Below are 144,179 nucleotides of genomic sequence, written 5' to 3' on the forward strand. Positions count from 1 at the left end.
GCTACAAAGAGAATAAAATGCCTAGGAATACAACTTACAAGGGATGTGAAGGACCTCTTCAAGGAGAACTACAAACCACTGCTCAAGGAAATAGGAGAGGAAACAAACAAGTGGAAAGGACCTCTTCAAGAACTACAAACCACTGCTCAAGGAAATAAGAGAGGAAACAAACAAGTGGAAAAACATTCCATGCTCATGGATAGGAAGAATCAATAGTGTGAAAATGGCCATACTGCCCAAGGTAATTTATAGATGCTATCCCCATCAAACTACTTTTGACATTGTTCACATAATTAGAAAAACCTACTTTAAATTTCATATGGAACCAAAAAAGAGCCCATATAGTCAAGACAATCCTAAGCAAAAAGAAGAAATCTGGAGGCACCACACTACCTGACTTCAAACTATACTTCAAGGCTACAGTAACCAAAACAGCATGGTACTGGTACTAAAACAGATATATGGACCCATGGAACAGAACAGAGGCCTCAGAAATAATACCACACATCTACAACCATCTGTTCTTTGACAAACCTGACAAAAACAGGAAATGGGGAAAGGATTCCCTATTTAATAAACTGTGTTGGGAAAACTTGCTAGCCATATGCAGAAAACTGAAACTGGACCCCTTCTTTACACCTTGTACAAAAATTAACTCAAGATGGATTAAAGACTTAAATGTAAGACCTAAAACCATAAAAACCCTAGAAGAAAACCTAGGCAATACCATTCAGGACATAGGCATGGGCAAAGACTTCAAGACTAAAACATCAAAAGCAATGGCAACAAAGGCCAAAATTGACAAACGGGATCTAGTTAAACTAAAGAGCTTCTGCACAGCAAAAGAAACTATCATAAGAGTGAACAGGCAACCTGCAGAATGGGAGAAAAATGTTGCAATCCATTAATCTGACAAAGGTCTAATATCCAGAATCTACAAGGAACTTAAACAAATTTACAAAAAAAAAAAAAAAAAAAAAAAAAAACACCAAAAAGTGGGTGAAGGATATGAACAGACACTTCTCAAAAGAAGACATTTATGCAGCCAACAGACATATTTAAAAAACGCTCATCAGCACTGGTCAGTAGAGAAATGCAAATCAAAACCACAGTGAGATACAATCTCACACCAGTTAGAATGGCAATCATTAAAAAGTCAGGAAACAACAGATGCTGGAGAGGGTGTGGAGAAATAGGAACACTTTTACAGTGTTGGTGGGAGTGTAAATTAGGTCAACCATTGTGGAAGACAGAATGGCGATTCCTCAAGGACCTAGAACCAGAAATACCATTTGACCCAGCAATCCCATTACTGGGTATATACCCAAAGGATTACAAATCATTCTATTATAAAGACACACGCACACATACGTTTATTGCAGCACTGTTCACAATAGCAAGGCTTGGAACCAACCCAAACGCCCATCAATGATAGACTGGATAAAGAAAATGTGGCACCTATACACCAGGGAATACTATGCAGCCATAAAAAGGATGAGTTCATGTCTTTTACAGGGACATGGATGAAGCTGGAAACCTTCATTCTCAGCAAATTAACACAGGAACAGAAAACCAAACACCACATGTTCTCACTCACAAATAGGAGTTGAACAGTGAGAACACATGGATTCAGAGAGGGAAACATCACACACTGGAGCCTGTTGGGGGTGAGGGCTAGTGGAAGGATAGCATTAGGAGAAATACCTAATGGAGATGACGAGTTGATGGGTGCAGCAAATCACCATGGAGCATGTATACCTATGTAACAAACCTGCACGTTCTGCACATGTATCCCAGAACTTAAAGTATAAAAAAACAAAACAACAACAACAAAAAAAACATAGGGGCCGGGCGCGGTGGCTCACGCCTGTAATCCCAGCATTTTGGGAGGCTGAGGCGGGGGAATCATAAGGTCAGGAGATCGAGACCATCCTGGCTAACTGGTGAAACCCCTTCTCTACTAAAAATACAAAAAATTAGCCTGGCGTAGTGGCGGGTGCCTGTAGTCCCAGCTACTTGGGAGGCTGAGGCAGGAGAATGGCGTGAACCCTGGAGGCGGAGTTTGCAGTGAGCCGAGATAGCGCCACTGCACTCCAGCCTGGGCGACAGAGCAAGACTCTGCCTCAAAAAATAAATAAATAAATAAATAAATAATAAATAAAAATACAAAATAAAATAAAAGATTGGTCAAAATCAGCCGAAAATACAACATGAACCAAGGATATCCAGAGAGCAGGAGAGAGTTGTGTATAATCCAGGAATCAAAAGAGAGTTAAAATTATTGCAGAAATTCCCAATACAAAGCTTAAACATTAGTTGTAAATGACAATAAAAAATTTAACATTGAAATTTCACTGTTTGCATGTATGTGTGATGTTGAAAAAAAACACTTAATATCTCTGAGCCTCAGTTTCTTATAAATAGAAAGGATTAAAAATACTTACATAGTTGTTGTGATTCTTAAATGAATGCATGCAGTTGAAAGCAGTTTGCATAGTATTCTCCATAGAGTAAGGATTTAACATATGGCAAGTATTTTTCTATTTTTCTTCACACAGTTGTAGATGAGAATATTATTTGTCTTTCTACAAAGTTCTTAAGAATTGTGACCTACCATTCAGTAACTGACCTTCAATGGAGACAGCGTTAAAAAAACAAAACAAAACAAAACAAAAAACAGTATTCTGTCATGAATTCTAGAGAGGTTAAAAATTTGTCGCTCCTCATTTCAAACCAGTGTCCTATTTGTATTCAGTCGGGAAATGTTGGTTTGTATGAATACCTGAAAGAAAAGAAGCAGCATTTAGATTGAAATGCAGAAGACGCGTAATGTCTATTAACTGAATCTGGCACCTGGCATGTTCCTTTTCTGGCTCTCAGAATTTCAGAATACACTCTCCCACATGAAGTTAGTCTCCTAAACTAGGTAAAACATACATAGTAGCCTTTGCTTGTTCTGAGACCTGGTACACTTCCCCCTTTCCTCTCTGCTTTTGTGCATCCCATTTTTCACTCCCATATCACATTAGGTTCCTTTCTCTTCCTCTAGAAATCCTCACTGTGCTCTCCTCTTCAGTCCTCACTAGCCTGCAGTGCCTATTCACACAGCTGATTTCTGTTGTCTTGTGGGGTTTGCCCATCACTTTCCCCTTATGAATACAAAACTGCAAATTAAAGCCCACCTTGAGTGAAAGTTCTAGTTTTTTCAGACATTCTTATATAACAGGCTGTTTTTCTTTTCTTAGGAATGTTTCTGGAAAAAAAGGGAATGTCCCTTTTATAATGATGTAACAGAAGCTTTGCAAAGGGGAAATAAAAGGCAGGTTCTGTGGAGTCTTAATTGGGAAAAAAGAGTAGGGCTGGTGGGAGCAGGAGAAAGCAAAAAGAGGAAGCAGGTAAAAAAACAAGCTTGCTTTTCTTTATAGTCCGGGACACACAGTCCTCCTGCTCAAATAATTCATAATATTTCTGTACCCAGCTGTCACTAGACATCTACAAGTTAGCTCACTGCAACCTTTTTGTTATCAATACGACACAAAGCCCTCTTCAACAGACAGCATAGATTTTATCCTATAAAATCTCCAGCAAGCCTTTGTCTCCTGGCAGTCAGTTTCTCTTCCGCTGGCTGCCTGTTGTCTCTCTGGCAACATATTTTCCTAATAAATTTTCTGCCTTCCTTTACCTACAACTGTCTCGGTAAATCCTTTGAGCCCCATGCCACCGGCACTCAGTCTTCCACAATAGGTTCCATTTTACTCTGAGGCTGTTAAAACATTTACAGGAAAAGAGAGCCACCAATGACCAAAATGCACCAAGACAGCAGCAAGTCTATGAGGAGCAGCTTTTCTGCTTATGCAGAAGTGTGTCCCTGGCAGAAGATTTCATGTCAGAGTTAAAAAGAGGCTCTTTCCTATCAGCAACTGACCCCAGTATGGGAATAAGCACTTTTTCTTAATGTTTATATCTTAGAGAAAATAGTCCCAGCCTCAGGCACATTTTAACTTTTTTTGGCAATGGATGGCTATGTGGGGAAAAAGGGGTCAGGATGTGTTCCTTGCCTCCAGCCTGGCCAGCCTCCAAGGGCCTCCTGTTTCATCCCTCCCTCTATGTATTCTGTTACACTAGGAATCAGTACAGCCAGCCAATCTGGGTGCAGAACTCCAACGGAAATCAGGAAAAAAAATCTCATTTGAAGTCACATTAACTCTTTCTTAGGAGTAAGTTGTCAGTTTTAGAAATTCTTTCCTATTCTCAGATTCTGTCCCTTGACTTTACTATCAGGAGAAAATTCTCACTCTCACTTTGAATAACAAATGAGCTTGCATCAGTTCCACCTTGACTCAGGAGTTAGAGCACTGCCATAAGTAAAGGGATTTCAGAGACCACAATGACTCCCAATTGACACCTGCTTGCTACCTATTTGGGTAGAATTGAAGCATACTGAGGTAATCTGCTCAAAATTGTTAATTGAAGAAGTTAATCAGTAAGTGTGTGTAAATTGCCCAGGTGTGAATTCGCCAGATAGTAAGGCAGGGTTTCAACTTCGCAGAGATCTCTCAAATCTCTACCTCAGATTAGAGACCCAATTTTAAATTCCTTTTCTCCTATTGATGGGTTAGAGGGCTCTGATTTACATATTAAACAATTTTTGTTCCTAACTTTTCTTTCCTCTTCAATCACTTTTTGGGAAACCAGGATAGGAGCAGGGTGACATGCATATTTTTGATAAACCTGACTCTGTCTTGGTGATTCCCTAACACCTTTCAATTGTGATTCCCTAACACCTTTCAAATGTGATAACCCCTTCCATTATTTGGTTGCTGTTTTTTTTTATGTAACTTATTTTCATTATATTTTCTGGATGCAAATTTTTTATGACTTGGCTCCACACTGTTACCTTGTCCTGGAACAGTAACCTATAGCCATAAATTTTTTATATCCTGGAGCTATTGTTGTCAACGAAAAGAGTCAAACTTCAAAAAATATTTGAAGAGATTTATTCTGAGCCAAATATGAGTGACCATTGCCTGTGACACTGGGCTCAGGAGATCCCAAGAACATATATCCAAGGAGGTTGGGGTGAAGCTTGGTTTTATATATTTTAAGGAGACATGAGACTTAAATCAAATACATTTAAGAAATACGTTGGTTCAGTCCAGAAAGGTGGGACAGGTTGAAGAACGGGGGCTTCCAGGTTACAGGTAGATTTAAAATTTTTCTGACTGGTAATTGGTTGAAAGAGTTATTATTAATAGAAAGGAAAGCCTGGGTTGCAATAAGTTGTAGAGACCAAAGTTTTGTGCAGATGAAGCTTCCAGGTAGCAGGCTTCAGAGAGAATAGATTGTAAATGCTCCTTATCAGACTTAAGTTCTGTGTTGATGTTAATGCCAGGGAGAGTTCCAATGAAGCATGTCCAACTGTCATGCCTGAACCAGTCTTTCAGGTTAAATTTTAAGAGTACCCTGTCAGAGGAGGAAGTTCATTCAGGTGGTTTGGGGGCCTTATAATTTTATGTTTATAGATTACATGTTATATATGCTACAGTATTGGGGAACTGAGTGGCAAATCTGGAGGGACCTGGGCAGGGAGTGCAATGGAGTGCATGAGCACTGAGGTGGCTGACCCTTGCCCCCAGGTCCTGCTGCGAACTTGACTTTACTTCCTCCACCCCCACCCCAGGTAAAGTGCATCTAGTAAACCTAAAAAGGGCATGGAGAGCCCCCTGGTGCACAGGGAGACTTGGCTAAGGATCAATCACTATGCAGCACCAGCTGGAGACAGCCAAGTTTCTGAAGCCTCAGGGCAAGGGGTGAGCGTGGCTTTGCTTCTCCTTCCTGCCAGGTGATTCATGAGCTACAAGGGTTACAACCCAAGGAAGTCCAATTCGGCACAACCATGGTTAGTGGAAAGCACCCTGCCCACGTATCTGCACCCAAAGAGCTGGTAGGAATGCAAAAACTCATCTGTGCTTCTATTCAAAAGTTTCCAAATTCTAATTCCACTTGAAGAGACGGCAGAAGACACAAGGCTCTCATTTGTTTAAAAATCTAAAGCTCACAACATTAACTTGAAGAAGGTACTCAAGAGCTGGAACAATTCCAGCGGGAGCACTAAGTCAACTGTCCAGATCATTGCAATTAGGAGAGGAGATTAAAGTGGTTGCTAAGAGCACAGAGTTTCCTCATGGAGATGTGGCCAACATCAGTGTCTTCAGCATAGGTTACCCTGATACCATAGCAGCCTGAGAGTATTGAAAGGGGCAAGGGTTATTCCAGTGCCAGCTGTAAAATTCTGTTTCCTCCCTAGGACTCAGTAAGTTATCACAGTGCAGGAAAAATTATTCATGGGGCCAATGAAATCCAAGACATCTCATGAATTCTGGTCACAATGGAGCCTTCGTTTAAAAACAAAACAAAATGAAACAACACCTGAACAGAAGACATAAAGGCAGGTATCTCCCATAAGGAAAGATGCGATTAATGTAGACATTGCAAGATCACAATTTCAAATGCAGCAAAGACCTTTGCAAAATTCATTCATTTAACTTAGTTGAGAAGACAATGACACTTTAATTATATTTATTTTCTTTCCAGTTGGTGCACTTTGCACTAAGTAGTTATATTTAGAATTAGAAACCCTTCCTGAGGATTTAGGTTGTCAAAAGAAAAACTTCAGCCAAATTAAATTTAAAGGAGTTTAATTGAGCAATGAACTATTCATGAATTGGGTAGCCCCCAGAATCACAGCAGATTCAGAGAGACTCCAGGGGTGTCTTGTAGTCAGAACAAATTTATAGACAAAAAAAGTAAAATGACGTACAGGAATCAGAAGTGAGCTACAAAAACAGTTGGATTGGTTACAGCTTGGCATTTGCCTTATTTGAACAGAGTTTGAACACTCAGCAGTGTATGACTGGTTGAGGTATGGCTGCTGGGATTTGTCAAGACTCAGCTGTTGATACAGACTCATATTCTTAAGTTAGGTTTTCAATTTTGTCTACCTATTAAATTAGGTTGCAGTTCATCCACAAGCACTCAAATATAGAAGTATGGAGTCCTTCTCAGGCTATATTTAGTTTGCTCTAACAGGGTCCATGAAACAAGGATACGAAACCTAGATAAATAATATATTAGAACTATTAGGCATGAATGTGAGTAGCTAAAGGTTTGTTATATAGCAGTCTGTGACAGTTAATCGTGAAACTTGTGACAATTAAGTCTTTAAAAAGTCAAAAACACATGCAAACAGAAACCTTATGTGAATGGAAATTGCAGCTATGCCTTTTAAAAGGGTTGCTGTGATTCCATGTTAAGCAAGCTATATCCTGCACTAATAGCACTAGGGTACCACACCAACTCCCTCAATAGCCATCAAGACACCTGGACATGGGTATTTGCACAAATAAACTGAATGTGCACTCTGGGACCAGGGGAAAGAGCTTCTTTTGTCTCTGTGCCTGGGTAGGTCATACATGTTTGTGCACATAGGCAGGCAGGCCAAGATCTTGGCAATGACGGGGTATGCGTCTCTTAAATCTGTAAATTCAATGTTATCATGAGAAAATACCACACATATCCAGATTGATGGACATTCTACAAAACAGCTGATCAATTTTATTTAAAAGCCTCAAGATAATGAAAGACTAGGAAAGACTGAGCATGTGTTATAGATTGGAGGAGACTAAAGAAATAAGACAAATAAATGCAGTGTGGGATCCTGGATTGATTCTTGAAACAGAAAAATAATGTTAATGAAAAGGATGAAATCTAAAGTTTAGATAGTAATATTATATCATTGTTAATTTCTTTGTTAGAATAATTGTACCATGCTTATGTTGTGTATATTACTGGGATGAACAAATTATTTTTCAAATGTATTTGAATTTATAAAGATAAATTCTCAAGAAGACAAAACTAGGATAGAACATGTGTAAGTAAAATAGGGCCCAATATATTCATTATGAAACACATCTGGGATAAGCAAATGGGACTTTACAGTGAAGAAGAAGCATAACAGCTGAAGAGAATGACTTTTTTATTCCTCAGGCAGGACTCTACTGGAAAAGCATTGATCAGTCTAGAAATCACCTCTGGTTCATTTGACCAAAACATTTCCCAGCATGTAAGAGCTGAGGATTCAGTGTCAGATTTTCTGCATTCCAACAGTGGCTCCACAATTCAGTAACTCCCTATACTTCTGTATTTTCTTCTGTAAATGGGAATAATAATATAACTTACCACTGTCTGCTTTGGTCACTGTGCTATTCACGGTTCTCCAGCAAGACAAAATCAGTATATATATGTATATAGATGTAATAAATATATATAATAATTACATATAATAAATATGGAGACCGTGGGATGCTGGTAGTGTGGCTCAGTTCAAGTCTGAAGGCCTCAGAATAAGGGAAGTGGATAATGAAATTCTCAGTCCCTGGCCAAAGTCCTGAGAACCTAAGGGCTTTTGGTTTAAGCCCTGGAGTCCAAAGATTGGGGAGCTTGGGCTTGTTGTTGAAGGACGGGAGAAAGAGTGCATCATGGTTTCAGCAGATAGATCCAGGCATCTGTCTTTTATCAGTTTTGTTCTCTCTAGATTCCTAGCAGATCGCATGGTGCCCACCCACATTGAAGTTGGATCTTCCCCACTTAGCCCATTAAGACTCATATGCTAATCTCCTCTGGAAACACCCTGGGATACATCCCAAAATAATGCTTGACCAACATTGCTAGGTATTCCTAATCAATCAAGTTTACACCTAAAATTAACCATCAGAGACAGTGATATCTACGGTGACTAAATGGAATTGACCACTGGTACACATTCAATAAATATGAAAAATGCAGGTATTCCTCATGAGGTGAAATGAGGATTAATTTGTAAGTGTTAGCTATGTGCGACTGACAATAAACATTTTCTAGAATTTAGCTATTTCATTCTTCTTATTAACACTATTCTCGTTATTTAACTCTATTAAGTTAAACAATGTGGGAGAAGCATTGTTTGAAATCATGTATTTCCTTGATTTTTGTGACAGTCACAACAAGGAAATTATTGATCTTCTGGATATATTAATCCACTAGGAAAGAACTTAGTGCAATTAACACTTACCCATTATCCACAGAGAATATTGCACTTTCAAAAATTTACCTTTTCATATCAACTCTCGTGACTTGGTTATGTCCTTCTTAACTCTGAAGCCTAGAATAATCAAATCTGAAAGCTAACCCCTAGACCAGGAATGATGACTTTTCCTTGAGCCCATGTCCATCTGCTGCTTTTGGTCTACATCCTTTCTCCAATTTTGATTCCCCTCTAATTCATCTTTTAATCACTGCTTGGCTGGGCTGAATTTAGCTAAGTTATATTTTGTCATTGTTTTCCAAGGAATAATGTTGCCCTTGTTACCTATTTTTAAAATTAAGATAAAGTACAGTTAGCAGAAAGTTTACCATCTTAACCATGTTTGGTATACAGTTCAGTAGTATTAACTGCATTCACACCATTATGGAACTAATCTCCAGACTTTTCCATCTTGCAAAACTGAAATTCTATGCTCCTTAAATAACATCTCTCCACTCCTTCCAGCTCCTGCTATCCCTAAGCCTCTGGCAACCACTATTCTACTATCTGTTTTTGTGAATTTGACTACTCTAGATACTTCATATAGGTGGAATCATACAGTATCTGCTATTTTGTGACTGGCTTATTTCACTTAGCATAATGTACTCAAGGTTTATCCATGTTGCAGCATGTGTCAGAATAAGATTGAATAACATTTCATCATATGTATAATATCATGAGAAATAATACTCCATTGTAAAAAGCTGAATAATTTTCCATGATATGTTTAATGGAATGCATATAAGGCTGAATAATATTCCATTATATGTATACACTACATTTTATTTATCTATTCATCCATCCATTGATGAGCACTTGGGTTCCTTCCACCTTTTGGCTACAGTGAAGAAAGCTTTTATAAACATGGTATATAAATATTTCTTCAAACCCTGCTTTGAAAAACTGTTTTGGATATATACCCAGAAGTGGAATTTTTGGATTATATAGTAATTCTATTTTTAAGTTTTTAAGGAACATCGCACTGTTTTCCATTACAACTATGCTACATCATTTTATATTCCCACAAACAGGGCACAAGGCTTTCCATTTCTCTACATCATGCCAACTCTTGTTATTTGGGGTGTCTTTTAAAGTACTAACCACCCTGATGGATGTGAAGTGATATCTCTTTGGGATTTTGATTTGTATTCCCTAACACTTAGTCAGGTTGAGCATCTTTCCATATGGGCCTTAGTCTGTTAGAGCTGCTGTAACAAGTACCATCAACTTGGTAATTCACAAATAAGAGAAATTTATTTCTTACAGATCTGGAAGCTGGAAAGTCCAACATCAAGGCCCCTGCAGATTCTGAGTCCACCGAGGGCCCATTTCTTGGCTCAAATGATGATGTCTTCTTGTGGTATCCTCACATGCTGGAAGGAAAGTTGGCTCTCTGGGGTCTCTTTTATAAGGGCGCTAATCCCATTAATGAGGGATCTGACCTCATGGTTTAATCTGCTGCCAAAATGCCCACCTTCTAATACCATCACCTCAGTGTTAGGATTTCAGCATAAGAAGTTAGGAGGAACATTCAGACCATAGAAATATACTAGTTGAACATTTGTATGTCTTCTTTAAATAAATGTCTATTCAAACCTTTTCCCTTTTTAAATTAAGTTAAATGCTTTTTGTTGCTGATTGTAGAAGTTCCTTATAGATTCTGGCCATTACCCCTTATTAGATATATTATTTGCAAATATTTTCTTCCATTTTTAAGATTGCCCTTTTAACTCTTTTGATTGTATCTTTGAGACACAGAAGTTTTTAATTTTGATGTAGTTTCATTTATCCATGTTCAGAAAATAATTTTTCAAGTTTTAAAAAAGGTTTTGAATGACTTTTAAGTCTACCATTGTATCGGTGTTATAAATATATATTTATAAATTTTTAATTTGTGATGATGAGGATGTGAAGAAAACGGAAATCTCGTACACTGTTGATTGGAATTTAAATTAGTACAGCCACTATGGAGAACAATTTGAACATTCCTCAGAAAACAAAAATCGGGCTACCTTATGATCCAGCAATCCCACAGCTGTACATGTACACAAAAGAAAGGAAATCAGTATGTCCAGGAGATATCTACACTACTATGTTGCAGCACTGGTTACAACAGCTAAGATTTGGAAACAACCTAAGTGTCCATTACAGATGAATGGTAAAGGAAATGTAGTTAATACACACAATGCAGTACTATTCAGCCATAAAAAATAATGAGACCCTGTCATCTGAAAAATGGAGATATCCTTCACCAGATGAAATGAGGATTAATTTGTAAGTGTTAATAATGTGTGACTAACAAACACCTTCAATCTTCATTGAATCCCCTGTGACCAGCTCAGCAGCTTGAAGCATAAGAAATGTTCAACAGTTTAATGAATTAATCTCAACATAGACATCAACATTTGGCAAAATAAAATTACTTTTATTCTTTATAACAAGAGGGAAAAAATTACTGATAATGTATACTAAGGTATATAAAAATTAGGAGTTTCAGGATGGGCGTGATGGTTCATAACTGTAATCCCAGCTCTTTGGGAGACTGAGGTGGTCATATCACTTGAGGTCAGAAATTTGAGACCAGCCTGGCAAACATGGTGAAACCCATTCTCTGCTAAAAAAGTACAGTAACAACAAAAAATTAGCTGGGTGTGGTGGCATACGCCTGTAGTCCCAGCTACTTGGGAGGCTGAAGTGGAATAATCACTTGAACCCAGGAGGCAGAGATTGCAGTGAGCCGAGATCGCACCACTGGCCTCCAGCCTGGGTGACAGAGTAAGACTCTATCTCAAAAAAAAAAAAGGATTAGGAGTTTTACGTAGTTTTGGAACACACACCAATAGCACATTGATAAAGAGCAGATTAATGCATTAATAAAACTGTTGTGCTTTTATTTCAATGCTCAATTTAAATGAAAATTGAATAATACCCCTTTAACTTTAGCCAATATGATTACACACAGAATTTCTTTTGCAAGACTAATATTTCACAAACCTTCCACAACTTGGTTAAACCTTTAGCTTTATCCTATCTAAGTTAAAACAATCCTTAAATCCTCTAAACAAGACAAAAATCCACATTCCCATGCCTTTTTATAATCTTTTACTAAAAGCACATTTGACTTTCCTTACATACCTTGCACGTAAAACTGTTTTTCAAGTAGTCTCAAATACATGTTACACTGTTTAACTCTTGGAAACTTTTTATGAAAACCTGGTGTATCACTCTGTTCACGCGCTGCTAATAAAGACATACCTGAGACAGAGTAATTTATAAAGGAAAGAGGTTTAATTGACTCACAGTTCACCATGGCTTGAGAGGCCTCAGGAAACTTACAATCATGGTGGAAGGGGAAGCAAACATGTCCTTCTTTACATGGCAGCAGGAAGAGAATTGCTGAGCAAAGGGGGAAAAGCCCCTTATGAAACCATCAGATCTCATGAAAACTCACTATCACAAGAACAGCAGCATGGAGGTAATTGCCCTCTTGATTCAATTAACTCCCACTGGGTCCCTTCCACAACATGTGGGGATTTTGGAAACTACAATTGAAGATGATATTTTAGTGGGGACACAGCCAAATCTTATCAGCTGGTAAGTAAGTAATTCTAATTACATATGAGGTTTTGAGCCTAGGATACCAGACAGAAATGCAGATAAGGTCTGACTCCAGTATAGCTAGGGTGCATGGCTAACTCTGTCACTAGGCCTTACCTAGCTTTAAAGCAGACAAGTAGTTGTATAGTTAAGAGTCATAGTAGCAGTTTATGAAACATTTAGTAGGCCTATTAACCTTTAAATTGTACAAGATTTCTTTCATAAATTCCCTTTCACTAATCTTTTCACAACGTAGGCCACTTATGACATACTTGGACTTTCTGACTTGTCCTAAATATCTTTCTTTTTAAACAACCAGTTGTTTTACTTCGGGACAAGAATTTACCAAACAAAATTCTTTCTCATATAAAATCTATTTTCTTTATAACCTTTCTTCCTAGAAATACCTCTTTACATTGATAACCTTTTAATTAGACAAGTCATTTTCCTTCTGTTATAAAGTTAAGGATTTTACTGCATGTTGCTGTGCAAGTTCTGTAAAGCAGGAGTAAATGAGGAGGTTATTTACATACTGTAGAAGTTATCTCCACTCAAGAGATTGTTCAGTTCAATTTTTGCTAGGGCTTGTCAACCTAAGTGTGGGCTATTCTAAACCCTGAGGTAAGACTGTCCAGGTTGAAGTTAATTTGTTCATGTTTTAGGTAGATATCCTGGAAGAAATAGTGCTATTAGAAGGAAAGATGAATTCAAAAGTTGTGTAAATACTAAGTAGGCATCCAACTTCAAGGTATATTTTTCTCCAAAGGGGTGCGAATCTTTTCTTTTGGATGAAGGAGGTGCCATTTTTTCCCATTACTCAGTAGGATTTGGAGGAGAGTTGCTCAGAGAAGGATATTAGCACAGAGTAGGCAGCTCTTGAACCCAAAAGGGAAATGTACAATGTTACTTTCTGCCTCCAGAGTTGCCCTTGGCTTTGTTCTGTTGATGATGCTTTCTGATTTGGAAGCCAGTCATAGCAGAGAGCCCCTTTGGCTCAAGGCCATCAAGGGTTGGGATCCCTTCCTCGGACACTTCAGCCCTTGGGGCAGTCTCATTCCAGTGGCCAAGCTTGTGGCAGAGAGAGCAAGCTGCACATGGCTTTTTCCCATTTATCCCATCGGGGCAGTTTGTCTTCTAGTGGCCTGAATTGCCACACCAGTGGCAGTTACCTGAAGAAATGTCCTTAGGGCAACCTGGAGGGAGTTGGAGAGCTCCAGCCTCTATTGCAGAGCAGCCAATAGTTGAGCCTGCCTTTTCTCCCTGCATTTCTCCTTTTCCTTAGCCTTGTCTTCCTTGTCCTGATCTCAGTTATAAAAGACTGAGGAGGCTAATTTGAGGATCTCCTTCACAGAGGCACTGGGTTCTAAGTCTGACTTTTGTAATTTTCTCTGAGTTCATTTTTAGCCAAACAGTATTACAATGGAAAGCTAGGATTTTGGTTTCAAAGTTTCAGGGAATTAAACTTTTTCCAGTTCTTAAGGATGCATCCTAAGGGTGTGTTCTGTGGTATGGAGATGTGATTACCCATTTGCAGAGAGAGAACAGAGGAGAAAATGGGAAAAAGGAACAAGAAGTTGTCCCCTATTACTTTCCTATTATACTGAATGGGGTGTCCCCCATTTGTCCTTAGGGTTCTGGAATAAACTGGTCTTACTGTGTGCCCTTAACCCTGGTCCTGTCTCATTACAATGACCCACTTGAGAACAGAGGAGATACCAGAGTGAAGAGAGGACCTTCCCCTGTTCATCCTTGGGGTTCCAGAGTAAACCAATCTTACCATGTACCCCTAACCTTGCCTTCATCTCTGTTCTGATGGTAATCTATTAGCCTGGGGCAAACCTTTATCTGTGTCCTATGGGTCTCTTGTGCCTGGGCTCTTGGACTGACCTATCCTTGTCTCCATGACCTTAGAGTAACTTTTGCTCCGAGCATTTTATCAACAAAATGATTATTTCTTTTCTCAGATTCCCATTTCTCATGTTCAAGTAGACAAGAAGCCTGCTTTTCAGCTAATTGCCACAAAGGAGCTAGACTTCCCCCACCCTTCAAATAAGACCATGAAGGTCTTGATGCACACTGAGAAGGGCATGCAAGTGATTTGAGAAATGGAGGCTACAGGAAGAAATAGTAGGAAGAAAGAGGAACACTCATGGAAAGCCTTCATATGTTCCCCAAACCAAAAGCCCTTGGATTCAAGAGGGCAATGTCTATTTGCCCTCTTGACATAAAGTAGTAACCTCTAGAAGAGTTGGAGCTTGGGGTAAGAACTCACAAATGACAAAGGAAGACTATCTCCTCCTCCCAAAGGGGTGCTAACTCAAAAAAAAGCAAGTGGGGCTACAGAGTGAGGCCTTATGCGGGTGGACAGATTGCTTCAAAGGCCATTGGAAAACTTGTTCCTGGGGCATAACAGGAACAAGAAACATATGGTAAGTCATAAGGAGCTGACAGAGCCAGAGTTCCAATTAGTGTCTGTGCCTCTGTCCCAGCAATGTGCCAGCAGAAAGAGGAAGGGTTGGAGGTCATCTGGGCTGGTAGGGTAAAAACAAACATAAATCTCAGAGGATATCTACAAGGTAGCCCACGTCTTTGCTCCCACGCAAATGCTGCAAGAGCCACAGATGCCCAAATAACAGGGAGTGTGTTTAAGAAGTTATGTGGCATGCAAAGTGAAAGCAAAAAGGCAGACTTCCCCCAAGGCAGATGGTCAGAGATATGCAAGGTCATTTCAGAATATACACAGAGAAAACAGAATAGGCAGTGAAGGGTTTGGGGGAAAGAGCTGATTTTAGGTGAAAAAGCAGAGGAAACCCCGGACATTGCTTGGTCTCATGAGAGCACCACTCTCATGAGCCTCCTGTCTAGGAAGATGATTAGTGTCTCAGGGCTACTTGGTGTGAACCCCAAGGTCCTTCACACACCTGCAAGCCACCCTTCAGGGTGAGCTGAGAGATCAGCTGGAGGAACAGAGGAACAGCCACTTGTGGCTGAGAAAAGTCATTCTAGGGGTTGGTTAGTGAGCATTAGAGCAAAAAGGGAGAAGAAAACCATGTACTTGGGTTGAATACCTCCAGCCAAAGAAGGTGAGCAGTATCTTACCACTGGGGAACATATCTGAATCACACAGCAACAATGTATGTTATTAGCGGAATGTATCCAAGTCACGGCACCAAAGTATGTTACCAGCAGCAAATCCATATGGGTCTGTAGCAACCTCAATTCTTGCCTCCTCAGAATAAACAATTCAACTGAGGGGCATAAGGTGGAATGAGAGACTGAGGCGAGTTTTAGAGCAGGAGTAAAAGTTTATTTAAAAGCTCTAAGCAGGAATGAAAGGAAATAAAGTACACTTGGAAGAGGGCCAAGAAGGTGACTTGAGGGATCAAGTGCATGATTTGACCTTTTCACTTTGGGTTTTATATGTTGGCATACTCTGGGGTCTTGTGTCCCTTCTCCCTTAACATTCTTGGTAGGGTAAGAAGGGCACTCTACTGTCTTGCTTGTTAAATTACTTGTTTGACGAGCTACCCTATTATAACAATTACTATGAGCCCCGTGATAATAATAGAAAACAAGACATATCCCTTTCTCCTAATGAGGTTACTTGTCAAATAGATCTAATAAATCCTGTCTCAAGAAGACAAATCCAGCAATGACATGCAAAATAAAGAAGGTTAAAACAGAGCCCAAATCAGAGGTAAAATTTTATTGTTGGCAACAAGAAATACAGTACTTAACAGTGGTTTGATTTTAACAGAAAGACTTTATTCTTTTGAAAGATTTGAATCCATTTATGTTGACATATATGACATTTCTTAAGGCAAACCAAACTTAAATCAATAAATTAAACAAAAAATTTAAATTACTATGTTATCTAATCTATTTAGAGAATACATAAAGTGAAGCAAATAAAAGGATGGAAGAACAGTCAGAAAATAAAAACTATCATATTCTCTATCAAAGAGACAAGCATCGAAAGGTCTTCAGACAAAGTAGGGCCAAGAATCCCACAGACACACACTTGACCCAGGCTGTCAGCATCCCAAGATCCTCAAATGCACACTCCGTCTCATGGTCCTAGTGTTGCATAGGTGCTGCAACCTCTGATCTCTGGGCTCTGACCTGCCTCAGACCCATGGACTGGTTAACTGGAAGCCCTGATGCTTCCATTTTTTCCCTTAACCAAACTTTCAGGAAGAAAGAAAGGTTAATTTTTGAACTGAAGGAGTTGTTTTATTCTTTACCTCTGGGTCACAGCCCTGAATAGACTGTTATCCAATATCTGTAAATTGGTACTTTATACATCTTTTGGCAGTTCTGTACTTGTTCATGGTAGTAGGACATGGTCTAGCCTTCTTAATATATCATATCTGAAACCTGTACTGTGTTAATTTCCTTTTTATAACCAAATCTTAAATCAATCCTACATTCCATCAAGATTTTATTTTCATCTATTATATGAGAGTTTATGTTGATATCTACCTAGATTGCCTGATTATCACCCTATAAACATTTTATTGAAAATTGATACAAACTTTCTCCTAAATCCTATTACCATGATAGTAAAATAGTTTCAGATATTATATATTTTAACAATCTGGTTGCCTAATCTTACCCTTTGTCAAATTGCTTTCACTGTTATTAGAAAATACACCTCTATTTCTGGTAGAGATAGAAATGCCAAGAATTATTCTTCTCCACTGCGTCCTTTCTTCCTGATAAAATTAATATTTGATCTATAGGTATGGTGATATTTCATAAAAATTATAAACTCTTAGGGAGTAATAAATAATCAATTTGTAATGAATATAACAGTTTTGGTATCTCCATAAGATAGAAAAGTGAAACTAGATTAGAACATTTCTCATCCCCAATATCTGAAGTATGGAGCAAACTTGGATGGAAATCAGTAAAAAATAATACTAAAATAGCATCTATGAATAAAAAACAGAAAGCAAAATAGTGTGTAATTTTTTGATTAATTTGTATCTGAATTTCAAAATATGAAACTTAAGTAATTATTTGTAACATGGAATTTAAGATTCTGCATTGAATATATATTTTGCCAGGACATGTCTGTGATCCTGGGTAACTCACTTAACTCCTCTGAGCCTCAAATTTTAAAAATGTAAAGTAAGGTAGAAAGATTTCTAGAGGAGCTGTGAATATCAAACAAACTAAAACATGTAAAAGCACTTAACAGATTATCTTCCACTGACTCACGCCTTAACAGATGGTAGATATTTTCTCATTCATTCATATAGATCTATCTGAGAATAGTCAATTCTCCCATCCCTCTCCATAGCTGATTGGAAAATGCTGAGAGCCTAAAAAGAGAATTGAAGAGAGTCTAGAGAAATATGAATATTAGATACACTTGACATTAAAGATAAGTCTGACTAATTTTTATTCAATAAGAATGTGATGGCTTGTAAATATCTGATATAGGAATTAGTCTCCTAGACTAATATATTATAAATGTATATGTAAATTGGTATTCCATACATTTTTTGGCAGTTCTTGATAATGGTAGTGGGAAATGTAGCCTGATATACAGACTATATATATATATATATAGTCTCCTCCTAGACTAAATATATATAATTCTGGGAGGTTAAATATCAGTCTAAGAGACTGATCCCTGTTTCAGATACTATATATTATATAATGTATAAATAGCATGGGCTTTATAGCTATCTATATTTATAATATTCTTTGCTGATTCTGATGGCTGCCACACTCTCCTTTCCTCTCTGTTTACAGGATTCAATTCTTTCACTCCCATCTCACAATAGCTTCCTCCCTCTCCCGTGTAGAAATCCCAGGGTGCTCTCCTCATTCACTCACCAGCAACCTGCACTGCCACTCATACAGCTGCTTCCTGTTCCATTGTAGTTTTTGGCTGTCAGTTTTCCCCTAAGAGCACAAAGTCATCAAATGAAAGCTAAAGTTAGGTGAGAGTTCTAGGTTTTTCATAAACATCCGTATCAGAGGTCTTTTTTTCCCTCGTGGTGAAAAATTTTGGAAGTGAATGAATACTTTTGTTAAAATGATGTAACTGTCTCCAAAGAAAAAGGAAACGTCAAGATCTATTGTACGCCAGAGGCTGTTCAGATATTTACAGAGGATGACAGCCACCTACTGGCCATGACGACAAAGATATACATCAAGTCCGTGGAGAGTCGGCTTTTTTGTTCTATAAAGAATTCTGTCCCTTTGCAGAATTTTCTTCATAGGTAAAAGGGACTCTTTCTCAGAAACAGCTGAACCTTATATTGGAAGAAGCCCATTTCCTTCACTTTTTTTTTATCATAGAGAAGGAAAGTACTCCTAGCTTCAAGCAGGACATGTCCTTTGGGCAGTGGACAGCTATGTAGAGAGAGAAAGGGTAAGAATGTGTCCCTTGACTTCAGTCTCCTGACTCATCCCTCCTCTATGTATTGAGCTGCACTAGGAATCAGCACAGCCTGCCAATGTGGGTGTAGAACTGTAAGGGACATCCATTAAAATCTCCTGTTTGAAGGTACATTAGCTCTTTCTTAACAGTAAGTTGCTAATTTTATAAATTCATTCCTTACATCATGTCACTTACCTTCATAATAAGGAGAACATTCTCTGTTATTTTCAATAATGACTCGACTTGCATCCCTTCTATTTTCACTCAGTAGTAAGAGAGAGGACAGAGATCTGTAAAGGGATCAGAAGATACAATTCTTGCCAAATGATACCCAGTAGAAGTATCAATTTGGGTAGAATTGGGGAAACATTAAAGTGATCTGTGAAATGGTGTATTTGAAGAAGTTAACCAGGAAGCACGTGTGAATTGCTTAGGTTAGTAGGAAGAGGCTTCAACTTAGGATGGATTTCTCAATTCCTTGCTCAAGGTACAGACCCAACCTTTATATGGCTCTTTTGAAATGGAAGAGGAGAGAAATTGGGAAATTCAAAGTTATATTTTACAATATATTTGTTCTTCACCTCTCTTTCGTTAGCTACTGAGTGTGGGGGACCCAGTTTAGGATCAGGAAGAAAACATTAACATTTTTGAATATACCTGGTTCTCTCTCATCTGTCTCTTTGATGGTTTAACACCTTTCATATATTAAAAACCCTTTTATTCTTGACTATTTTTAAGCTTCTTATTTCTTTAATGTTATTTTTGTTTTTTATCATTTCAGTGGGCAAAAACTGTAATGATGTGGCTGCATATTGTCACCTTATCCTGAAAAATGTCGGTAACTATATCCTGAACATATCCAGAAGTTAATTTTTTATATATTCTAAAGTATTGGAGATCCAGTGAAAGGAAGTGACAGAGCTGGCAGAGAGGATCCCTATTATAGCCTGCCTCATACAAGTCCCTGGACAGTTCCTCTGGTGGGGAACACATGGAAGCTTAGTCCCTGACCTGACTCCATTGGAACAGATACAAGAGATCATGATACAGTACCACCTGGAGACAATGGGGCTTTGTGAGCTCAAGAGGCCAAAGAATGTAGCCACCCCTAGATTTTCCTTGCCTGGCAAGCTCAGCACTGCAGAGGTCAAGGATGTTTTGCTGGGAACAGAAACACAGTAAATAGAGGGAGTCCTGCCCCCAACACTACACCCAATGAGCGGGTAGAGAATGCAGGAGCTCATTTGTGCCTCTTTTTAGGGACTTCGAACATTCTGATTCCCCTAGGAAGAGACTCCACCAGGCTCAGGACTCTCATTTATTGAAAAAAGCAGAGCCCACATTATGAAACATGAAGAAAGAGCCAGCAGCAGCTTTAGAATTTGGAAGGAGGAGAGAAGACTGGAAGAGAGGCAGGTCCTCAGAAAATGGAACTGCAATGGAAGCACTGAGTCAACTGTTCAGAATATTCCAATCAGAGAGAGAGAAGATTGAAGTGGATGCTGAGAACATAGAGTGCTCCCATGGAGACACAGCCAACACTGTCCCCTGCACGGGTGACACTGATACTACAGCAGCCTGTAGAGTATTGGAAGGGACAGGGTTACTTCAGTGTCAACTGCAAACTCCTGTTTTCTCCCTAGGACCCATCAAGTTCTCACACTACAGGTAAAATTATTTATGGGGCCAGTGCAACTCAAGTCATCTCTTAAATTCTAGTCATAACGCAGCCTCCTTAAAGGCAGTAAAAATGAAACAATGCCTGAACAGAAGGGACACAGCAGGTATTTGAGTACATTTCAATTGGGGCAGAGACTTCCCAGCAGGACAGATATCAATAATGTGTGTACTGAAGAATCACAACTTCTTCTCTTTTTTTTTGTATTTTTTTGTTTGTTTGTTTGTTTGTTTGAGATGGAGTCTTGCTCTGTCGCCAGGCTGGAGTGCAGTGGCGCGATCTCGGCTCACTGCGATCTCCTCCTCCCAGGTTCAAGCGATTCTCCTGCCTCAGCCTCCCGAGTAAGTGGGATTACAGGCATGTGCCACCACACCCACCTAATTTTTGTATTTTTAGTAGAGACAGGGTTTCACCATATCGGCCATGAAGATCTCCATCTCCTGACCTCGTGATCCACCTGCCTTGGCCTCCCAAAGGGCTGGAATTACAGGCGTGAGGCACCGCACCTGGCTGAAGAATCACAGCTTCTAAAGGCAGCAAAGATCTTTGCTGAATTGTATTTATTTAACTTCATTAATTGAAAAGAGGACATTGGTGGGTCAGTTCTCTTTCTTCTTTTTTCTTTTTTCCAGTCACTGCATTCTATACTCAATAGGCACATTTAAAGTTAGGATTTGCACACTTTCTGAGGATTCAAGTCCAAAAGACAAGCAAAGATCATCCTTTATTTCCGACAAAATATACTAATGCTTTTATCACTTTGTCAATTACTGCTGATTTTAGCGATATATTTATTTCATTGCTAAGTTGTATTTCATGATTTTTAATTGGATCAGGCTAGAAATTAAATAAAATCAACCATGTTGGGCAGCTGAACTAAGTTTGGAGTTACAGCCAGACTGTCTTTGGTAATCAGCTCTTCAAAAGCCCTCACTTCTTCTGTACAGGAAGTGCATAATATTCTTCCATCTGACAAAATGTTTTTTCAGCACTCAAAACTCAACCGCTTGTTGGAAAGACAGAGGATAAGAGATTCTTTACAAGACTATCAGTACACAAGATGAAGTTCAGTCTGGGCTGGAGGTAAGAAACAGTGCTGTCACCTTTAGGAATGAGAACAGTAGGCTAGCCTGAAGAAGCTCTCCTGTAGATTTAGTGAGGTCCTGAAGGAGATAAGACAGATCCCATAAGGCTTCACTATCAGCAAACTGATAATTGCTAGGTGCTTTTTGATTATTCTTAAACTCACAAAAAATCTCGAGGATTAAAAATAAATAGGCTTTCAAGGGTCTACAATTGGTAAGTTAATAGTTGTTTTCCTGTATTTCTTTGATGAAACCACACATTAAACGTTAGACTTTGTCTTTCAATTGGGAGAAAAAAATTCTTGCTTATAGCTATTTAAACAATATTTTGCCTACCTAGAATTTAAAGTCAATCAGTTAAATTCACGTATAAAACACCACTGTTGCTCCTGTACGTTGGTCCCATATCTATTCTTCACTTATGTAACATGCCCTTTCATACAAACCAATTAGCTCAACTCTCCATAAGGTTTTGACCTTGGATCACTGGTATGTTCAGAATAGTTCATCCTTCCAGATTGTTATTCCTCTCAAAGAGTTATATAAGGAACATAATACAAATAGGTTTGTTGAGAGTATTGAACTTTTTTTTTTGAATTGATAAATAACAATAGTATATATTCATGGAATACATGGTGAGATTTCCATATTCATAATGTGAAATAATTAGATTTTGTTAAGTGGCTTATTCATGATCTCAAACATTTATTATTTCTTTGTGAAGGGAACAGTCACTGTCCTCCTTCTAGCTATTTACAACTATATAATATATTATTGTTAACTATACCCTACAATGGTATACAATACTAGACCTTAACCTCCTACATGGCTATAATTTAGTATCTTTTAACAAATCTCTCCAATCCATCTCTTCCTCCAACCCTTCCCACCCTCAAGTATCCTCTGTTCTACTTTTTACTTTTATGAGATCAACTTTTATTTTAGCTTCCAGATATAAGTGAAAACGTGCAGTATTTAACTTTCTGTTTCTGGCTTATTTCTCTTAGCATGATATTCTCCAGTTCCATTCATGTTGCCATGAGTGACAGGATTTTATTTTTTTATGGCTGAATAGTATGTCATTGTGTATGTATACCACATTTTGTTTATCCACTCATTTGTTGTTGGAGAACTCAGCTGATTCCGTATCTTTGCTATTGTGAATAATGTTACAATAAATACCGGGGTGCAGATGTCTCTTAGATATAATAATTCTTTTTCCTTTGGATAAATGCCCAGTACTGAGATTCCCGGATCATATGGTTGTTCTATTTCTCGCTTTTTGAGAAACCTCCATACTGTTCTCCACATTGGCTGAGGTAGTTTAGAGTTCTCTTTTCTCTATATCCAACCAGCATTTTTAACGTTGTGTTTTGAATAATGGGCATTCTAACTAAGATGCAATGATAACTCAGTGTGGTTTTGATTTCCATTTCCCTAATGATAGTGATGATGAGCAGTTTTTCATATATTTATTGGCGATATCTATATCTTTTTTTGAGAAATGTCTGTTCAGATCATTTGCCCATTTTCTAATCACACTATTATTACTTTTTTGCTCTTGAGTTGTTTGAGTTCCTCGTATATTCTGTATACTAATTCCCTGTTGGTTGAGTAGTTTCAAAATATTTTCTCCCATTCTATAGATTGTTTTCACTCTATTATTTCTTTTGTTGTTAAAAAATTTAGTTTGATAAATGCAATTTGTTTATTTTTGTTTTTGTTGCAATTTGTTTATTTTTGTTTTTGTTGTGATTTGTTTAGTTTTGTTGTTTCCTGTACTATTGTGGTCTTATTCGTAAAACTTTTTCCCAGACTTCTCTTATGTTTTCTTCTAGTACTTTTAAAGTTTGAGGTATTGGGCTGGGCACGGTGGCTCATGCCTGTAATCCCAGCACTTTAGGAGGCCGAGGTGGGCGGATCACGAGGTCAGGAGACTGAGACCATCCTGGCTAACGAGGTGAAACCCCGTCTGTACTAAAAATACAAAAAGTAGCCAGACGTGCTGGCAGGCGCCTGTAGTCCCAGCTACTTGGGAGGCTGAGGCAGGAGAATGGCGTGAACCCGGGAGGCGGAGCTTGCAGTGAGCCGAAATTGCACCTCTGCACTCCAGCTTGGCAACAGAGCGAGACTCTGTCTCAAAATAAATAAATAAATAAATAAAGTTTCAGGTATTGGATTTATGTCTCTGTTCTATTTTGAGTTGATTTTTGTATAGGGTGAGAAGCAGGGGCCTAGTTTCATTCTTTTGCATATGGATATCCAGTTTTCCCAGCACCATTTATTGAAAATATTATCTTTTCCCTAGTGAATGTTTCTGGCACCTTAGTTAGAAATTAGTTGTTGTAGATACGTGAATTAATTTATGTTTTCTTTATTCTGTTCCATTGGTCTATATGTCAGTTCTTAATGCTAGTGCCATGCTGCTTTGGTTACTACAGCTTTTTAGTCTATTTTGAGGCCCGGTAGTGTGTGATAGTGTGATAGTTCCAGCTTGGTTTTTCTTTTTTTTTTTTTTTTTGACTGTTTTGGCTGTTTGGGGTCTTTTCTGGTTCCATACAAATTTTAGAACTTTTTTCTGTTTCTGTGAAGATGTCATTGGTATTTGGGTAGGGATTACGCTGAATCTGTCGATTGCTTTGCGTAGTATTCTCATTTTAACAATATTAATTATTTCAATCCATGAGCATGGGATGTATTTCTATTTGCTTGTATCCTCTTCAATTTTTTTCATTTGTATTTTGTAGTTTTCCTTGTAGAGGTCTTTCACCTCCTTGGTAAATTTATTCCTAGCCATTTTATTACTTTTTTTTTTTTTGTAGCTACTGAAAATGGAATGGCTTCTTGATTTCTCTTTCAACTAGTTTTTCATGTGTAGAAACACTACTGATTTTTGTACATTAATTTTATATCTTGCAAACATACTTAATTTATCAGTTCTAAGGATTCTTTGGTACAATCTTCAGGTTTTGCTGTATATAAGATCATGCAGTCTGCAGAGACAATTTGACTTCCTCCATACCAGGGTGAATGACCTGCACCTGGGCCCTGGGCCTGAAAAACAGCCCCTCGGGCTGCCTCTCTCAGGCTCATCCCCAGACTGGCAAAGCAGCTTTGTGCCCATGTCCTAGGCCTGAGTTAGTATTTTTAAAGACCTTACAACAGTGGATGATCCATACTAAGCATGCAATAAAACTAAATATCATATTTTCAAATCATGATTATTATTACAATCCAGATTAAGTGCAGAATCTTTTGGGTGCATCTAATTCCCTCTCTTTTAATTCTGCATTTCCACAAGCAATCTTTTCATTGCCTGAGTAGATTTATTAACTAGGTAGAGTGCTCAGGCAAGACTGATATCCATTATCCTGCCCAAGAGGATTGGTGTTGCAGCAACTGGGGTCTTGTTGCCCATCTCTTAGGAGGTGGTTGGTGTCACTCTTCCCTTTTCTCCTCAGAGGTGATTATATGTGGACACATAGAGGAAAAGAACAAGTTCTAGCATTCAATGGTACAGTATTTAAAGTTAACAACAATGTATTATACATTTCTAAATAGCTAGAAGAGAGGATTTGAAATGTTCCCAACACAGAAAAAATGATAAATTCTCAAGGTGATGGATATCCTAAATACCCTGACTTAATCAATGTACATCCTATGCATTATCATAATAGCACATGTACCCCATGTATATGTACAACTATTATGTATCAATAAAAATTTAAAATGTGTACTATAATACAACGCAAGAAATGTTTTCAAATGTGTATTAATTCACAGAAAAGTCAGGTGGCTGGTCTTGCAAAGCTGAGAGCAGTTCATGGCTTCAGAAGTTGCTCTTCTCTGAGCCTCTTGGAGAAATAGCCATTTCCCTGCCTTTGTGTACCTCAATATGGGCCTTCATTCGTGCCCTCTGCCAGAACCCCAGTCTCCAATTTTGCTGCATTATATTTTGCTAACTTACACTTGGTGATTGTGTTATTAGAAAGTCACTTCTCTTCTTCCACTTTCATGACATTGTACTTTTTTGTAAACCACAAACTACTATCAAGTTTTGCTTTCTAGGAAAGTGGAAATGAGAAAAAAAATGAAATCAGGGAAAGTATAGAAAAAAACAATGTGGCCCCTTTGCCTGACTTTTACTTTTCTTAATTTTTGTTACTTCGTCATGAATTAGAATGTAACGCAGAAACAGCAAGACAAACCTTGTCCAGAAAATCACTATGTGCAAAGAAGCAAATTTAAAACAAAAAACCACAAACCAATAAAGGAAAGAAGCCTATTTCTTCCTGACAGAATAGTCTGGAGCCTAACTTGCCCTGCACTGTCAGAGTAAGGCAGAGATCCAGGTAAAGAACCCCAAGAAAAACACTAACTGGATGAACAACTGAAAGTCCTAGTTTCTGTCATATTAGTTGCCAAAAAGAGACAACATTATCATCATTATTAACACCCCTGTAGCCAGCTCAGAAAGGTCAAATCGAGCAAGTGTTCAATAGTTTTAAGTATTGAAGAATGAAAGTAAGAGTTGACCAATAAAATCTATAATTTTCAAAATAAAAATTATTTGCTTACTAAAGTTAAAATTATGGCAATTGAATACTTCCTCCACCTACTTAGACAGAACAAACTTTTGCTATATTATTTATATTTATTTACTCTTGCAACTTGTCATATTTCTAATATTTGTGTATTTCCTATAATAGATATTCACTTTTACATTGTACTAAAGTGTGTAATACATGTTCAACTTTTCATTTGATTTAAAAAAGTATTATTTAATACATTCTTAGTAAAGAAAACTTTTTGGATTTTTTGTTCTAAAAATAAATTCCAAATTCTGGTTTTCTAAATCCAAATGAAGAATGAATGACAATATTCATTTACTTTTTCTTTCATTCCCTTCATATCATATGTAAAAATTTGTCAGCAAAGTGATATATTATGGAATTGCTGTCAGTCAGGAAACACAGGTGAATAAAGGTAATACACTTCCTTCTTTGTGGAAACTTGAATTATTACAGAGAAAGAAACGTAAAAGCTGTACTAATATTTACTTAATTTCACTTATATGAAATACTACAAAAAGAAGTAAAGGACAATGATGTTTATATAACAAAAATTTTAGGTATGAATCATGCTGGAAAAAAATAATAAATTTCCTTTCTAAGGTGCCTAGAAAACATGAAAGTACAGAAATCATATTGACAGTTGGGTATGTGGGTTAAGATTTAATGATAAATGCCATGGGTGGAGGTATAAATTGAGATTCTTTATTCATATCTGGTAATGGGAGCATGGGAATACAGAAAATGTTTGCTGGAATCATGTGTAGGCTGTCAGACTATTTGACACCTGGGTCAGGAGGAGAGAAGGTTACATCCCGCTACTTTCTCAGTTATATTCACACTTGGTAAATAGGGGTAGTGCTTAGGCAATGAGAAGAATTTTGGGGGATTATTTTGGGGACACTTGAAACTACCCAATAAAGGAATATCTTACTGACAGAAGTAACCCATGCCCTACCAAAGGGGGTTGAGTCAGGGAGAGTTGGAGGTCAGGACACATGGCTACATGCATATTAATCAAGCTACACTTTGTCACTTCAGAACAGAGGGTGCCACTAGAGATGTGAAACCTCAGTATTTTGAGGTGAGATGGTACTGTGAAAAGGATGAAGATAATGTTGGTTTTGTAATTTAAATTCCCACACCCATTATACCTGAATATAACTAGGATTTGTATTATGAATATTGGCACCAACTGAAAGAGTCATACCTAGTAAGAAAAGAAGATATGTTTTTCAAAAATGTGTCCTTTTGAAAATATGGAACTCTAGATGATCTAGTGTTTGGTGATAACTTTAGATAAAATACCAAAAGCATGATTCATTTAAAAAAATGATACATTGGATTCTATTACAATTAAAATTTCTGCTTTGCAAAAGACACTGTCATGAGAATTTGAAAAGCCACATACTGGGAGAACACATTTGCAAAGACATCTGATAAATGGCTGTTATCCAAAATATGCAAATAATACATACACATATACAATGGAGTACAATTGACACATTAAAAAAATGATATCCTGTCATTTGCAATAACATGGATGGAACTGGAAGTCATTGTGTTAAGTGAAATAAGCCAGGCATAGAAAGACAAACTTCGCATGTTCTCACTTACTTGTAGTAGCTAAAAATTAAAACAATTGCACTCATGGAGACAGTGAGTAGAAGGATAGTTACCAGAGTCTGAGAAGGGTAGTGGAGGAGGAAAGAGGGAAAGGCTAAGGGATACAAAAATACCATTATATAGAATGAGTAAGATCTAGTTTGATAGCATAACATTGTGACTATAGTCAACAATAATTTATTGTACATTTAAAAATAACTGAAAGAGTATAAATGGATTATTTTTAACACAAAGGAAGGATAAAAGCTTCAGGTGGTGGGTACCCCATTTACCCTGATGAAATTATTACTCATTGTATGCCTGTACCAAAATATCTCATGTACCCCTTAAATATATACATCTACTGTATACCCATAAAAATTAAAAATTAAAACACACACACATATATATATTCAAATAATATTTAAAACTCAGCAATAAGAAAACAAACAACCCAATTAGAAATTAGGCAAAACCTCTGAATATACTCCTAATCAAACTAGATATAAAGATGGCAAATAACATGAAAATATGCTCAGCATCATACATTATTAGGGAATTGCACATTAAAACAATAATGAGATACCACTACATACATATTAGAATGGCTAAAATCCAAAACATTGACAACACACATGTTATTAAGTTGGGAGAAGTGTCCTTTGAAGTTATCAACTCCCTTGTTTCTTCTAAGAGACATGATAAGAAAAACATTAACCTCTTGAGTTTATGTATACATTAAGGGAGAGCTTGGGAAATAACACTTACCCATTATGCGGAGAATATACTGTAGTCTTTAAAATTTGCCTTTTTTATGTATAAACTCTTGCTGTTGGTGTGTGTCCCATGACTCTCTGTGAAGGCTGTATTCGGCAAAGCAGAAAACACACCCTTGATCAGAAATGATTACTTTTCTTCTAGCCCATGCCCATTTGCTGCCTTTGATCTACATCCGTTCTACTTTCCTGCTTCTGTTCTTCTCCATTTCTTAATCTCCATCTTGGCTGGGCTGAATGTAGGTAAGTTGCTTTTTGTCCTTGTTTTCTTCCCATTAATATATTGCTTCCTTTTTACATTTTTATCACATTTAGATATACATTTGTTTGGGGGTTTCTTTTGTCCCAGTTCTTTAGGATGCAAAAAGTGACAACCTTTGTTTTCAATAAAAATGAAAAGGAAAATGAGAAATAAAGGTTTCTGGTGTCCTGCATGTAAAACAATTGTACAACACATTTATGTTATCACATTTGCATTCCATTATGGACGTTTAGGACAAAAGGGTTTCCTTTAGTTTGATAAAAATCAACTAGAATTGGAACATCTGCAGGTCCTTCGGAAATTTGAATTTTAGGGCCAAAAATTTGTTTAATCAAATTAATGGCTTTTTCTTAACTACATATACTCATTCAGTATGATATTGCTCCCAAAAGTGTAAAAGTTATTTTTGAGTGTGTTAACAAATCTTAGGTATTTCAATGATTGTAGCACTCTAAAACTCAACTCTATCTGACAAAACCTTATTCCTTGGTACTTTTTTTTCCATTGGGTTTTCTTGTGTATCACATGAAAAGCACTGACATTAAGTTCATGGAAGATACACACAAGGTATATAAGATCAGTGTTACAAACCTATGTCAAATGGGTGCTGTGATTGGAGGAATTTCTAAGGTTTACTAGATGTCAAAGTCATAACATCTGAGGTGGCCTCTGTATACATATGGGCTGTCATTAGCCATCTTGTGAATGTTGCTTATGTTTAATCCTTAGCATTTCTGACTGCGTTGTGGGCTTTCAGAATTAAATGCAAATACTTTATATTTTAACATTTAATTCTACTAAAGGTGTTCAATACATCAATAATTATGTCAAGCACGGAAGAGAAAAAAATCTAGACAATATCTGGATGAATATCTAGCAGCTGGTGAAGTTAAACATTTTCTAACATGACAGAAAATTAAGTTACACTAAAAGTAAATGTTAAAAAATTAAATTTTAATAGTCTTTAGCAGTTTTGAATGATTTTTAAGTATTTTATGATATTAGGTATTATTATGTGTTTTTATAATTTGTTAATTTGCTGATGTAATTGGACACATTACAATTTATATAGGTAAATAAATTACTTTAAAGACACAAACAAATTGAGTTAAATGTCCATGGGTTTTAAATTTAACTATTAACTTTTAGCTTAAAAATTTCATTTGGTCTTCTTTTTTTCTTTCTTTCTTTCTTTTTATTTGAGATGGAATCTCGCTCTGTCTCCCAGGCTGGAGTGCAATGTTGCAGTCTCAGCTCACTGCAACCACTGCCTCCCGGATTCAAGCAATTCTGCTCCAGCCTCCTGAGTAGCTAGGATTACAGGAACCTGCCACCACACCCGACTGATTTTTGTATTTTTAGTAGAGACAGGGTTTCATCATGTTGGCAAGTCTGGTCTTGAACTCCTGACCTCGTGATCCACCAGCCTTGGTCTCCCAAAGTGCTGGAATTACAAGTGTGAGCCACCGGGCCCGGCCCATTTGGTCATTCTTAACACTATGTTGAATAAAAAGATTAAACTTTACACTCCTTATAAATAGATATGTATAGTACATCAACAAATATATGGTATGTCTGTGTTATTAAAATTTAATGGGACTTTGAATTAGAAAGAAATTTCTAAAAAGCCTACGGGGCAGGGAAAGATGAGATAATACTGAAAATAAAAGTGGTTGCGAAACAGCTGTACACCCATGTAGACAGGACATAAAGGAAAGCCAAAAGAGAAGTAGAAAGAAACATGAAGACGTTCAGAAAATGGAAGCTAGTATGTTCCTTATTTAAGACCTATGCACAGAGCAAGGTCTTCAGAAAACCTACAGACCAAGGTTCAGGGTTACCCGTCATCAACCAGCCCAGCAGCATCTTCAGGATTCCCAATGGCATTGCCCTTTGCTTTAATGATGGCCCTGGTGGTGCTCAGCTGCAAGTCAAGTGGCTCTCTGGGCTGTAACCTGTCTCAAACCCACAGCCTGAATAGCAGGAGGACTTTGATGCTCATGGCACAAATGAGGAGAATCTCTCCTTTCTCCTGCCTGAAGGACAGACATGACTTTGAATTTCCCCAGGAGGAGTTTGATGGCAACCAGTTCCAGAAGGCTCAAGCCATCTCTGTCCTCCATGAGATGATCCAGCAGATCTTCAACCTCTTCAGCACAAAGGACTCATCTGCTGCTTGGGATGAGACCCTCCTAGACAAATTCTACATTGAACTTTTCCAGCAAATGAATGACCTGGAAGCCTGTGTGATACAGGAGGTTGGGGTGGAAGAGACTCCCCTGATGAATGAGGACTCCATCCTGGCTGTGAAGAAATACTTCCAAAGAATCACTCTTTATCTGATGGAGAAGAAATACAGCCCTTGTGCCTGGGAGGTTGTCAGAGCAGAAATCATGAGATCCCTCTCTTTTTCGACAAACTTGCAAAAAAAATTAAGGAGGAAGGATTGAAAACTGGTTCAACATGGAAATGATTCTCATTGACTAATACATCATCTCACACTTTCATTAGTTCTTCCATTTCAAAGACTCACTTCTCCTATAACCACCATGAGTTGAATCAAAATTTTCAAATGTTTTCAAGACTGTAAAGAAGCATCGTGTTTACCTGTGCAGGCACTAGTCCTTTACAGATGACCATGCTGATGTCTCTGTTCATCTATTTATTTAAATATTTATTTATTTAACTATTTTTGTGATTTAAATTATTTTTATGTAATATCATATGTACCTTTACATTGTGGTTAATGTAACAATATATGTTCTTCATATTTAGCCCATATATTAATTTCCTTTTTCATTAAATTTTTACTATACAAAATTTCTTGCGTTTGTTTATTTTTTAAGATAAAATGTCAAGCCTGACTGTACAACCTGATTTCAAAATAGATGATTTAATTAAGTTACCTATCGTAATTTTATTCAAGTTATAGAAAAATACATTTTCTGTACCAGGTTATCTGTTGCCTTCAGGATGTAAACATGAATATAAAAAATACAGCTCCTGTTCTCTTGTATCTTTGATTTTTTGTCAGGAAAGAAATCTAAAAACAATAATAATGCTAAATTAATATCAGTTATGCAAACTGCTATATGGTAATGAAGTAAAAAAGCAATGAATTCTTCTTAGCACAAGGTAGATTGGGACATGTCTGGAAATAAAAGCAGAGATATACTCTGTAAACTGACTTTCAAACATGTAACTGAAAATGTACATTGCCAGTCAGATATATGAGTTTGCAGTTCCAAAGAATACGCTATCTGGAAGTTCATAACTGGCAATGGAAAGGCCAAAAATGAAGGCTGTCATGTGGGGAGCAAGTGGAGAGGGAAAAAAAGACTTAAACTGGATTCTGAGGACCTTCCACCATTAAAGTGTGGGAACAGAAGAGACACAAAGAAAACAGAGGTGGAATACCTTAACATTAGAAGAAGAAGAGGGAATGATGATAAAAGTGTATTTAGAAAACAAACGTGCTTAGAAAAAGAATCAATAGACTTATGGAAAATGTGAATTGAAGCTTACGGAGAGCTGGATTGATAGAATTAATCAGCAGATGCCATACTGGGGTAGGTAGAAGAATCAATGAGAAAAGAAAAATCAAGATAACACACACAGAAAATTGTGAGAGATCTGCCTTTGCAATGGAGGGAAGTAATAAGCTGGACCCCCCAAAAATGTAGATTATCTTTTATCTGCATAGTGTTTCCTTTTTCAAAATACATGTCAATGAATAAATTTCATAAATGTGATGCACTGGTAAATCATATTAATACATTTAATATTTTATATATTTAAAGCATAAAATAAAAAATTATTTACAATAGTAATTGGTTATTATTTTGATTAATACTCTGTTAAATGTCAGTAAAAACTGACACATTTCTTTCATAAAATTGGAAACTGGAAAAGAGAATCTCTTTCTCAATACTTTAGGAATGGGGAAAGGATTCCCTATCTAATAAATGGTGCTGGGAAAACTGCATAGCCATATGCAGAAAACTGAAACTGGACCCCTTCCTTACATCTTATACAAAAATTAACTCAAGATGAATATAAGACTTAACTATAAAACCCAAAACCATAAAAACCCTAGAAGACAACGTAGGCAATAGCATTCAGGACATCGGCATGGGCAAAGATTTTATGATGAAATTGCCAAAAGCAACTGCATCTAAAGCTAAAATTGACAAATGGCATCTAATTAAAGAGCTTCCGCACAGCAAAAGAAATTATCAATCATCAGAGCGAAGAGGTGACCTACAGAACGGGAGAAAATTTTTGCAGTCTACCCAATTGACAGAGGTCTAATATCCAGAATGTACAAAGAAGTTAAACAAATTTACAAAAAAGAAAAGCCCCATCAAAAAGTGGGCAAAACATGAACAGACATTTCTCAAAAGGAGACATTTATGTGGCCAATAAACATGAAAAAACTCAACATCACTGATCATTAGAGAAATGAAAATCAAAACCCCAATGAGATACCATCTCAGGCCACTCAGAATGGTGATTATTAAAAAGTCAGGAAACAACCGATGCTGGTGAAGCAGTGGAAAAATAGGAAAGCTTTTACACTGTTGGTGGGAATGTAAATTAGTTCAACCATTGTAGAAGACAGTGTGGCAATTCCTCAAGGATCTAGAACCAGAAATACCATTTGACCCAGCAATCCCATTCCTGAGTATATACCCAAAGGAATATAAGTCATTCTATTATGAAAATACATGAACGTGTATGGTTATTGCAGCACTATTTACAATAGCAAAGACACAAAACCAACCCAAATGCCCATCAATGATAGACCGGATTTAAAAAAATTGTGCTTAAAACCTAGGTGATGCGTTGATAGGTGCAGCAAACCACCATGGCATACCTATGTAACAAATCTGCACGGTCTGCACATGTATTCCGGAACTTAAAGCAAAATCAAAAAGAAAGAAAAAGAAAGAAAGAAAGAAAGGAAGGAAGGAAGGAAGGAAGGAAGGAAGGAAGGAAGGAAGGGAAAGAAAGAAAGGAAGGAAGAGAAAGAAGAGAGAGAACGTTGGTTAAAATCAGCTGAAAATACAACATGAACCAAGGAAATTCAGAGAGCAGGAGATGGTTGTGTATAATTGAGGAAAAAAGAGATTAATAAGTATTAAAGAAATCCCAATACAAAATTTACACATCAGGTATAAATAACAATAACTTATTTTACATTGAAATTCCATTCTGCTTGCATATATATTTTTTAGGCAGCCTAAAAAAACAGAATTCTATCATGAATTCTAGAGAGGCTGAAAAATTGTCTCACTTCATTTCAAATTGCTACTTATATTCAGTCAGGAAATGGTGGCTTGTACAAATACCTGACAGAGGAGCAGCATCTAGAGTGAAGGGCAGAATACACGTGTTGATGGTTAACTGATTCTGACACCTGGCACATTTGTTTCCTGGCTCTCAGAATCCCAGAGTACAATCCCATATGAAGATACTCTCCTAAACTTAAGTAAAATATACAACTTTGCTGGTTCTGAGAGCTGACACACTTTCCTCTTTCCTCCCTGCTTTTCTGTATCCCATTTTTTCACTCCCATATCACATTAGTTTCCTTCCTCTTCCTCTAGAATGCGCACTGTGCTCTCTTCTTCATTCATCATTAGCCTGCACTGCCTCTTCTTACAGCTGTTTTCAGTTCTCTTGTGGGTTTTACCCATCACTTTCCCCTTAAGAGTACAAAATCACAAATTAAAGCAGAAGTTCAGTCAAAGTTCGAGGTTTTTCAGAAGCTCTTTTATAAAATACTTTTTCCTTTCTTATGATGAATATTTCTGTAAAACACGGAATGTCGCTGTTACAATGACATAACAGTAGCTTAGCAAAAAAGGAAATAAAAGGCAGGTTCCATTTTACTTTGAGACGATTACAACATTTACAGGGAAAGAGAGCCCCCAACTGGTCAAAATGCACCAAGACAACAGCCAAGTCTGTGGAGCGAAGGCTGTGAATGCAGAAGTAGGACTCCTGGCAGGAGATTTATCTTCATAGCTAAAAAGAGGCTCTTTCCAAGAAAGAACTATCACAGTACTGGAATTAGCCCATTTCCTTAACTTTCGTATCTTAGACAGAGAAAATACTCCCAGCTTCAGGCAGGACATCTCCTCTTGGGGCAACGGACAGCTATGGGGAAGAGAAAGGGTCAGGATATGTCCCTTTCCTCCAGCCTGCCCAGCCTCCCCAGGGCCTCCTAACTTATCCCTTCCTCTATGGATTGTCCTAGACTAGGAATTAGAACAGCCGGCCAATCTGGGTGTAGAACTTCAAGGGAATTTGACTTGTGGTCTCTCTATCAAGATTGTGGAAGTTTTCATAGACAATATCCTGAAATATATTTTCCAAGTTGTTTGTTTTCTCCCGGTCTCTTTTAAGGATCTGAGTGATTCCTAGATTTGGCCTCTTTATAATGTTCCCTATTTGTTGGAGGTTTTGTTCATTGCTTTTCATTCTTTTTTCTTTATTTTTGTCTGACTGTCTTATTTCAGAGAGCCAGTCTTCAAGTCCTGAGATTCTGTCCTCAGCTTGGTCTATTCTGCTATTAATACTTGTGATTGCATTGTGAAATTCTTGTAGTGTGTACATCTACTAGGTCTGTTAGGTTCTTTTTCCTACTGGCTATTCTGTCTGTCAACTCCTCTATCCTTTGATTGTGATTCTTAGTTTCCTTGGTTTAGGTATTACCGTTTTCCTGAATCTCAATGAAATTCCTTTCTATCCATATGCTGGATTATACTTCTGTCATTTTAGCTAACTCATTTTAGTTAAGAACCCTTGTTGGAAAACTAGTGTGATTATTTGGAGGACATAAGATGCTCTGTCCATTGGCGTTACTGTAGTTCTTGCATTGGTTCTTTCTTATCTCTGCATATGGGAGTGTAGCTTGAGTTCAATCAATAAACAAACTTATTTTCTGGCTGTGTTCACAGGGGCATAGCTTTGTGCAGGGTCTTTATTTGTAGCTGACTTGTCTTTGGTTGAATGAGGGTATGTTAGTGAGATTTTTTAGTGTTGAAGCTTTGGGCATGACCTAGTAGGTGACTCTTAAGTGCAGTGGTCAGTTGTCAGGCTCTTGCTCAGTCATGTGTCTCCCCTACATTTCCTCACGGTTGCAGCCATGCTCTGTCTCAATGCTTTGAAAGCTTGGGCTCCTCTCCCACTTGAGTGCTGACTGTAGCTTGTATCTTGGCACTCCCAGGCTGCACACAACAGCTCTGAGGTGATCTCAGGGTTAATGTTTTCTCCCCACCTTGGAGGCATCGAAGGAAGGGACCTGGTAGTAGTTTTAACTGAGGGACTTTTGCTTGTCTCCTGGGGGCTCCACCCCAGAGATGCAGGTGAGCAATCACTCAGTGCATTCAGCCTGGGATGGGGGTGTCTGTGCTGTGGGCCCAAGCCAGGGGTTCCCTGCCTGGTGATGTGAGGGGTGGGTGGTTGACCAATGGGAGACAGACTGGTCTCCTCTCTTGGGTTGACTGCAGCTTGTTGGAGGTATGGATAAAGCACTTGGGGTCTCTGCTGCTTCATTAGCTCCAAGGTAGCTGGGGTAGTGCCACTGCAGAGGCAGTGATAGACAGGCTTTCTGTTGCCCCTGGAGTCTCCACCTCCAAGAAATGTGAAGCCATGTCAATGGGAGTGTTTAGCCAGAGGGGTTGGGTGGCTGCACTGCTGGTGTACGCTTGGGGCTTCACATTTTGGGAAACAGAAGGCGGCAATCTTACCAGGAGTAGAGACTGTTCTCCTCACCATATGGTAACTGCAGTGTGCTGTAAGTTCAGGTGACTGCAGCATGCTGCAAGCCTGTAAACAAAGAGTTTCAGACTCTTTGTTTCTTCCCCAGACCCAAGGCAGCAGGGATAAAACTGCTGCTGTGGCAGTGGCAGAGGTAGGATGGCTCTGGGACCTCTACCCAGGGAAACTCCAGGCAACTACCAGTGGATGTGCTCAGCCATGGGTAGGGTGACTGTTTTGCAGTCATGGGCTGGGGGCCCTGCCTCCTGAAGAATAGGGATGGGGATTCTCAGGGAAGAGGGGCTGGACTCCTCTTCATATGGTGGCTATGATGTGCTGGAGGTGCCATTGTAGTGATTAGGCCCTTTGTTCCGTCCCCAGCCAGAGGGCTCCTGGGGCTGTCCCACTGCAACAGTATTGGTGAAGGGGTTGTGGGTTGACTGTGAGATTTCTTCCTTGGAGAAATGCTGGACTGCCTGATGAGGCAGGGGAAGGGTGCCTGTGCTGGAGTCTCTGGTCAGGTGGTTCTGCCCACTGAGGAGAGGTGACAACCAGGAACTGTGTGGAGAACAGTGTGGCCACTCTTCTGTGAGGCAGTTGCTCTGTGTTGGGGATCTGGACCAGCCGCCATTCCCTGCAGACTCTCCAGAGCCTGGAGACAGCAAGGGCAAGAGCTGTGAGAAAGCAAAGATTGCAACCCACCATTTTCACTGGGAGCTCTGTTCCAGGGAGTTGCAGAGCTGCCATTGGCTCAATAGCCTCAGCTGGTGGCTGCAGACCCAGGCCTGGCAGACCCACCCAGTGAGGAGATAGGGGATCACGGACCCACATAACACACAGTCTGGCCACTTTTCCATAGGGTTGCTGCAATATGCTGGGGGTCCAATCCAAACCATAGTCACCTCACATTTTTCAGTACCTGAAGATATCAACAGTGAAGGCTATGAAACAATGAAGATGGGGGCTGCCCCTCCCTCTGGGAGCTCTGTTCCAGAGAGGTACAACCTGTTGCCTCCTGCAACATACCTCCAGGAGGTGGCTGGAGACCCAGGTGGGGATATCCCGCCCACTGAGGAGAAACAGCATCAGGGACTCAGGTGAAAAAAGTCTGGCCACTTTTTCGTAGAGCAGCTGTGCTGTGCTGGGGGTCTGCTGCTACCCCCAGCACAAAAGAATGGCATTTGCAAGAATGGCTAAGGCTGCTAAACAGCAACAATGGCAACCTACCCTTCCCTTTGGGAGTGCCATCCCAGGGACATTCGAAATTGCTGCCCACGAGAAAACAGCGGTGGCGGTGACTGGAGACCCCAGTGGGGAGATTCCACCCAGTGAAAAGAAACAGGATTTGGGATTGACATGAATAAGCAATCTGACTTCTCTGTAGAGCTGCTGGGCTCTGCTGGGTGGCTGCTCCACTCCCTAGCTGCCTTGGGCTCCCTAGAACCCAAAGGCTCCAATACCTAAGGCTGTGAAACAGCAAAGATGGCAGCCCACACCCTGCTGCTGTGAGCTCCATGTCAGGGAGGTATGAGGCTGCTACCAGTGGCTGGCTGGATTCCCAAGCCAGTGGGTCTTACCCTGAGACAGGCCATGGAAGGTGGGCCTGCCACTTGTCACTGCCCAGCCCCCTGGATGAAACCCCTTTCCTAGGGGTATGTACAGGGGTCTAGCCTCCTGCTTGGCTGGAGTTATAGCTTCTTTTGTGGGGAAGCCTGGCTATCTAAGTTTCCAGGGTACCCATGCATGCCTGAGCAGCTGCTCTGCTGAAACCCTATGTAGCCCTGCATGTCAGACTGAAGGCCCTGGTAGATTGGGTTCACTAGGAGATCTCCTGACCTGAGGATTGCAAAGATCTGTGGGAGAAGCATGGGTCCCCAGGGCTGCTCACTTACTCACCACTTCCCTGGGCAGGAGAGGCTCCCCTGGCTCTGTGTTACTCCTGGGTAGGCAGTTGTCCTGCCTTGCTTTGCTCTGTTCTCCATTGGTCAAGTTGTTTTCTTGAGTCCCAGTGTGTGTACCTGGATATTTCAGTTGAAGGTGCTATATTTACTCACCCCTTCCATTTCTCTCCACGAGAGTGGCACACACTAGCAGCTTCTAGGTGGCCATCTTGGCCAACCCTGAAAACTATTTGTTTCCAACTATAAGCCACGCATAAAAAGAATGCCTTGAGAGAACCTGAAGTCCAAGGTTCATCCAGACCCCAGCTCAGCTAGGCCAGCAGCACCCTCGTTTCCCAATGGTCCTACTGCTTCTTCTACTGGTGGCCCTGCTGCTTTGCCACTGTGGCCCTGTTGGATCTCTGGGCTTTGACCTGCCTCAGAACCATGGCCTACTTAGCAGGAACATCTTGGCACTTCTGGGCCAAATGTGGAGAATCTCCACTTTCTTGTGTCTCAAGGAGAGAAGAGACTTCAGGTTCCCCCTGGAGATGTGGATGGCAGCCATTTGCAGAAGGCCCAGGCCCTGTCTGTCCTCCATGAGATGCTTCAGCAGATCTTCAGACTCTTCCCCACAGAGCGCTCCTCTGTTGCCTAGAACAAGACCCTCCTGGACCAGCTCCACACTGGATTTCAACAGCAGCTAGAATGCCCGGAGTCTTGCTTAGGGCAGGCAACAGGAGAGGAAGAATCTGTAGGGGTGATTGGGGCCCTACACTGGCCTTGAGGAGGTACTTCCAGGGAATCTATGGGAATCTAGAGAATCTACCTGAAAGAGAAGAAATACAGTGACTGTGCTTGGGAGGTTGTCAGAGGTGAATCATGAAATCCTTCTCTTCATCAACAAACTTCCAAGGACTGAGAAGTAAGGATGAAGACCTGGGGTCTGCTCCAGTCTTTTTTATTTTCTTCCTCTTCCTAGCTATGTGTTTATTTCTTCTTTTTCTAGTTCCTTAACTTGTAAAGTTAGTTCATTGGTTTGAGGGCTTTCTTCTTTTTTAATATAAGCTTTTACAGCTTTCAATTTCCCCTTTAGCTCTGTTTTCACTGCATCACATACGTTTTGGTATGTAGTGTTTTCATTTTCATCTGTCTCAAGATATTTTCTAAGTTCCCCCCTGGTCATTTTTTATTTTTTTACTATACTTTAAGTTCTAGAGTAAATATGCTCAACATGCGAGTTTCTTACATAGGTATACATGTGCCATGTTGGTTTGCTGCACCCATTAACTTGTCATTTACATTAGGTATTTCTCCTCTTACAGGTTTATCACATTTAGACATACATTTGTTTTCTTTTTGTTCCCATAAATTAAGATGAAAAATCAGAACACTTTTACCTTCTAGGAAACGTGAAGTGAGAAATATAAATATATTTGCTACTGTGAATGCTACATAGAACCATTGTATAGTCCATTTAAAAATTTTATTTGTATTCTTTCATTGACACTAACCTGAATATGAAAGTGAAAGAAATCAAAGTATAGTAAAACAAATTTTCACAGTAAAATACAACATAAAAAATGAATATGCAAAAATTCCCAATACAATCTCAAGTGAACAAAGGAAAAGTACTCTCTCCCCGAGTGTTTCAAAGACTAAGAATAATAACTTGGGCAAAATTACCTGGTATACTCAGGGTCTAATAAAAGGATGAGCCTAAAATTCAATAAAAATGTGTTCACTGGATAAACTACTAAATCAATGTACAAAATATACATTTCTGAAATGAAAGCTCCTCTAATATGGAAACCCCTATGCACATTTCACAATGTAGAATATTTTAATTGTTCAATGATATAAAGAATTTAACTGAATCATTTAAAATAATGAATAATAAAATGTGTTTGGTTATTTTCTAAAATCGATCCATTTCATAATCTCTACCTCTATATAAACAGGCTGATTTTCTACCAGTGTCATCTAAAGATTATCATGTGATTTGAAGCTGAAACTTATAAATGATGGAAAAGTGATCTCACAAGTATTTACATTTCACATACACATTCTGGGGATTTGATCCAGGGAAGGAAAGCTGTAGGATTATTTGGTGGACAGAGAATATTATTCCCTCCTTTTGGGAATAGCAAATTGTCCGATTGCTATAAACTCGGTGAATTGGAGAGTTTGAATTTTGATATGTGACTCTGTGTTTGACACCAGGCTAGTTATTTTCTATTATAACAAAGTAGAGGACGGATTAGAGATGAAGTCATAAACAGTTAATATAGTGCGAGGCAAAGGATGATACTATGCTGCTCTTGCATCTTGAATCCCCGGATCTACATGCACCTTAAAAAACTAGATCCCCAGTGGTTTTAGCAGTAAACTAAATGAGCATTATTGATTTTTAGTAAAAGCTGAATGGAAATTTTTGTCATTGTCTGTTAGAATCCCAGCAAATATGGCCATGATGAAGAAAAATAGCTTCATTCTTGAACACTTTCCAGTAGAAGAAAAAATGAGAAACTAGTAAAAACTCCACCTCCTAAATGGCTGATTTGCTAAAACAGACCTCATTCCATTTAAGGACTCAGTATCTATAGGGCCGAGGCAAACTAACTTTGCCAGAGTTCAGGACCACTCTGAAAGTTAATTCTTTACATAATCATATTCAATATTTATAAATTTATGAATTTAGAACAAAGATGGTCTTTTTTATTTGATAAGAATTGACTTGGATAGGAACTTCTGAAAACCTTTAGGGAATATGAACTTCAGTGAAAAATGCCAAAAATGATTTAATTGATAACATTTTCTAAGTCACATATGTTTATTGGAATGATATTTCTTCTAAGGGTACAAAAATTAGTTCTCGTAGTGTAAACAACTCTGACATATTACAATAGTTTGTGACTCCCCAACAACTCTATCCAGCAAAATTTCTTTGCTTAACATACATCTTTCTCATTGGGTTTTCTTGTGTATGATATGAGAAGCACTGGTATTGAGTTCATGAAGATAAACAAAATATTTGTAAGATCAGTGTTAGAAACCTATGGCAAATAGATGGCTGTGATTGAAGGACTTTTCGTCCATTTTTTGCTGGATCTTAAAGTCTCATCACAATATGTGGCTTTAACCTGCATATCTTTGGGCTGACATTGATTATCTTATGGTTATTAGTTATGTTTGATCCTCAGTTCTTCAGGATGTTTTGTAGACTTTGAGGATTAAATGCAAATAGCTCATATTATATGATTTATTTCTACTAAAGTTATTCAACACATCTACATTTATGTCAAGTGCTGAAAAGAAAAAAGTGTTGGCAATATCTGGATGAAAACTGCAGCTAGTAAACTTTAAAAATTATTTTCTCATATACAGCAAAACTCAAAGCTTCATAGACTAGGGGAGAAATTTTTAAAAATTATTGATTCATATTTTTAGCAGTTTTGAATTATTAGGTATGTAATTATATTCATATTACTAATGTGTATTTATATAGATTTTTCTTTTGCATATGTATTTGATACAAAATTTACATGAACAAATTACATGAGAAGTTATTCCACAAATATACTTCTCAAATTAAGTTAAATGTCAATAGCTTTTAAACTTAGATTTTAGTTTAACTTTTCTGTCATTAACTTTACTTTAAATAAAAAGAGCAAACTTTATAGTTCTTATCTGTGAAGTAGAGGTATATGTAGTATACCTAAATAGATATGCCAAATCTATGTTATTAAAATTTTATGAAGATTTCAATTAGAAAAAAATACCATAAAAGGCTTTGAGTGCAGGGGAAAAATAGGCAATGATGAAAAAAAATGAAAAACATTGTTAAACACATGTAGAGAATGCATAAAGAAAGCAAAAACAGAGAGAGAAAGTGAAACAAGGGCATTTAGAAAATGGAAATTAGTATGTTCACTATTTAAGACCTATGCACAGAGCAAAGTCTTCAGAAAACCTAGAGGCCAAGGTTCAAGGTGACCCATCTCAAGTAGCCTAGCGATATTTGCAACATCCCAATGGCCCTGTCCTTTTCTTTACTGATGGCCGTGCTGGTGCTCAGCTACAAATCCATCTGTTCTCTGGGCTGTGATCTGCCTCAGACCCACAGCCTGGGTAATAGAAGGGCCTTGATACTCCTGGCACAAATGGGAAGAATCTCTCCTTTCTCCTGCCTGAAGGACAGACATGACTTTGAATTTCCCCAGGAGGAATTTGATGGCAACCAGTTGCAGAAGGCTCAAGCCATCTCTGTCCTCCATGAGATGATCCAGCAGACCTTCAATCTCTTCGGCACAAAGGACTCATCTGCTGCTTGGGAACAGAGCCTCCTAGAAAAATTTTCCACTGAACTTTACCAGCAACTGAATGACCTGGAAGCCTGTGTGATACAGGAGGTTGGGGTGGAAGAGACTCCCCTGATGAATGAGGACTCCATCCTGGCTGTGAAGAAATACTTCCAAAGAATCACTGTTTATCTCACAGAGAAGAAATACAGCCCTTGTGCCTGGGAGGTTGTCAGAGCAGAAATCATGAGATCCTTCTCTTTTTCAACAAACTTGCAAAAAAGATTAAGGAGGAAGGATTGAAAACTGGTTCAACATGGAAATGATCCTCATTGACGAATACATCATCTCACACTTTCATGAGTTCTTCCATTTCAAAGACTCACTTCTATAACCACCACGAGTTGAATCAAAATTTTCGAATGTTTTCAGCAGTGTAAAGAAGCGTCGTGTTTACCTGTGCAGGCACTAGTCCTTTACAGATGACCATGCTGATGTCTCTGTTCATCTATTTATTTAAATATTTATTTATTTAATTATTTTTAAGATTTAAATTATTTTTTATGTAATATCATGTGTACCTTTACATTGTGGTTAATGTACCAATATATGTTCTTCATATTTAGCAAATATATTAATTTCCTTTTTCATTAAATTTTTACTCTACAAAATTTCTTGTGTGTGCTTATTCTTTAAGATAAAATGCCAAGCCTGACTTTACAATCTGACTTAAAAATAGATGATTTAATTAACTCACCTATCATAATTTTATTCAAGTTATAAAAAAATACATTTTTCTGTACCTGGTTATATGTTGCCTTCAGGAAATAAATGTGAACATAAAATATACAGTCCCTGTTCTCTTGTATCTTTGATTTTTGTCAGGAAAGAAATCTAAAAACAATAATAATGCTGAATTAATATCAGTTATGCTATCTGCTATAATGTGAGGAAGTAAAAAAAAACAATGAATTCCTCTTAGCAGAAGGTAGATTGAGACATATCTGGAAATGAAAGCAGAGATATTCTCTGTAAACTGACTTTCAACACGTAATTGAAAATGTACATTGTCAGTCAGATATATGAGTTTTGAGTTTCCAAGGAATACGATATCTGGAAGTTCATAACTGGCAATGGAAAGGCCAAAAATGAAGGCTGTCATGTGGGGAGCAAGTGGAGAGGGAAAAAAAGACTTAAACTGGATTCTGAGGACCTTCCACCATTAAAGTGGGGGAACAGAAGAGACACAAAGAAAACAGAGGTGGAATACCTTAACATTAGAAGGACGAGAGGGAATGGTGATAAACGTGGATTTAGAAAATAAATGTGCTTAGAAAAAGAATAAATAGACTTATGGAAAATGTGAATTAAAACTGAGGACTATAGCAAGAAAACAGATGGGAGTGCAGAGCTTACTGAGAGCTGGATTGATAGAATTAACCAGCAGAAGCCATATTGGGGTAGACAGAAGAGTGAATCAGAAAAGAAAAATCAAGATAACACATATAGAAAATTGTGAGAAATCTGCCTTTGCAATGGTGGCAAGTAATGAGGTTGGACCCCCAAAAAATGTGGATTATCTTTTATCCGCATAGTGTTTCCTTTTTCAAAATATATGTCACTGAATAAATTTCACAAATGTGATGCATTGGTGAATCATATTAATACATTTAATAATTTATATATTTAAAGCATAAAATGTAAAATCATTTACAATAGTAATTGATCATTATTTTGATTAATACTCTGTTAAATGTCAGTAAACACTGACACAGTTCTTTCATAAAATAAAATCGGAAACGAGAAAAGAGAATCTCTTTCTCAATACTTTAGGAACGGGGAAAGGATTACCTATTTAATAAATGGTGCTGGGAAAACTGGATAGCCATAGGCAGAAAATTGAAACCCCTTCCTTACACCTTATACAAAAATGAACTCAAGATGGATTAAACACGTACATGTAAAACCCAAAACCATAAAAACTCTAGAGAAAACATAGGCAATAACATTCAGGACATCGGCATGGGCAAAGATTTTATGATGAAATCGCCAAAAGCAACTGCAACCAAAGCTAAAATTGACAAATGGCATCTAATTAAAGAGATTCTGCACAGCAAAAGAAACTATCAATCACCAGGGCGAACAGGCAACATTAAGAATGAGAGAAAATTTTTGCAGTCTACCCAATGGACGGAGCTCTAATATCCAGAATGTACAAAGAACTTAAACAAATTTGCACACACAAAAAAGCCCCATCATAAAGTGGGCAAAGGACGTGAACAGACACTTCTCAAAAGCAGACATTTATGCGGCCAATAAACATGAAAAGAGCTCAACATCACTGATCATTAGAGAAATGCAAATCAAAACCGCAATGAGATACCATCTCATGCCACTCAGAATGGCGATTACTAAAAAGTCAGGAAACAACAGATGCTGGTGAAGCTGTGGAAAAATAGGAAAGCTTTTACACTGTTGGTGAGAATGTAAATTAGTCCAACCATTGTGGAAGACAGTGTGGCGATTCATCAACGATCTAGAACCAGAAATACCATTTGACCCAGCAATCCCATTCCTGAGTATATACCCAAAGGAATATAAATCATTGTATGATAAAAATACATGCATGTGTATGTTTATTGCAACACTATTTACAATAGCAAAAAAAGGAAACCAACCCAAATGCCCATCAGTGATAGAATGGATTAAAAAAAACATTGTGCTTAAAACCTAGGTGACGAGTTGACAGGTGCAGCAAACCACAATTGCACAGGTATAACTATGTAACAAATCTGCACATTCTGCCCATGTATTCCGGAATTTAATGCAAAATCAAAAGAAAGAAAGAAAAAGAAAGAAAGACAGAAAGAAAGAAAGAAAGAAAGAAAGAAAGAAAGAAAGAAAGAAAGAAAGAAAGAAAGAAAGAAAGAAAGAAAGAAAGGAAGGAAGGAAGGAAGAAAGAAAGAAAGAAGAGAGAAAGAAAAAGAAAGAAAGAAAGAGAGAGAAAGAAAGAAAGAAAGAGAGAAAGAAAGAAAGAAGGAAAAGAAAAGAAAAGAAAGATAGAAAGAAAGAAAGAAAGAAAAAGAAAGAAAGAAGGAAGGAAGGAAAGAAGGAAGGAAAGAGTTGGTCAAAATCAGCTGAAAATACAACATGAACCAAGGAAATTCAGAGAGCAGGAGATGGTTGTGTATAATTGAGGAAAAAAGGAGATTAATAAGTATTAATGAAATCCTAACACAAAATTTACCCATCAGGTATAAATAATAAGAACTTATTTTACATTGAAATTCCATTCTGCTTGTATATATTGTTTTTAGGCAGCGTAAAACAACAGAATTCTGTCATGAATTCTAGAGAGGCTGAAAAGTTGTCTCACCTCATTTCAAAGTCCTACTTATATTCAGTCAGGAAATGGTGGCTTGTATAAATACCTGACAGAGGAGCAGCATCTAGATTGAAGTGCAGAATACACGTGTAGATGGTTAACTGATTCTGACACCTGGCACATTCATTTCCTGGCTCTCAGAATTCCAGAGTACACTCCCATATGAAGTTACTCTCCTAATCTTAAGTAAAGTATACATCTTTGCTGGTTCTGAGAGCTGACACACTTTCCCCTTTCCTCCCTGCTTTTCTATATCCCATTTTTCACTCCCATATCACATTAGTTTCCTTCCTCTTCCTCTAGAATGCGCACTGTGCTCTCTTCTTCACTCATCATTAGCCTACACTGCCTCTTCATACAGCTGTTTTCAGTTCTCTTGTGGGTTTTACCCATCACTTTCCCCTTAAGAGTACAAAATCACAAATTAAAACAGAAGTTCAGTGAAAGTTCTAGGTTTTTCAGAAGCTCTTTTATAAAACACTCTCTTTCCTTTCTTATGATGAATATTTCTGTAAAACAGGGAATGTCGCCATTACAATGACATAACAGTCGCTTAGCAAAAAAGGAAATAAAAGGCAGGTTCCATTTTACTTTGAGACGATTACAACATTTACAGGGAAAGAGAGCCCCCAACTGGTCAAAATGCACCAAGACAGCAGCCAAGTCTGTGGAGAGCAGGCTGTGAATGCAGAAGTAGGCCTCCTGGCAGGAAATTTATCTTCATAGCTAAAAAGAGGCTCTTCCCAAGAAAGAACTATCACGGTACTGGAATTAGCCCATTTCCTTAACTTTTGTATGTTAGAGAGAGAAAATACGCCCAGCTTCAGGCATGACATGTCCTCTTGGGGCAAGGGACAGCTATGGGGAAAGAGAAAGGGTCAGGATGTGTCCCTTTCCTCCAGCCTGCCCAGCCTCCCCGGGGCCTCCTAACTTATCCCTTCACCTATGGATTGTGCTAGACTAGGAATTAGAACAGCCGGCCAATCTCAGTGTAGATATTCAAGGGAATTTGACTTTTGGTCTCTCTATCAAGGTTGTAGAAGTTTTCATAGATAATATCCTAAAATATACCTTCCAAGTTGTTTGCCTTCTCCCTGTCACTTTGAAGGATGCAACTGATTCCTATTTGGCTTCTTTATAAAGTCCCCTATTTCTTGGAGGTTTTGTTCATTGCTCTTCATTCTTTTTTCTTTATTTTTATCTGACTGTCTTATTTCAGAGAGCCAGTCTTCAAGTCCTGAGATTCTGTCCTCAGCTTGGTCTATTCCGCTGTTAATACTTGTGATTGCATTGTGAAATTCTTGTAGTGTGTACATCTACTAGGTCCGTTAGGTTCTTTTTCATACTGGCTATTTTGTCTGTCAGCTCCTCTATCCTTTGATTGTGATTCTTAGTTTCCTTGGTTTAGGTTTTACCGTTTTCTTGAATTTCAGTGAAATTCCTTTCTGTCCATAATCTGAATTACATTTCTGTCATTTTAGCTAACTCATTTTGGTTAAGAACCCTTGTTGGAGAACTAGTGTGATTATTTGGAGGACATAAGATACTCTGTCCATTTGAGTTACCAGAGTTCTTGCATTGGTTCTTTCTCATCTCTGCATATGGCAGTGTAGCTTGAGTTCAGTCAATAAATAGACTTCAGTTCAGGATGTGTTCACAGGGCTGCAGCTTTGTGCAGGGTCTTTATTGTAGCTGACTTGTCTTTGGTTGAATGAGGGTATGTTAGTGAGACTTTTTAGTGTTGAAGCTTTGGGCATGACCTAGTAGGTGACTCTTAGGTGTAGTGGTCAGTTGTCAGGCTCTTGCTCAGTCATGTGGCTCCCCTATATTTCCTCACAGTTGCAGCCGTGCTCCTTCTCAATGCTATGAAAGTGTGGGCTCCTCTCCCACTTGAGTGCTGACTGTAGCTTGTATCTTGGCACTCCCAGGCTGCACACAACAGCTCTGGGGTGATCTCAGTCTTAATGTTTTCTCCCCACCTTGGAGGCATCGAAGGAAGAGACCTTAGTAGTAGTTTTAACTGAGGGTCTTTTGCTTGTCTCCTGGGGGCTCCACCCCAGAGATGCAGGTGAGCAATCACTCAGCGCATTCAGCCTGGGATGGGGGTGTCTCTGCTGTGGGCCCAAGCCAGGGGTTCCCTGCCTGGTGATGTGAGGTGGGGGGTGGTTGACCAATGGGAGACAGACTGGCTTCTTCTCTTGGGTTGACTGCAGCTTGTTGGAGGTATGGATAAGGCACTTGGGGTCTCTGCTGCTTCATTAGCTCCAAGGTAGCTGGGGTAGTGCCACTGCAGAGGCAGTGATAGACAGGCTTTCTGTTGCCCCTGGAGTCTCCACCTCCAAGAAATGTGAAGCCATGTTCATGGGAGTGTTTAGCCAGAGGGGTTGGGTGGCTGCACTGCTGGTGTACGCTTGGGGCTTCACATTTTGGGAAACAGAAGGCGGCAATCTTACCAGGAGTAGAGACTGTTCTCCTCACCATATGGTAACTGCAGCGTGATGTAAGTTCAGGTGACTGTGGCATGCTGTTAAGTTTGTAAACAAAGAGCTTCAGACTCTTTGTTTCTTCCCCAGACCCAAGGCAGCAGGGATAAAACTGCTGCTGTGGCAGTGGCAGAGGTAGCATGGCTCTGGGACCTCTACCCAGGGAAACTCCAGGCAACTACCAATGGCTATGCTCAGCCATGGGTAGGGTGACTGTTTTGCAGTCATGGGCTGGGGGCCCTGCCTGCTGAAGAATAGGGATGGGGATTCCCAGGGAAAAGGGGCTGGACTCCTCTTCGCATAGTGGCTATGATGTGCTGGAGGTGGGAGTGTAGTGACTAGGCCCTTTGCTCCTTCCCCAGCCAGAGGGCTCCTGGGGCTGTCCCACTGCAACAGTAGTGGTAAAGGGGTTGTGGGTTGACTGTGGGATTTCTTCCTTGGAGAAATGCTGGACTGCCTGCAGTCCAGAGGTGATGAGGCAGGGGAAGGGTGCCTGTGCTGGAGTCTCTGGTCAGGTGGCCCTGCCCATTGTGGAGAGGTGACAACAAGGAACAGCATGGAGAACAGTCTGTCTACTCTTCTGTGAGGTAGTTGCTCTGTGCTAGGGATCTGGACCAGCCGCTGTTCCCCTCAAACTCTCCAGAGCCTGGTGACAGCAAGGGTAAGAGCTATGAGAGAGCAAAGATGGAAACCCACCCTTCTCACAGGGAATTCTGTTCTAGGGAGTTGCAGAGCTGCTATTGGCTCGATAGTCTCAGCTGGTGGCTGCAGTTCCAGGCCTGGCAGACCCACCCAGTCAGGTGATAGGGGATCAGGGACTCACATAACACACAGTCTGGCCATTTTGCCATAGGGCTGCTGCAATATGCTAGGGGTCCAATCCAGACCATAGTCACCTCGCGTTTTTCAGTTCCTGAAGGTATCAACAGTGAAGGCTATGAAACAGTGAAGATGGGGGCCTGCCCCTCCCTCTGGGAGCTCTGTTCCAGAGAGGTACAACCTGTTGCCTCCTGCAACATACCTGCAGGAGGTGGCTGGAGACCCCAGTTGGGATATCACACCCACTGAGGAGAAATAGCATCAGGGACTCAGGTGAAAAAACAGTTTGGCCACTTTTTGGTAGAGCAGCTGTGCTGTGCTGGGGGTCTGCTACCACCACCAGCACAAAAGAATGGCATTTGCAAGAATGGCTAAGGCTGCTAAACAGCAACAATGGCAATCTACCCTTCCCTTTGGGAGCACCATCCCAGGGACATTGGAAACTGCTGCCCACCAGAAAACAGTGGTGGAGGTGACTGGAGACCCCAGTGGGGCGATTCCACCCAGTGAAAAGAAACAGGATTTGGGATCGATGTGAATAAGCAATCTGACTGCTTCTCTGCAAGAGCTGCTGGGCTGTGCTGGGTGGCTGTTCCAGTCCCTAGCTGCCTTGGACTCCCTAGAACCCAAAGGCTCCAATGCCTGAGGCTGTGAAACAGCAAAGATGGCAGCCCACACCCTGCTGCTGTGAGCTCCATGTCAGGGAGGTATGAGGCTGCTACCAGTGGCTGGCTGGATTCCCAAGCCAGTGGGTCTTACCCTGAGACAGGCCATGGAAGGTGGGCCTGCCACTTGTCACTGCCCAGCCCCCTGGATGAAACCCCTTTCCTAGGGGTATGTACAGGGGTCTAGCCTCCTGCTTGGCTGGAGTTATAGCTTCTTTTGTGGGGAAGCCTGGCTATCTAAGGTTCCAGTGTACCCATGCATGCCTGAGCAGCTGCTCTGCTGAAACCCTATGTAGCCCTGCATGTCAGACTGAAGGCCCTGGTAGACTGGGTTCACTAGGAGATCTCCTGACCTGAGGATTGCAAAGATCTGTGGGAGAAGCATGGGTCCCCAGGGCTGCTCACTTACTCACCACTTCCCTGGGCAGGAGAGACTCCCCTGGCTCTGTGTCATTCCTGGGTAGGCAGTTGTCCTGCCTTGCTTTGCTCTGTTCTCCATTGGTCAAGTTGTTTTCTTGAGTCCCAGTGTGTGTACCTGGATATTTCAGTTGAAGGTGCTATATTTACTCGCCCCTTCCATTTCTCTCCACGAGAGTGGCACACACTAGCAGCTTCTAGGTGGCCATCTTGGCCAACCCTGAAAACTATTTGTTTCCAACTATAAGCCATGCATAAAAAGAATGCCTTGAGAGAACCTGAAGTCCAAGGTTCATCCAGACCCCAGCTCAGCTAGGCCAGCAGCACCCTCATTTCCCAGTAGTCCTACTGCTTCTTCTACTGGTGGCCCTGCTGCTTTGCCACTGTGGCCCTGTTGGATCTCTGGGCTTTGACCTGCCTCAGAACCATGACCTACTTACCAGGAACATCTTGGCACTTCTGGGCCAAATGTGGAGAATCTCCACTTTCTTGTATCTCAAGGAGAGAAGAGACTTCAGGTTCCCCCTGGAGATGTGGATGGCAGCCATTTGCAGAAGGCCCAGGCCCTGTCTGTCCTCCATGAGATGCTTCAGCAGATCTTCAGACTCTTCCCCACAGAGCGCTCCTCTGTTGCCTAGAACATGACCCTCCTGGACCAGCTCCACACTGGATTTCAACAGCAGCTAGAATGCCTGGAGTATTGCTTAGGGCAGGCAACAGGAGAGGAAGAATCTGTAGGGGTGATTGGGGCCCTACACTGGCCTTGAGGAGGCACTTCCAGAATCTATGGGAATCTAGAGAATCTACCTGAAAAAGAAGAAATACAGTGACTGTGCTTGGGAGGTTGTCAGAGGTGAATCATGAAATCCTTCTCTTCATCAACAAACTTGCAAGGACTGAGAAGTAAGGATGAAGACCTGGGGTCTGCTTTAGTCTTTCTTATTTTCTTCCTCTTCCTAGCTATGTGTTTATTTCTTCTTTTTCTAGTTCCTTAACTTGTAAAGTCAGTTCATTGGTTTGAGGGCTTTCTTCTTTTTTAATATAAGCTTTTACAGCTTTCAATTTCCCCTTTAGCTCTGTTTTCACTGCATCACATACGTTTTGGTATGTAGTGTTTTCATTTTCATCTGTCTCAAGATATTTTCTAAGTTCCCCCCTGGTCATTTTTTATTTTTTTACTATACTTTAAGTTCTAGAGTAAATATGCTCAACATGCAAGTTTCTTACATAGGTATACATGTGCCATGTTGGTTTGCTGCACCCATTAACTTATCATTTACATTAGGTATTTCTCCTCTTACATGTTTATCACATTTAGACATACATTTGTTTTCTTTTTGTTCCCATAAATTAAGATGAAAAATCAGACCACTTTTACCTTCTAGGAAAAGTGAAGTGAGAAATATAAATATATTTGCTACTGTGAATGCTACATAGAACCATTGTATAGTCCATTTAAAAATTTTACTTGTATTCTTTCATTGACACTAACCTAAATATGAAAATGAAAGAAATCAAAGTATAGTAAAACAAATTTTCACAGTAAAATACAACATAAAAAATGAATATGCAAAAATTCCCAATACAATCTCAAGTGAACAAAGAAAAAGTACTCTCTCCCCGAGTGTTTCAAAGACTAAGAATAATAACTTGGGCAAAATTGCCTGGTATACTCAGGGTCTAATAAAAGGATGAGCCTAAAATTCAATAAAAATGTGTTCACTGGATGAACTACTAAATCAATGTACAAAATATACATTTCTGAAATGAAAGCTTCTCTAATATGGAAACCCCTATGCACATTTCACAATGTAGAATATTTTAATTGTTCAATGATATAAAGAATTTAACTGAATCATTTAAAATGATGAATAACAAAATGTGTTTGGTTATTTTCTAAAATCGATCCATTTCATAATCTCTACCTCTATATAAACAGGCTGATTTTCTACCAGTGTCATCTAAAGATTATCATGTGCTTTGAAGCTGAAACTTATAAATGATGGAAAAGTGATGTCACAAGTATTTACAGTTCACATACACATTCTGGGGATTTGATCCAGGGAAGGAAAGCTGTAGCATTATTTGGGGGACAGAGACTATTATTCCCTCCTTTTGGGAATAGTAAATTGTCCGATTCCTACAAACTCGGTGAATTGGAGAGTTTGAATTTCGATATGTGACTCTGTATTTGACACCAGGCTAGTTATTTTCTATTATAACAAAGTAGAGGACAGATTAGAGATGAAGTCATAAACAGTTAATATAGTGCTAGGCAAAGGATGATACTATGCTGCTTTTGCAACTTGAATCCCAGATCTACATGCACCTTAAAAAACTAGAATCCCCAGTGGTTTTAGCAGTAAACTAAATGAGCATTATTGATTTTTAGTAAAAGCTGAATGGAAATTTTTGTCATTGTCTATTACAGTCCCAGCAAATATGGCCATGATGAAGAAAAATAGCTTCATTCTTGAACACTTTCCAGTAGAAGAAAAAATGAGAAACTAGTAAAAACTCCACTTCCTAAAAGGCTGATTTGCTAAAACAGACCTCATTCCATTTAAGGACTCAGTATCTATAGGGCCGAGGCAAACTAACTTTGCCAGAGTTCAGGACAACCCTGAATGTTAATTCTTTACATAATCATACTCAGTATTTATAAATTTATGAATTTAGAACAAAGATGGTCTTTTTTATTTGATAAGAATTGACTTGGATAGGAACTTCTGAAAACCTTTAGGGAATGTGAACTTCAGTGAAAAATGCCAAAAATGATTTAATTGATAACATTTTCTAAGTCACATATGTTTATTGGAATGATACTTCTTCTAAGGGTACAAAAAATAGTTCTCGTAGTGTTAACAACTCTGACATACTACAATAGTTTGTGACTCTCCAACAACTCTATCCAACAAAATTTCATTGCTTAATATACATCTTTCTCATTGGGTTTTCTTGTGTATGATATGAGAAGCACTGCTATTGAGTTCATGAAGATAAAATATTTGTAAGATCAGTGTTAGAAACCTATGGCAAATAGATGGCTGTGATTGAAGGACTTTTTGTCCATTTTTTGCTGGATCTTACAGTCTTATCGCAATACGTGCCTTTAACCTGCATATATTTGGGCTGCCATTGACTATCTTATGGTTATTACTTATGTTTGATCCTCACTTCTTCAGGATGTTTGTAGGCTTTGAGAATTTTGTGCAAATAGCTTATATTATATGATTTATTTCTACTGAAGTTATTCAAAACATCTATATTTATGTCAAGTGCCGAAAAGCAAAAAGTATTGGCGATATCTCGATGAATACTGTAGCTAGTGAAGTTTACAAATTATTTTCTCATATAAAGCAAAATTCAAAGCTTCATACGCTAACAGAAAAATTTTTTTAAATTATTGATTCATATTTTTAGGAGTTTTGAATGATTAGGCATGTAATTATATTCATATTATTAAGGTGTATTTATATAGACTTTTAATTTGCATATGTACTTTGATACAAAATTTACATGAACAAATCACATTAAAAGTTATTTCACAAATATACTTATCAAATCAAGTTAAATGTCAATAGCTTTTAAACTTAGATTTTTGTTTAACTTTTCTGTCATTCTTAACTTTACTTTGAATAAAAAGAGCAAACTTGATAGTTCTCATCTGTGAAGTAGAGGTATATGTAGTATACCTAAGTAGATATGCCAAATCTGTGTTATTAAAATTTCATGAAGATTTCAATTAGAAAAAAAAATACCATAAAAGGCTTTGAGTGCAGGGGAAAAACAGGCAGTGATGAAAAAAAATGAAAAACATTGTTAAACACATGTAGAGAATGCATAAAGAAAGCAAAAACGGAGATAGAAAGTGAAACAAGGGCATTTAGAAAATGGAAATTAGTATGTTCACTATTTAAGACCTATGCACAGAGCAAAGTCTTCAGAAAACCTAGAGGCCAAGGTTCAAGGTTACCTATCTCAAGTAGCCTAGCGATATTTGCAACAGCCCAATGGCCCTGTCCTTTCCTTTACTGATGGCCATGCTGGTGCTCAGCTACAAATCCATCTGTTCTCTGGGCTGTGATCTGCCTCAGACTCACAGCCTGGGTAATAGGAGGGCCTTAATACTCCTGGCACAAATGGGAAGAATCTCTCCTTTCTCCTGCCTGAAGGACAGACATGATTTCGGATTCCCCCAGGAGGAGTTTGATGGCAACCAGTTGCAGAAGGCTCAAGCCATCTCTGTCCTCCATGAGATGATCCAGCAGACCTTCAATCTCTTCAACACAAAGGACTCATCTGCTGCTTGGGAACAGAGCCTCCTAGAAAAATTTTCCACTGAACTTTACCAGCAACTGAATGACCTGGAAGCCTGTGTGATACAGGAGGTTGGGGTGGAAGAGACTCCCCTGATGAATGAGGACTCCATCCTGGCTGTGAAGAAATACTTCCAAAGAATCACTGTTTATCTCACAGAGAAGAAATACAGCCCTTGTGCCTGGGAGGTTGTCAGAGCAGAAGTCATGAGATCCTTCTCTTATTCAACAAGCCTGCAAAAAAGAATAAGGAGGAAGGATTGAAAACTGGTTCAACATGGAAATGATCCTCATTGACGAATACATCATCTCACACTTTCATGAGTTCTTCCGTTTCAAAGACTCACTTCTATAACCACCACGAGTTGAATCAAAATTTTCGAATGTTTTCAGCAGTGTAAAGAAGCGTCATGTTTACCTGTGCAGGCACTAGTCCCTTACAGATGACCATGCTGATGTCTCTGTTCATCTATTTATTTAAATATTTATTTATTTAATTATTTTTAAGATTTAAATTATTTTTTATGTAATATCATGTGTACCTTTACATTGTGGTTAATGTACCAATATATGTTCTTCATATTTAGCAAGTATATTAATTTCCTTTTTCATTAAATTTTTACTCTACAAAATTTCTTGTGTGTGCTTATTCTTTAAGATAAAATGCCAAGCCTGACTTTACAATCTGACTTAAAAATAGATGATTTAATTAACTCACCTATCATAATTTTATTCAAGTTATAAAAAAATACATTTTTCTGTACCTGGTTATATGTTGCCTTCAGGAAATAAATGTGAACATAAAATATACAGTCCCTGTTCTCTTGTATCTTTGATTTTTGTCAGGAAAGAAATCTAAAAACAATAATAATGGTGAATTAATATCACTTATGCTGACTGCTATAATGTGAGGAAGTAAGAAAACAATGAATTCCTCTTAGCAGAAGGTAGATTGAAACACATATGGAAAAAATAGCAGAGATATTCTCTGTAAACTGACTTGCAAACATGCAATTGAAAATGTACATTGCAAGTCAGATATATGAGTTTGCAGTGTCCAAGGAATACGATGTCTGGAAGTTCGTAAGTGGTAATGGAAAGGCCAAAAATGAAGGCTGTCATGTGGGGAGCAAGTGGAGAGGGAAAAAAAGACTTAAACTGGATTCTGAGGACCTTCCACCATTAAAGTGGGGGAACAGAAGAGTCACAAAGAAAACAGAGGTGGAATACCTTAACATTAGAAGGACGAGAGGGAATGGTGATAAAAGTGGATTTACAAAATAAATGTGCTTAGGAAAACAATCAATAAACTTATGGAAAATGTGAATTAAAACTGAGCACTACAGCAAGAAAATAGATGGCAATGCAGAGCTTACTGACAGCTGGATTGGTAGAATTAATCAGCAGAAGCCACATTGGGGTAGGTAGAAGAGTGAATCAGAAAAGAAAAATCAAGATAACACATATAGAAAATTGTGAGAAATCTGCCCTTGCAATGGAGGGAAGTAATAACCTGGACCCCCCAAAACTGTGGATTACCTTTTATCTGCATAGTGTTTCCTTTTTCAAAATATATGTCACTGAATAAATTTCATAAATGTGATGCATTGGTAAATCATGTTAATGCATTTAATATTTTATATATTTAAAGCACAAAATATAAAATTATTTACAATAGTAATTGATCATTATTTTGATTACTACTCTGTTAAATGTCAGTAAAAACTGACACATTTCTTTCATAAAATAAAATCAGAAACTGGAAAAGAGAATCTCTTTCTCAATACTTTAGGAATGGGGAAAGGATTCCCTATTTAATAAATGGTGCTGGGAAAACTGGATAGCCGTATGCAGAAAAGTGAAACTGGACCCCTTCCTTACACCTTATACAAAAATTGACTCAAGATGGATCAAACACGTAAGTGTAAAACCCAGAACCATGAAAACCCTAGAAGAAAACGTAGGCAATAGCATTCAGGACATCGGCATGGGCAAAGATTTTATGATGAAATCGCCAAAAGCAACTGCAACCAAAGCTAAAATTGACAAATGGCATCTAATTAAAGAGCTTCTGCACAGCAAAAGAAATTATCAATCATCATGGCGAACAGGCAACTTACAGAATGGGAGAAAATTTTTGCAGTCTACCCAATTGACAGAGGTCTAATATTCAGAATGTACAAATAAGTTAAACAAATTTACAAAAAAAAAAAAAGCCCCATCAAAAGGTGGGCAAAGGACATGAACAGACACTTCTCAAAAGCAGACATTTATGTGGCCAATAAACATGAAAAAAGCTCAACATCACTGATCATTAGAGAAATGAAAATCAAAACCACAACGAGATACCATCCCATGTCACTCAGAATGGCAATTACTAAAAAGTCAGGAAACAACAGATGCTGGTGAAGCTGTGGAAAAATGGGAAAGCTTTTACACTGTTGGCAGGAATGTAAATTAGTTCAACAATTGTGGAAGACAGTGTGGTGATTCATCAAGGATCTAGAACCAGAAATACCATTTGACCCAGCAATCCCTTTCCTGAGTACATACCCAAAGGAATACAAATCATTCTACTATAAAAATACAGGCGCGTGTATGTTTATTGCATCACTATTTACAATAGCAAAGACAGGAAACCAACCCAAATGCCCATCAATGATAGAATGGATTTAAAAAATTGTGCTTCAAATTTTTTAATCCTACAGGAGTTGTAGGATTATTTGGCGGACAGAGACTATTATTCCCTCCTTTTGGGAATAGCAAATTGTCCGATTGCTATAAACTCGGTGAATTGGAGAGTTTGAATTTCGATATGAGACTCTGTATTTGACACCAGGCTAGCTATTTTCTATTACAACAAAGTAGAAGATGGATTAGAGAGGAAGTCATAAACAGTTAATATAGTGCTAGGCAAAGGATGATATTATGCTGCTCTTGCAACTTGAATCCCCAGATCTACATGCACCTTAAAAAACTAGAATCCCCAGTGGTTTTAGCAGTAAACTAAATGAGCATTATTGATTTTTAGTAAAAGCTGAATGGAAATTTTTGTCATTGTCTATTACAATCCCAGCAAATATGGCCATGATGAAGAAAAATAGCTTCATTCTTGAACACTTTCCAGTAGAAGAAAAAATGAGAAACTAGTAAAAACTCCATTTCCTAAAAGGCTGATTTGCTAAAACAGACCTCATTCCATTTAAGGACTCAGTATCTATAGGGCCGAGGCAAACTAACTTTGCCAGAGGTCAGGACCACTCTGAAAGTTAATTCTTTACATAATCATATTCAATATTTATAAATTTATGAATTTAGAACAAAGATGGTCTTTTTTATTTGATAAGAATTGACTTGGATAGGAACTTCTGAAAAGCTTTAGGGAATATGAACTTCAGTGAAAAATGCCAAAAATGATGTAATTGATAACATTTTCTAAGTCACATATGTTTATTGGAATGATAATTCTTCTAAGGGTACAAAAATTAGTTCTCATAGTGTAAACAACTCTGACATATTACAATAGTTTGTGACTCTCCAACAACTCTATCCAACAAAATTTCATTGCTTAACATACATCTTTCTCATTGGGTTTTCTTGTGTATGATATGAGAAGCACTGGTATTGAGTTCATGAAGATAAACAAAATATTTGTAAGATCAGTGTTAGAAACCTATGGCAAATAGATGGCTGTGATTGAAGGACTTTTTGTCCATTTTTTGCTGGATCTTCCAGTCTTATCACAATATGTGCCTTTAACCTGCATATATTTGGGCTGCCATTGATTATCTTATGGTTATTACTTATGTTTGATCCTCACTTCTTCAGGATGTTTGTAGACTTTGAGAATTCAGTGCAAATAGCTTATATTATACGACTTATTTCTACTAAAGTTATTCAAAACATCTATATTTATGTCAAGTGCCGAAAAGCAAAAAGTATTGGCGATATCTGGATGAATACTGTAGCTAGTGAAGTTTACAAATTATTTTCTCATATAAAGCAAAATTCAAAGTTTCATACGCTAACAGAAAAATTTTTTAAAATTATTGATTCATATTTTTAGGAGTTTTGAATGATTAGGCATGTAATTATATTCATATTATTAACGTGTATTTATATAGATTTTTAATTTGCGTATGTACTTTGATACAAAATTTACATGAACAAATCACATTAAAAGTTATTTCACAGATATACTTATCAAATCAAGTTAAATGTCAATAGCTTTTAAACTTAGATTTTTGTTTAACTTTTCTGTCATTCTTAACTTTACTTTGAATAAAAAGAGCAAACTTGATACTTCTTATCTGTGAAGTAGAGGTATATGTAGTATACCTAAATAGATATGCCAAATCTGTGTTATTAAAATTTCATGAAGATTTCAATTAGAAAAAAAATACCATAAAAGGCTTTGAGTGCAGGGGAAAAACAGGCAGTGATGAAAAAAAATGAAAAACATTGTTAAACACATGTAGAGAATGCATAAAGAAAGCAAAAACGGAGGTAGAAAGTGAAACAAGGGCATTTAGAAAATGGAAATTAGTATGTTCACTATTTAAGACCTATGCACAGAGCAAAGTCTTCAGAAAACCTAGAGGCCAAGGTTCAAGGTTACCTATCTCAAGTAGCCTAGCGATATTTGCAACAGCCCAATGGCCCTGTCCTTTCCTTTACTGATGGCCATGCTGGTGCTCAGCTACAAATCCATCTGTTCTCTGGGCTGTGATCTGCCTCAGACCCACAGCCTGGGTAATAGGAGGGCCTTGATACTCCTGGCACAAATGGGAAGAATCTCTCCTTTCTCCTGCCTGAAGGACAGACATGATTTTGGATTCCCCCAGGAGGAGTTTGATGGCAACCAGTTGCAGAAGGCTCAAGCCATCTCTGTCCTCCATGAGATGATCCAGCAGACCTTCAATCTCTTTGGCACAAAGGACTCATCTGCTGCTTGGGAACAGAGCCTCCTAGAAAAATTTTCCACTGAACTTTACCAGCAACTGAATGACCTGGAAGCCTGTGTGATACAGGAGGTTGGGGTGGAAGAGACTCCCCTGATGAATGAGGACTCCATCCTGGCTGTGAAGAAATACTTCCAAAGAATCACTGTTTATCTCACAGAGAAGAAATACAGCCCTTGTGCCTGGGAGGTTGTCAGAGCAGAAGTCATGAGATCCTTCTCTTATTCAACAAGCCTGCAAAAAAGAATAAGGAGGAAGGATTGAAAACTGGTTCAACATGGAAATGATCCTCATTGACGAATACATCATCTCACACTTTCATGAGTTCTTCCATTTCAAAGACTCACTTCCATAACCACCACGACTTGAATGAAAATTTTCGAATGTTTTCAGCAGTGTAAAGAAGCGTCGTGTTTACCTGTGCAGGCACTAGTCCTTTACAGATGACCATGCTGATGTCTCTGTTCATCTATTTATTTAAATATTTATTTATTTAATTATTTTTAAGATTTAAATTATTTTTTATGTAATATGATGAGTACCTTTACATTGTGGTTAATGTAACAATATATGTTCTTCATATTTAGCCAATATATTAATTTCCTTTTTCATTAAATTTTTACTCTACAAAATTTCTTGTGTTTGTTTATTCTTTAAGATAAAATGCGAAGCCTGACTGTACAACCTGACTTAAAAATAGATGATTTCACTAAGTTACCCATCATAATTTTATTCAAGTTATAAAAAAATACATTTTTCTATACCTGGTTATATGTTGCCTTCAGGATATAAACGTGAACATAAAATATACAGTCCCTGTTCTCTTGTATCTTTGATTTTTGTCAGGAAAGAAATCTAAAAACAATAATAATGCTGAATTAATATCACTTATGCTGACTGCTATAATGTGAGGAGTAAGAAAACAATGAATTCCTCTTAGCAGAAGGTAGATTGAAACACATATGGAAAAAAAAGCAGAGATATTCTCTGTAAACTGACTTGCAAACATGTAATTGAAAATGTACATTGCAAGTCAAATATATGAGTTTGCAGTGTCCAAGGAATACGACGTCTGGAAGTTGGTAAGTGGTAATAGAAAGGCCAAAAATGAAGGCTGTCATGTGGGGAGCAAGTGGAGAGGGAAAAAGAGACTTAAACTGGATTCTGAGGACCTTCCACCATCAAAGCTTGGGAACAGAAGAAACACAAAGAAAACAGAGGTGGAATACCTTAACATTAGAAGAAGAAGAGGGAACGATGATAAAAGTGTATTTAGAAAACAAACATGCTTAGAAAAAGAATCAGTAGACTTATGGAAAATGTGAATTAAAGCTTACGGAGAGCTGGATTGATAGAATTAATCAGCAGAAGCCATATTGGGGTAGGTAGAAGAATCAATGAGAAATGAAAAATCAGGATAACACATACAGAAAATTGTGAGAGATTTGCCTTTTCAATGGAGGGAAGTAATAATGTTGGACCTCCCAAAAATGTGGATATCTTTTATCTGCATAGTCTTTCCTTTTTCAAAATACATGTCACTGAAAAAATGTCATAAATGTGATGCATTGGTAAATCATATTAATACATTTAATATTTTATATATTTAAAGCATAAAATATAAAATTATTTACAATTGTAATTGATCATTATTTTGATTAATACTCTGTTAAATATCAGTAAAAACTGACACATTTTTTTCATAAAATAAAATTGGAAGCTGGAAAAGAGAATCTCTGTCTCAATACTTTAGGAATGCAGAAAGGATTCCCTATTAAATAAATGGTGCTAGGAAATCTGGACAGCCATATGCAGAAAACTGAAACTGGACCCCTTCCTTACACCTTATACAAAAATTAACTCAAGATGGATAAAACACTTAAATGTCAAGCTGAAAACGATAAAAACCCCAGAAAAAAACGTAGGCAATAGCATTCAGGACATCAGCATGGGCGAAGATTTTATACTGAAATTGCCAAAAGCAACTGCAAGCAAAGCTAAAATTGACAAATGGCATCTAATTGAAGAGCTTCTGCACAGCAAAAGAAACTATCAGTCATCACGGCAAACAGGCAACTTACAGAATGGGAGAAAATTTTTGCACTCTACCCAATGGACAGAGGTCTAATATCCAGAATGTACAAAGAAGTTAAACAAATTTACAAAAAAAAAAAGCCCCATCAAAAAGTGGGCAAAAGACATGAACAGACACTTCTCAAAAGCAGACATTTATGTGGCCAATGAACATGAAAAAAGATGAACATCACGGATTATTATAGAAATGCAAATCAAAACCACAACGAGATAGCGTCTCATGCCACTCAGAATGGTGATTATTAAAAAGTCAGGAAACAACAGATGCTGGTGAAGCTGTCGAGAAATAGGAAAGTTTTTACACTTTTGGTGAGAACCCAAATTAGTTCAACCATTGTGGAAGACAGTGTGGTGATTCATCAAGGATCTAGAACCAGAAATACCATTTAACCCAGCAATCCCATTCCTGAGTATATACCCAAAGAAATATAAATCATTCTATTATAAAAATACATGCATGTGCACGTTTGTTGCAGCATTATTTACAACAGCAAAGACAGGAAACCAACCCAAATGCCCATCAATGATAGACTGGATTAAAAAAATTGTGCTTAAAACCTAGGTGACCAATTGATAGGTGCAGCAAACCACCATGGCACACGTATACCTATGTAACAAATCTGCACGTTCTGCAGGTGTATTCCAGAACTTAAAGCAAAATCAAAAAGAAAGAAGGAAAGTAAGTAAGAAATAAAGAAAGAAAGAAAGTGGGTCAAAATCAGCTGAAAATACAACATGAGCCAAGGAAATTTAGAGAGCAGGAGATGGTTGTGTTTAATTGAGGAAAAAAGGAGATTAATAATTAAAGCAAATCCCAATACAAAATTTACACATCAGGTATAAATAACAATAAGTTATTTTACATTGAAATTCCATTCTGCTTGCATATATTTTTTTAGGCAGCCTAAAAATCAGAATTCTTACCCTGTGACAGGCCATGGAAGGGGGGACCTGCAACTTATCACTGCTCAGCCCCCTGGATGAAACCCCTTTCATAGGGGTATGTATAGGGGTCTAGCCTCCTGCTTGGCTGGAGTTATAGCTTCTTTTGTGGGGAAGCCTGGGTATCTAAGGCTCCAGGGTCTCCACGCATTCCTGAGTGGCTGCTCTGCTGAAACCCTACAGAGCCCTACATGTCAGAGTGAAGGCCCTGGTAGAGTGGGTTCACTAGAAGATCTCCTGACTTAAAGGTTGCAAAGATCCGTGGGAGAATCGTGGGTCCCCAGGGCTGCTCACTTACTCACCACTTCCCTGGGAGGGGGAGGCTCCCCTGGCTCTGTGTTACTCCTGGATAGGCAGTCGTCCTGCCTTGCTTTGCTCTGTTCTCCATTGGTCAAGTTGTTTTCTTGAGTCCCAATGTGTGTACCTGGATGTTTCAGTTGAAGGTGCTGTATTTACTTGCCCCTTCCATTTCCCTTCATGAGACTGGTACACACTAGGTGGCCATCTTGGCCAACCCTGAAAACTATTTGTTTCCAACTAAAAGCCATGCATACAAAGAATGCCTTCAGAGAACCTGGAGTCCAAGGTTCATCCAGACCCCAGCTCAGCTAGGCCATCAGCACACTCATTTCCCAATGGTCCTCCTGCTTCTTCTACTGGTGGCCCTGCTGCTTTGCCATTGTGGCCCTGTTGGATCTCTGGGCTCTGACCTGCCTCAGAACCATGACCTACTTAGCAGGAACACCTTGGCACTTCTGGGCCAAATGTGGAGAATCTCCACTTTCTTGTGTCTCAAGGAGAGAAGAGACTTCAGGTTCCCCCTGGAGATGTGGATGGCAGCCAGTTGCAGAAGGTCCAGGCCGTGTTTGTCCTCCATGAGATGCTTCAGCAGATCTTTAGCCTCTTCCACACAGAGCGCTCCTCTGCTGCCTGGAACATGACCCTCCTGGACCAACTCCACACTGGACTTCATCCGCAGCTGGAATGCCTGGAGTCTTGCTTAGGACAGGCAACAGGAGAGGAAGAATCTGTGGGACTGATTGTGGCCCTACACTGGCCTTGAGGACATACTTCCAGGGAATCCATGGGAATCCAGAGAATCTACCCGAAAGAGAAGAAATACAGTGACTGTACTTGGGAGGTTGTCAGAGTGGAGTCATGAAATCCTTCTCTTCTTCAACAAACTTCTAAGAATGACTGAGAAGTAAGGATGAAGACCTGGGGTCATCCTGAAATAATTCTCCTTGATTAATCTGCCATATCACACTTGCACATGTGTCTTTGGCCATTTCAATAGGCACTTATTTCTGCCATTGTCACAGAATTTATTGAATTAAATTCAGCAAATACCTTGTTAACAATATTTAGCAAGTATATGTTAAAAACATTCAGTTCTGGTCTTCTGTTCCTAAGACCTGACTGCCCTGATGTGTTTTATTTACTTACTTGTTCCCATTTTTTTTGCAGCTGTTTCATTTATAATATTTAGATATTTTACATATAATAACATGTTCCTCTTTACATTGTATTAAAATTTACAAATATATTCATCTTTCCATGTTATTAAATTTACATTTGTCTTGTTCATTAAATTCTCATTTGTTTTATTCATTAAGGAAAATGTCTTGAAATCCTTTTTTCTAAAAACAAAATCCACACCCAATTTTGAACAAAATCGATGAAAGGGCAATAAAATGTATTTGTTCATTTATTCCATTCACATTATACATATAAGTTAAGTAAGTGGCAGATTGTAGAGTTCCCTTCAAGAAGTACAATTGAATGAAGCACTCTCAGTCTTACAGAGAAAGAGATGTAAAAACAGGACTAATGCTTACTTTATTGCAATTCTTTTAAATGCTAGAAAAAGAAGTAAAGGAAAACAATGTTCTCACACCAGAAGCTTTAGGTACAAATGATGCCAGGAAGGGAAAAACAATATTAGATGTCCTTCTTAAGGTACTTGGGGTATATGTACAGTTGACCCTTGAACAGCGTGGGTTTGAACTGCATGGCTCCACTTATACATCTTTGTTTGTTTGTTTGTTTGTTTGTTTTTTCAAATACAGTTCACCTTCCATATCTGCATTTTCTGCATGTAAAACTAAACATGGATAGAAAATACAATATTTGTGGGATGTGAAACTTGCATACATAAAGGGGACAGCAGGATGTGAGTTTGCACAGATTTGGGTCACTGCAGGACAGGTGTGGCGTCTTAGAACCAAAATCTCAGAGATACCAAGGGAAACAGTAATTCTGGAATCGTACTGGCAGCTGGGAATATGGGTCTAGAATGAACAACAAATACCACGGGCAAAGGTATTAATTTGGGATTCTTTATAGCATGTCTGGTATTGAGGGCATGCGAATGGATATTTATAACATAGTTATAAATAGAGGGAACAATGAGACAGGATCTAAACTTAGTCCTGCAGATCCTCAACAGTCATAGTTAGGGCAGAGAAGGAGTGTCTGTGAAGGGCAAAGAGCACTTAGGAGGAGTGGTCAGTGCAGCTGGAAGGAGAAATAGCAAAGAATGAGGGAGAGACAAGCGAGGGGTAGACAGTGGTGTTTTCAGGGAAGATGAAGGCTGACCTGTCCTAACGGACTCGAAAACAGATGCCATCAGTGACGTTGGGTTGATCTGGTTTAGTAAAATGAATGGGACAGAAACTTGATGGGAGTGGGTAGAAGAGGAAATACAATAAGGACATTTGGGTGTTCCATATACAAAAAATTATCTTGGGAAGCTTGTTTGTGGAGTTGGGAAATAAGATGATACCTGGAGGAGAATGTGAGTTAACATCTTCATATTTCATTATTTTAAAATGATTTTCAGAAAACACTAACAAAACATGCATATTTTGTTAGTGTTTTCTGAAAATCATTTTCAAAGAATACATGAATTTGAACAAAATTTTAAACATTTTTTGTTGATATATTGCTGAAAAACTAAAATTTATGGATTTAAGGTGTAAAACATAGTGTTTTGCTTTAATTATAGCTTGTTTAATGATTCCGATAATCAAGTTAATTAACACATCCATCAGCTAACATAGTTACAATATTTTATTATGCATGGTGAGAACATATAATATCCACTCCCTTAGCAAATTTCAAGTATACAATGCACTATTATTAACTATTTTTCACATGCTGTACCGAACATTTTAAATATTTGATTTATTTAAGCTATTATTTATATATTTGATTTAAAATGTTGCTTATTGATTTGGCTAAAATGGTAACATCATTATTCTAATTAATACTACTTGGTAGTAAATTTCAATAGTAACCCATTTACTTGCTAGTTTAAATTCTTTTTACAATCAAGATTTACAATTTTGATTTTATTTTACCTGTTATTTCATTTACTCTAGTTTCGATGTTGGTTGTTTAAATTATTGATTGATAATTTTATAATTCCTAATTATTGTGACAACATTTCCTATATATTGTAGCCATAATCTTTTGATGCATATTCTTTATTTCATGTGTGTACCAAACACTAAACAGTTCCTTGTATATTTTTCCAAGCACTGTCTAGAACATAGAACCACATGCCTCCTTAAGTCTTTTGATTTTACACATATTCAGCTTCTTTTCTTGTAAATATGTTTTTACATTTAATTATGTAATACATTAGAATTTTTTTCATATGCTGTGAGAATCCAAATTGATTTTTGTTAGAGTGACAATTATTGTAGAAAATTCTATTGTAATTTTATTTTCTTTCTTATTAACAATAGATGCAGCTCTACCATAAATCTAGTTAATTATGATAATACAACATTTTGAGGTTTTTTCTGTATTAATATGGTTGCTAAACTTACTAACTACTACACTTACATTACTTCTGATATTTTAAAAGTCATTTAATTCTTCTGGTTGAGCTACCTAAGTTCAAGAATTCCTTTATACATTTTGATATTATTGCTTGCATTACTTCCTGATTAAATTTAGAGTTGTTCTAAAATAGAGAGCATTGGCTTCATGAAATCATAAGCATTTGTGAATCCTAAAACAGCTAGTTATACTATATAACCAAGAATGTAAGATAACATAAAAATGAATGAGAGAAACTAGATTACAGACTTGAGTGTAGGATGGTATTTAGTGATGTGCTTCTACCATGTAGTGTATAAAAGGCAAAAATAGTAACTTTAGAGGGCAGAAGTCTGGCAAACACCATCTTAACCAAGCGATTAAGTTAACATCAGCAGTAATAAAACATATCAATATCATGTACCTTGGATATTGTGTGATGAGATGATCAAATAAACTCTGTGGTTTTAATCCTTTAAACACATAACCTCAGCATAATCCTGAGTAAACATTGGACAAATCCAAATTGGCGAACAGTCTATGAAATAAGTGACCAATATTCTTCAAAAGTTTCAATGTCATGAAAGCCAAAGAAAGACTGAGCATGTGTTACAGATTGGAGGAGACTGAATGTATGACAACAAAATGCAATGTGAGATTCTGGATTGATTCTTGAAATAAGGTAAGACATCAGTTTTTAAAAAATCTGAGGAAATCTTAGTAAAATCTGAATGTTAGTAATATTGCCCCAATGTTCATTTCTTTGTTTTGATTCATTATACCATGGTCATGTATGTTGTTAACATGAGAAGAAACCGGGTTAAGGACATAAGCAAAATCTCTACAGTATCTTTGCCATTCTCTGTAAATCTAAAATTGTTTCAAAATAAAAAGTTAAAAATGAATAGATTTTCAAGATTCTGGACCTTACTGGTTTAAAAGTTGTTAATGTATTTAATTGATTTAAATCATTCATTAAATTCCTAATTTTTTTTCAGAAGACAGAAAATTCTATCTATAATGTAACTGTTTGGAAGATTGTTCCTTAGCCATTAAGGTTCCTCCAGTCAGAATGTGCAATCAACCCAGCAGCAAACTCTCTGGCCTACAGCATAAAAGGCATCAACCAGCTGCCAGGAGAGGTGATTCAGTCTTAGGTCATATCAGTCCTTCTCCTCTAATGCACTGGGCTCTCCTCTCTTCCCCAGAAGTGCTTACATTTCCACACCTCTAATTCCTTTAGTGAGCCCCTCTAGGTGTGCCCTCCCTGAGCTCTGAGCTTTCATGTAGTTGGTTTAGTTCTGATTTTAGTGCATGCCTATATCCTGGTGATGACACAAAGGTGTGTGACAAACAGATAGAAATCTAAAGCCTTGGCAGGGAGCGGTGGCTCACGCCTGTAATCTCAGCACTTTGGGAGGCCGAGGCGGAAGCATCACGAGGTCAGGAGATCGAGACCGTTCTGACAACCAGGGTGAAACCCCATCTCTACTAAAAATGCAAAAAGAAATTAGCCCAGCGCGGTGGCGGGAGCCTTTAGTCCCAGCTACTCAGGAGGCTGAGGCAGGAGAATGGCGTGAACCCAAGAGGCGGAGCTTGCAGTAAGAGGAGATCGCGCCACTGCACTCCAGCCTGGGTGACAGAGGGAGACTCCGTCTCAAAAAAAAAAAAAAAAAAAGAAAGAAAAGAAAAGAAATCTAAAGCCTTGTGGACATTTTCATAAATGGATAGAAATATGTAGGGTTTCAAAGAGTTGCTTATGGATATATTACTGCGGTGAACAAAGTGTTTGGCAAATATATTCAAGTTTATGAAAATGCAGTCTCAGGAAGACAAAACTAGGATATATGTGTAAGTAACTTGGGGCCCAATTTGATAACAAAACATGTCTGGCATGAGCAAATGAATCTTCTCAGTAGAGGAGAGGAATAAGAGCCGAAGAGAAGGACTCTGTCATTATTTAGGTATGGCTGTGCTGGAAAAAAAAAATGTGGACCAGAGTCTAGAAATCAGCTCCAGTTCGTATGACATATTACCAGAGCACACCTAAGAGCTGAGTACTCTAACTGGGATTTTCTGGGTTCCAACAGTGGCTCCACAGTTCAAAAGCTCCCTGTGCTTATGTTTATTCTCTTAAAAACGGGGAAAATAGTAGAACTTATCACTGCCTGCTGTAGTCACAGGGCACATAATAGGTGTTCAACATGTATGCAACATGGGGCCTATTCTTCACTGAGTAAAATTAGGATTGATTTGTAAGTACTAACAATGCCTGACAGTAAATATCTTCTACAATTTAGCTATTTCGTTCTTTTTGTTAACATTATTTTTGTTATTTAACTCTCTTAAGTTGGGGGAAATATTGTCTCCAATTATCTATTTCCTTACTTCTTCTTAGACATATAACGAGGAAATTATCTGCTTAATTTATTTATATACTAGGGAAGAATTTAGTGCAATTAACATTTGCCCACTACCCAGAAAAAAAAATACTAGACTCCCCAGAATTTGCTTTTCTTGTGTATAAACTCTTCTGAGTTAGTTGATATGTCTGCCTTGACTCTGTGAACACAGGATTCAGCAAATCTGAAAGCCAAAACCTCGACCTGGAATGCTTGCTTTTCTTCGAACCCATGCCCACATCTGATCAACATCTACCATTTTAACCATTTTTAAGTATACAGTTTAGCAGTATTAAGTAAATTCACATTGCCATGCAACAAATCATCAGTTTTTCATCTTGGAAAACCGAAACTATACTCATTAAACAGCAGCTCCTTATCTCCTCTCCCCTGGACCCCCACCCCTGACAACCATTTTACTTTCTGTTTCTATGAATTTATCTACCCTAGATAACTCATATGATTGAAATCGTACTACATTTGTCTGTTTGTGCCTAGCTTACATTAGGTACTCATGTTGTAGTATATGTCAGAATTAGGCTGAATATATTTCATTATCTGTGTATATCACCTTTTCCTGAATAATATGATAAGGCAGAATAATCATCCATGGTATAAGTGTGAATAATAGTCCATGATAGGTTTAATGGAATATATATAAGGCTGAATGATATTCCATTATATGTATATATCACATATAATCCATCTATCAATGGACACTTGGGTGATTCCAACTTTTGGCTATTGTTATGAACATAGACGTAAAAATGTATCTTTGAATCCTGCTTTTAAAAAGTATTCTAAATATATATCCAAAAGTGGAATGGCTAGATTATATGGTAATTCTGTTTTTAATTTTTTGAGATACATCATGTTGTTTTCCATTGTGGCTGTGCTGCACCATTTTACATTTCCACCAACAGTGCACAAGGGTTCCAGTTTCTCCACATCTTCACCAACACTTGTTATTTTATTTATTTTGATGGTAGTCACCTTGATAGATGTGAAGTGAAATCTCATCGTGACTTTGATTTGCATTTCCCTAATAGTGATGTTGAGGATCTTTTCCTATGTTTCTTAGTTCATTCAGGCCACTATAATGAAATATCATCAATTAGGCAGTTTATAAATAACATAAATTTATTTCCCACAGCTCTGGAGGTTGGAAAGCCCAAGAATCAAGGTGCCAGCAGATTTGGTGTGTGGTTGGGGCCCGTGTCCTATTTCACAATGAGCCACAATGGAATTAATCACATCCCAAAAAGGCCCATGTCCTAACTCCATTGCCCTAAGAGGGTTTCAACATATGAATTTTGGCAGGGCACAAACATTCAGGCCAGAGAAATATGCTTGTTGGCCATTTGTATATCTTTTTTGAATAAATATCTATTCATATGCCTTACTGAAGTTGTATTTTTTTTGTTGAGATGTGGGAGTTCCTTCTATATTCTGAATACGCTGTTACCCTTTTATCAGATACATGATTTGCAAATATTTTCTGCCATTCTGAAGGTTGCCTTTTCACTTTTCATTTTGTCCTTGAATAGACAGAGATTGTTAATCTTTGTATACTCCAATTTATCTATTTTTACTTTAGTTACCTGTGTTTTGGTGTGATATCCAAGATTTCATTGTCAAACCCATTGTCTGAGCCTCCCCTGAAGATTTTCTTCTAAAGTTTTTATAGTTTCAGGTCTTATGCTTAAATCGTTGATGTATTTTGAGTTAATTTTAGCATATAGTGTAAAGTAAGGGTGCGACTTCATTCATTTGCGTGTGTATATACAGTTTTCACAAACTGATTTTTGAAAAGTTGATCTTTAACCATTGTATAGCCTTGGCACTTTTGTCAAAGTTTATTTGACCGTATACATGAGAGTTTACTTCTGGGCTTTCTATTCTCTGCCATTGGCCTATACATTCATCTTTATGTCAGTATCATTCCATTTTTATTACTGTAGCCTTCTAATGTGTTTCAAAATCCGGTAGGGTGAGGCCTCTAGCTTTGCTTGTCTTTCTCAAGATTGATTCTGGTCCTTCAAGATTCCATAAGAGTTTTAGGACAGATTTTTCTACTTCTGCCAAAAATGCCTTAGTGATTTTGATAGGGCTTGCATTGTATCTGTGTATTGCTTTAGATAGTTTGAACACCATAACAATGATGGGCTTCCCAACCATGAACAGAAATGTCTTTTCATTTCTCTTCCTTAATTTCTTTCAGCAGTGTTTGCTAGTTTTCAATATACAAATCTTTTTCCACTTTCTTTAAGTTTATTCCTGAGTACTTTATTGTTTTGATGCTATTGCAAATGGGGTTATTTTTTAAGTTTCCTTTTCAGATTTGTCCATTGTTAGCATATAAAATTGCTACTCATTTTTACATCTTAATTTTGTATTCTCCAACTTTGCTGAATTCATTTATTAGTTCTAACAGTTTGTATGTGAGTGCATGTGTGTGTGTGTAAACTTTAGAGTTTTCTACATACACGATCAGGCTATCTGCAAAAAGATAATTTTACTTCTTCCTTTCCAATATGAATGCTTTTTATTTCTTTTTCTTGTTAATTGCTATGGCTAGATCTACAAATGTTATGTTGTATAAAAGTGGTAACAGTGGCATCCCTGCCTTGTTCCTGATCTTAGAGGAAAAGCTTTCAGTTTCTCACCATTGAATATAATGTTAATTCTGGGCTTTTTGTACATGGCCTTTATTATGTGGAGGTAACTTCCTTTTATTCCAAGTGTGTTAAATGTTTTTTATCATGAAAGGATACGGCATTTTGTCAATTTCTTTTTCTGTATCTATAGAGATTATTATGTATACTTTTCATTCATTTTGTTAATGTGATGTATTGCATTGATTAAGATTTTCATATGTTGAAACATTCTTCCATTCAAGTAATAAATCCCACTTGGTCATGATGTATAATCCTTTCATTGTGCTGTTGAATTTGGTTTACAAGTATTTCAGTGAGGATTTTTGTATCAATATTTATCAGGGATATGGATCTGTAGTTTTCTTTTCTTGTAGTGTCCTTGTCTGGCTTTGTTATCAGGAAAATGCTAGTCTTATAAAATGAGTTTGAAACTATTCCTTCCTCTTCAATTTTTTGGAAGATTTTGAGAAAGATTGGTGTTAGTTCCCTAAATGTTTGATAGAATTATCCACTGAAGCCATCTGATTATGGTTTTTTATTGTTGTTGTCATTGGGAAGTTTGATGACTGATTCAATCCCCTTACTAGTTATAGGTCTAGTCAGATGTTTTGTTTATTCATGATTTGGTCTTGGTAACTTGTTTGTTTCTAGGAATTTATATATTTCTTCTAGTTTAATCAATTTGTTGGAGTACAATTGTTCATAGTAGTCTGTTACAATTCTTTTTACTTTTTGTTGTTGTTGTTGTGGTTGTGGTTGTTTTTGAGACAGAGTCTTGCTCTGTCGCCCAGGCTGGAGTGCAGTGGCATGATCTCGGCTCACTGCAAGCTCCGCTTCCCGGGTTTACACCACTCTCCTGCCTCAGCCTCCCAAGTAGCTGGACTACAGGTGCCCGCCAGCACGCCCGGCTAATTTCTTCTTGTATTTTTAGTAGAGATGGGGTTTCACTGTGTTAGCCAGGATAGTCTCTATCTCCGGACTTTGTGATCCGTCCACCTCAGCCTCCCAAAGTGCTGGGATTACAGGCATGAGCCACCACACCCGGCCAATGCTTTTTACTTCTATGCCATCAGTTGTTATGTGTCCTCTGTTATTTCTGATTTTTATTTGATTTTTCTCTACTTATTTCTTAATATAGTTAAGGGTTTGACAATTTTGTTGATCCTTTCAAAAGACTAATGCTTAGTTCCATTGATTTTTTAATTGCTTTTCTATTCTGTATTTTATTAATTTCTGCTTTAGTCTTTCTTATTTTCTTCCTCTTCCTAGCTATGTGTTGATTTCTCCTTTTTCTAGTTTCTTAAGTTGTAAAGTTAGTTCATTGGTTTTAGTCTTTCTTCTTTCTTAGTATAAGCTTTTACAACTTTCAATTTCCTTTTTAGCTCTGTTTTCACTGCATCACATATGTTTTGGTATGTTGTGTTTTCATTTTCATCTCTCTCAAGATATTTTCTAAGTTCCCTTCTGGTCATTCTTTTTTATTTTTATTATACTTTAAATTCTAGGGTACATGTGCACATCGCGCAAGTTTGTTACATAGGTATACATGTGCCATGTTGGTTTGCTGGACCCATTAACTTGTCATTTACATTAGGTAATTCTCCTCTTACATGTTTATCACATTTAGACACACATTTGTTTTCTTTTTGTTCCCACAAGTTAAGATGAAAAATCAGACCACTTTTACCTTCTAGGAAAAGTGAAGTGAGAAATATATTTGCTGTTGTGAATGCCACATAGAACCATTGTATAGCCCATTTAAACATTATATTTATATTCTTTCATTGACACTAACCTGAATATGAAAATGAAAGAAATCAAAGTTTGGAAAAACAAATTTTCACAGTAAAATACTACATAAAAAATGAATATGCAAAAATTCCCTATACAATCTCAAGTGAACAAAGAAAAAATACTCTCTCCCCCGGTGTTTCAAACACTAAGAATAATAACTTGGGCAAAACTGCCCTGTATTCTCAGGGTCTGATACAAAGGATGAGCCCAAAATTCAATAAAAATGTGTTGACTGGATAAACTACTAAATCAATGTACAAAATATACATTTCTGAAATGAAAGCTCCTCTGTTATGGAAACCCCTGTGCACATTTCACAATGTAGAGCATTTTCATTGTTCAATGATACAAAGAATTTAAGTGAATCATTTAAAATAATGAATAATAAAATGTGTTTCATTATTTTTTAAAATTGATCCATTTCATAATCTCTAGCTTTATATAAACAAGCTAATTTTCTACTAGTGTCATCTAAAGATTATCACGTGATTTGAAGCTGAAATTTATAAATGATGGAAAAATGATGTCACAAGTATTTACAGTTCACATACACATTCTGGGGATTTGATCCAGGGAAGGAAAGCTGTAGGATTATTTGGGGGACAGAGGCTATTATTCCCTACTTTTGGGAATAGTAAATTGTCTGATTCCTATAAACTCGGTGAATTGGAGAGTTTGAATTTTGATATGTGACTCTGTATTTGACACCAGGCTCGTTATTTTCTACTATAACAAAGTAGAGGGCAGATTAGAGATGAAGTCATAAATAGTTAATATAGTGCTAGGCAAAGGATGATATTATGCTGCTCTCGCAACTTGAATCCCCAGATCTACATGCACCTTAAAAAAACTAGAATCCCAGTGGTTTTAGCAGTAAACTAAATGGGCATTATTGACTCTCAGTAAAAGCTGAATGGAAATTTTTGTCATTGTCTATTACAATCCCAGCAAATATGGCCATGATGAAGAAAAATAGCTTCATTCTTGAACACTTTCCAGTAGAAGAAAAAGTGAGAAACTAGTAAAAACTCCACTTACTAAATAGCTGATTTGCTAAAGCAGACCTCATTCCATTTAAGGACTCAGTATCTATAGGGTCGAGGCAAACTAACTTCTTAGGCAAAAGAAAAGGTACAGCCAGCGTTCAGGACCACTCTGAAAGTTATTTCTTTACTTGATAATATTTTCTAAGCCACATATGTTTATGTGATACTTATTCTAAGGGTTCTCTTAGGATAAACAAACCTAACATATTATAATAGTTATGTTATTATAACTAGTTTAGTTAGTTATGTTATTATAACTAGTATAAACAGTTGTTAGAGTTGTGATTCTCTAACAACTCTGTCCAACAAAATTTCATTGCTTAATATACATCTTTCTCATTGGATTTTCTGGTGTATCACATGAGAAGCACTGATATTGAGTTCATGAAGATACACAAAATATTTGCAAGATCAGTGTTACAAACCTATGGCAAATAGATGAATCTGATTGGGGGACTTCCTGTCCATTTTTGCTAGATCTTAAAGTCTTATCACAATATGTGACTTTAACCTGCATACCTTTGGGCTGCCATTGACTACCTTATGATTATTGTCTATGTTTGATCCTCAGTTCTTCAGGATGTTTTATAGACTTTGAGAATTCAATGCAAATAGCTTACATTATATGATTTATTTCTAGTAACGTTATTCAACACATCAATATTTATGTCAAGTGCTGAAAAGAAAAAAGTGTTGGCAATATCTGGATGAATACGGCAGCTAGTAAAGTTTACAAATTAGTTTCTCATACTAAGCAAAATTCAAAGCTTCATACACTATGAGAAAAATTTTAAAAAATTATTGATTCATATTTTTAGCAGTTTTGAATGATTAAGTATGTAATTACATTAATATTATTAATGTGTATTTATGTAGATTTTTATTTTGTATATGTAATTTGATAAAACAAAATTTACATGAACGAATTACATTAAAAGATATTCCATAAATATACTTATCAAATTAAGTTAAATGTCAATAACTTTTAAACTTAGATTTTAGTTTAACATTTCTGTCATTGTTTACTTTGAAAAAAAGAGCAAACTTTAAAGTTTTTATCTGTGAAGTAGGGGTATACATAGTATCCATAAATATATATACCAAATCTGTGTTATTAAAATTTCATGAAGATTTCAATTAGAAAAAAATACCATAAAAGGCTTTGAGTGCAGGGGAAAAATAGTCAATGATGAAAAAAATGAAAAACATCTGTAACCACATCTAGAGAGTGCATAAAGAAAGCAAAAACAGAGATAGAAAGTAAAACTAGGGCATTTAGAAAATGGAAATTAGTATGTTCACTATTTAAGACCTATGCACAGAGCAAAGTCTTCAGAAAACCTAGAGGCCAAGGTTCAAGTTTATCATCTCAAGTAGCCTAGCAATATTTGCAACATCCCAATGGCCCTGTCCTTTTCTTTACTGATGGCCGTGCTGGTGCTCAGCTACAAATCCATCTGTTCTCTAGGCTGTGATCTGCCTCAGACCCACAGCCTGGGTAAGAGGAGGGCCTTGATACTCCTGGCACAAATGGGAAGAATCTCTCCTTTCTCCTGCCTGAAGGACAGACATGATTTTGGATTCCCCCAGGAGGAGTTTGATGGCAACCAGTTGCAGAAGGCTCAAGCCATCTCTGTCTTCCATGAGATGATCCAGCAGACCTTCAATCTCTTCAGCACAAAGGACTCATCTGCTGCTTGGGATGAGACCCTCCTAAACAAATTCTACATTGAACTTTTCCAGCAAATGAATGACCTGGAAGCCTGTGTGATACAGGAGGTTGGGGTGGAAGAGACTCCCCTGATGAATGTGGACTCCATCCTGGCTGTGAGGAAATACTTCCAAAGAATCACTGTTTATCTGATGGAGAAGAAATACAGCCCTTGTGCCTGGGAGGTTGTCAGAGCAGAAATCATGAGATCCCTCTCTTTTTCAACAAACTTGCAAAAAGGATTAAGGAGGAAGGATTGAAAACTGGTTCAACATGGAAATGATCCTCATTGACTAATACATCATGTCACACTTTCATGAGTTCTTCCGTTTCAAAGACTTATTTCTACTATAACCACGATGAGGTGAATCAAAATTTTCAAATGTTTTCAGGAGTGAAAAGAAGCATCATGTTTACCTGTGCAGGCACTAGTCCTTTACAGATGACCATGCTGATGTCTCTGTTCATCTATTTATTTAAATATTTATTTATTTGACTATTTTTAAGATTTAAATTATTTTTATGTAATATCATGAGTAACTTTACATTGTGGTTAATGTAACATACATGTTCTTCATATTTAGCCAATATATTAATTTCCTTTTTCATTAAATTTTTATTATACAAAACTTCTTGTGTTTCTTTATTTTTTAAGATTAAAAGCCAAGCCTGACTGTATAACCTGACTTAAAAATGGATGATTTAATTAAGTTACCTATCATAATTTTATTCAAATTATAGAAAAATATATTTTTCTATACCAGGTTATATGTTGCATTCAGGAAATGAACGTGAAAATAAAAGTACAGTTCTTGGTTTTGTATCTTTGATTTTTGTCAGGAAAGAAGTCTAAAAACAATAATAATGCTGAATTAATATCAGTTATGCTAACTGCTGTAATGTGAGGAAGTAGAAAAAAAAACAATGAATTCCTCTTAGCAGAACATAGATTAAGACATGTCTGGAAATAAAAGTAGAGATATTCTCTATAAACTGACTTTCAACATGAAATTGAAAATGTACATTGCAAGTCAGATATATGAGTTTGCAGTTTCCAAGGAATACGATATCTGGAAGTTCATAACTGGCAATGGAAAGGCCAAAAATGAAGGCTGTCATGTGGGGAGCAAGTGGAGAGGGAAAAAAAAGACTTAAACTGGATTCTGAGGACCTTCCACCATTAAAGTGGGGAAACAGACAAGACACAAAGAAAACAGAGGTGGAATACCTTAACATTAGATGGATGAGAGAGAATGATGATAAAAGTGGATTTAGAAAATAAATGTGCTTAGAAAAACAATCAATAGACTTATGGAAAATGTGAATTAAAACTGAGGACTATAGCAAGAAAATAGATGGGAGAGCAGAGCTTACCGAGAGCTGGATTGACAGAATTAATCAGCAGAAGCCATATTGGGGTGGACAGAAGAGTGAATCAGAAAAGAAAAATCAAGATAACATGTCTAAAAAATTGTGAGAAATCTGCCTTTGCAATGGTGGCAAGTAATAAGGTTGGACCCCCAAAAAATGTGGATTATCTTTTATCTGCATAGTGTTTCCTTTTTTCAAAATATATGTCACTGAATAAATTTCATAAATGTGATGCATTAGTGAATCATATTAATACATTTAATAATTTATAGATTTAAAGCATAAAACGTAAAATTATTTACAATAGTAATTGATCATTATTTCGATTAATACTCTGTTAAATGTCAGTAAAAACTGACACATTTCTTTCATAAAATAAAATGGGAAACTGGAAAAGAGAATCTCTTTCTCAATACTTTAGGAACCGGGAAAGGATTATCTACTTAATAAATGGTGCTGGGAAAACTGGATAGCCATAGGCAGAAAATAGAAACTGGACCCCTTCCTTACACCTTATACAAAAATTAACTCAAGATGGATTAAAGACTTAAATGTAAAACCAAAAACCATAAAAACCCTAGAAGAAAATGTAGGCAATAACATTCAGGACATCGGCATGGGCAAAGGTTTTATGAAGAAATCGCCAAAAGCAACTGCAACAAAAGCTAAAATTGACAAATGGCATCTAATTAGAGAACTTCTGCACAGCAAAAGAAACTATCCATCATCAGAGCGAACAGGCAACCCATAGAATGGGAGAAAATTTTTGCAGTCTACCCAACTGACACAGGTCTAATATCCAGAATGTACAAAGAACTTAAACAAATTTACAAAAACAAAAAGCCCCATCAAAAAGTGGGTGAAAGACATGAACAGACACTTCTCAAAAGTAGACATTTATGTGGCCAATAATCATTAAAAAACTCAACATCACTGATCATTAGAGAAATGCAAATCAAAACCACGATGAAATACCATCTCATGCCACTCAGAATGGCAATTATTAAAGAGTCAAAATCAACAGATGCTGGTGAAGCTGTGGAAAAATAGGAAATCTTTTACACTGTTGGTGGGAATGTAAATTAGTTCAAGCATTGTGGAAGACAGTGTGGCGATTCATCAAGGATCTAGAACCAGAAATACTATTTGACCCAGCAATCCCATTACTGAGTATATACCCAAAGGATTATAAATCATTCTATTATAAAAATACATGCACGTGTATGTTTACTGCAGCACTGTTTACAATAGCAAAGACACAAAACCAACCCAAATGCCCATCAATGATAGACTGGATTTATTGTGCTTAAAACCTAGGTAACGAGTTGATAGGTGAGGCAAACCACCATGGCACACGTATGCCTATGTAACACATCTGCAGGTTCTGCACATGTATCCCGGAACTTAAAGCAAAATTTAAAAAGAAAGAAAGTTGGTGAAAATCAGCAGAAAATACAATATGAACCAAAGAAATTCAGAGAGCAGGAGATGGTTGTGTATAATTGAGGAAAAAAGGAGATTAATAATTATTAAGGAAATCCTAACACAAAATTTACACATCAGATATAAATAACAATAACTTATTTTACATTGAACTTCCATTCTGCTTGTATATATTGTTTTTGAGCAGCCTAAAACAACAGAATTCTGTCATGAATTCTAGAGAGGCTGAAAAATTGTCTCACCTCATTTCAAAGTCCTGCTTATATTCAGTCAGGAAATGGTTGCTTGTATAAATACCTGACAGAGGAGCAGCATCTAGATTGAAGGGCAGAATACACGTATTGATGGTTAACTGATTCTGACACCTGGCACATTCGTTTCCTGGCTCTCAGAATTCCAGAGTACACTCCCATATGAAGTTACTCTCCTAATCTTAAGTAAAGTATACATCTTTGCTGGTTCTGAGACCTGACACACTTTCCCCTTTCCTCCCTGCTTTTCTGTATCCCATTTTTCACTCCCATATCACATTAGTTTCCTTACTCTTCCTCTAGAATGCGCACTGTGCTCTCTTCTTCACTCATCATTAGCCTGCACTGCCTCTTCTTAGAGCTGTTTTCAGTTCTCTTGTGGGTTTTACCCATCACTTTCCCCTTAAGAGTACAAAATCACAAATTAAAGCAGAAGGTCAGTGAAAGTTCTAGGTTTTTCAGAAGCTGTCTTTTATAAAACACTCTTTTTGCTTTCTTATGATGAATATTTCTCTAAAACACGGAATGTGGCTGTTACAATGACATAACAGTAGCTTAGCAAAAAAGGAAATAAAAGGCAGGTTCTATTTTACTGAGTCTATTACAACATTTACAGGGAAAGAGAGCTCCCAACTTGTCAAAGTGCACCAAGACAGCAGCCAAGTCTGTGGAGAGCAGGCTGTGAATGCAGAAGTAGGCCTCCTGGCAGGAGATTTATCTTCATAGCTAAAAAGAGGCTCTTCCCAAGAAAGAACTATCATGGTACTTGAATTAGCCCATTTCCCTAACTTCCGTATCTTGGTGAGAGAACATACTCCCAGCTTCAGGCAGGACTTGTCGTCTTGGGGTAATGGACAGCTATGGGGAAAGAGAAAGGGTCAGGATGTGTCCCTTTCCTCCAGTCTGCCCAGCCTCCCCTCAGCCTCCTAACTTATCCCTTCCTCTATGGATTGTGCTAGACTAGGAATTAGAACAGCCTACCAATCTCAGAGTAGAACTTCAAGCGAATTTTACTTTTGGTCTCTCTATCAAGGTTGTGGTAGTTTTCATAGATGATATCCTGAAATATATTTTCCAAGTTGTTTGCCTTCTCCCTGCCTCTTTGAAGGATGCAAGTGATTCCTAGATTTGGCCTCTTTATAAAGTCCCCTATTTCTTGGAGGTTTTGTTCATTGCTCTTCATTCTTTTTTCTTTATTTTTGTCTGACTGTCTTATTTCAGAGAGCCAGTCTTCAAGTCCTGAAATTCTGTCCTCAGCTGGGTCTATTCCGCTGTTAATACTTGTGACTGCATTGTGAAATTCCTGTAGTGTGTACATCTACTAGGTCCGTTAGGTTCTTTTTCACACTGGCTATTTTGTCTGTCATCTCCTCTATCCTTTGATTGTGATTCTTAGTTTCCTTGGTTTAGGTTTTACCATTTTCCTGAATCTCAATGAAATTCCTTTCTGTCCATATTCTGAATTATATTTCTGTCATTTTAGCTAGCTCAGTTTGGTTAAGAACCCTTGTTGGAGAACTAGTGTGATTATTTGGAGGACATAAGATACTCTGTCCATTTGAGTTACCGGAGTTCTTGCATTGGTTCTTTCTCATCTCTGCATATGGGAGTGTAGCTTGAGTTCAATCAATAAATAGACTTCAGTTCAGGATGTGTTCACAGGGCTGCAGCTTTGTGCAGACTCTTTATTTGTAGCTGACTTGTCTTTGGTTTAATGAGGGTATGTTAGTGAGATTTTTAGTTTGAAGCTTTGGGCATGACCTAGTAGGTGACTCTTAGGTGTAGTGGTCAGTTGTCAGGCTCTTGCTCAGTCATGTGGCTCCCCCATATTTCCTCACGTTTGCAGCCGTGCTCCTTCTCAATGCTATGAAAGTGTGGGCTCCTCTCCCACTTGAGTGCTGACTGTAGCTTGTATCTTGGCACTCCCAGGCTGCACACAACAGCTCTGACGTGATCTCAGGGTTAATGTTTTCTCCCCAACTTGGAGGCATCGAAGGAAGGGACCTTGGTAGTAGTGTTAACTGAGGGTCTTTTGCTTGTCTCCTGGGGGCTCCACCCCAGAGATGCAGGTGAGCAATCACTCAGTGCAATCAGTGTGGGATGTGAGTGTCTGTGCTGTGGGCCCAAGCCAGGGGTTCCCTGACTGGTGATGTGAGGGGTGGGTGGTTGACCAATGGGAGACAGACTGGTCTCCTCTCTTGGGTTGACTGCAGCTTGTTGGAGGTATGGATAAGGCACTTGGGGTCTCTGCTGCTTCATTAGTTCCAAGGTAGCTGGGGTAGTGCCACTGTAGAGGCAGTGATAGACAGGCTTTCTGTTGCCCCTGGAGTCTCCACCTCCAAGAAATGTGAAGCCATGTCAATGGCAGTGTTTAGCCAGAGGGGTGGGTGGCTGCACTGCTGGTGTACGCTTGGGGATTCACTTCTTGGGAAACAGGAGGTAGAAATCTTACCAGAAGGAGAGACTGTTCTCCTTACCATATGGTAACTGCAGTGTGCTGTAAGTTCAGGTTGACTGCGGCATGCTGTAAGCTTGTAAACAAAGAGCTTCAGACTCTTTGTTTCTTCCCCAGACCCAAGGCAGCAGGGATAAAACTGCTGCTGTGGCAGTGGCAGAGGTAGCATGGCTCTGGGAGCCTCTCCCCAGGTAAACTCTAGGCAACTACCAGTGGATATGCTCCTCCATGGGTAGGGTGACTGTTTTGCAGTCATGGGCTGGGGGCCTTGCCTCCTGAAGAATAGGGATGGGGCTTCTCAGGGAAGAGGGGCTGGATTCCTCTTCGTATGGTGGCTACGACATGCTGGAGGTGCCATTGTAGTGACTAGGCCCTTTGTTCCTTCCCCAGCCAGAGGGCTGCTGGGGCTGTCCCACTGCAACGGTAGTGGTGGATGGGTTGTGGGTTGACTGTGGGATTTCTTCCTTGGAGAAATGCTGGACTGCCTGATATAGGTGATGAGGCAGGGGAAGGGTGCCTGTGCTGGAGTCTCTGGTCAGGTGGCCCTGCCCATTGTGGAGAGGTGACAACCAGGAACTGTGTGGAGAACAGTGTGGCCACTCTTCTGTGAGGTAGTTGCTCTGTTGGGGATCTGGACAAGCCGCTTTTCCCTACAGACCCTCCAGAGCCTGGAGACAGCAAGGGCAATAGCTATGAGACAGGAAAGAGGGCAACCCACCCTTCTCACTGGGAGCCCTGTTCCAGGGAGTTACAGAGCTGCTATTGTCTCAATAGCCCCAGCTGGTGGCTGCAGACCCAGGCCTGGCAGAACCACCCAGTGAGGAGATAGGGGATCACGGACCCACATAACACACAGTCTGGCCACTTTTTCATAGGGCTGCTGCAATATGCTGGGGTCCTATCCAGACCATAGTCACCTCACATTTTTCAGTACCTGAAGATATCAACAGGGAAGGCTATGAAACAATGAAGATGAGGGCCTGCCCCTCCCTCTGGGAGCTCTGTTCCAGAGAGGTACAACTTGTTGCCTCCTGCAACATACCTGCAGGAGGTGGCTGGAGACCCAGTTGTGATATCACACCCACTGAGGAGAAACAGCATCAGGGACTCAGGTGAAAAAACAGTCTGGCCACTTTTTGGTAGAGCAGCTGTGCTGTGCTGGGGGTCTGCTACCACCACCAGCACAAAAGAATGGCATTTGCAAGAATGGCTAAGGCTGCTAAACAGCAACAATGGCAATCTACACTTCGCTTTGGGAGTGCCATCCCAGGAACATTCGAAACTGCTGTCCCCCAGAAAACAGTGGTGGAGGTGACTGGAGATCCCAGCGTGGAGATTCCACCTAGTGAAAAGAAACAGAATTTGGGATCCACGTGAATAAGCAGTCTGACTGCTTCTCTGTAGAGCTGCTGGGCTGTGCTGGGTGGCTGCTCCAGTCCCTAGCTGCCTTGGACTCCCTAGAACCCAAAGGCTCCAATAGCTAAGGCTGTGAAACAGCAAAGATGGCAGCCCACATGCCGCTGGGAGCTCCATGTCAGGGAGGCATGAGGCTGCTTCCAGTGGCTGGCTGGATTCCCAAGCCAGTGGGTCTTACCCTGAGACAGGCCATGGAAGGTGGGCCTACCACTTGTCACTGCTCAGCCCCATGGATGAAACCCCTTTCCTAGGGGTATGTACAGGGGTCTAGCCTCCTGCTTGGCTGGAGTTATAGCTTCTTTTGTGGGGAAGCCTGGGTATCTAAGGCTCCAGGTTCCCCACGCATGCCTGAACAGCTGCTCCATTGAAACCCTACATAGCCCTGCATGTCAGAATGAAGGCCCTGGTAGAGTGGGTTCACTAGGAGATCTCCTGACCCGAGGATTGCAAAGATCTGTGGGAGCGTGGGTCCCCAGGGCTGCTCAATTACTCACCACTTCCCTGGGCAGGAGAGTCTCCCCTGGCTCTGTGTCACTCCTGGCAGGGCAGTCATCCTGCCTTGCTTTGCTCTGTTCTCCATGGGTCAAGATGTTTTCTTGAGTCCCAGTGTGTGTACCCGGATGTTTCAGTTGAAGGTGCTGTATTTACTTGCCCCTTCCATTTCTCTCTGTGAGAGTGGCACACACTAGCAGCTTCTAGGTGGCCATCTTGGCCAACCCTGAAAACTATTCGTTTCCAACTATAAGCCATGAATAAAAAGAATGCATTGAGAGAACCTGGAGTCCAAGGTTCATCCAGACCCCAGCTCAGCTAGGCCAGCAGCACCCTCATTTCCCAATGGTCCTCCTGCTTCTTCTACTGGTGGCCCTGGTACTTTGCATTTGTGGCCCTGTTGCATCTCTGAGTTGTGACCTGCCTCAGAACCATGGCCTACTTAGCAGGAACATCTTGGCACTTCTGGGCCAAATGTGGAGAATCTCCACTTTCTTGTGTCTCAAGGACAGAAGAGACTTCAGTTTCCCCCTGGAGATGTGGATGGCAGCTATTTGCAGAAGGTCCAGGCCCTGTCTGTCCTCCATGAGATGCTTCAGCAGATCTTCAGCCACTTCCCCACAGAGCGCTCCTCTGCTGCCTGGAACATGACCCTCCTGGACCAGCTCCACACTGGATTTCATCAGCAGTTAGAAGGCCTGGAGTCTTGCTTAGGGCAGGCAACAGGAAAGGAAGAATCTGTGGGGGTGATTGGGGCCCCACACTGGCCTTGAGGAGGTACTTCCAGGGAATCCATGGGAATCCTGAGAATCTACCTGAAAGAGAAGAAATACAGTGACTGTGCTTGGGAGGTTGTCAGTGTGGAATCATGAAATCCTTGTCTTCATCAACAAACTTGCAAGGACTGAGAAGTAAGGATGAAGACCTGGGGTCTGCTTTAGTCTTTCTTATTTTCTTCCTCTTCCTAGCTATGTGTTTATTTCTTCTTTTTCTAGTTCTTTAACTTGTAAAGTTAGTTCATTGGTTTGAGGTCTTTCTTCTTTTTTAGTATAAGCTTTTACAACTTTCAATTTCCCCATTAGCTCTGTTTTCACTGCATCACATTCGTTTTGGTATGTTTTGTTTTCATTTTCATCTGTCTCACGATCTTTTCCAAGTTCCCTTCTGGTCATTCTTTTTTTTTTTTTTTACTATACTTTAAGTTCTAGGGTACATGTGCACAACGTGCAGTTTTGTTACATAGGTATACATGTGCCATGTTTGTTTGCTGCACCAATTAATGCATAATTTACATTAGGTATTTCTCCTCTTACAGGTTTATCACATTTAGACATACATTTGTTTTCTTTTTGTTCCCATAAATTAAGATGAAAAATCAGACCACTTTTACCTTCTAGGAAAAGTGAAGTGAGAAATATAAATATATTTGTTGTTGTGAATGCCACATAGAACCATTGTATAGTCCATTTGAAAATTATATATATATATTCTTTCATTGACACTAACCTGAATATGAAAATGAAAGAAATGGAAGTCTAGAAAACAAAATTTTCACAGTAAAATACTACATAAAAAATGAATATGCAAAAATTCCCAATATGCTCTCAAGTGAACAAAGAAAAAGTATTCTCTCCCCCAGTGTTTCAAAGACTAAGAATAATAACTTGGGCAAAATTGCTCGGTATTCACAGGGTCTAATAAAAGGATGAGCCCATATTTCAATAAAAATGTGTTGACTGAATAAACTACTAAATCAATGTGCAAAATATACATTCCTGAAATGAAGGCTCTTCTATTATTGGAAGCCCTGTGCACATTTCACAATGTAGAATATTTTAATTGTTCAATTGTATAAAGGATTTTAGTGAGTCATTTAGAATAAGGAATAAAAAAAGGTGTTTGGTTATTTTCTAAAATCGATCCATTTCATAATCTCTACCTTTATATAAACAGGCTAATTTTCTACCAGTGTCATCTAAAGATTATCATGTGATTTGAAGCTGAAACTTATAAATGATGGAAAAATGATGTCACAAGTATTTACAGTTCACATACACATTCTGGGGATTTGATCCAGGGAAGGAAAGCTGTAGGATTATTTGAGGGGCACAGGCTATTATTCCCTACTTTTGGGAATAGTAAATTGTCTGCTTCCTATAAACTCGGTGAATTGGAGAGTTTGAATTTCGATGTGTGACTCTGTATTTGACACCAGTCTAGTTATTTTCTATTATAACAAAGTAGACGGCAGATTAGAGATGAAGTCATAAATAGTTAATATAATGCTAGGCAAAGGACGATATTATGCTGCTGTTGCAACTTGAATCCCCAGATCTATATGCACTTTAAAAAAACTAGAACCCCATTGATTTTAGCAGTAAACTAAATGGGCATTATTGATTTTCAGTAAAAGCTGAATGGAAATTTTTATCACTGTCTATTACAATCCCAGCAAATATGGCCATGATGAAGAAAAATAGCTTCATTCTTGAACACTTTCCAGTAGAAGAAAAAATGAGAAACTAGTAAAAACTCCACTTACTAAATAGCTGATTTGCTAAAGCAGACCTCATTCCATTTAAGGACTCAGTATCTATAGGGCCGAGGCAAACTAACTTCTTATGCAAAAGAAAAGGTACAGCCAGAGGTCAGGACCACTCTGAAGGTTAATTATTTGCATAATAATATTCAATATTTATAAATTTATGAATTTAGAACAAATATGGTCTTTTTTATTTGATAAGAATTGACTTGGATAGGAACTTCTGAAAACATTTAGGGAATTTGAACTTCAGTGAAAAATGCCAAAAATGATTTAATTTATAATATTTTCTAAGTCACATGTTTATTGGTATGATACTTCTTCTAAGAATACAAAAATTAGTTCTCATAGTATAAACAATTCTGACATATTACAATAGTTTGTGACTCTCCAACAACTCTATCCAACAAAATTTCACTGCTTAATATACATCTTTTCATTTGGTTTTCTTGTGTATGATATGAGAAGAACTGGTATTGAGTTCATGAAGATAAACAAAATATTTGTAAGATCAGTGTTAGAAACCTATGGCAAATAGACAACTGTGACTGAAGGACTTTGTGTCCATATTTTGCTGTATCTTAAACTCTTATCACAATATGTGGCTCTAACCTGCATACCTTTGGGCTGCCATTGACTATCTTATGGTTATTACGTATGTTTGATCCTCAATTCTTCAGGATGTTTTGTGGACTTTGAGAATTCAATGCAAATAGCTTATATTATATGATTTATTTCTACTAAAGTTATTCAACACATCTATATTTATGTCAAGTGCTGAAAAGGAAAAAGTGTTGGCAATATCTGGATGAATACTGCAGCTAGTGAAGTTTACAAATTATTTTCTCATATAAAGCAAAATTCAAAGCTTCATACACTATGAGAAAAATTTAAAAAAATTACTGACTCATATTTTTAGCAGTTTTGAGTGATTAACTATGTAATTACATTCATATTATTAATGTGTATTTGGCATATGTACTTTGATTCAAAATTTACATTAACAAATTACATGAAATGTTATTCCACAAATATACTTATCAATTTAAGTTAAATGTCAATAGCTTTTAAACTTAGATTTTAGTTTAACATTTCCGTCATTCTTAACTTTATTTTGAATAAAAAGAGCAAACTTTATAGTTCTTATCTGTGAAGTAGAGGTATACGTAGTATACATAAATAGATATGCCAAATCTGTGTTATTAAAATTTCATGAAGATTTCAATTAGAAAAAAATACCATAAAAGGCTTTCAGTGTAGGGGAAAAATAGGCAATGATGAAAAAAATGAAAAACATTGTTAAACACATATAGAGAGTACATAAAGAAAGCAAAAACAGACATAGAAAATAAAACTAGGGCATTTAGAAAATGGAAATTAGTACGTTCACTATTTAAGACCTATGCACAGAGCAAAGTCTTCAGAAAACCTAGAGGCCAAGGTTCAAGGTTACCCATCTCAAGTAGCCTAGCAATATTTGCAACAGCCCAATGGCCCTGTCCTTTTCTTTACTGATGGCCGTGCTGGTGCTCAGCTACAAATCCATCTGTTCTCTGGGCTGTGATCTGCCTCAGACCCACAGCCTGGGTAATAGGAGGGCCTTGATACTCCTGGCACAAATGGGAAGAATCTCTCCTTTCTCCTGCCTGAAGGACAGACATGATTTCGGATTCCCCCAGGAGGAGTTTGATGGCAACCAGTTGCAGAAGGCTCAAGCCATCTCTGTCCTCCATGAGATGATCCAGCAGACCTTCAATCTCTTCGGCACAAAGGACTCATCTGCTGCTTGGGAACAGAGCCTCCTAGAAAAATTTTCCACTGAACTTTACCAGCAACTGAATGACCTGGAAGCCTGTGTGATACAGGAGGTTGGGGTGGAAGAGACTCCCCTGATGAATGAGGACTCCATCCTGGCTGTGAGGAAATACTTCCAAAGAATCACCCTTTATCTGATGGAGAAGAAATACAGCCCTTGTGCCTGGGAGGTTATCAGAGCAGAAATCATGAGATCCTTCTCTTTTTCAACAAACTTGGAAAAAAGATTAAGGAAGAAGGATTGAAAACTGGTTCAACATGGAAATGATCCTCATTGACTAATACATCATCTCACACTTTCATGAGTTCTTCCATTTCAAGACTCACTTCTCCTATAACCACCACGACTTGAATCAAAATTTTCAAATGTTTTCAGGAGTGTAAAGAAACATGATGTTTACCTGTGCAGGCATTAGTCCTTTACAGATGACCATGCTGATGTTTCTGTTCATCTATTTTTAAAATATTTATTTATTTAATTATTTATAAGAATTAAATTATTTTTTATGTAGTATCATGTGTACCTTTACATTGTGACTAATGTAACAATATATGTTCTTCATATTTAGTCAATATATTAATTTCCTTTTCCATTAAATTTTTACTATACAAAATTCCCTGTGTTTGTTTATTCTTTAAGATAAAAGCCAAGCCTGACTTTACAAACTGACTTAAAAATAGATGATTTAATCAAGTTACCTATCATAATTTTATTCAAGTTATAAAAAAATACATTTTTCTGTACCTGTTTATATGTTGCCTTCAAGATATAAATGTGAACATAAAATATACAGTCCCTGTTCTCTTGTATCTTTGATTTTTGTCAGGGAAGAAATCTAAAAACAATAATAATGCTGAATTAATATCAGTTATGCTAACTGCTATAATGTGAGGAAGTAAAAAAACAATGAATTCCTCTTAGCAGAAAGTAGATTGAGACATATCTGGAAATCAAAGTAGAGATATTCTCTGTAAACTGACTTTCAACATGTAATTGAAAATGCACATTGCAAGTCAGATATATGAGTTTGCAGTTTCCAAGGAATAGGATATCTGGAAGTCCATAACTGGTAATGGAAAGGCTGAAAACGAAGGCTATCATGTGGGGAGCAAGTGGAGAGGGAAAAAAAGACTTAAACTGGATTCTGTGGACCTTCCACCATTACAGTGGGGGAACAGAAGAGACACAAAGAAAACAGAGGTGAAATACCTTAACATTAGAAGGACGAGACAGTATGGTGATAAAAGTGGATTTAGAAAATAAATGTGCTTAGAAAAAGAATCAATAGACTTATGGATAATGTGAATTAAAACTGAGCACTATAGCAAGAAAATAGAGGGCAACGCAGAGCTTACTGGGAGCTGGATTCATAGATTAATCAGGAGAAGCCACATTGGGGGAGGTAGAAGAGTGAATCAAAAAAGAAAAATCAAGATAACACATATAGAAAATTGTGAGAGATCTGCCTTTGCAATGGAGGGAAGTAATAAGTTGGAACCAACAAAAATGGGGATTATCTTTTATCTGCATAGAGTTTCCTTTTTGAAAATACATGTCAATGAATAAATTTCATAAATGTGATATACTGGTAAATCATATTAATACATTTAATATTTTATACATTTAAAGCATAAAATATAAAATTATTTATAATAGTAATTGATCATTGTTTTGATTAATACTCTGTTAAATGTCAGTAAAAACTAACACATTTCTTTCATAAAATAAAATCAGAAACTGGAAAAGAGAATCTCTTTCTCAATACTTTAGGAACGGGGAAAGGATTCCCTATTTAATAAGTGGTGCTGGGAAAACTGGATAGCCATATGCAGAAAACTGAAACTGGACACCTTCCTTACACCTTATACAAAAATTAATCAAGATGGATTAAACACTTAAATGTAAAACCCAAAACCATAAAAACCCTAAAGGAAAATGTAGGCAATAGCATTCAGGACATCGGCATGGGCAAAGATTTTATGATGAAATCGCCAAAAGCAACTGCAACCAAAGCTAAAATTGACAAATTGCATCTAATTAAAGAGCTTCTGCACAGCAAAAGAAACTATCAATCATCATGGCGAACAGGCAACTTACAGAATGGGAGAAAATTTTTGCAGTCTACTCAATTGACAGAGGTCTAATATCCAGAATGTACAAAGAAGTTAAACAAATTTACAAAAAAAAAAAAAAAGCCCCATCAAAAAGTGGGCAAAGGACATGAACAGACACTTCTCAAAAGCAGACATTTATGTGGCCAATAAACATGAAAAAAGCTCAACATCACTGATCATTACAGAAATGCAAATCAAAACCGCAATGAGATACCATCTCACGTCATTCAGAATGGTGATTACTAAAACGTCAGAAAACAACAGATGCTGGTGAAGCGGTGGAAAAATAGGAAAGCTTTTACACTGTTGGTGGGAATGTAAATTAGTCCAACCATTGTGGAAGACAGTGTGGCGATTCATCAAGGATCTAGAACCAGAAATACCATTAGACCCAGCACTCCCATTCCTGAGTATATACCCAAAGAAATATAAATCATTCTATTATAAAAATACATGCACGTGTATGTTTATTGCAACACTATTTACAATAGCAAAGACAGGAAACCAACCCAAATGCCCATCAGTGATAGACTGGATTAAAAAAACATTGTGCTTAAAACTTAGGTGACGAGTTGATAGGTGCAGCAAACCACCATGGCACACGTATACCTAGGTACCAAATGTTCACGGTATGCACATGTATTCCGGAACTTAAAGCAAAATCAAAAAGATAGAAAGAAAGACAGACAGACAGACAGACAGAAAGAAAGAAAAGAAAAAGAAAGAAAGAAAGAAAGAAAGGAAGAAAGAAAGGAAGGAAGAAAGAAAGAAAGAAAGAAAGAAAGAAAGAAAGAAAGAAAGATAGAAAGAAAGAAAGAAAGAAAGAAAGAGAAAGGAAGAAAGAAAGAGGAAGGAGAGAGAGAGAAATTTGGTCAAAATCGGCTGAAAATACAACATGAACCAAGGAAGTTCAGAGAGCAGGAGATGGTTGTGTATAATTGAGGAAAAAAGGAGATTAATAATTATTAAGGAAATCCCAATACAAAATTTACACGTCAGGTATAAATAACAATAAATTATTTTACATTGAAATTCCATTCTGCTTGCATATATTTTTTTAGGCAGCCTAAAAATACAGAATTCGGTCATGAATTCTAGAGAGGCTGAAAAATTGTCTCACCTCATTTCAAAGTCCTATTTATATTTACTCAGGAAATGATGGCTTGTATAAATACCTGACAGAGGAGCAGCATCTAGATTGAAGTGTAGAATACGCATTTTGATGATTAACCGATTCTGGCACCTGGCACATTCGTTTCCTGGCTCTAAGAATTCCAGAGTACACTCCCATATGAAGTTAGTCTCCTAAACTTCAGTAAAATATACATCTTTGCTGGTTCTAAGAGCTGACACACTTTCCCCTTTCCTCCCTGCTTTTCTGTATCCCATTTTTCACTCCCATATCACATTAGTTTCCTTCCTCTTCCTCTGGAAATCCGCACTGTGCTCTCTTCTTCACTCATCATTAGCCTGCACTGCCTCTTCATACAGCTGTTTTCAGTTCTCTTGTGGGTTTTACCCATCACTTTCCCCTTAAGAGTACAAAATCACTAATTAAAGCAGAAGGTCAGTGAAAGTTCTAGGTTTTTCAGAAGCTCTTTTATAAAATACTCTTTTTCCTTTCTTATGAAGAATATTTCTGAAAGAGGGAATGTCGCTGTTACAATGACATAACAGTAGCTTAGCAAAAAAGGAAATAAAAGGCAGTTTTCATGTTACTTTGAGACTATTACATTTACAGGGAAAGAGAGTCCCCACCTGGTCAAAGTGCACCAAGACAGCAGCCAAGTCTGTGGAGAGCAGGCTGTTAATGCAGAGGTAGGCCTGGACATCCCGCCACTGCACTCCAGCCTGGGCGACAGATCAAGACTCCATCTCAAAGAAAAACAAACAAACAAAAAAAGAAATAGGCCTCCTAGCAGGAGATTTATCTTCATAGCTAAAAAGAGGCTCTTCCCAAGAAAGAACTGACCCCGGTACTGGAATTAGCCCATTTCCTTAACTTTTGTATCTTAGAGAGAGAAAATACTCCCAGCTTCAGACAGGACATGTCCTCTTGGGGCAAGGGACAGCTATGGGGAAAGAGAAAGGGTCAGGATGTGTAACTTTCCTCCAGCCAGCCCAGCCTCCCTGCAGCCTCCTAACTTATCCCTTCCTCTATGGATTGTGTAGACTATGAATTAGAACAGCCTGCCAATATGGGTGTAGATCTTCAAGGGAATTTGACTTTTGGTCTCTCTATCAAGGTTGTAGAAGTTTTCATAGATGATATCCTGAAATATATTTTCCAAGTTGTTTGCCTTCTCCCTGTCCCTTTGAAGGATGCAAGTGATTCCTAGATTTGGCTTCTCTATACAATCCCCTATTTCTTGGAGGTTTTGTTCATTGCTCTTCATTCTTTTTTATTTATTTTTGTCCGACTGTCTTATTTCAGAGAGCCAGTCTTCAAGTCCTGAGATTCTGTCCTCAGCTTGGTCTATTCCGCTGTTAATACTCGGGATTGCATTGTGAAATTCTTGTAGTGTGTACATCTACTAGGTCCATTAGGTTCTTTTTTATACTGGCTATTTTGTCTGTCAGCTCCTCTATCCTTTGATTATGATTCTTAGTTTCCTTGGTTTAGGTTTTACCGTTTTCCTGAATCTCAGTGAAATTCCTTTCTGTCCATATTCTGAGTTATATTTCTGTCATTTTAGCTAGCTCAGTTTGGTTAAGAACCCCTGTTGGAGAACTAGTGTGATTATTTGGAGAACATAAGATACTCTGTCGACTTGAGTTACCGTAGGTCTTGCATTGGTTCTTTCTCATCTCTGCATATGGGAGTGTAGCTTGAGTTGAATCAATAAATAGACTTCAGTTCTGGGTGTGTTCATAGGGCTGCAGCTTTGTGCAGGGTCTTTATTGTAGCTGACTTGTCTTTGGTTTAATGAGGGTATGTCAGTGAGATTTTTTAGTGTTGAAGCTTTGGGCATGACCTAGTAGGTGACTCTTAGGTGTAGTGGTCAGTTGTCAGGCTCTTGCTCAGTCATGTGGCTCCCCTACATTTCCTCACAGTTGCAGCCGTGCTCCTTCTCAATGCTATGAAAGTGTGGGCTCCTCTCCCACTTGAGTGCTTACTGTAGCTTGTATCTTGGCACTCCCAGGCTGCACACAACAGCTCTGACGTGATCTCAGGGTTAATGTTTTCTCCCCAACTTGGAGGCATCGAAGAAAGAGACCTTAGTAGTAGTTTTAACTGAGGGTCTTTTGCTTGTCTCCTGGGGGCTCCACCCCAGAGATGCAGGTGAGCAATCACTCAGTGCATTCAGCCTGGGATGGGGGTGTCTGTGCTGTGGTCCCAAGCCAGGGGTTCCCTGCCTGGTGATGTGAGGTGGGGGGTGGTTGACCAAAGGGAGACAGACTGGCCTCTTCTCTTGGGTTGACTGCAGCTTGTTGGAGGTATGGATAAGGCACTTGGGGTCTCTGCTGCTTCATTCGTTCCAAGGTAGCTGGGGTAGTGCCACTGCAGAGGCAGTGATAGACAGGCTTTCTGTTGCCCCTGGAGTCTCCACCTCCAAGAAATGTGAAGCCATGTCAATGGCAGTGTTTAGCTAGAGGGGTTGGGTGGCTGCACTGCTGGTGTAAGCTTGGGGCTTCACATTTTGGGAAACAGAAGGCGGCAATCTTACCAGGAGTCGAGACTGTTCTTCTCACCATATGGTAACTGCAGCGTGTTGTAAGTTCAGGTGACTGTGGCATGCTGTTAAGTTTGTAAACAAAGAGCTTCAGACTCTTTGTTTCTTCCCCAGACCCACGGCAGCAGGGATAAAACTGCTGCTGTGGCAGTGGCAGAGGTAGCATGGCTCTGGGACCTCTACCCAGGGAAACTCCAGGCAACTACCAATGGCTATGCTCAGCCATGGGTAGGGTGACGGTTTTGCAGTCATGGGCGGGGGACCCTGCCTGCTGAAGAGTAGTGATGGGGATTCCCAGGGAAAAGGGGCTGGACTCCTCTTCGCATAGTGGCTGATGTGCTGGAGGTGGGAGTGCAGTGACTAGGCCCTTTGTTCCTTCCCCAGCCAGAGGGCTGCTGGGGCTGTCCCACTGCAACAGTAGTGGTAAAGGGGTTGTGGGTTGACTGTGGGATTTCTTCCTTGGAGAAATGCTGGACTGCCTGCAGTCCAGAGGTGATGAGGCAGGGGAAGGGTGCCTGTGCTGGGGTCTCTGGTCAGGTGGACCTGCCCATTGTGGAGAGGTGACAACAAGGAACAGCATGGAGAACAGTCTGTCTACTCTTCTGTGAGGTAGTTGCTCTGTGCTAGGGATCTGGACCAGCCGCTGTTCCCCTCAAACTCTCCAGAGCCTGGTGACAGCAAGGGTGAGAGCTATGAGACAGCAAAGATGGAAACCCACACTTCTCACTGGGAACTCTGTTCTAGGGAGTTGCAGAGCTGCTATTGGCTCGATAGTCTCAGCTGGTGGCTGCAGTTCCAGGCCTGGCAGACCCACCCAGTCAGGTGATAGGGGATCAGGGACTCACATAACACACAGTCTGGCCATTTTTCCATAGGGCTGCTGCAAAATGCTAGGGGTCCAATCCAGACCATAGTCACCTCGCATTTTTCAGTTCCTGAAGGTATCAACAGTGAAGGCTATGAAACAGTGAAGATGGGGGCCTGCCCCTCCCTCTGGGAGCTCTGTTCCAGAGAGGTACAACATGTTGCCTCCTGCAACATACCTGCAGGAGGTGGCTGGAGACCCCAGTTGGGATATCACACCCACTGAGGAGAAATAGCATCAGGGATTCAGGTGAAAAAACAGTTTGGCCACTTTTTGGTAGAGCAGCTGTGCTGTGCTGGGGGTCTGCTACCACCACCAGCACAAAAGAATGGCATTTGCAAGAAGGGCTAAGGCTGCTAAACAGCAACAATGGCAATCTACCCTTCCCTTTGGGAGCACCATCCCAGGGACATTCGAAACTGCTGTCCACCAGAAAACAGTGGTAGGGGTGACTGGAGACCTCAGTGGGGAGATTCCACCCAGTGAAAAGAAACAGGATTTGGGATCGATGTGAATAAGCAGTCTGACTCCTTCTCTGTAGAGCTGCTGGGCTGTGCTGGGTGGCTGTTCCAGTCCCTAGCTGCCTTGAACTCCCTAGAACCCAAGGGCTTCAATAGCTAAGACTGTGAAACAGCAAAGATGGCAGCCCACACCCTGCCGCTGGGAGCTCCATGTCAGGGAGGTATGAGGCTGCTACCAGTGGCTGGCTGGATTCCCAAGCCAGTGGGTCTTACCCTGAGACAGGCCATGGAAGGCGGGCCTGCCACTTGTCACTGCCCAGCCCCCTGGATGAAACCCCTTTCCTAGGGGTATGTACAGGGGTCTAGCCTCCTGCTTGGCTGGAGTTATAGCTTCTTTTGTGGGGAAGCCTGGCTAAGGTTCCAGGGTACCCATGCATGCCTGAGCAGCTGCTCTGCTGAAACCCTATGTAGCCCTGCATGTCAGACTGAAGGCCCTGGTAGATTGGGTTCACTAGGAGATCTCCTGACCTGAGGATTGCAAAGATCTGTGGGAGAAGCATGGGTCCCCAGGGCTGCTCACTTACTCACCACTTCCCTGGGCAGGAGAGACTCCCCTGGCTCTGTGTCATTCCTGGGTAGGCAGTTGTCCTGCCTTGCTCTGCTCTGTTCTCCATTGGTCAAGTTGTTTTCTTGAGTCCCAGTGTGTGTACCTGGATATTTCAGTTGAAGGTGCTATATTTACTCGCCCCTTCCATTTCTCTCCACGAGAGTGGCACACACTAGCAGCTTCTAGGTGGCCATCTTGGCCAACCCTGAAAACTATTTGTTTCCAACTACAAGCCATGCATAAAAAGAATGCCTTGAGAGAACCTGAAGTCCAAGGTTCATCCAGACCCCAGCTCATCTAGGCCAGCAGCACCCTTGTTTCCCAATGGTCCTACTGCTTCTTCTACTGGTGGCCCTGCTGCTTTGCCATTGTGGCCCTGTTGGATCTCTGGGCTTTGACCTGCCTCAGAACCATGACCTACTTACCAGGAACATCTTGGCACTTCTGGGCCAAATGTGGAGAATCTCCACTTTCTTGTGTCTCAAGGAGAGAAGAGACTTCAGGTTCCCCATGGAGATGTGGATGGCAGCCATTTGCAGAAGGCCCAGGCCCTGTCTGTCCTCCATGAGATGCTTCAGCAGATCTTCAGACTCTTCCCCACAGAGCGCTCCTCTGTTGCCTAGAACATGACCCTCCTGGACCAGCTCCACACTGGATTTCAACAGCAGCTAGAATGCCCGGAGTCTTGCTGAGGGCAGGCAACAGGAGAGGAAGAATCTGTAGGGGTGACTGGGGCCCTACACTGCCTTGAGGAGGTACTTCCAGAATCTATGGGAATCTAGAGAATCTACCTGAAAGAGAAGAAATACAGTGACTGTGCTTGGGAGGTTGTCAGAGGGGAATCATGAAATCCTTCTCTTCATCAACAAACTTGCAAGGACTGAGAAGTAAGGATGAAGACCTGGGGTCTGCTTTAGTCTTTCTTATTTTCTTCCTCTTCCTAGCTATGTGTTTATTTCTTCTTTTTCTAGTTCCTTAACTTGTAAAGTTAGTTCATTGGTTTGAGGGCTTTCTTCTTTTTTAATATAAGCTTTTACAGCTTTCAATTTCCCCTTTAGCTCTGTTTTCACTGCATCACATACGTTTTGGTATGTAGTGTTTTCATTTTCATCTGTCTCAAGTTATTTTCTAAGTTCCCCCCTGGTCATTTTTTATTTTTTTACTATACTTTAAGTTCTAGAGTAAATATGCTCAACATGCAAGTTTCTTACATAGGTATACATGTGCCATGTTGGTTTGCTGCACCCATTAACTTGTCATTTACATTAGGTATTTCTCCTCTTACATGTTTATCACATTTAGACATATATTTGTTTTCTTTTTGTTCCCATAAATTAAGATGAAAAATCAGAACACTTTTACCTTCTAGGAAAAGTGAAGTGAGAAATATAAATATATTTGCTACTGTGAATGCTACATAGAACCATTGTATAGTCCATTTAAAAATTTTACTTGTATTCTTTCATTGACACTAACCTAAATATGAAAATGAAAGAAATCAAAGTATAGTAAAACAAATTTTCACAGTAAAATACAACATAAAAAATGAATATGCAAAAATTCCCAATACAATCTCAAGTGAACAAAGAAAAAGTACTCTCTCCCCAAGTGTTTCAAAGACTAAGAATAATAACTTGGGCAAAATTGCCAGGTATACTCAGGGTCTAATAAAAGGATGAGCCTAAAATTCAATAAAAATGTGTTCACTGGATAAACTACTAAATCAATGTACAAAATATACATTTCTGAAATGAAAGCTCCTCTAATATGGAAACCCCTATGCACATTTCACAATGTAGAATATTTTAATTGTTCAATGATATAAAGAATTTAACTGAATCATTTAAAATGATGAATAACAAAATGTGTTTGGTTATTTTCTAAAATCGATCCATTTCATAATCTCTACCTCTATATAAACAGGCTGATTTTCTACCAGTGTCATCTAAAGATTATCATGTGCTTTGAAGCTGAAACTTATAAATGATGGAAAAGTGATGTCACAAGTATTTACAGTTCACATACACATTCTGGGGATTTGATCCAGGGAAGGAAAGCTGTAGGATTATTTGGGGGACACAGACTATTATTCCCTCCTTTTGGGAATAGTAAATTGTCCGATTCCTATAAACTCGGTGAATTGGAGAGTTTGAATTTCGATATGTGACTCTGTATTTGACACCAGGCTAGTTATTTTCTATTATAACAAAGTAGAGGACAGATTAGAGATGAAGTCATAAACAGTTAATATAGTGCTAGGCAAAGGATGATACTATGCTGCTCTTGCAACTTGAATCCCCAGATCTACATGCACCTTAAAAAACTAGAATCCCCAGTGGTTTTAGCAGTAAACTAAATGAGCATTATTGATTTTTAGTAAAAGCTGAATGGAAATTTTTGTCATTGTCTATTACAATCCCAGCAAATATGGCCATGATGAAGAAAAATAGCTTCATTCTTGAACACTTTCCAGTAGAAGAAAAAATGAGAAACTAGTAAAAACTCCACTTCCTAAATGGCTGATTTGCTAAAACAGACCTCATTCCATTTAAGGACTCAGTATCTATAGGGCCGAGGCTAACTAACTTTGCCAGAGTTCAGGACCACCCTGAAAGTTAATTCTTTACATAATCATATTCAATATTTATAAATTTATGAATTTAGAACAAAGATGGTCTTTTTTATTTGATAAGAATTGACTTGGATAGGAACTTCTGAAAACCTTTAGGGAATATGAACTTCAGTGAAAAATGCCAAAAATGATTTAATTGATAACATTTTCTAAGTCACATATGTTTATTGGAATGATACTTCTTCTAAGGGTACAAAAATTAGTTCTCGCAGTGTAAACAACTCTGACATATTACAATAGTTTGTGACTCTCCAACAACTCTATCCAACAAAATTTCATTGCTTAACATACATCTTTCTCATTGGGTTTTCTTGTGTATGATATGAGAAGCACTGCTATTGAGTTCATGAAGATAAACAAAATATTTGTAAGATCAGTGTTAGAAACCTATGGCAAATAGATGGCTGTGATTGAAGGACTTTTCGTCCATTTTTTGCTGGATCTTACAGTCTTATCGCAATATGTGCCTTTAACCTGCATATATTTGGGCTGCCATTGACTATCTTATGGTTATTACTTATGTTTGATCCTCACTTCTTCAGGATGTTTGTAGACTTTGAGAATTCAGTGCAAATAGCTTATATTATATGATTTGTTTTTACTAAAGTTATTCAAAACATCTATATTTATGTCAAGTGCCGAAAAGCAAAAAGTAATGGCGATATCTGGATGAATACTGTAGCTAGTGAAGTTTACAAATTATTTTCTCATATAAAGCAAAATTCAAAGCTTCATACGGTAACAGAAAAATTTTTTTAAATTATTGATTCATATTTTTAGGATTTTTGAATGATTAGGCATGTAATTATATTCATATTATTAACGTGTATTTATATAGATTTTTAATTTGCATATGTACTTTGGTACAAAATTTACATGAACAAATCACATTAAAAGTTATTTCACAAATATACTTATCAAATCAAGTTAAATGTCAATAGCTATTAAACTTAGATTTTTGTTTAACTTTTCTGTCATTCTTAACTTTACTTTGAATAAAAAGAGCAAACTTGATAGTTCTTATCTGCGAAGTAGAGGTATATGTAGTATACCTAAATAGATATGCCAAATCTGTGTTATTAAAATTTCATGAAGATTTCAATTAGAAAAAAAATACCATAAAAGGCTTTGAGTGGAGGGGAAAAATAGGCAATGATGAAAAAAAATGAAAAACATTGTTAAACACATGTAGAGAATGCATAAGGAAAGCAAAAACGGAGATAGAAAGTAAAACAAGGGCATTTAGAAAATGGAAATTAGTATGTTCACTATTTAAGACCTATGCACAGAGCAAAGTCTTCAGAAAACCTAGAGGCCAAGGTTCAAGGTTACCTATCTCAAGTAGCCTAGCGATATTTGCAACAGCCCAATGTCCCTGTCCTTTTCTTTACTGATGGCCATGGTGGTGCTCAGCTACAAATCCATCTGTTCTCTGGGCTGTGATCTGCCTCAGACCCACAGCCTGGGTAATAGGAGGGCCTTGATACTCCTGGCACAAATGGGAAGAATCTCTCCTTTCTCCTGCCTGAAGGACAGACATGATTTCGGATTCCCCCAGGAGGAGTTTGATGGCAACCAGTTGCAGAAGGCTCAAGCCATCTCTGTCCTCCATGAGATGATCCAGCAGACCTTCAATCTCTTCGGCACAAAGGACTCATCTGCTGCTTGGGAACAGAGCCTCCTAGAAAGATTTTCCACTGAACTTTACCAGCAACTGAATGACCTGGAAGCCTGTGTGATACAGGAGGTTGGGGTGGAAGAGACTCCCCTGATGAATGAGGACTCCATCATGGCTGTGAGGAAATACTTCCAAAGAATCACTGTTTATCTCACAGAGAAGAAATACAGCCCTTGTGCCTGGGAGGTTGTCAGAGCAGAAATCATGAGATCCTTCTCTTATGCAACAAGGCTGCAAAAAAGAATAAGGAGGAAGGATTGAAAACTGGTTCAACATGGAAATGATCCTCATTGACGAATACATCATCTCACACTTTCATGAGTTCTTCCGTTTCAAAGACTCACTTCTATAACCACCACGAGTTGAATCAAAATTTTCGAATGTTTTCAGCAGTGTAAAGAAGCGTCGTGTTTACCTGTGCAGGCACTAGTCCTTTACAGATGACCATGCTGATGTCTCTGTTCATCTATTTATTTAAATATTTATTTATTTAATTATTTTTAAGATTTAAATTATTTTTTATGTAATATGATGAGTACCTTTACATTGTGGTTAATGTAACAATATATGTTCTTTATATTTAGCCAATATGTTAATTTCCTTTTTCATTAAATTTTTACTCTACAAAATTTCTTGTGTTTGTTTATTCTTTAAGACAAAATGCCAAGCCTGACTGTACAACCCGACTTAAAAATAGATGATTTCATTAAGTTTCCCATCATAATTTTATTCAAGTTATAAAAAAAGACATTTTTCTATACCTGGTTATATGTTGCCTTCAGGATATAAACGTGAACATAAAATATACAGTCCCTGTTCTCTTGTATCTTTGATTTTTGTCAGGAAAGAAATCTAAAAACAATAATAATGGTGAATTAATATCACTTATGCTGACTGCTATAATGTGAGGAAGTAAGAAAACAATGAATTCCTCTTAGCAGAAGGTAGATTGAAACACATATGGAAAAAATAGCAGAGATATTCTCTGTAAACTGACTTGCAAACATGCAATTGAAAATGTACATTGCAAGTCAGATATATGAGTTTGCAGTGTCCAGGGAATACGATGTCTGGAAGTTCGTAAGTGGTAATGGAAAGGCCAAAAATGAAGGCTGTCATGTGGGGAGCAAGTGGAGAGGGAAAAAAAGACTTAAACTGGATTCTGAGGACCTTCCACCATTAAAGTGGGGGAACAGAAGAGTCACAAAGAAAACAGAGGTGGAATACCTTAACATTAGAAGGACGAGAGGGAATGGTGATAAAAGTGGATTTACAAAATAAATGTGCTTAGGAAAACAATCAATAAACTTATGGAAAATGTGAATTAAAACTGAGCACTACAGCAAGAAAATAGATGGCAATGCAGAGCTTACTGACAGCTGGATTGGTAGAATTAATCAGCAGAAGCCACACAGGGGTAGGTAGAAGACTGAATCAGAAAAGAAAAATCAAGATAACACATATAGAAAATTGTGAGAAATCTGCCTTTGCAATGGAGGGAAGTAATAACCTGGACCCCCCAAAACTGTGGATTACCTTTTATCTGCATAGTGTTTCCTTTTTCAAAATATATGTCACTGAATAAATTTCATAAATGTGATGCATTGGTGAATCATGTTAATACATTTAATATTTTATATATTTAAAGCACAAAATATAAAATTATTTATAATAGTAATTGATCATTATTTTGATTACTACTCTGTTAAATGTCAGTAAAAACTGACACATTTCTTTCATAAAATAAAATCGGAAACTGGAAAAGAGAATCTCTTTCTCAATACTTTAGGAATGGGGAAAGGATTCCCTATTTAATAAATGGTGCTGGGAAAACTGGATAGCCATATGCAGAAAACTGAAACTGGACCCCTTCCTTACACCTTATACAAAAATTAACTCAAGATGGATCAAACATGTAAATGTAAAACCCAAAACCATAAAAACCCTAGAAGAAAACGTAGGCAATAGCATTCAGGACATCGGCATGGGCAAAGATTTTATGATGAAATCGCCAAAAGCAACTGCAACCAAAGCTAAAATTGACAAATGGCATCTAATTAAAGAGCTTCTGCACAGCAAAAGAAATTATCAATCATCATGGCGAACAGGCAACTTACAGAATGGGAGAAAATTTTTGCAGTCTACCCAATTGACAGAGGTCTAATATTCAGAATGTACAAAGAAGTGAAACAAATTTACAAAAAAAAAAAAAGCCCCATCAAAAAGTGGGCAAAGGACATGAAGAGACACTTCTCAAAAGCAGACATTTATGTGGCCAATAAATATACAAAAAGCTCAACATCACTGATTATTAGAGAAATGAAAATCAAAACCACAACGAGATACCATCTCATGTCACTCAGAATGGCAATTACTAAAAAGTCAGGAAACAACAGATGCTGGTGAAGCTGTGGAAAAATGGGAAAGCTTTTACACTGTTGGTGGGATTGTAAATTAGTTCAACCATTGTGGAAGACAGTGTGGTGATTCATCAAGGATCTAGAACCAGAAATACCATTTGACCCAGCAATCCCATTCCTGAGTACATACCCAAAGGAATACAAATCATTCTACTATAAAAATACAGGCATGCGTATGTTTATTGCATCACTATTTACAATAGCAAAGACAGGAAACCAACCCAAATGCCCATCAATGATAGAATGCATTTTAAAAATTGTGCTTCAATTTTTTTAATCCTATAGGAGTTGTAGGATTATTTGGCAGACAGAGAATATTATTCCCTCCTTTTGGGAATAGTAAATTGTCCAATTTCTATAAACTCGGTGAATTGGAGAGTTTGAGTTTCGATATGTGACTCTGTATTTGACACCAGGCTAGTTATTTTCTATTATAACAAAGTAGAGGAAAGATTAGAGATGAAGTCATAAACAGTTAATATAGTGCTAGGCAAAGGATGATACTATGCTGCTCTTGCAACTTGAATCCCCAGATCTACATGCACCTTAAAAAACTAGATCCCCAGTGGTTTTAGCAGTAAACTAAATGAGCATTATTGATTTTTAGTAAAAGCTGAATGGAAATTTTTGTCATTGTCTGTTAGAATCCCAGCAAATATGGCCATGATGAAGAAAAATAGCTTCATTCTTGAACACTTTCCAGTAGAAGAAAAAATGAGAAACTAGTAAAAACTCCACCTCCTAAATGGCTGATTTGCTAAAACAGACCTCATTCCATTTAAGGATTCAGTATCTATAAGGCCGAGGCAAACTAACTTTGCCAGAGTTCAGGACCACTCTGAAAGTTAATTCTTTACATAATCATATTCAATATTTATAAATTTATGAATTTAGAACAAAGATGGTCTTTTTTATTTGATAAGAATTGACTTGGATAGGAACTTCTGAAAACCTTTAGGGAATATGAACTTCAGTGAAAAATGCCAAAAATGATTTAATTGATAACATTTTCTAAGTCACATATGTTTATTGGAATGATATTTCTTCTAAGGGTACAAAAATTAGTTCTCGTAGTGTAAACAACTCTGACATATTACAATAGTTTGTGACTCTCCAACAACTCTATCCAACAAAATTTCATTGCTTAACATACATCTTTCTCATTGGGTTTTCTTGTGTATGATATGAGAAGCACTGGTATTGAGTTCATGAAGATAAACAAAATATTTGTAAGATCAGTGTTAGAAACCTATGGCAAATAGATGGCTGTGATTGAAGGACTTTTCGTCCATTTTTTGCTGGATCTTAAAGTCTCATCACAATATGTGGCTTTAACCTGCATATCTTTGGGCTGACATTGACTATCTTATGGTTATTACTTATGTTTGATCCTCAGTTCTTCAGGATGTTTTGTAGACTTTGAGGATTAAATGCAAATAGCTCATATTATATGATTTATTTCTACTAAAGTTATTCAACACATCTACATTTATGTCAAGTGCTGAAAAGAAAAAAGTGTTGGCAATATCTGGATGAAAACTGCAGCTAGTAAACTTTAAAAATTATTTTCTCATATACAGCAAAACTCAAAGCTTCATAGACTAGGAGAAAAATTTTTAAAAATTATTGATTCATATTTTTAGCAGTTTTGAATTATTAGGTATGTAATTATATTCATATTACTAATGTGTATTTATATAGATTTTTCTTTTGCATATGTATTTGATACAAACTTTACATGAACAAATTACATGAAAAGTTATTCCACAAATATACTTCTCAAATTAAGTTAAATGTCAATAGCTTTTAAACTTAGATTTTTGTTTAACTTTTCTGTCATTAACTTTACTTTAAATAAAAAGAGCAAACTTTATAGTTCTTATCTGTGAAGTAGAGGTATATGTAGTATACCTAAATAGATATGCCAAATCTATGTTATTAAAATTTTGTGAAGATTTCAATTAGAAAAAAATACCATAAAAGGCTTTGAGTGGAGGGGAAAAATAGGCAATGATGAAAAAAAATGAAAAACATTGTTAAACACATGTAGAGAATGCATAAGGAAAGCAAAAACAGAGAGAGAAAGTGAAACAAGGGCATTTAGAAAATGGAAATTAGTATGTTCACTATTTAAGACCTATGCACAGAGCAAAGTCTTCAGAAAACCTAGAGGCCAAGGTTCAAGGTGACCCATCTCAAGTAGCCTAGCGATATTTGCAACATCCCAATGGCCCTGTCCTTTTCTTTACTGATGGCCGTGGTGGTGCTCAGCTACAAATCCATCTGTTCTCTGGGCTGTGATCTGCCTCAGACCCACAGCCTGGGTAATAGAAGGGCCTTGATACTCCTGGCACAAATGGGAAGAATCTCTCCTTTCTCCTGCCTGAAGGACAGACATGACTTTGAATTTCCCCAGGAGGAATTTGATGGCAACCAGTTGCAGAAGGCTCAAGCCATCTCTGTCCTCCATGAGATGATCCAGCAGACCTTCAATCTCTTCAGCACAAAGGACTCATCTGCTGCTTGGGAACAGAGCCTCCTAGAAAAATTTTCCACTGAACTTTACCAGCAACTGAATGACCTGGAAGCCTGTGTGATACAGGAGGTTGGGGTGGAAGAGACTCCCCTGATGAATGAGGACTCCATCCTGGCTGTGAAGAAATACTTCCAAAGAATCACTGTTTATCTCACAGAGAAGAAATATAGCCCTTGTGCCTGGGAGGTTGTCAGAGCAGAAATCATGAGATCCTTCTCTTTTTCAACAAACTTGCAAAAAAGAATAAGGAGGAAGTATTGAAAACTGGTTCAACATGGAAATGATCCTCATTGACTAATACATCATCTCACACTTTCATGAGTTCTTCCATTTCAAAGACTCACTTCTATAACCACCACGACTTGAATCAAAATTTTCGAATGTTTTCAGCAATGTAAAGAAGCGTCGTGTTTACCTGTGCAGGCACTAGTCCTTTACAGATGACCATGCTGATGTCTCTGTTCACCTATTTATTTAAATATTTATTTATTTAATTATTTTTAAGATTTAAATTATTTTTTATGTAATATCATGTGTACCTTTACATTGTGGTTAATGTACCAATATATGTTCTTCATATTTAGCCAATATATTAATTTCCTTTTTCATTAAATTTTTACTATACAAAATTTCTTGTGTCTGCTTATTCTTTAAGATAAAATGCCAAGCCTGACTTTACAATCTGACTTAAAAATAGATGATTTAATTAACTTACCTATCATAATATTATTCAAGTTATAAAAAAATACATTTTTCTGTACCTGGTTATATGTTGCCTTCAGGAAATAAATGTGAACATAAAATATACAGTCCCTGTTCTCTTGTATCTTTGATTTTTGTCAGGAAAGAAATCTAAAAACAATAATAATACTGAATTAATATCAGTTATGCTATCTGCTATAATGTGAGGAAGTAAAAAAAAAACAATGAATTCCTCTTAGCAGAAGGTAGATTGAGACATATCTGGAAATAAAAGCAGAGATATTCTCTGTAAACTGACTTTCAACACGTAATTGAAAATGTACATTGTCAGTCAGATATATGAGTTTTCAGTTTCCAAGGAATACGATATCTGGAAGTTCATAACTGGCAATGGAAAGGCCAAAAATGAAGGCTGTCATGTGGGGAGCAAGTGGAGAGGGAAAAAAAGACTTAAACTGGATTCTGAGGACCTTCTACCATTAAAGTGGGGGAACAGAAGAGACACAAAGAAAACAGAGGTGGAATACCTTAACATTAGAAGGACGAGAGGGAATGGTGATAAACGTGGATTTAGAAAATAAATGTGCTTAGAAAAAGAATAAATAGACTTATGGAAAATGTGAATTAAAACTGAGGACTATAGCAAGAAAATAGATGGGAGTGCAGAGCTTACTGAGAGCTGGATTGATAGAATTAACCAGCAGAAGCCATATTGGGGTAGACAGAAGAGTGAATCAGAAAAGAAAAATCAAGATAACACATATAGAAAATTGTGAGAAATCAGCCTTTGCAATGGTGGCAAGTAATGAGGTTGGACCCCCAAAAAATGTGGATTATCTTTTATCCGCATAGTGTTTCCTTTTTCAAAATATATGTCACTGAATAAATTTCACAAATGTGATGCATTGGTGAATCATATTAATACATTTAATAATTTATATATTTAAAGCATAAAATATAAAATCATTTACAATAGTAATTGATCATTATTTTGATTAATACTCTGTTAAATGTCAGTAAAAACTGACACATTTCTTTCATAAAATAAAATCGGAAATGAGAAAAGAGAATCTCTTTCTCAATACTTTAGGAACGGGGAAAGGATTACCTATTTAATAAATGGTGCTGGGAAAACTGGATAGCCATAGGCAGAAAATTGAAACCCCTTCCTTACACCTTATACAAAAATGAACTCAAGATGGATTAAACACGTACATGTAAAACCCAAAACCATAAAAACTCTAGAGAAAACATAGGCAATAACATTCAGGACATCGGCATGGGCAAAGATTTTATGATGAAATCGCCAAAAGCAACTGCAACCAAAGCTAAAATTGACAAATGGCATCCAATTAAAGAGATTCTGCACAGCAAAAGAAACTATCAATCATCAGGGCGAACAGGCAACATTAAGAATGAGAGAAAATTTTTGCAGTCTACCCAATTGATGGAGGTCTAATATCCAGAATGTACAAAGAACTTAAACAAATTTACACACAAAAAAAAGCCCCATCAAAAAGTGGGCAAAGGACATGAACAGACACTTCTCAAAAGCAGACATTTATGCGGCCAATAAACATGAAAAGAGCTCAACATCACTGATCATTAGAGAAATGCAAATCAAAACCGCAATGAGACACCATCTCATGCCACTCAGAATGGCGATTACTAAAAAGTCAGGAAACAACAGATGCTGGTGAAGCTGTGGAAAAATAGGAAAGCTTTTACACTGTTGGTGGGAATGTAAATTAGTCCAACCATTGTGGAAGACAGTGTGGCGATTCATCAAGGATCTAGAACCAGAAATACCATTTGACCCAGCAATCCCATTCCTGAGTATATACCCAAAGGAATATAAATCATTGTATGATAAAAATACATGCACGTGTATGTCTATTGCAACACTATTTACAATAGCAAAAAAAGGAAACCAACCCAAATGCCCATCAGTGATAGAATGGATTAAAAAAAACATTGTGCTTAAAACCTAGGTGACGAGTTGATAGGTGCAGCAAACCACCATGGCACAGGTATAACTATGTAACAAATCTGCACATTCTGCCCATGTATTCCGGAACTTAAAGCAAAATCAAAAGAAAGAAAGAAAAAGAAAGAAAAAGAAAGAAAGAAAGAAAGAGAGAAAGAAAGAAAGAAAGAAAGAAGAAAAAGAAAGTAAGAAAGAGAGAGAAAGAAAGAAAGAAAGAGAAAGAAAGAAAGGAAAGAAAAGGAAAGAAAGATAGAAAGACAGAAAGACAGAAAGAAAGAAAGAAAGAAAGAAGGAAGGAAGGAAGGAAGGAAGGAAAGAGTTGATCAAAATCAGCTGAAAATACAACATGAACCAAGGAAATTCAGAGAGCAGGAGATGGTTGTGTATAATTGAGGAAAAAAGGAGATTAATAAGTATTAATGAAATCCTAACACAAAATTTACCCATCAGGTATAAATAATAAGAACTTATTTTACATTGAACTTCCATTCTGCTTGTATATATTGTTTTTAGGCAGCGTAAAACAACAGAATTCTGTCATGAATTCTAGAGAGGCTGAAAAATTGTCTCACCTCATTTCAAAGTCCTACTTATATTCAGTCAGGAAATGGTGGCTTGTATAAATACCTGACAGAGGAGCAGCATCTAGATTGAAGGGCAGAATACACGTATTGATGGTTAACTGATTCTGACACCTGGCACATTCGTTTCCTGGCTCTCAGAATTCCAGAGTACACTCCCATATGAAGTTACTCTCCTAATCTTAAGTAAAGTATACATCTTTGCTGGTTCTGAGAGCTGACACACTTTCCCCTTTCCTCCCTGCTTTTCTGTATCCCATTTTTCACTCCCATATCACATTAGTTTCCTTCCTCTTCCTCTAGAATGCGCACTGTGCTCTCTTCTTCACTCATCATTAGCCTACACTGCCTCTTCATACAGCTGTTTTCAGTTCTCTTGTGGGTTTTACCCATCACTTTCCCCTTAAGAGTACAAAATCACAAATTAAAACAGAAGTTCAGTGAAAGTTCTAGGTTTTTCAGAAGCTCTTTTATAAAATACTCTCTTTCCTTTCTTATGATGAATATTTCTGTAAAAGAGGGAATGTCGCCATTACAATGACATAACAGTCGCTTAGCAAAAAAGGAAATAAAAGGCAGGTTCCATTTTACTTTGAGACGATTACAACATTTACAGGGAAAGAGAGCCCCCAACTGGTCAAAATGCACCAAGACAGCAGCCAAGTCTGTGGAGAGCAGGCTGTGAATGCAGAAGTAGGCCCCCTGGCAGGAAATTTATCTTCATAGCTAAAAAGAGGCTCTTCCCAAGAAAGAACTATCACGGTACTGGAATTAGCCCATTTCCTTAACTTTTGTATCTTAGAGAGAGAAAATACGTCCAGCTTCAGGCATGACATATCCTCTTGGGGCAAGGGACAGCTATGGGGAAAGAGAAAGGGTCAGGATGTGTCCCTTTCCTCCAGCCTGCCCAGCCTCCCCGGGGCCTCCTAATTTATCCCTTCACCTATGGATTGTGCTAGACTAGGAATTAGAACAGCCGGCCAATCTCAGTGTAGATATTCAAAGGAATTTGACTTTTGGTCTCTCTATCAAGGTTGTAGAAGTTTTCATAGATAATATCCTAAAATATACCTTCCAAGCTGTTTGCCTTCTCCCTGTCTCTTTGAAGGATGCAACTGATTCCTATTTGGCTTCTTTATAAAGTCCCCTGTTTCTTGGAGGTTTTGTTCATTGCTCTTCATTCTTTTTTCTTTATTTTTGTCCGACTGTCTTATTTCAGAGAGCCAGTCTTCAAGTCCTGAGATTCTGTCCTCAGCTTGGTCTATTCCGCTGTTAATACTTGTGATTGCATTGTGAAATTCTTGTAGTGTGTACATCTACTAGGTCCGTTAGGTTCTTTTTCATACTGGCTATTTTGTCTGTCAGCTCCTCTATCCTTTGATTGTGATTCTGTTTCCTTGGTTTAGGTTTTACCGTTTTCCTGAATCTCAGTGAAATTCCTTTCTGTCCATATTCTGAATTACATTTCTGTCATTTTAGCTAACTCATTTTGGTTAAGAACCCTTGTTGGAGAACTAGTGTGATTATTTGGAGGACATAAGATACTCTGTCCATTTGAGTTACCGGAGTTCTTGCATTGGTTCTTTCTCATCTCTGCGTATGGGAGTGTAGCTTGAGTTCAATCAATAAATAGACTCCAGTTCAGGATGTATTCACAGGGCTGCAGCTTTGTGCAGGGTCTTTATTGTAGCTGACTTGTCTTTGGTTGAATGAGGGTATGTTAGTGAGATTTTTTAGTGTTGAAGCTTTGGGCATGACCTAGTAGGTGACTCTTAGGTGTAGTGGTCAGTTGTCAGGCTCTTGCTCAGTCATGTGGCTCCCCTATATTTCCTCACAGTTGCAGCCGTGCTCCTTCTCAATGCTATGAAAGTGTGGGCTCCTCTCCCACTTGAGTGCTGACTGTAGCTTGTATCTTGGCACTCCCAGGCTGCACACAACAGCTCTGGGGTGATCTCAGTCTTAATGTTTTCTCCCCACCTTGGAGGCATCGAAGGAAGGGACCTTAGTAGTAGTTTTAACTGAGGGTCTTTTGCTTGTCTCCTGGGGGCTCCACCCCAGAGATGCAGGTGAGCAATCACTCAGTGCATTCAGCCTGGGATGGGGGTGTCTGTGCTGTGGGCCCAAGCCAGGGGTTCCCTGCCTGGTGATGTGAGGTGGGGGGTGGTTGACCAATGGGAGACAGACTGGCTTCTTCTCTTGGGTTGACTGCAGCTTGTTGGAGGTATGGATAAGGCACTTGGGGTCTCTGCTGCTTCATTCGTTCCAAGGTAGCTGGGGTAGTGCCACTGCAGAGGCAGTGATAGACAGGCTTTCTGTTGCCCCCGGGGTCTCCACCTCCAAGAAATGTGAAGCCATGTCAATGGCAGTGTTTAGCCAGAGGGGTTGGGTGGCTGCACTGCTGGTGTAAGCTTGGGGCTTCACATTTTGGGAAACAGAAGGCGGCAATCTTACCAGGAGTAGAGACTGTTCTCCTCACCATATGGTAACTGTAGCATGTTGTAAGTTCAGGTGACTGTGGCATGCTGTTAAGTTTGTAAACAAAGAGCTTCAGACTCTTTGTTTCTTCCCCAGACCCAAGGCAGCAGGGATAAAACTGCTGCTGTGGCAGTGGCAGAGGTAGGATGACTCTGGGATCTCTACCCAGGGAAACTCCAGGCAACTACCAATGGCTATGCTCAGCCATGGGTAGGATGACTGTTTTGCAGTCATGGGCTGGGGGCCCTGCCTGCTGAAGAATAGGGATGGGGATTCCCAGGGAAAAGGGGCTGGACTCCTCTTCGCATAGTGGCTATGATGTGCTGGAGGTGGGAGTGTAGTGACTAGGCCCTTTGTTCCTTCCCCAGCCAGAGGGCTGCTGGGGCTGTCCCACTGCAACAGTAGTGGTAAAGGGGTTGTGGGTTGACTGTGGGATTTCTTCCTTGGAGAAATGCTGGACTGCCTGCAGTCCAGAGGTGATGAGGCAGGGGAAGGGTGCCTGTGCTGGAGTCTCTGGTCAGGTGGCCCTGCCCATTGTGGAGAGGTGACAACAAGGAACAGCATGGAGAACAGTCTGTCTACTCTTCTGTGAGGTAGTTGCTCTGTGCTAGGGATCTGGACCAGCCGCTGTTCCCCTCAAATTCTCCAGAGCCTGGTGACAGCAAGGGTAAGAGCTATGAGACAGCAAAGATGGAAACCCACCCTTCTCACTGGGAACTCTGTTCTAGGGAGTTGCAGAGCTGCTATTGGCTTGATAGTCTCAGCTGGTGGCTGCAGTTCCAGGCCTGGCAGACCCACCCAGTCAGGTGATAGGGGATCAGGGACTCACATAACACACAGTCTGGCCATTTTTCCATAGGGCTGCTGCAATATGCTAGGGGTCCAATCCAGACCATAGTCACCTCGCATTTTTCAGTTCCTGAAGGTATCAACAGTGAAGGCTATGAAGCAGTGAAGATGGGGGCCTGCCCTTCCCTCTGGGAGCTCTGTTCCAGAGAGGTACAACCTGTTGCCTCCTGCAACATACCTGCAGGAGGTGGCTGGAGACCCCAGTTGGGATATCACACCCTCTGAGGAGAAATAGCATCAGGGACTCAAGTGAAAAAACAGTTTGGCCACTTTTTGGTAGAGCAGCTGTGCTGTGCTGGGGGTCTGCTACCACCACCAGCACAAAAGAATGGCATTTGCAAGAATGGCTAAGGCTGCTAAACAGCAGCAATGGCAATCTACCCTTCCCTTTGGGAGCACCATCCCAGGGACATTCAAAAGTGCTGTCCACCAGAAAACAGTGGTAGGGGTGACTGGAGACCCCAGTGGGGAGATTCCACCCAGTGAAAAGAAACAGGATTTGGGATCGATGTGAATAAGCAATCTGACTGCTTCTCTGTAGAGCTGCTGGGCTGTGCTGGGTGGCTGTTCCAGTCCCTAGCTGCCTTGAACTCCCTAGAACCCAAAGGCTTCAATAGCTAAGACTGTGAAACAGCAAAGATGGCAGCCCACCCCCTGCCGCTGGGAGCTCCATGTCAGGGAGGTATGAGGCTGCTACCAGTGGCTGGCTGGATTCCCAAGTCAGTGGGTCTTACCCTGAGACAGGCCATGGAAGGTGGGCCTGCCACTTGTCACTGCTCAGCCCCATGGATGAAACCCCTTTCCTAGGGGTATGTACAGGGGTCTAGCCTCCTGCTTGGCTGGAGTTATAGCTTCTTTTGTGGGGAAGCCTGGGTATCTAAGGCTCCAGGGTACCCATGCATTGCTGAGTGGCTGCTCTGTTGAAACCCTACACAGCCCTGCATGTCAGACTGAAGGCCCTGGTAGAGTGAGTTCACTAGGAGATCTCCTGACCTGAGGGTTGCAAAGATCTGTGGGAGAAGCGTGGTTCCCCAAGGCTGCTCACTTACCATTTCCCTGGCAGGGGAGGCTCCCCTGGCTCTGTGTCACTCCTGGGTAGGCATTCATCCTGCCTTGCTTTGCTCAGTTCTCCATTGGTCAAGTCGTTTTCTTGAGTCCCAGTGTGTGTACCTGGATGTTTCAGTTGAAGGTGCTGTATTTACTTGCCCCTTCCATTTCTCTGCTTGAGAGTGGCACACACTAGCAGCTTCTCGTTGGCCATCTTGGCCAACCCTGAAAGCTATTTGTTTCCAACTAAGAGCCATGCATAGAAGGAATGCCTTCAGAGAACCTGGAGTCCAAGTTTCATCCAGACCCCAGCTCAGCTAGGCCAGCAGCACCCTCGTTTCCCAATGGTTCTCATGCTTCCTCTACTCATGGCCCTGCTGCTTTGCCACTGTGGCCCTGTTGGATCTCTGAGCTGGGCCCTGCCTCAGAACCATGGCCTAGTTAGCAGGAACACCTTGGCACTTCTGACCCAAATGTAGAGAATCTCCACTTTCTTGTGTCTCAAGGACAGAAGAGACTTCAGGTTCCCCCTGGAGATGTGGATGGCAGCCAGTTGCAGAAGGCCCAGGCCATGTCTGTCCTCCATGAGATGCTTCAGCAGATCTTCAGCCTCTTCCCCACAGCGCGCTCCTCTGCTGCCTGGAACATGACCCTCCTGGACCAACTCCACACTGGACTACATCTGCAGCTGGAATGCCTGGAGTCTTGCTTAAGGCAGGCAAAAGGAGAGGAAGAATCTGTGGGAGTGATTGGGGCCCTGCGCTAGCCTTAAGGAGGTACTTTCAGGGAATGCATGGGTATCCAGGGAATCTACCTGAAAGAGAAGAAATACAGTGACTGTGCTTGGGAGGTTGTCTGAGTGGAATCATGAAATCCTTCTCTTCAATCAACAAACTTGTAAGAAGGACTGAGAAGTAAGGATGAAGACCTGGGGTCATCCTGAAATTATTCTCCTTGATTAATCTGCCATATCACACTTGCACATGTGTCTTTGGTCATTTCAATAGGCTCTTATTACTGCCGTTGTCACAGAATTTATTGAATTAAATTCAGCAAATACCTTGTTAACAATAGTAAGCAAGTATATGTTAAAAACATTTGGCTCTGGTCTTCGGTTCCTAAGACATGACTGCCCTGATGTGTTTTATTTACTTACTTTTTTCCATTCTTTTTGCAGCTCTTTCATTTATAATATTTAGATATTTTACATATAATAATATAGTCATCTTTACATTGTATTAAAATTTACAAATATATTCATCTTTCCATGTTATTAAATTTGTATTTGTTTTATTCATTAAATTCTCATTTGTTTTATTCATTAAGGAAAATGTCTTGAAATCTTTTTTCTAAAAACAAAATCCACAAGCAACTTTGAACAAAACTGAAGAAAGAACAATGAAATGTATTTGTTCATTTACTCCATTCACATTATATGTATAAGTTAAGTAAGTGGCAGATTGTAGAGTTCCCTTCAAGAAATACAATTGAATGAACCACTCTCAGTCTTACAGAGAAAGAGAGGTAAAAACAGGATTAATGCTTACTTTATTGCAATTCTCTTAAAAGCTAGAAAAAGAAGTAAAGGAAAACAATGTTCTCACACCAGAAGTTTTAGATACAAATGATGCCAGGAAGGGAAAACAATGTTAGATGTCCTTCTTAAGGTACTTGGGGTATATGTACAGTTGACCCTTGAACAGCATGGGTTTGAACTTTTGAACTGCATAGGTCCACTTATACAGGGTTTTGGGTTTTTTTATGTTATCTTTTTTTTAAATTTTATTATTATTATACTTTAAGTTTTAGGGTACATGTGCACAATGTGCAGGTTAGTTACATATGTATACATGTGCCATGCTGGTGTGCTGCACCCATTAACTCGTCATTTAGCATTAGGTATATCTCCGAAAGCTATCCCTCCCCCTCCCCCCACCCCACAACAGTCCCCAGAGTGTGATGTTCCCCTTCGTGTGTCCATGTGTTCTCATTGTTCAATTCCCACCTATGAGTGAGAAGATGTGGTGTTTGGTTTTTTGTTCTTGAGATAGTTTACTGAGAATGATGATTTCCAATTTCATCCATGTCCCTACAAAGGACATGAACTCATCATTTTTTATGGCTGCATAGTATTCCATGGTGTATATGTGCCACATTTTCTTAATCCAGTCTATCATTGTTGGACATTTGGGTTGGTTCCAAGTCTTTGCTATTGTGAATACTGCCACAATAAACATACGTGTGCATGTGTCTTTATAACAGCATGATTTATAGTCCTTTGGGTATATACCCAGTAATGGGATGGCTGGGTCAAATGGTATTTCTAGTTCTAGATCCCTGAGGAATCGCCACACTGACTTCCACAAGGGTTGAACTAGTTTACAGTCCCACCAACAGTGTAAAAGTGTTCCTATTTCTCCACATCCTCTCCAGCACCTGTTGTTTCCTGACTTTTTAATGATTGCCATTCTAACTGGTGTGAGATGGTATCTCATTGTGGTTTTGATTTGCATTTCTCTGATGGCCAGTGATGGTGAGCATTTTTTCATGTGTTTTTTGGCTGCATAAATGTCTTCTTTTGAGAAGCGTCTGTTCATGTCCTTCACCTACTTTTTGATGGGGTTGTTTGTTTTTTTCTTGTAAATTTGTTTGAGTTCATTGTAGATTCTAGATATTAGCCCTTTGTCAGATGAGTAGGTTGTGAAAATTTTCTCCCATTTTTTAGGTTGCCTGTTCACTCTGATGGTAGTTTCTTTTGCTGTGCAGAAGCTCTTGAGTTTAATTAGATCCCATTTGTCAATTTTGGCTTTTGTTGCCATTGCTTTTGGTGTTTTAGACATGAAGTCCTTGCCCATGCCTATGTCCTGAATGGTAATGCCTAGGTTTTCTTCTAGGGTTTTTATGGTTTTAGGTCTAACGTTTAAGTCTTTAATCCATCTTGAATTAATTTTTGTATAAGGTGTAAGGAAGGGATCCAGTTTCAGCTTTCTCCATATGGCTAGCCAGTTTTCCCAGCACCATTTATTAAATAGGGAATCCTTTCCCCATTGCTTGTTTTTCTCAGGTTTGTCAAAGATCAGATAGTTGTAGATTTGCGGTGTTATTTCTGAGGACTCTGTTCTGTTCCATTGATCTATATCTCTGTTTTGGTACCAGTACTATGCTGTTTTGGTTACTGTAGCCTTGTAGTATAGTTTGAAGTCAGGTAGCGTGATGCCTCCAGCTTTGTTCTTTTGGCTTAGGATTGACTTGGCGATGCGGGCTCTTTTTTGGTTCCATATGAACTTTAAAGTAGTTGTTTCCAATTCTGTGAAGAAAGTCATTGGTAGCTTGATGGGGATGGCATTGGATCTATAAATTACCTTGGGCAGTATGGCCATTTTCACGATATTGATTCTTCCTACCCATGAGCATGGAATTTTCTTCCATTTCTTTGTATCCTCTTTTATTTCATTGAGCAGTAGTTTGTAGTTCTCCTTGAAGAGGTCCTTCATGTCCCTTGTAAGTTGGATTCCTGGGCATTTTATTCTCTTTGAAGCAATTGTGAATGGGAGTTCACTCATGATTTGGCTCTCTGTTTGTCTGTTATTGGTGTATAAGAATGCTTGTAATTTTTGTACATTGATTTTGTATCCTGAGACTTTGCTGAAGTTGTTTATCAGCTTAAGGAGATTTTGGGATGAGACAATGGGGTTTTCTAAATATACAATCATGTCATCTGTAAACAGGGACAATTTGACTTCCTCTTTTCCTAATTGAATACCAATTATTTCCTTCTCCTGCCTAATTGCCATGGCCAGAACTTCCAACACTATGTTGAATAGGAGTGGTGAGAGAGGGCATCCCTGTCTTGTGCCAGTTTTCAGAGGGAATGCTTCCAGTTTTTGCCCATTCAGTATGATATTGGCTGTGGGTTTGTCATAGATAGCTCTTATTTTGAGATACATCTCATCAATAACTAATTTATTGAGAGTTTTTAGCATGAAGCATTGTTGAATTTTGTCAAAGGCCTTTTCTGCATCTATTGAGATAATCATGTGGTTTTTGTCTTTGGTTCTATTTATATGCTGGATTACATTTATTGATTTGCGTATATTGAACCAGCCTTGCATCCCAGGGATGAAGCCCACTTGATCATGGTGGATAAACTTTTTCATGTGCTGCTGGATTCGGTTTGCCAGTATTTTATCCAGGATTTTTGCATCAATGTTCATCAAGGATATTGGTCTAAAATTCTCTTTTTTGGTTGTGTCTCTGCCCGGCTTTGGTATCAGGATGATGCTGGCCTCATAAAATGAGTTAGGGAGGACTCCCTCTTTTTCTATTGATTGGAATAGTTTCAGAAGGAATGGTACCAGTTCCTCCTTGTACCTCTGGTAGAATTCGGCTGTGAATCCATCTGGTCCTGGACTCTTTTTGGTTGGTAAGCTATTGATTATGGCCACAATTTCAGAGCCTGTTATTGGTCTATTCAGAGATTCAACTTCTTCCTGGTTTAGTCTTGGGAGGGTGTATGTGTTGAGGAATTTATCCATTTCTTCTAGATTTTCTAGTTTATTTGCATAGAGGTGTTTATAGTATTCTCTGATGGTAGTTTGTATTTTTGTGGGATCAGTGGTGATATCCCCTTTATCATTTTTTATTGCATCTATTTGATTCTTCTCTCTTTTCTTTTTTATTAGTCTTGCTAGCGGTCTATCAATTTTGTTGATCCTTTCAAAAAACCAGCTCCTGGATTCATTAATTTTTTGAAGGGTTTTTTGTGTCTCTATTTCCTTCAGTTCTGCTCTAATTTTAGTTGTCTCTTGCCTTCTGCTAGCTTTTGAATGTGTTTGCTATTGCTTTTCTAGTTCTTTTAATTGTGATGTTAGGGTGTCAATTTTGGATCTTTCCTGCTTTCTCCTGTTGGCATTTAGTGCCATAAATTTCCCTCTACACACTGCTTTGAATGTGTCCCAGAGATTCTGGTATATTGTGTCTTTGTTTTCGTTGGTTTCAAAGAACATCTTTATTTCTGCCTTCACTTCATTATGTACCTAGTAGACATTCAGGAGCAGGTTGTTCAGTTTCCATGTAGTTGAGCAGTTTTGAGTGAGTTCCTTAATCCTGAGTTCTAGTTTGATTGCACTGTGGTCTGAGAGACAGTTTGTTATAATTTCTGATCTTTTACATTTGCTGAGGAGAGCTTTACTTCCAAGTATGTGGTCAGTTTTGGAATAGATGTGGTGTGGTGCTGAAAAAAATGTATATTCTGTTGATTTGGGGTGGAGAGTTTTGTAGATGTCTATTAGGTCCGCTTGGTGCAGAGCTGAGTTCAATTCCTGGGTATCCTTGTTAACTTTCTGTCTCGTTGATCTGTCTAATGTTGACAGTGGGGTGTTAAAGTCTCCTATTATTATTGTGTGGGAGTCTAAGTCTCTTTGTAGGTCACTCAGGACTTGCTTTATGAATCTGGGTGCTCCTGTATTGGGGAGCACCTGGCCGTGTGAGGTGTCAGTCTGCCCCTCCTGGGGGTTGCCTTCCAGTTAGGCTGCCCAGGGTTCAGGGGTCAGGGACCCACTTGAGGAGGCAGTCTGCCCATTCTCAGACCTCCAGCTGCGTGCTGGGAGAACCACTGCTCTCTTCAAAGCTGTCAGACAGGGACATTTAAGTCTGCAGAGGTTACTGCTGTCTTTTTGTTTGGCTGTGCCCTGCCCCCAGAGGTGGAGCCTACAGAGGCAGGCAGGCCTCCTTGAGCTGTGGTGGGCTCCACCCAGTTCGAGCTTCCAGGCTGCTTTGTTTACCTAAGCAACCCTGGGCAATGGCGGGCGCCCCTCCCCCAGCCTCGCTGCCGCCTTGCAGTTTGATCTCAGACTGCTGTGCTAGCAATCAGCGAGACTCCGTGGGTGTAGGACCCTCCAAGCCAGGTGCGGGATGTAATCTCCTGGTGTGCCGTTTTTTAAGCCCATCGGAAAAGCGCAGTATTAGGGTGGGAGTGACCCGATTTTCCAGGTGCCGTCTGTCACCCCTTTCTTTGACTAGGAAAGGGAACTCCCTGACCCCTTGAGCTTCCTGAGTGAGGAAGCTCGCCCTGCTTCAGCTCACACACGGTGCGCACACCCACTGACCTGCGCCCACTGTCTGACACTCCCTAGTGAGATGAACCCGGTACCTCAGATGGAAATGCAGAAATCACCTGTCTTCTGCCTTGCTCACGCTGGGAGCTGTAGACCGGAGCTGTTCCTATTCGGCCATCTTGGCTCCTTCCTCCAGGTTTTTTTTTTTTTCAAATACAGTTCACCTTACATATCTGTATTTTCTGCATGTAAAACTAAACTGGATAGAAAATACAGTATTTGTGGGATGTGAAACTCGCATATATGAAGGGGACTGCAGGACTTGAGTATGCACAGATTTGGGTATCTGGAGGACAGGTGTGGAGTCTTAGAACCAAAATCCCACAGATACCAAGGGAAACAGTATTTCCAGAATCTTATTGGCAGCTGGGAATGTGGGTCTAGAATGAACAACAAATGCCATGGGCAAAGGTATTAATTTGGGATTCTTTATTGCATGTCTGGTATTGAGAACATGAGAATGGATATTAGGGAATCTGTCACCTAACATAGTTATAAATTGAGGGAACGATGAGACAGGATCTAAACTTAGTCCTGCAGATCCTCAACAGTCATTGGTAGGGCAGAGAAGGAGAGTCTGTGAAGGGCAAAGAGCACTTAGGAGGAGTGGTCAGTGCAGCTGGAAGGAGAAATAAGAAAGAATGAGGGAGAGACAAGCGAGGGGTAGACAGTGGTGTTTTCAGGGAAGATGAAGGCTGACCTGTCCTAACGGACTGGAAAACAGATGCCATCAGTGCCTTAGGTGGATCTGGTTTAGTAGAATGAATGGGACAGAAACTTGATGGGAGTGGGTTGAAGAAGAAATATAATAAGGGTATTTGGGTGTTCTATGCATAAAAAATTGTGGTGGGAAACTTGTTTGTGGAGTAGGGAAATAAGATGATACTTGTAGGAGAATGTGGGTTAAGATCTTCATGCACATTTTGTTAGTGTTTTCTGAAAATCATTTTCAAAGAATAGATGAATTCAAACAAAATCTTTAAACATTTTCTGTTGATATATGGTTGAGAAATTAAAATTTATGGATTTAAGGTGTACAACATAGTGTTTTGCTTTAATTATGCCTTATGTAATGATTCTGACAATCAAGTTAATTAACACATCCTTCACCTAACATAGTTATAATATTTTATTGTGCATGGTGAGAACATATAATATCTACTCCCTTAGCAAATTTCAAGTATACAATGCATTATTATTAACTATATTTCCCATGCTGTACTGAACATCTTAAATATTTCATTTATTTAACCATTAATTTTTTTTTATTTAAAATGTTGCTTATTTATTTGGCTGAAAGGTAATTTATCATTATTCTAATTAATACTACTTGGTAGTAAATTTCAATAGTAACTCATTTACTTGCTAGTTTAAATTCTTTTTTCAATTAAGTTTTACAATTTTGATTTTATTTTACCTGTTATTTCATTTACTCTAGTTTCGATGTTGTTTATTTACATTATTGATTTATAATTTTAGAATTCCTAATCATTGTCAAAACATTTCCTGCACATTGTAGCCATAATCTTTTGATGGATACTTATTCTTTATTTCATGTGTGTACCAAACACTAAACAGTTTATTGTATATTTTTCCAAGCACTGTCTAGAACATAGAGCCACGTCTCCTTAAGTCTTTTGATTTACACATATTCAGTTCCTGTTCTTGTAAATGTGTTTTTACATTTAATTATGTAATATATTAGAATTTTTTCCATATGCTATGAGAATCCAAATTAATTTTTGTTAGAGTGACAAGCAATTATTGCACAACATTCTATTGCAATTTTATTTTCTTTGTTATTAACAATAGATGCAGCTCTACCATAAATCTCATTAATTCTGATAATACAACTTTTTCAGGTTTTTTTTCTGTATTAATATGGTTGCTAAACTTACAAATTGCTACACTTACATTACTTCTGATAGTTTAAAACTCATTTAATTCTTCTGGTTGAGCTGCCTAAGTTCAAGAATCCCTTTATACATTTTAATATTATTGCTTGCATTATTTCCTGATTAAGTTTAGAGTTGTTCTAATATAGAGAGTATTGGCTTCATGAAATCATAAACATTTGTGAATCCTAAAATGGCTAATTATATGATATCACCAAGAATGTAAGATAACATAAAAATGAATGAGACAAACTAGATTAGAGACTTGAGTGTAGGCCTGTATTTAGTGATATGCTTCTACCATGTAGTGTGTAGATGGCAAAAATAGTAACTTTATAGGACAGAAGTCTGGCAAACACCATCTTAACCAAGTGATTAAGTTAACATCAGCAGTAACAAAACATATGTAATAAAAGATATCAATATCATGTACCTTGGATATTGTGTGATGAGACGATCAGATAAACTCTGTGGTTTTAATCCTTCAAACACACAACCTCAGCATAATCCTGAGTAAACATCAGACAAATCCAAATTGGTGAACAGTCTATGAAATAACTGACCAATATTCTTCAAAAGTTTCAATGTCATGAAAGCCAAAGAAAGACTGAGCATGCGTTACAGATTGGAGGAGACTGAAGGTATGACAACAATCCAACAATTTGGATTGACAAAAATCGATCCAAATCAAGAATCAATTTGGATTGATTCTTGAAATAAAACATCAGTTTTTAAAAATCTGAGGAAATCTTAGTAAAATCTGAATGTTAGTAATATGGCCCCATGTTCATTTCTTTGTTTTGATTCATTACACCATGTTCATGTATGTTGTTAACATGAGAAGAAGCTGGGTTAAGGGCATAAGCAAAATTTCTATAATATCTTTACAATTCTTTGTAAATCTAAAATTGTTTCAAAGTAAAAAGTTAAAAATGAATAGATTTTCAAGATTCTAGACCTTACTGGTTTAAAAGTTGTTTATGTATTTAGTTGATTTAAATCATTCATTAGATTCCTAATTTTTTTCAGAAGACAGAAAATTCTATCTATAATGTAACTGTCTGAAAGACTGTTCCTTAGCCATTAGGGTTCCTCCAGTCAGAATGTGCAATCAACCCAGCAGCAAACTCTCTGTCCTACGGCATAAAAGGCATCAACCAGCTGCCAAGTGAGGTGATTCAGTCTTCGGTCATCTCAGTCCTTCTCCTCTAATGCACTGGGCTCTCCTCTCTTCCCCAGATGTGCTTACATTTCCACACCTCTAATTCCTTTAGTAAGCCCTTCTAGATGTACCCTCCCTGAGCTCTGAGCCTTCATTTGGTTGGTTTAGTTCTGATTTTAGCGCATGCTTATATCCTGGTGATGACACAAAGGTGTGTGACAAACAGAAATCTAAAGCCTTGTGGACGTTTTCATAAATGGATAGAAATAAGTAGGGTTTCAAAGAGCTGCCTATGGATATATTACTGGGGTGAACAAAGTGTTTGGCAAATATATTCAAGTTTATGAAAATACAGTCTTAGGAAGACAAAATTAGGATATATGTGTAAGTAACATGGGGCCCAATTTAATAACAAAACATGTCTGGCATGAGCAAATGAAGCTTCTCGGTGGAGGAGAGGAATAAGAACAGAAGAGAAAGACCCTCTCATTATTTAGGTAGGGCTCTGCTGGAAAGAAAAATGTGGACCAGAGTCTAGAAATCAGCTCTGGTTCTTATGACATATTACCAGAGCACACCTAAGAGCTGAGTACTCTAAATGGGATTTTCTGGGTTCCAACAGTGGCTCCACAGTTCAAAAGCTCCCTGTGCTTAGGTTTGTTCTCTTAAAAATGAGGAAAATAGTAGAATTTATACTGCCTGCTGTAGCCACAGATGTCTCCAGTGACTTAATGGGACAGGGCACGTAATAGGTGTTCAACATGTATGCAACATGGGGCCTTTTCTTCATTGGGTAAAATGAGGATTGATTTGTAAGTACTAACAACAATGCCTGACTGATAGTAAATATATTCTATAATTTAGCTATTTAGTTCTTTTAATTAATGTTATTTTTGTTATTTAACTCTATTAAGTTGGCGGAAGTATTGTTTCCAATTATCTATTTCCTTACTTCTTGTTAGATATATGACAAGCAAATTATTTATCTGCTTAATTTATTTATATACCAGGGGAGAATTTAGTGCAATTAACATTTAGGACTACCCAGAAAAAAAAATACTAGACTCTTAAAAATTTGCCTTCTTGTGTATAAACTCTTCTGAGTTAGCTGATATGTCTCCCTTGACTCTGTGAAGACAGGATTCAGCAAATCTGAAAGCCAAAATCTGGACCAGGAATGCTTACTTTTCTTTGAGCCCTTGCCAACATCTGATCAACATCTACCATTTTAACCATTTTTAAGTATACAGTTTAGCAGTATTAAGTAAATTCACATTGCCATGCAACAAATCATCAGTTTTTCATCTTGGAAAACCGAAACTATACTCATTAAACAACAGCTCCTTATCTCCTCTGCCCTGGACCCCCACCCCTGACAACCATTTCACTTTCTGTTTCTATGAATTTATCTACCCTAGGTAACTCATATGATTGAAATCATACTACATTTGTCTGTTTGTGCCTGGCTTACATTAGGTCCTCACATTGTAGTATATGTCAGAATTAGGCTGAATGTATTCCATTATCTGTATATACCACATTTTCCTGAATAATATGATAAGGCAGAATAATCATCCATGGTATAAGACTGAATAATATAGTCCAGTATATGCTTAATGGAATATATATAAGGCTGAATGATATTCCATTGTATGTATATATCACATTTTGTTTATTCATCCGTCAATGGACACTTGGATTGCTTCCAACTTTTGGCTATTGTTATGAAGATGGATGTAAAAATGTATCTTTGAATCCCGTTTTTAAAAAGTATTCTAGGCCAGGCGCGGTGGCTCACGCCTGTAATCCCAGCACTTTGGGAGGCCGATGTGGGCGGATCACGAGGTCAGGAGATCCAGACCATCCTGGCTAACATGGTGAAACCCCATCTCTACTAAAAACACAAAAAATTAGCCAGGCATGGTGGCGGGTGCTTGGGAGGCTGAGACAGGAGAATGGCGTGAACCTGGGAGGCAGAGCTTGCAGTGAGCCGAGATTGCACCACTGCACTCCAGCCTGGGCGACAGAGTGATACTCCATCATAAAAACAAAACAAAACAAAAACGATTCTAAATATATATCCATAAGGGCAATTCCTAGATTATATGGTAATTCTGTTTTTAATTTTTTGAGATACATCATGTTGTTTTCCATTGTGGCTGCGCTGCACCATTTTACATTTCCACCAACAGTGCACAGGGGTTCCAGTTTCTCCACATCTTCACCAACACTGGTTATTTTATTTATTTTGATGGTAGTCACCTTGATAGATGTGAAGTGAAATCTCATTGTGACTTTGATTTGCATTTCCCTAATAGTGATGTTGAGGATCTTTCCTATGTTCCTTAGTTCATTCAGGCTGCTATAATGAAATATCATCAATTAGGTAGTTTATAAATAACATAAATTTATTTCTCACAGTTCTGAAGGGTGGAAAGCCCAAGAATCAAGGTACCAGCAGATTTGGTGTGTGGTTGGGGCCCGTGTCCTATTTCACAATGAGCCACAATGGAATTAATCACATCCCAAAAAGGCCCATGTCCTAACACCATCGCCCTAAGGGTTAGGGTCTCAACATATGAATTTTGGCAGGGCACAAACATTCAGGCCAGAGAAATATGCTTGTTGGCCATTTGTATATCTTTTTTGAATAAATATCTATTCATATTCCTTACTCAAGTTATATTTTTTTTGTTGAGATGTGGGAGTTCCTTCTGTATTCTGAATAGGCTATTACCCTTTTATCAAATGTATGATTTGCAAATATTTTCTGCCATTCTGAAGTTTGGGTTTTGACTCTTGATTTAGTCCTTGAATGCACGGAGATTTTTAATCTTTGTATACTCCAATTTATCTATTTTTACTTTAGTTACCTGTGATTTGGTGTGATATCCAAGATTTCATTGCCAAACCCATTGTCTGAGCCTCCCCTGAAGATTTTCTTCTAAAGTTTTTATAGTTTCAGGTCTTATGTTTAAATCTTTGATCTATTTTGAGTTAACTTTAACATGTAGTGAAAAGTAAGGATGCAACTTCATTCCTTTGCATGTGTATATACAGTTTTCACAACCTGATTTTTGAAGAGTCGATCTTTAACCATTGTGTAGCCTTCGCACTTTTGTCAAAGTTCATTTGACCACATACATGAGAGTTTGCTTCTGGGCTTTCTATTCTCTCCTATTGGCCTATATGTCCATCTTTATGTCAGTATCATTCCATTTGTATTACTGTAGCCTTGTAATGTGTTTCAAAATTAGGTAGGGTGAGGCCTCTAGCTTTGCTTGTCTTTCTCAAGATTGATTCTGGTCCTTCAAGATTCCATAAGAGTTTTAGGACAGATTTTTCTACTTCTGCCAAAAATGCCTTAGTGATTTTGATAGGGCTTGCATTGTATCTGTGTATTGCTTTGGATAGTTTGAACATCATAACAATGATGGGCTTCCCAATCCATGAACAGAAATGTCTTTTCATTTCTCTTCCTTAATTTCTTTCAGCAGTGTTTGCTAGTTTTCAATATATAAATTTTTTCCACTTAAGTTTCCACTTTAAGTTTATTTAAGTTAAACTTCCACTTTAAGTTTATTCCTGAGTACTTTATTGTTTTGATGCTATTGCAAATGGGGTTATTTTTTAAGTTTCCTTTACAGATTTGTCCATTGTTAGCATATAAAAATGCTACTCATTTTTACATCTTAATTTTGTATTCTCCAACTTTGCTGAATTCATTTATTAGTTCTAACAGTTTGTATGTGAGTGCGTGTGTGTGTGTGAACTTTAGAGTTTTCTACATACACGATCAGGCTATACACAAAAAGATAATTTTACTTCTTCCTTTCCAATATGAATGCTTTTTATTTCTTTTTCTTGTTAATTGCTATGACTAGATCTACAAATGTTATGTTGTATAAAAGTGGTAACAATGGCATCCCTGCTTGTTCCTGATCTTAGAGGAAAAGCTTTCAGTTTCTCACCATTTAATATACTGTTAATTGGGGCTTTTCATACATGGCCTTTATTATGTGGAGGTAACTTCCTTTTATTCCAAGTTTGTTAAATGTTTTTATCATGAAAGGATATGGCATTTTGTCAATTTCCTTTTCTGTATCTGTAGAGATTATTATGTATATTTTTCATTCATTTTGTTAATGTGATGTATTGCATTGATTAATTTTCATATGTTCAAACATTCTTCCATCTGAGTAATAAATCCCCCTTGGTCGTGATGTATAATCCTTTTATTGTGCTGTTGAATTTGGTTTACAATTATTTTAGTGAGGATTTTTGTATCAGTATTTATCAGGGATATGGATCTGTAGTTTTCTTTTCTTGTAGTGTCCTTGTCTGGCTTTATTATCAGGGAAATGTTAGTCTCATAAAATGAGTTTGAAACTATTCCTTCGTCTTCAATTTTTTGGAATATTTTGAGAAAGATTGGTGTTAATTCCCTAAATGTTTGATAGAATTCTCCACTGAAGCCATCTGATTATGGTTTTTTTATTGTTGTTGTTATTAGGAAGTTTGATGACTGATTCAATCTCCTTACTAGTTATAGGTCTAGTCAGATTTTTTGTTTATTCCTGATTTGATCTTGGTAAGTTTTTTGTTTCTAGGAATTTACATATTTCTTCTAGGTTAATCAATTTGTTGGAGTATAATTGTTCATAGTCGTCTGTTATAATCCATTTTACTTCTTTTTTTTTTTTTTTTTTTTTTTTTTTTTTGAGATGGAGTCTCGCTCTGTCACCCAGGCTGGAGTGCAGTGGTGCGATCTTGGCTCACTGCAAGCTCCGCCTCCCGGGTTCACGCCATTCTCCTGCCACAGCCTCCTGAGTAGCCTCGACTACAGGTGCCCGCCATCACGCCCGGCTAATTTATTTTTGTATTTTTAGTAGAGATGGGGTTTCACTGTGTTAGCCAGGATGGTCTCGATCTCCTGACCTCGTGATCCACCCGCCTTGGCCTCCCAAAGTGCCGGGATTACAGGCGTGAACCAGTGCGCCCGGCCGATCCTTTTTACGTCTATGCCATCAGTTGTTATGTGTCCTCTCTTATTTCTGATTTTTATTTGATTTTTCTCTACTTATTTCTTAATATAGTTAAGGGTTTGTCAATTTTGATGATCCTTTCAAAAGACTAATGCTTAGTTCCATTGATTTTTAATTGCTTTTCTATTCTGTATTTTATGAATTTCTGTTTTAGTCTTTCTTATTTTCTTCCTCTTCCTAGCTATGTGTTTATTTCTTCTTTTTCTAGTTCCTTAACTTGTAAAGGTAGTTCATTGGTTTGAGGTCTTTCTTCTTTCTTAATATAAGCTTTTACAGCTTTCAATTTCCCCTTTAGTTCTGTTTTCACTGCATCACATATGCTTTGGTATGTTGTGTTTTCATTTTCATCTGTCTCAAGATATTTTCTAAGTTCACCTCTGGTCATTGTTTATTATTATTATTATTATTATACTTTAATTTCTAGGGTACATGTGCACAACGAGCAAGTTTGTTACATAGGTATACAAGCGCCATGTTGGTTTACTGCACCCGTTAACACGTCATTTACATTAGGTAATTCTCCTCTTACATGCTTATCACATTTAGACATAACATTTGTTTTCTTTTTGTTCCCATAAATTAAGAGGAAAAATCAGACAACTTTTACCTTCTAGGAAAAGTGATGTGAGAAATATAAATATATTTGTTGTTGTGAATGCCACACAGAACCATTGTATAGTCCATTTGAAAATTATATTTATATTATTTCATTGACACTAACCTGAATATGAAAATGAAAGAAATCAAAGTATAGAAAAACAAATTTTCACAGCAAAATACTACATAAAAAATGAATATGCAAAAATTCCCAATACAATCTCAAGTGAACAAAGAAAAAATATTCTCTCCCCCGGTGTTTCAAACACTAAGAATAATAATTTGGGCAAAATTGCCCTGTATTCTCAGGGTCTCATAAAAAGGATTAGCCCAAAATTCAATAAAAATGTGTTGACTGGATAAACTACTAAATTAATGTACAAAATATACATTTCTGAAATGAAAGCTCCTCTATTATGGAAACCCCTGTGCACATTTCACAATGTAGAATATTTTAATTGTTCAATGATATAAAGAATTTAAGTGAATCATTTAAACTAATGAATAATAAAATGTGTTCGATTATTTTCTAAAATTGATCTATTTCATAATCTCTACCTTTATATAAACAGGCTGATTTTCTACCAGTGTCATCTAAAGATTATCACATAATTCGAAGTTGAAATTTATAAATGATGGAAAAATGATGTCACAAGTATTTACAGTTCACATACACATTCTGGGGATTTGATCCAGGGAAGGAAAGCTGTAGGATTATATGGAGGACAGAGGCTATTATTCCCTACTTTTGAGAATAGTAAATTATCTGATTCCTATAAACTCGGTGAATTGGAGAGTTTGAATTTAGATATGTGACTCTGTATTTGACACCAGGCTAGCTAATTTCTATTATAACAAAGTAGAGGACAGATTAGAGATGAAGTCATAAATAGTTAATATAGTGCTAGGCAAAGGATCATATTATGCTACTCTTGCAACTTGAATCCCCAGAATCCTAGTGGTTTTAGCAGTAGACTAAATGGGCATTATTGATTCTGAGTAAAAGCTGAATGGAAATTTTTGTCATTGTCTATTACAATCCCAGCAAATATGGTCATGATGAAGAAAAATAGCCTCATTCTTGAACACTTTCAAGTAGAAGAAAAAATGAGAAACTAGTAAAAACTCCACTTACTAAATAGCTGATTTGCTAAAGCAGACCTCATTCCATTTAAGGACTCAGTATCTACAGGGCCAAGGCAAACTAACCTCTTATGCAAAAAAAAAAAAAAAAAAAAAAAGGTAGACCCAGAGTTCAGGACCACTCTGAAAGTAAATTATTTACATGATAATATTCAATATTTATAAATTTATGAATTTAGAACAAAGATGGTCTTTTTTATTTGATAAGAATTGACTTGGATAGGAACTTCTGAAAACTTTTAGGGAATTTGAACTTCAATGAAAAATGCCAAAAATGATTTAATTGATAATATTTTCTAAGTCCCATATATTTATTAGAATGATACTTCTTCTAAGAGTACAAAAATTAGTTCACATAGTATAAACAAATCTAACATATTACAATAGTTTGTGACTCTCCAACAACTCTATCCAACAAAATTTCATTGCTTAATATATATCTTTCTCATTGGGTTTTCTTGTGTATGATATTAGAAGCACTGTATTGAGTTCATGAAGATAAATAAAATATTTGCAAGATCAGTGTTACAAACCTATGGCAAATAGATGGCTGTGATTGAAGGACTTTTTGTCCATTTTCTGCTGGATCTTAAAGTCTTATCACAATATGTGGCTTTAACCTGCATACCTTTGGGCTGCCATTGACTATCATGGTTATTGCTTATGATTGATCCTCAATTCTTCAGGATGTTTTGTAGACTTTGAGAATTAAATGCAAATAGCTTATATGATTTATTTCTACTCAAGTTATTCAACAAATCAATATTTATGTCAAGTGCTGAAAAGAAAAATGTGTTGGCAATATCTGGATGAATGCTGGAGCTAGTTAAGTTTACAAATTATTTTCTCATATAAAGCAAAATTCAAAGCTTCATATACTATGAGAAAAATTTTAAAAAATTATTGATTCATATTTTTAGCAGTTTTGAATAACTATGTAATTATATTCATATTATTGTGTATTTATATAGATTTTTATTTTGCATATGTAATTTGATACAAAATTTACATGAATGAGTTACATTAAAAGTCATTCCACAAATATACTTATCAAATTAAGTTAAATGTCAGTAGGTTTTAAACTTAGATTTTAGTTTAACTTTTCTGTCATTCTTAACTTTACTTTGAATAAAAAGAGCAAACTTTATAGTTTTTATCTGTGAAGTAGAGGTATACGTAGAATACCTAAATAGATATGCCAAATCTGTTATTAAAATTTCATGAAGATTTCAATTAGAAAAAAATACCATAAAATGTTTTGAGTGCGGGGAAAAATAGGCAATGATGAAAAAAATGAAAAACATCTGTAAACACATGTAGAGTGTGCATAAAGAAAGCAAAAACAGAGATAGAAAGTAAAACTAGGGAATTTAGAAAATGGAAATTAGTATGTTCACTATTTAAGACCTATGCACAGAGCAAAGTCTTCAGAAAACCTAGAAGCCAAGGTTCAAAGTTACCCATCTCAAGTAGCCTAGCAATATTTGCAACATCCCAATGGCCCTGCCCTTTTCTTTACTGATGGCCGTGGTGGTGCTCAGCTACAAATCCATCTGTTCTCTGGGCTGTGATCTGCCTCAGACCCACAGCCTGGGTAATAGGAGGGCCTTGATACTCCTGGCACAAATGGGAAGAATCTCTCCTTTCTCCTGCCTGAAAGACAGACATGATTTCGGATTCCCCCAGGAGGAGTTTGATGGCAACCAGTTGCAGAAGGCTCAAGCCATCTCTGTCCTCCATGAGATGATCCAGCAGACCTTCAATCTCTTCAACACAAAAGACTCATCTGCTGCTTGGGAACAGAGCCTCCTAGAAAAATTTTCCACTGAACTTAACCAGCAACTGAACGACCTGGAAGCCTGTATGATACAGGAGGTTGGGGTGGAAGAGACTCCCCTGATGAATGTGGACTCCATCCTGGCTGTGAAGAAATACTTCCAAAGAATCACTCTTTATCTCACAGAGAAGAAATACAGCCCTTGTGCCTGGGAGGTTGTCAGAGCAGAAATCATGAGATCCTTCTCTTTATCAAAAACCTTTCAAGAAAGATTAAGGAGGAAGGAATGAAACCTGATTCAACATGGAAATTATCTGTATTGACTAATACACCATTCCACACTTCTATGACTTCTGCCACTTCAAAGACTCATTTCTCCTATAACCACCGCATGAGTTGAATCAAAATTTTCAGATGTTTTCAGGAGTGTAAGGAAACATCATGTTTACCTGTGCAGGCACTAGTCCTTTACAGATGACCATGCTGATAGATCTAATTATCTATCTATTGAAATATTTATTTATTTATATGATTTAAATTATTTTTGTCCATGTAATACTATGTGTACTTTTACATTGTGTTATATCAAAATATGTTATTTATATTTAGTCAATATATTATTTTGTTTTTATTAATTTTTACTATTAAAACTTCTTGTATTATTTGTTTATTCTTTAATAAAGAAATACCAAGCCCAAATGTGCAATCTCATTAAAGAATGGATGGTACAATTCATTTACCCATCATCATTATATCCAAATTGTAAGTAAAAATTGACTTTCTCTAAGCGAGGTTTTATATTGCCCTTAGGATATCTAGGTGAACATAACAAATACAGTTTTCGCTTTCTTGTGTCTTTTATTTTTGTAAGGAAAATAATAACTATACTTTCTAATACCTGTTACATTAAATGCTATAGTGAGAAGAAATAAAAACAAATGGAATTCAGTAAAACTGAAGCAAGGCATATCAAAAATTTTTTTAAAAAGTAGTAGATATCCTCTATAGTAGACAAGTAGACATCTAAGTGCAAGTGTCCATTGGCAACCTGATATTTTTGCCTGTAATTTACAAGCAATACCATGAAGTGAAAGCCTGGGAACAGAATATGTCACATGAGTTGAATAGAATGAGAAAAAGACTTAAAATTTATGCCTGCAAACTTCATCTTTAAAGGGAGAGAAGAGCTAGGAAAGAGTTTGAATGGCCATGCATTGGGACAAGAAAAAATGTTGTTAAGAGCATATTTAAAAGACTGAAACTGCTTAGAAGAATCAATGCATTCATGCAAAATGCGGATTGAAAGTGTCCATTACATCTGGAAAATAGATGGCATTGCCGCTGATAGAGCTAGTTGGGTGGAATTAATCACAGTGGAGTAAGCTGGAAGAGTGAATCGGAGAAGAGAAATCCAGTGACCATATGTAGAGAAAATGATTTTGAAAAGTTTGCTTTCAGAAGTGGAGGAGAGAAATAGAGTGGGACTTTGAAAAGAATGTGGATTTTTTTTTCTCTGAATAATTTTTACTTTAAAAAATATATTTGTCTCTGGATAGATTTTGTGAATTTGATGGACTGCCAAACCACTTTAATATGTTTAATACTTTGATTTGAAATTATGACATTTTAATTAATTATAATTATCATTGTTTTTCTTCATTATTTTGATTAATACTATGTTAAATATCATTAAACTGCTCTGTGGATTGAAACCATTCACTACAGTGGGAACACAGATCAATGCAGTGGGAACACAGACCTTATGAAAACTGGACAAGTGGAAGTAATAAGCAGAAACCATACTGAGGTAGGTGGAAGGATAAGAGAAAATAAGAACTCCATTTTCTTTTTTCATCTAGTCACTTTGTTTCTTTTACTTTTATTATATTGAGACTTACATTTTTTCTTTTGCCTCAACTTATGCAAATGTAACAACAGCTTATTAAAAAAGTTTAATGGAGAAAGAAAAATGATGACTTGAAAATTATGGGAAATAATAATACAAGTTCTTTGCATTACCATTTTTATTTCCCTGTTGAGGTACTAAACTCAAGATGGAATAGGGAGTAATTCAGAAGCAATAAGACAACCCTGGCAAAAAAATACTAATTTAATTATATATATATGTATATAAGATACATATATATAATTATGTATATAAGATACATATATATAATTATATATATAAGATATATAATACATATATAATATATTTTATATATTATATATTATATATAAGATATATAATATCTTTTATATATATTATATATAAAATATATATCTTTTATATATATTATATATAAGATATAAAATATATATCTTTTATATATATTATATATAAGATATATAATATATATCTTTTATATAAATTATATATAAGATATATAATATATATCTTTTATATAAATTATATATAAGATATATAATATATATCTTTTATATAAATTATATATAGTATATATACAAAATATATATATCTTATATATAGAGAGAGAGAGAGAGAGAGAGAGAAAGACAATGAAACCAGTAAGGAAGAGTAATTTTATCTAGCATCATATTCTGGACTTCATTGCCCCTCATTTTTATTGTGAGGTGGAGAATGGTAAACCAAGAAGCTCAGTAGAAATGCACCAATGGAAAAACGTAGGGACATTCAGTAGTTACTTCAGTATGACCTCCTTATGAGAAAAAGTAATCATTGAATCCTCTGGCTAGCTAAGAAATTTGGAGTGTAATAAATGTTCAGCAGTTTAATGCATTGAACTCAAATCAGAAATCAACAATTGGCAAATAAATTTATTTTGCTATCTAAGATAAAAATTTACAAAGGATAATTTACCCACCCCCTGACCACATGCACACATATTGAGTATACATTTTTGCTTTTGTCATCTGGAGGCTATGGAAACACTTGACACCTATATATCTGATCAAAGGAAGATGAGGTTACTGCTGCCAACCTAGGTCATTCACAGAAGTACTCTGGAGATATTTGATTGTTTAGGGAACAAAAGCAATCACCCTACAGTAAAGGTGTACTAAAAGTTTCAAGTTGTGATGAGCTAACTTGTACTATCACATTAGTGTGTTGGCAAGAGTTAGATTGGAAGAGGTGTGTCTGTGAGCACTCAGATCCAGAGGGTCAGATGAAAGTTGTGCTCTCTGAGAGGTGAGATTGTGCTGGGAAAGGATAACAATGTTGTGGGTCTTGGAATTAAAATTGGCACACCCATGTGCAATTAAAACATATAAGCTAGCCAGTGATTTCGACAACAATACCGAGTAAAAAACTCTTGCAACAATCCTGCACATGAGGCCTTGGTGAGGCAGAGCCACATGGACATGGCCACACTTGAAAGTCTTCCTGGTTTTTTTGTTTCTTTGCTTGTTTTTGTTTTTGAGACAGTGTCTCGTTCTGTTGCCCAGGCTGGAGTGCAGTGGCACAATCTCAGCTCACTGCAACCCCTGGCTCACAGGCTCAAACAATTCTCATGCCTCAGTCTTCCAAGTAGCTGGGACTAAAGGTGTGCACTACCATGCTCGAATAATTTTTGTATTTTTATGTTTTATTAGAGATGATGTTTCATCATGTTGGCTGGGCTGGTTTTGAACTCCTGATGTCAAGTGATCTGCTCGCCTCAGCCTCCTAAAGTGCTTGGATTACAGGCATGAGCCACCACGCCTGGCTGAAAGTGTTCCTTTTTAAGAGAAAATCTGAGAATATTATTTGTTAATAACTGTCTTTTATGTTTTTAGCTACACCCACTGGAATGTGATAGTCGTTAATAATTGTATCCTACTGGAATATGATACTTGTTAATAATTGTATCTTGAGTCATTACTATGAGACCTGTGATAATGATAAAAGAGTGAACAAGATATAGGCCTTTCTCCTAAGGAGGTTACTTGTCAAATGGGTCTAATAAATCCTGTCTCAGATGTATAGATTGTGAAGATTTTCTCCCACTCTGTGGGTTGTCTGTTTACTCTGCTGATTGTTTCTTTTGCTGTGCAGAATCTTTTCAGTTTAATTAAGTTCCACCTATTTATCATTATTTTTGTTGCATTTGCTATTGGGTTCTTGGTCAAGAAGTCTTTGCCTAAGCCAATGTCTAGAAGGGTTTTTCTGGTGTTATCTTCTAGATTTTTTATGGTTTCAGGTCTTAGTCTTTGATCTAGAATTATATCTAGAAGCCAATGTCTAGAAGGATTTTTCTGGTGTTATATTCTATTCTATTCCGGTGTTATATTCTAGAATTTTTATGGATTCAGATCTTACATTTAAGTCTTTGATCCATTTTGAGTTGGTTTTTGTGTAAGTTGAGAGATGAGGATCCAGTTTCATTCTTCTACATGTGGCTTGCCAATTATCTCGTCACCGTTTGTTGAATAGGGTGTCCTTTCCCCACTTTGTGTTTTTGTTTGCTTCATCAAAGTTCAGTTGGCTGTAAGCATTTGGGTTTATTTCTGGGTTCTCTATTCTCTTCCATTGGTCTATTTGCCTATTTTTATACCAGTACCATGCTGTTTTGGTGACTATGGCCTTATAGTATAGTTTGGAGTCAGGTCATGTGATGCCTCCAGATTTGTTCTTTTCGCTTAGTCTTGCTTTGGCTATAGAGGCTCAAATTCCATATGAATTTTAGGATTGTCTAGAGATCTGTAAAGAATGATGGTTGTATTGGGATGAGAATTGCATTGCATTTGTACATTGCTTTTGGCAGTATGGTCATTTTCAAAATATTGGTTCTACCCAACCATGAGCATGAGATGTGTTTCTATTTGTTTGTGTCATCTGTGATTTCTTTCAGCAGTGTTTTGTAGTTTTCCTTCTAGAGGTCTTTCACCTCCTTGGTTAGGTATATTCCTAAGTATTTAATTTTTTTTACAGCTATTGTAAAAGGGGTTGAGTTCTTGATTTGATTCTCAGCTTGGTCACTGTTGGTGTATAGCAGAGCTACTGATTCGTGTACATTAATTTTGTATCCTGCAACTTTGCCGAATTCATTTATTAGTTCTAGAAGCTTTTTTGGAGACCTCTTTATGGTTTTCTAGGTATAGAAGCATATCATCGGCAAACAGCAACAGTTTGACTTCCTCTTTACCAATTTGGATGCCCTTGATTTCTTTCTCTTGTCTGATTGTTCTGGCTAGGACTTCCAGTACTATGTTGAATAGAAGTAGTGAGAGTGGGCATCCTTGTCTGATTCCAGTTATCAGAGGGAATGCTTTCAACTTTTCCCCATTCAGTATTATGTTGGCTGTGGGTTTTCATAGATGGCCTTTGTTTCTTTCATGTATGTCCCCTCTATGCCAATTTTGCTTAGGGTTTTTTGTTTTGTTTTGTTTTGTTTTGTTTTGTTTTATTATGCAATTTTTCTTTTTTTTTCTTTTATTATTATTATTATTATTATACTTTAGGTTTTATGGTACATGTGCCCAATGTGCAGGTAAGTTACATATGTATACATGTGCCATGCTGGTGCGCTGCACCCACCAACTCGTCATCTAGCATTAGGTATATCTCCCAATGCTATCCCTCCCCCCTCCCCTCAACCCACAACAGTCCCCAAAGTGTGTTGCTTAGGGTTTTAATCATAAAGGATGCTGGATTTTGTCAAATGCTTTTTCTGCATCTATTGTGATGATCATGTGATTTTTGTTTTTAATTCTGTTTATGTGATGTATTACATTTATTGACTTGCGTATGTTAAACCATCCCTGCATCCCTGGTATGAAACAAGGACCTAAAACAAATTAGCAAGAAAAAACAAACAATCTCATCAAAAAATGGGCTAATGACATGAATAGATGATTCTCAAAAGAAGATATACAAATGGCCAACAAACATGAAAAAATGCTCAACATCACTAATGATCAGGAAAATGCAAATCAAAACCACAATGTGATACCACCTTACTCTTGCAGGAATGGCCATAATAAAAAAATCCAAAAATAATAGATGTTGGAGGGGATGCAATGAAAAGGTAACACTTTCACACTGCTGGTGGGAATGTAAACTGGTACAACCACTATGGAAAACAGTGTGGTGATTCCTTAAAGAACTAAAGTAGAACCACCATTTGATCCAGCAATCCCACTACTAGGTATCTACCCAGAGGAAAATAAGTCAACATATGAAAAAGATACTTGCACACGCATATTTATAGCAGCACAATTCACAATTGCAAAAACGTGGAACCAGCCCAAATGCCCGTCAATCAATGAGTGAATAAAGAAACATATATATATGTTTATATATATATGTTTATGTTATACATATATGTTTATAGATATATGTTTATTCACTCATTTATATATATGTATACACACACACACACTATGAAATACTATTTAGCCATAAAAAGGATATATATATACACACACACTATGTATATATAATACATATACACACACACTATGTATATATATACATATACACACACACTATGGAATACTATTCAGCCATAAAAAGGAATGAAATAATGGCATTCACAGCAACCTGGATGGAACTGGAGACCATTATTCTAAGTGACGTAACTCAGGAATGGAAAACCAAACATCTCGTGTTCTCATTCATAAGTGGAAGCTAAGTTATGAGGATGCAAAGGCATAAGAATGATACAATGGACTTTGGGGACTCAGGGGGAAAGGGTGGGAGGTGGGTGAGAGATAAAAGACTACAAATTAGGTACAGTGTATACTGCTTGGGTGATGTGTGCACCAAAATCTCACAAATCACCACTAAAGAACTTACTCATGTAACCAAACACCACTTGTTCCCCCCCAAAAGCTATGGAAATAAAAATAAAATTAAATACTTTTAAAATAAAAATGAATAAATACCTGAGCACAACTGGATTTTTTTAAAAAAATTCTGTCTCAAGAGGACAATCCAGAGCTGACATGCGAAAAGGAAGATGAAAACAGCCCAGGTCAAAGGTAAAGTTTTGTTGTTAGCAAAAGAAAAACATTATTTACAGAGGTTTGACTTTAACAAAAGGATTTTTTCATTAGAAAGATTTGAATCCATTTATGTTCAAACATTTTCAAACAAATTAAATTAAACTGAGAAAATGAAATGAATAAATTGTCACATCTTCTAGTTTATTTAGAAAATACATAAAGAAAAGTTAAAAAAAAAAGCAGTATATAGAAATATTCAAAAAATGAAAAGTACTATGTTCTCTATTTAAATGACAAGCATGGAAAAGTCTTCAGAGAAACTAGGGACCAAGACACACACAGACACACACCTTATCCAGGCTGTCAGCAGCCCAAGATCGCCAACTGCCCACCTCTCTAATGGTCTTAGTGGTGGTTAGCTGCTGCAGCATCTGATCTCTGAACCCTGATCTGCTTCAGAGCTGTCCTGGTTGACAGGAATACCCAATGCTTCTGGGACAAATAAGCAGAATCTCTACTTGTGTCTTCACAATGTCCTTCAGACATTTCTTGTGTCTGAAGGACAGAAATGACTTTAGACTCCCCCCAGGAGATGGTGAATGACAGACAGTTCCAGAAGGCCGATGCCATCTCTGTCCTCCATGAGATGCTCCAGTAAATATTCAACCACTTCCACTCAGAGCTCCTCTACTATCTGGAACTTGTTCCTCCTGGACAAACTTTGCACTGGATTTCATTGGCAGCTAGAAGACCTGGACATGCTTGGTACAGAGAAAGGGACCTAAAGAGACTCTTCTGGGAAGCAGAAACCTTACTCTAGAGGTGAACAGGTACTTCCAGGGTGTGGTATTTAATTTTAGGAGTCAACTTGGCTGGATTAAGAAATAAACTTAAGGTAGCTGGTAAAGCATTATTTCTTGGTATATCTGTGAGAGTATTTCCGAAAGAGATTGGCATTTCAATCCATGAACTGAGTAAGAAAGATCAACCTTCGCCCAATGTGGATGGGTACTATGGAAGCCACTGGCACACGTCCCAGAGTGCAAAGGACAGAGAACCTGGAGTTCTGATATTCAAGAGCAGGAGAAAAAGAGTGTCCCAGATGCAGAAGCGGGAGAGAGAGAATTTGTCTTTTAGTATTTTAGTATTACACATATATATATATATATATATATATATATATATATATATAAAATTTGCCTTTTTCTCTGCCTTTTTATTCTACCTGGGGTGGATGGCACTCATCCACACTGAGTGAAGGCAGATCTTTCTTACTCAGTTTAAATGCCAATCTCTCCCTGATACCTCTTACGTATATCCTCAGAAATAATTCTTTACCAGCTATCTGAATACCCCTTAACACAGTCAAGTTGACACCTAAAATTAACCATCACATCTACCATCACATCAATAGGGTTCCTGTATAACAGGATTTCAACTGAAAATAACTGCAAATTTTAGACTTAGACTTTAAGAAGGAATCTCTAGAGAAATCCAAAGACAAATTGGGAGACAAATGCAAGGACACAAGAGCAAATTTTAGCTTCTGACACATAAAGCTACAGGAAACAGGAAACGCAGCCTAACCACCAGCAAGATAACCACAAAGGCTTACACTGGGCTGGTCTGAGTGCAGTGGTGTTTACAACTAATCGATCACAACCAGTTACAGCTTCCTTTGTTCCCTCTCCACTCCCATTGCTTCACTTGACTAGATTTTTAAAATACCCTCACATTAAGGGTCAATTTACCTCAGTTCGTTTTACTCAATCCATCATGTCCACCTTTCAGCAAAAAATTAACAAGGTACACTAAAAGATGAAACACATAGTTTGAAAAGACAGAGTAAGCATCAGAACAAAGTCCAGATATGACAGAGATTTTGAAATCATCAAAACAGAAATTTTAAATAACTATGATTAATATGCTAAGGGCTCAAGTGCATTTCTATATTCACTCATATGCTTTCTCTAAGATATATTATTTATGATATTTAAAGTAGTTCTTGTCGTATAGCTTGTTCATCTTTGTAATATATTAAAATATAACGAAATATGTTCACTTTTACCTTGTGTCCAATTATATTCTATTGATTTTTTACATTTATTTACTTTTTTTTATATTTATTACATTCTTCCCCAAAAGACTTCTTGGATATGTTTCTTCTTAAAAAAAAGAAATAATCTAAATTTGCAAGCTAGATTATTGAATTCAACTCCCTCATTCACTTATTTCAGTCAGATTATGTTTTAAAATGGCATATTTCTATGCCATATTATGCAATTTTTTCTGCAAATATATAGGTAAATAAAGCAAATGCAAAACATCCTCTCATAACTTTCCATTTTAAAGAAAGAAACAAAAATAGTAATCATGGTTAATACATTTCAATTATGTTTTCATGAGATGTCAAGGACAAAGGATTCTCTCATCAGAAGCTTGAAAAAGGGATATCAAGAAAGGAAACAAACAGGTGTACTCCATAAAGTTCCTATGAAACATCTAAAAACAGATGCCCCATTGGTAAATTCATATGTGGATTTGGAATCTTCAACAATGTATAAGCCTGGACATAATTTGTAGGAATCTGGTCATGGTAATGTGTGTGTTTATGTCCTGTTGGTAGATTCATATGTGGATTTGGAATCTTCAACAGTGTATAAGCTGGACATAATTTGTAGGAATCTGGGCATGGTAATGTATGTGTTTACTTATAAGTACAGTGTAGAATGAGAAGATGACCTAAATCTTAGGAAGATCTTCAATTTACAAGATTAGGGAAGAGAAGAGCAAAGGGTGCAGAAATGGAGTAGTGAGTACAGTTAGGAGACAATCAGGAGAGAATTATCATCAGAAAGTATTGAAAAATAAAATAAAGGGTTTAAAAATTGAATGATGCATTTAGGAAAGGTTAGGACTAAACTGTCTCAGTGGATATGAAAACTTAGATGCTACTGGTGACTTTAGTAAGATGTGGCATGGCAGACTTGATGAGGCAGAAACCAGACTGGAGTAGGTTCAAGGATGAATAATTATAGAAGTGTGGTAAGTTGTTTCCTCTATTTTTACCTAGATGGGTCCTGCTAGAGTCCTAATTTAAAACAACAACAACAAAAAGCTTTTGTTTTCTTAAATTTGCTTTACAGTTTTTCTATTTCCTTGATTTTTCACTCTTCTCTTTATTGTTTCTTCTATACATTTTCTATATAATTTTTGTTTAATTTCTTCTAATTCTAGCTTGTTTTTTGCTTCTTTTTTTTTTTTTTTTTTTTTTTTAGAAGGAGTCTCACTCTGTCCGCCCAGGCTGAAGTGCAGTGGCTCGATCTCAGGTCACTACAACCTCCGACTCCTGGGTTCAAGCTATTCTCCTGACTCAGCCTCCCAAGTAGCTAGGATTACCGATGCACGCCACCACACTCGGCTGATTTTTGTATTTTTAGTAGAGACGGTGTTTCACCATATTGGTCATGCTGGTCTCAAACTCCTGACCTCAGGTGATCCACCTGCCTCAGCCTCCCAAAGTGTTGGGATTACTGGGGTGAGCCACAGTGACCGGCATCTAGTTGTTAAGGTGGAACATACAGAATGTTGATTTTGGACTTCTCTTCTAAAATAAGCATTTAAAGCCTTAAATTATACTTTAACCATGTTTTAACTGTGTCTCACAAATTTTGATATGTTGTATTTTTTGTTTGTTTCAAAATATTTTCTCGTATCTTTTGACATTTCTTCTTTGATCCATGAATTACCTAAAAGTGTATTATTTAATTTTCAAATATTTGGGAGTTTTTCAGATATCTTTATGCTACTGGTTTTCATTTTTGTTTTTGTTTTTGAGATGGAGTCGCACTCTGATGCCCAGGCTGGAGTGCAGTGGCGCAATCTCGGCTCACTGCAACCTCCACCTCCCGAGTTCAAGAGATTGTCCTGCATCAGCCTTCCAAGTAGCTGGAATTACAGGAGCCTAATTTTTGTATTTTTAGTAGAGACGAGGTTTCACCATTTTGGCCAGGCTGGTCTCGAACTCTTGACCTCAAGTGATCCACATGCCTCAGCCTTCCAAAGTGCTGGGATTATGGGCGTGAGCCACCATGCCTGGACTATGCTACTGTTTTCTAGGTTTGTTTCGCTTGAAATTAAAGGGCATACTCTATCATTTTAATTCTTTTCATTATACAGAAACTTGTTTATAACCCAGCATATGATCTATATTAGCGTCCAAAAGAAGTCTGTAGAAAAACACATTATATATAGTAACCATTTTACTATGTATAACAAAATATAAAGTCATTTCTGCTTTCTAATGAGTAGTGTGTTCATGGTATAATTTTTCCATCTTTAATTTTAACCTGTGTTTTTATATATAAAGTTGGATCTTTTTGTTTGAGTCTTATTTTTGTTTGCTCGGTTTTTGGTTTTTGTTTTGCTTTTGTTTTCCCAGTATAGCAATCTCTACTTTTTTAGTGGAAAGTTTAGACAATAAACATTTAATCTAATTATGCATATGTTTGGGTGTATGTTTCCCATCTTGCTTATTTTATTTCTTCCTGTTGTCCTTGTTCCTTTCTTTCTTAATTTCTTGCCTTCTCCTAAATTAGTTTACAGTTTTAATAATTCCCTCTATCTCCACTATCATTTTATCAGCTATTCTTCTAGTCTGTTTTGTTTTTAGTTTTTTTGTAGTGTTCATCACATAATATTTTAAATTATCATACACTACCTAGACATTGAGCTATTGTGCTGTATTTATTATGCTACATGTGTTTTATATCGCTGAATAAATTTTGTATTTTTTATTAAACAATCTAATACTTTACATTATTTTGTGTAGCTCCAAGTTTTCATCTGATATAATTTCATCTCTGCTTGAAGAACATTTTTAAACAATATTTGTAGTACAGGTCTGGTAGTGATAATTCTCTCAACTTCCGTTTCCCTGAAAAAGTCTTAATTTTACTTTCATTTTTGAAGTATATATTTGCTGGATATAACATTCCAGGTTAACAAGTTTGGTGTTATTTTTTCCTTTCAACTTTTAAACATGCCATTTAATTGGCATCTACCTTGCATGCTATTTAATGAGATGTTTGAAAGCATTCTTATCTTTCTTTATATGTAATGTGTTTTTTATCAGTAACTGCTTTTAAGATTTTTCTTTATCACTTGTTCTCAGCAATTTTATAATGATGTGTTTTGTTGTGGTTTTAAATATATATTCGCGTTTATGCTGCCTGAAATTTATTGAGCTTCTTGAATTCATAAATTTTTTTGTTTTGTTTTAATCTAATTCAGAAAATCACCTGACATTATTTCTCCAAATATTTTCATTAACTCTCCTCTTCCTTCTTCTGGTACTCCAAGTATCAGAGGTTCATTTCATTCCATGCCTCCTTTTTGAAAGATTCTACTGCTATGCCTTTAAAGTAACTGAGCTTTACCTCTACAGTTAATTATCTCATTTAAAGTATTACATTTTTCATCTCAAAAAGCTAACATTGATTTTTATTTATATCTTCTATTTCTTTTCTTCACTAAACCTCCAGGAAGAAAGTAGGTTAATTGTGAAACACAAGATTTTTGTTTGTTTGTTTGTTTGTATTAGGGTCACATTCCAGAGCTGTCTGTCATCCAATTTCTGTAAAATTATGCTGCATATATTTTTTTTGTCAGTTCTGTCATTGTTAAGGTAGTAGGACAAGCTCAAGCCTTCTTAATAAATAATTAATAAAACTTGTACTGTACAAATTCTCTTTCGAAAAATCTACTCTTATGTCTGTCCTGTATTCCATCAAGATCATATTTTCATCTATTGCTTGACAGGAGACTTTGCATTGATTTTTAGTAATCATGATCACCCTAGAGCCATTTTATTGAATATCACTTTTGCCATTTTAATATCAGATAAGTTCTTTCTCCTAAATCTAATTACCACTATAATATAACATTTTTTAGTAATCATATGTTTTAATAATCTGGTTACCTAAGTTTTCTTTTTGTCACATTGTTTTTACTGTTATTTAAAAACATGCCTCAGCTGGGTGCAGTGGTTCACACCTATAATCTCAGCACTTTGAGAGGCCAAGGCAGGCAGATTGCTTGAGCCAGGAGTTTGAGACCAGCCTGGGCAACATGGAAAAACCCCATCTCTACAAAAAAAACAAAAAAATTAGCTGGGCATGGTGGCGCATGTCTTTAGTACCAGCTACTAGGGAGGCTGAAATAGGAGAATGGCTTGAGTCCAGGAGGTCGAGGCTGCAGTGAGCCATGAGTATGCCACTGCACTCCATCCAGCCTGGGCAGCAGCATGAGGCACTGTCTAAAAGAAAAAAAACAGCAAAAAAAAATTATTATTCTCATTATTCTTCTCTATCACTTCCTTTCTTTCTGACTAAATTAAGACTTGGTCTATAAGTAGAATAATTATTTCATAAAAATTGTTAACTCTTAGGGATTCACAAATAATTTACAATGAACATAACAATCTGGGACAGTTCCTTTATAAGACGGAAAAGTGAAACTTGATCAGAATATTTCTCTTCCCCAGTATCAAAATTAAAGAGC

General features: G+C 37.9%; 9 protein-coding genes and 6 pseudogenes across 9 annotated transcripts; all 15 read left to right on the plus strand.

Moving 5' to 3' along the window:
* Positions 1–30,902: 30,902 nt before the first annotated feature.
* On the plus strand, positions 30,903–31,906 carry LOC100435169 (interferon alpha-14). The gene has a single exon (XM_002819748.4). It carries the CDS (start codon positions 30,973–30,975, stop codon positions 31,540–31,542), a length of 570 nt encoding a protein of 189 aa, XP_002819794.2. The 5' UTR covers positions 30,903–30,972; the 3' UTR covers positions 31,543–31,906.
* Positions 31,907–39,098: 7,192 nt separating this feature from the next.
* On the plus strand, positions 39,099–41,226 carry LOC100436662 (interferon omega-1-like; annotated as a pseudogene).
* Positions 41,227–42,680: 1,454 nt separating this feature from the next.
* Positions 42,681–43,707, plus strand: LOC100459543 (interferon alpha-10). Its single transcript, XM_002834106.6, has one exon. It carries the CDS (start codon positions 42,774–42,776, stop codon positions 43,341–43,343), a length of 570 nt encoding a protein of 189 aa, XP_002834152.2. The 5' UTR covers positions 42,681–42,773; the 3' UTR covers positions 43,344–43,707.
* Positions 43,708–50,094: 6,387 nt separating this feature from the next.
* LOC100938405 (interferon omega-1-like) lies at positions 50,095–52,793 on the plus strand (annotated as a pseudogene).
* A 2,029-nt stretch (positions 52,794–54,822) lies between these two features.
* LOC134759750 (interferon alpha-4-like) lies at positions 54,823–55,392 on the plus strand. The gene has a single exon (XM_063714118.1). The coding sequence runs from the start codon at positions 54,823–54,825 to the stop codon at positions 55,390–55,392; it is 570 nt and encodes a 189-aa protein (XP_063570188.1).
* Positions 55,393–59,751: 4,359 nt separating this feature from the next.
* Positions 59,752–60,378, plus strand: LOC100438149 (interferon alpha-4-like). The gene has a single exon (XM_003777370.4). The coding sequence runs from the start codon at positions 59,784–59,786 to the stop codon at positions 60,351–60,353; it is 570 nt and encodes a 189-aa protein (XP_003777418.1). The 5' UTR covers positions 59,752–59,783; the 3' UTR covers positions 60,354–60,378.
* A 3,382-nt stretch (positions 60,379–63,760) lies between these two features.
* LOC100438501 (interferon omega-1-like) lies at positions 63,761–64,358 on the plus strand (annotated as a pseudogene).
* An 11,889-nt stretch (positions 64,359–76,247) lies between these two features.
* LOC100438871 (interferon alpha-16) lies at positions 76,248–77,188 on the plus strand. Its single transcript, XM_002819753.5, has one exon. It carries the CDS (start codon positions 76,254–76,256, stop codon positions 76,821–76,823), a length of 570 nt encoding a protein of 189 aa, XP_002819799.3. The 5' UTR covers positions 76,248–76,253; the 3' UTR covers positions 76,824–77,188.
* Positions 77,189–84,336: 7,148 nt separating this feature from the next.
* On the plus strand, positions 84,337–85,321 carry LOC100446100 (interferon omega-1-like; annotated as a pseudogene).
* A 2,571-nt stretch (positions 85,322–87,892) lies between these two features.
* Positions 87,893–88,722, plus strand: LOC100445711 (interferon alpha-10-like). The gene has a single exon (XM_003779963.5). It carries the CDS (start codon positions 88,024–88,026, stop codon positions 88,591–88,593), a length of 570 nt encoding a protein of 189 aa, XP_003780011.3. The 5' UTR covers positions 87,893–88,023; the 3' UTR covers positions 88,594–88,722.
* Positions 88,723–96,394: 7,672 nt separating this feature from the next.
* On the plus strand, positions 96,395–99,375 carry LOC100443879 (interferon omega-1-like; annotated as a pseudogene).
* Positions 99,376–100,071: 696 nt separating this feature from the next.
* On the plus strand, positions 100,072–100,710 carry LOC100443523 (interferon alpha-4). The gene has a single exon (XM_002819751.5). The coding sequence runs from the start codon at positions 100,072–100,074 to the stop codon at positions 100,639–100,641; it is 570 nt and encodes a 189-aa protein (XP_002819797.4). The 3' UTR covers positions 100,642–100,710.
* Positions 100,711–105,027: 4,317 nt separating this feature from the next.
* LOC112134962 (interferon alpha-10) lies at positions 105,028–105,697 on the plus strand. The gene has a single exon (XM_063714119.1). The coding sequence runs from the start codon at positions 105,028–105,030 to the stop codon at positions 105,595–105,597; it is 570 nt and encodes a 189-aa protein (XP_063570189.1). The 3' UTR covers positions 105,598–105,697.
* Positions 105,698–113,321: 7,624 nt separating this feature from the next.
* Positions 113,322–114,110, plus strand: LOC100439607 (interferon omega-1-like; annotated as a pseudogene).
* A 16,068-nt stretch (positions 114,111–130,178) lies between these two features.
* On the plus strand, positions 130,179–131,408 carry IFNA21 (interferon alpha 21). The gene has a single exon (XM_002819754.4). The coding sequence runs from the start codon at positions 130,433–130,435 to the stop codon at positions 131,000–131,002; it is 570 nt and encodes a 189-aa protein (XP_002819800.3). The 5' UTR covers positions 130,179–130,432; the 3' UTR covers positions 131,003–131,408.
* Positions 131,409–144,179: the final 12,771 nt, after the last annotated feature.

Source organism: Pongo abelii, chromosome 13, assembly GCF_028885655.2.
Source record: "Pongo abelii isolate AG06213 chromosome 13, NHGRI_mPonAbe1-v2.0_pri, whole genome shotgun sequence".
Lineage (NCBI taxonomy): Eukaryota > Metazoa > Chordata > Mammalia > Primates > Hominidae > Pongo > Pongo abelii.

Coding starts and splice junctions, on each gene's coding strand:
- LOC100445711 (XM_003779963.5), top strand. CDS start 88,024: ATGGCCCTGTCCTTTTCTTTACTGATGGCCGTGCTGGTGCTCAGCTAC.
- LOC100459543 (XM_002834106.6), top strand. CDS start 42,774: ATGGCCCTGTCCTTTTCTTTACTGATGGCCGTGCTGGTGCTCAGCTAC.
- LOC100438149 (XM_003777370.4), top strand. CDS start 59,784: ATGGCCCTGTCCTTTCCTTTACTGATGGCCATGCTGGTGCTCAGCTAC.
- LOC100438871 (XM_002819753.5), top strand. CDS start 76,254: ATGGCCCTGTCCTTTTCTTTACTGATGGCCGTGCTGGTGCTCAGCTAC.
- LOC134759750 (XM_063714118.1), top strand. CDS start 54,823: ATGGCCCTGTCCTTTCCTTTACTGATGGCCATGCTGGTGCTCAGCTAC.
- LOC100435169 (XM_002819748.4), top strand. CDS start 30,973: ATGGCATTGCCCTTTGCTTTAATGATGGCCCTGGTGGTGCTCAGCTGC.
- IFNA21 (XM_002819754.4), top strand. CDS start 130,433: ATGGCCCTGCCCTTTTCTTTACTGATGGCCGTGGTGGTGCTCAGCTAC.
- LOC100443523 (XM_002819751.5), top strand. CDS start 100,072: ATGTCCCTGTCCTTTTCTTTACTGATGGCCATGGTGGTGCTCAGCTAC.
- LOC112134962 (XM_063714119.1), top strand. CDS start 105,028: ATGGCCCTGTCCTTTTCTTTACTGATGGCCGTGGTGGTGCTCAGCTAC.